A 142,611-nucleotide genomic window follows, 5' to 3' on the forward strand; every position below is an offset into this window, starting at 1 on the left:
GGCACTCAGCCCTGACTGCAAGACCACTTTAAAAAAATAGCACAAACAAAAGTTATCATAACCATTTGATAGCAGCTTTTTTATTAATGCTGCCCAAATTAGATTAAGTGGTGTGTGTTCTATGGAAGGCAACAAATTTTGGGATTACCATTTTATTTAACCCTTACATTAAAGCTCTTCAGCTGTAAAACATCTTCTTTTTACATAATCCAAGTTGTTACCCAGGTTTCTGGGAAATGCAGCACACTGAATGTGCATTCCATAGATAAGGGTTATCTGCTACTTCATTACACAGTTACAGGCTCCCTCCTAAAACAGCTGAGTTTTTCTTGAAGGAATGGAATTGGTGTCTTGGGCAAATCTGACACATCCTCAGGGCTGGATTGGATTAAGACATTTAGAGGTCCTAAGCACTGAAAAGATTATGGTGCCCCGCCCCCCGCCCCAATAATTCAAAATAAAATCCAGATCAGTAATTCAAAATAAAATCCAAGAGCCTTAGGAGGAAACGGATTTTCTAGATCCATCTCAATCTGGGTTTAGGCCAAGCTTTGGCACAGAAACTGCTTTGGTTGCCCAGTATGATGACCTCTGTTGGGAGAATATGTTCCTGTTAATTTTTATCGACCTCTCAGGAGTTTTTGATATCATTGACCATGTTGTCCTTCTAGAGCAGCTGTCTGAGTTAGGGGTGGGTGGTACCACTTTGCGGTGGTTCCGGTCCTACTTGTACCCAGCCTGGTGGTACTTCTGCATCCTATGCTCGGTCGCTTGAAGCTCAGGTCAGGTGGCCTAGAGTGGAGTTACCGGAGTAGGGTGAGAGGAAGCCTAATAAAGCTCCCCCACCCCACCCCCAGTGATGCCGACTGTCCCATAGTTCCTTTTTTAAAATAAATAAATAGCAAACATCAAATGCTACCTGCTTCGCTGGCGTCCTAACGAAGCACGTGCTTCGCCTTGCCTACTGCGCGTGCTCGAAAGTCAAATCTTCAGACCCAAATTTGGGAAAACAGGAAAGCTACGCCTGTTGCATTTCTGCCTGCTGCAGTGCAGCTGTTCAAAGGAGCTCTCCCGTGCCCACAACCCTCCAGGCGAGGGGGTGCCTCATGTGGAGATCCACCCCCCGCCCTCTCAATATGTGTGTGTGTGTTTGATAACAAACCAGCGTGAGAGGCGGGAGATGCCCGCCAGGCGGGCAGGAGGAAGCCGTAGGCCGCGCTTCGCCCTCGCCCAGCCCAGCCCAGCCCAGCCCGGCCCCAGCTGAGCGGCGAGGAGGAGGAGCCTCCCACTCCGGAGCCGAGGCCCGACTAGAGAGGCGTCAAGATGGCGGCGTCCGTTGAGCTGGACTTGCAGCCCCTGAGCCTGGAGTCGCTGCCCACGGACCCGCTGCTGCTCGTCCTCAGCTTCCTGGATTACAGGGACCTCATGAGGTGCGGGGAGCCCGGCGGGGCTTAATGCGAGGAGCTGGCGGGGCAGGGCGGCGCTCCCGGGGCTGCCTTTCGCTTCCCTTTGCAGCGCCCACCATGGGGAAATGGGGAGGAAGAGGAGGAGGGTGGCGGCTGCTGCTGCTGCCGCCTTCTCGGGGGAAGAGAGGGCCATGGCGAGCCGTCTCCTTCCACCACCACCACCACCCAAAAAACCCCATCAATGGCGGGGTTGCGCGTGCAGGAAACAATCTCCATGGAGAAGCTCCCGAATGGGAGGGAAGAGTAGGGGGTGCGAGACTTGGGTTAAGCCGAGTGGGGAAATGGGGCGAGGGATATCCCATAGCCCTGGGTATGGGAGCTGGGGCGATGGCCCTGTCTGTGGGGAAGCAGCCCCCCATCTCTCTCCCGCCGCCCCCCATCCCCCTGCAAGAGCTCCTGGTGCTCTGGGCTGCTCTGCATTACACATTTCTGGAGAGGCTCCTGCCTTGGGTCCCAAGTGCATTCAAGAAGCCTTCCAAGCTGGCCCTGCGCTGATAGACAGGTTTTCTTTCACCACAGCGCGGCTGTGTCAACAGGTGCTTGCTCTGGGCAACGTGCTCGAAGCGAGCCCTGCCCTAGTGACACCACATGGTGGATGCTTAAAATCCTCTCGATGGCAGAGAAATATATTGATAAGGTTTATGATATGGGGCGTGTGTCTTCCTTTGTGCAAGGTAGCTGGGGGCTGGACTTGATTGAGCGCCACAAGCTTAGGGCTAACTAGGTGATATGTGCATGTAACCATCTCCTGACATTTTTATTAAAAATAAATAAAAAGTAACCCTCTCCTGACAAAAAGTAGCCACAGTGTGCTGTCCTTATCAGGTAGCAAAATGTAGGAGGTAAAATTAAGCCTTTCCTTTTCTACTTCTTTAAACTCAGAATTCCCAGGCTGCTTTTCCACATGCAATAGAAAATGTATTGGCTCCCATATATTTTCCCTTAAGAAGTGGCCAGAGAAGAAAAGTAGCCCCTCTCCATTCCTCTGGTTAAAATTGAAGCCTGCTGAGGCTTCTTCTCACTTACAGCAAAATCACCAGCTTATTTTTTCTGGGAGATGCATTTATGTCTAGTTTGGCCCTTGACTGCACATACTTTAGATCACTGACAATGCAGCTTGGAAGTGGAACCTTTTAGTTTGAGCCAAGCTTGCAAAGTGCTGAGAGTGAGTTGTTTTGTTAATGTCTGATCATGAAAGCATAGTAAAAGTTTGACATGTTCTGCATTCCTTGCAATTCACCTTGCATTCACTTCCAGAATGTTTCTATGACCCTCCGTGTCAAAACCTGAGATAATCATGGAGCCAAAATAGATGGACCTCTCCCCTATGGGAGTTCCATATATTAATATAAAATGGACTTAAAAAGAAAAACCCTTTGTTTTACTCTCCTTTGAGTCTGCCTTGCATTAATTACTTATTTCTGGAATTATTTATTGGGGGGGGGCACAAAAAGTAGTAGGCAGTTTTTTAGACCTTTTAAAGACAAAATCCTAAAATTCTAATTAACCCTTATATTTGCAGCCATACCACAATTATGTACACTCAAAAATATTCACTAAGCAACTTCAGCTATTAAAAAGAACTTAAAAGAAGATCAGCTTTATGTTCGTGTAGGATTGATAACCTCTGTGGACATCCTGATGCTAAATGGGAAAAGCAGCTTTTGACTGTTGTCAGTGCTGTTTGGAATTGTCAGTCCAGGCTTAATCAAAAAACCATGTTTGTGAAATGCTGACTCATATTTTGGGAGCTCATCTGCAAATTGCACCAGTGATGGTCTTTCTTAAATAAAGGATTTTGTCAACTTGAGCTCAGTTCCCATAGAGATGTAGACTGGAAAAAATCTTAACATAAAAGGCTTGGAAGAAGAAGGTTTTCAATAGGTTCTGGAAAGACAGCATTGACAACACTGCACCTGTCTAATATTTAGCTGGGGTGAATACTAAAGGCCAGAATCCTACATAGTGAGAAATGAACCTTCTTATAAGCTGGTGTCTGCAGGAGGCCCTCACCTTTAGAGCACAATGACAATGTTTGACAATATCCACCTACACTGTGCAGCTTCCAAAGGGATGGACATTCAAAATGTTCCTCCACATCTGTGTCCCCAAACACATCCCAGACCTACTGGTCAACTTAGCATGACTGATCAGGGGAGCAGATCACCAGCTCACTGATAGAACTAGAAAATTTTGGACGGCTTAAAAGCATAAAAAGCAAAGTGAGCATACACATGTGCAACATTACTGGGTTTATGTTACCATGATGTTGCCTCCCATATATGTCACAAGCAGTACAATTCAAACAATTTATACCAAATAGGTTTCTGAACATACAGTTGAACAAACTCTAATTTAACTTGCTCTTCCTGAAGTAGTGATTATGACATGAATGGAATCTCCTGCCTAGAGAGTAGGTGAAAAACCAAAGCTTAATTTTCTCCCTCGCCCTCTACAGAGGGGCTAGGGTATTTTAAAAATTTTTTAGCTCTTGCTCTCTACCTTTCTCATATTCATCATACCAAGTTGGAAGCTAATGCCCTAACTTAGAGAACTCTAGTTATTTGAAAATTTGGTCCGTATCCAGCCCATTACCAAATCCAAGCACCAGCCCAGTTCCTGAACAGTCTCACTTGATTCTGATGAAATAAACAAAGCTGAATGTCATCAACATACTGATGACTCCTCTCTAAATTGTCTTCTGATCTCACCCAGCAGCTTCATACAGATGCTAAAGAGCATGGGGTGGGGCACAAAATGAAAGTGTCCAGAATCCCACAACACAGCTGCCATGGAGAAAATGTACAAAAGTGTGGGTTAATTTAGAGAATTGAGTCTTAAAGATAATTGTGAAATCATGTGTCAAATTTAACTTTAAAAACTGGAAATTCTTCAGCATTTCTGTACAAAGTACAAGTGTAATCATTACTGAACCTAGTTTTAGTCTTGACTTGTAGAGAAATTTAAACTGACTTTGTATTTGCAGCTGCTGTTGCGTAAGCCGTAGATTAAATCAGTTTTCAAGTCATGATCCACTGTGGAGGAGGCACTGTAAGAAATACTGGCTTTTGTCTGAGTAAGTATGGCTAGTGCTTAATTTACATAAAATGAGAAAATTATTCAGTTGTGTTACCAGTTTTCTGTCTGGTAAATTTACAATTTTTGTAGACTACTTCTTGGATTAAAAGTTGTGTGCATTAAAAAATAAATTTTGAAATAGCTGGAAAAGTATGCAAGTATCAGCTCAATATGAAATAAACTGTTAGTAAATAAAAGCTTCTTCCTGCAAAGATTCTGGGTGGTGCTGATTCTCCAGTAGATATACTAGAACAGCTTAGCTTGTCCAAGTTGTAGCGTACTTCTATGACAAATGATGCAATATTCCTATCCCATAGGTTTTAATTGGAAGCTAATTGGATAGCAGAAAATGGAATGTTGGTGTTTGAGTTTGAAACTTGGATTAATTGCTGCTCATTTTGACACACAGTCACTTTTACAGGTTTCCTTATTAAAGCATGCATGAAAATTCACATGGCTCTATTCCCACCCCCAATTTTGCTGGCCAGCTCTATGTTTCTTATGCATAAACATTCTTTATTCACACCTGTAGCAAAGCCTTGACTGTTTTTGTGACATCCTCTAGAATGAATTCATAAATCATTAGCCAATTATCAGAATGATATTTAGCTTTCCCTTTTGTAAAATCTTATTTATGTAAAATATTATGCAATTATGAGGCTTTTTCTTCCTTCCTGCTTTTTTGTGTGCAGATTATTAAAAATTAAATACAAGTCCAGTTGAATTTTTTAAATGGGATAGTTAAACACTTATGTAAATCCTGCCCATTGAACTGTAATCCAAACTTCTGAACTGGAATTTACCTTAAAAAATTGAAAATTAGCAAATGGGGGGGTACAAAGAGTGCAAAAATGCATATATGCAATATTCTTACTACTTATTGCTGCTTAGATTATTTTTTTTATCTTTTCAGAGCTGAGAAATCTCGGAGCTGGAAAGCAATCTTTATAGATACGTATGCTGATCTCGGAAGGTATATTCAAATTTATGCTACACTTAAAAAGGCCTGGGATGATTTAGAAAAATATCTGTTTCAGCGTTGTCCTCGGATGATTACTTCTTTGAAAGGTATTGTTTATAAGTTTGCTGTTTTATACAACTTAAGTTGTACTTGAATTTTCTCTCTCTCCAGAGTTATTGTTTTAAATCAGTGTCAAGTGCCACTTAATGAACACCCCAGATCATTTAACTATTGCCAACATGCTTGTTAAGCTGAGAACAGCTCTGTCTTCCCCCTTTTTTATTTTAGCCTTCTTTGTGTGAAACACAATAAATTGTGCTTAGCTGTCAATCTGGCATAGTGATCTAGAACAGAAAAAGGAAAACCAAATGGACCTTGATTGCATAATATAGTAATGAGTGTGGTACTGTTCACAAACTGTTAAGTACTGTATCTGTAAACATGATGAAATTAAAGGAAAGCTTAAGGACCTGATTTGTAGTGGGTTTTCTGACTTTGATTTGAATCGGTGCTAGACAGGCAAAACACTATTGAATTTTGCATTTTTATTTTTGTTAATTCTAATTCCCAGTTTTGTACAAAGGCAAAAGTGCAGCAACAATAGAGTTAATTTTGAAGAAGTGGATTTGAAAAGCACACACTGTGAGATTTGAGGAATGGTTTGAACAATATATTCTTACCCCTGAATCTTTCCATTAATCATTCAGCAACTGGTTTGGTGAGGGTGGGGGTAGAGATGCTCCTTAAAACACCAAAATGGGGTCCATGTGTATGGATCTTTTCCCAGAGGTCTCACTGCTTTTCTGGAAATCTGAGAAGATTATGGGGGGAAAGGAGAATCCCTTTCAGCTGCACTGAATTTCAAAGAGGTTTGCAAAGCAGCTATATATCTCCATCTTACAGGCTTCTGCAAATTTGGGAGCAACAGGAAGCCTTAACCCTAAATTCAGAGTTTTTTAGAAAATACACACACACACACACACACACACACACACATATATATAATTTCATTGTACTTTGCACACTAATGAAGTGCCAAAATGTTTTTCAAAGCCTCAGTATCAGGTCTTCCACCCCCACTTCTCAGAGGAGCCTCTTCAAATGACACCCACCTCCCAGGTCTGGAACATGCCCTGCCCTTTTCCTGCCTTTCTTCTTCTAGGAAAGAAAAAACCCAATAATATGTGCTTTTAAAAGTTTAATCAGTGTGCTAGAGCAGATGTGCATTCATATCAAACAAAACCAAACATATATTGCAAGTGGTCTCTATTTATTTATTTATTTTTCTTTAGCAGCCAGTTTTAGAGCAGCTGTTTCGTTGTTCCTCTTTCCTTCACTATAGAGACATGCAAGGGGAATGTAACTCTCTAGTGCCAATTTAATTTCACTTGCAGCTGATAGCGTATCAGCATTACTAAAAACCCTAGAATGGAAGCAGCCACACTAGGTGAGAATGATTATTACTGTAGGTTTTGGAATACATGAATCTCTTTTGGGATTACGAAAAGTTGGACACGACTAAACAACAACAACAACAAACATTAACACATGCCATTTTCTCTCTTATATGGCCCTTGAAAATTATTCTCCTCCTGAGTAATAGTTGGCAAATATTTTAGCCACAAATTGCATAGGGCAGGGGGATCAGACAAAAACTGCTTCTGAGTCTGGATCCAGTCTACAGACTACTAGTTGGCCTTCCTTGTTTTACAGCAGTGTGTCCCTATTCAAATTATATGCTGTGGCTTGAATCAAGACAGACTTCTATCTCTGGTTTGTCTTTAAAAGAAGCCTACCCCTTTGGAGTGCATAGGTGTTTTCCAAAAGCAAAAGACATTATGCTTTTTGTGTAGTGTTTCTGACATAAGTATTAATGTCTGTTTCAGAGAAAGTAAACTGTGAAGAAGCCCTAGGAAAATATATGATTCTAAACACAGTTGTCACACTTGCTGACTTGAATGGGGCTTGCTAAAGAGGTTTTAACATCATGTCTTAAATAACTTACTGCAAAATGCATTGTTTATATTGTCTGGAGATAATCTGCTAAATGGTGTAGTTTTTGAATGCTCACAGAGAGTGTTCGGGAGGAAGATCTGGATGCCGTGGAAGCACAAATTGGTTGCAAACTCCCTGATGACTATAGATGTTCATTTCGGATCCATAATGGACAGAAGCTAGTCGTTCCAGGGTGAGAAACTAATGTTAACTGTCATTGCTAATTGGCAGTCGGCTGCTACGTAAGCTTGCACATACTTGAAATTTGTATCTTCCTATGGTTAATAATGTTTTCCCCCTTTTTTCTGTCTTCACAAAGGTTGATGGGAAGCATGGCACTTTCCAATCACTATCGCTCTGAAGATTTGCTGGACATTGACACAGCAGCCGGTGGTTTTCAGCAGCGGCTAGGACTGAAACAGTGCCTCCCCTTAACATTTTGCATCCACACTGGATTGAGTCAGTACATGGCTCTGGAAAGCGTGGAGGGCCGCAATAGTTACGAGATCTTCTACCAATGCCCAGTAAGAAAGACTTGTAAATAGACACTATAGGCAACACTAATGCTACTCATTCTCTTCAGTAGATGAAATTGATGCAGTATATGTGTGTAGAACGTTTTTAAAAATCTAAAATCAGCTGTCTTTCATCTGTGAGCTAACTCCCACCATTCACAACAGACCACATAAATGTTCAAACGTTCTAACTTGTGAAGGAAAGGGGCTTTTAAATGGCAGCAATTGCTATAATTGCCATGAGGGAAGTGAAAGCTGATCATTAGGACCTGGAGCTGAGAGACAGGCAAAGCAGGGCTGCTAGTAAAGAAGCTGGGGATGTGATGATGGGGAAGGAGGATCTTGCAAGTTGATTAGAGGTCTGCCTCCAAAAAAATTGGCTTCATACAAATGTGTCTAGACTCTAGTGCATAAAAATCAAACTTCACACTTTGAAATAATAGTAAGATGTTGATTAACAGTGCATTGGGGGGGGAATCAAAGCACCCTATTGTTGATAGTGGTACATAAAACACCAATTTGGTTTTTAGCTACAGGAAGGGCCATAACTAAGTATAACTTCTGAAAGCTATCTAATAAATATTTTTCTTTTTCCTTTAAAGGATCAAATGGCCCGCAATCCATCTGCAATTGATATGTTTATTACAGGTAAAAGTATTTTGGAACTTAAATGGGAAACAATTTAGAGAAGCCAGTATGAATTGGAATATGTCTGGAACTTTATCCACTTACCTCAACATGCAGCGTTTGCTCATTCTAGATCTTTTGCACATTAGGGGACAAACTATATGTTAAACTGTGATCACGTGTAATATTGCAAGACATTGGAGAGTGTTAGAAGCAGAGAAGGAAAGTATGTGTAACCCTTCAGGTGCTAGAATCCAAATCATATCTCTTGAACTCTACCCCCACAAGTTCTGTATTTGCAAGTTAAGTTTGGGCACTAGCACTGTATCTAAAAGCAGCCAGGTGGTAGAAGATAAGAGCACATCCTTTCACTTCACTTCCATTCTCTGGCTTGGAGTGCCCTCTCTTGAGAGGGAGAAGGAAAAATCAAATCTTGGTTGCATTTGTTTGGCATTGCAATATGAGGTTTTGCTTGTTAAATTTTGCTGATACTCTCGGCTTCCGCAACATTATTTTTTTTTACAGTTGCAGAGGGGTAGCAAAATATTAAAAGCTCACAAAAAAAATTTGAAAAGAATAGTGCCTGTACTTTTTGCTTATTGTTTCTAGAAAGGAACTATAGTTACTTCCATTTGTTTTAAATGAAAGATGGGAAGCTAGGGATTATAGTTCAATGTGATGGTGGTGGGGGCTCTGAATTAGAGTAACAGCAAGTCTAGGAACCCTGGATGTCACTTCTCCACTGCAAAGTGATGGGATGATGTGCAGGGAAGAAGTAGGTGTTAGAGGAGTGCTTCCTCCTGGGTTTCCCAGGTGCATGTTTGCTGCATTGGCTGGGGAAAGCACTTGGTGAGAGGATTATGCAGCCCCTAACAGCCAGCTCATGCAAATTGCCTTTCATCCCACCTTTCTGCCTTGTCTTAGAGAAGTAGCAATCATGGTTTCTCAAGCTTGCATTTTCTGCAGTTCTTGTAGCTCAGTTTTTGAGCAAAGCAACAGCAGTAACACCATCAGACCCTCTGTTTCATAAACCTGTCATATGTAATTGAGGCATAATTACCTTTCAAAGGTTACAGCAAATCAAAAATAGCACGCTCAGAGGATCAAGGATGGGAATGGCATTGGGAAGGGAAGTTTAACAAATGGAACCATCTATGCACACACATCTCTCAAAGCTTTTTATTTGTGTTTTGCGTTGGGAGGAATGATGGTTTATTTGTATTTTAAAAATGAGCCAGATTCAATTAAATAGTTGTACCAGTATAGTTGTACCAAATAGAGACCCAGTGTGATGTGTCCCCTAGCACAAAAGGGCTCCTCCTTTCTTCTTCCCCTGTGCTCTTCCAGTTGACTCTGGGGGAGGGGAGTCAGGAAAAATAATCCCAGAACAATATGCGGAGCAAGAAGGGGGGAAATCACTCCGTCTGGTAAGAGGAGATGTTTGCTGATACTGAGATATTGAATTCCTCCTACTATCCTGCTAAACGTAACAATGCATTTAATTCTATCTATAGTGAAATGAAGCTTCTTAGTGCATTGGAAAATTGAATGAGGCAAGCTGATCTGTAAGGAAGCATGGCAAACAATTGCGAACTTCCTCTTTCTCCCCTGCCCCAGTTTTATTCAGACTTCTGAGTTCTGGTCTTAGATGAATGAGCAGCTTCTGCTTGCCTAGTCCTAAACCTCAGCACTCTAGTGCTTTAGTGCCTTTTCACATACTTGAGACTGCTAATGGTCAGAGCTAGGTGACCACCACCTAGGAGGTCTGAACTGTTCTTTCTTTTCTTTTCTTTTCTTTTCTTTTCTTTTCTTTTCTTTTCTTTTCTTTTGTGTCATAGCATATGTAATTAGCATACTGGCCTTTTTATGACCTTGTAAAATGTTTCTCCCCCTTTGCCATTAGGTAGCTCCTATTTGGAATGGTTCACCTCCTATGTAAACAATGTAGTATCAGGCGGCTATCCCATCATCAGAGACCAGATTTTCAGGTATTACGGCTTCAGTTTACAATCTATGGTATCTTATTAAGACAAAATGTAATAATCTTAAACTTGTAACAAAAATAAATTACCATCTTATAATATTTATTAGACATTTATGTGAGAATGAGGTAGTAAAGCAAAGCACACTTATTATTTACAATAATAACATTGTAACATTAGCAATACATTTGCACTATGTTCTGCAAAAACAGATATAGTCTAAATGGCATTAAGCAGGTGCAGAGAATGCCTTCTCTTATTAAGGAGAGAAATAGATTCTTAATGCACAAATTGTAAGGTGAAAGTTGGTTTTATACAAATGAATTTGTCAGTATTTGCTTACAAGATAATGCCTTTTTCTTTATTTGCTAGATACGTTCATGACAAGAGATGCGTGGCAACAACAGGAGATATTACTGTCTCTGTCTCCACATCTTTTCTACCTGAACTCAGTTCTGTACATCCACCTCACTATTTCTTTACTTACAGAATCAGGTAGGAGCAGTAAACCAATGCTGGTTTTATCAATGTGTTACTGACACGTCTTGAAGCTTTTTTTGCTCACTGGCAAAATTCTAAACTACCTAAAATATAAACTAGCCCTCCCCAAAATCACAATTTATCAGTGAGAGATAAAAAGTAAGAAAGGAAAAATGTTGAATGCTTTTTACAATACTGCACCGAAGTTCATTCTTTGCTTTTGACTTCCTTTTCTGTAGTGTTCTATAGAACGTATTCTTTTTCTTACATGTGTTCAATTATGTTTTTTCCTGTGTAACAATTACAGTATCCAGATCTTCCCCCTTAGGGTAGTATTTCTTGGACAGTCAAATTGCTACATTGTGTCAGAGAAAAACATGACTCTTATGCCCCTGCTAATGAGTGTTGTTTGTAATGTGGTCAGATGAGTGTCACAACTATTTCCTTCCACCTCTCAAGGCCCTAAAACAGTTAAAATATTCTGGATAATATTTTAAGGAAGGTAATAGTGTTTTGGATGGTGCTTTTGCTCTCTCACTAAAATGAGTATTTTGCATAATTTGCCAGAATTGAGATGTCCAAAGATGCTCTTCCAGAGAAGGCTTGTCAGCTAGACAGTCGGTACTGGAGAATAACCAATGCCAAAGGTGATGTGGAGGAGGTGCAAGGTCCTGGAGTAGTAGGTAAGGAATATTTAAAGAATGTAACTGTTTTAAAAACAACAACAACAAATGCAGAGTGCAGTTAGAGGAACCTTAATCCTTTTCTTCCTAGCCATGATCCCAATACTGTATAAGCAACCATCGCTGTCCCCGCTGTGTGGCAATTACACTTAAAAAAAAAGGTTTCTTTGTTGCAAGTGCAACATCACTGAGGAACCACTGAAAAAGAAGCATGCAACAGTGGAATGAAGACAAAATAGACATTCTCTCCTTTCCCTGCAACAGCACAGGGAGAGGGAATGAAGGAGGGGAAGTCTTTCTACCCTTTTCCCTCCTCCTCCTCCTCCTCCTCCTGCTGCTTCCTTCAGCAAGAAGGGGGGGAGAAGGAAGGGGAGAAACATGTGAGGTGGGCAGTGGCATCAGAACAAGAGGATGGCTACCAGACTTACTCACCTGCTTCCTTGGGCTGCCTGCTCACTCGTTCTGTCTTCCTGCCTGCCTGGGCCACAAACCTGCTGCCTATCAACAAGCCCTGCAAACTGCAGCATGGCAGCACCCTTACAATTTTATACTAATTTTATACTAATAGTAATCTATACTATTATAGATTAAAATCTATAAATTACTTGCTCTTTCTTTCTTCAAAGTCTGTAGCACTATTCTAAGGGCCAAACTACACATTACAATAAACATGCTGTCTAAAAAGCGTGCTTAAACTGCCAATTTTATTTGGGCGGAGTCAATAGCTTTGAGGCACTGAAACTTGCTCTCGGTGTAAATTTGAGCCCAGCTTTTGGTGAAAAACACTCCCTCATGGTTGATAAACTGCCCCCATATATATGCTGTTTGCTGTATAAATATCACATTTGAGGGCGAATAGTCAAGAGGGTAGGTTTGTTTTTTGTCAGGAAAGTGGTATGGGGCCTGTATTGGAACCAGTCTTGTGGCTGTACAGTGGACGCTCGGGTTGTGAACGTGATCTGTGCGGGAGGCACGTCCGCAACCCACAGTGTTCGCAACCCGCAGCACCGCATCTGCGGGTCGCAATTCAGCACTTCTGCGCATGCACAAGCGCCAAAACCCGAAAGTAACCCATTCCAATACTTCTGGGTTCGGCATGGTGTGCAACCCGAAAACGCACAACCTGAAGCATCTGTAACCCGAGGTATGACCGTATTTCTTTTAGAAATAAAAGTGACTAGTTGTAAGCACACTTTTTTAAAAAGTTCATTGCAATGTTAAGTTTGATCCTAATTGAAGTATTTTTGGTTCCAGAGGTTGAAGTCCTCTGTTAACTTTGTTTCTACAGGAGAATTTCCCATAATCAGCCCTGGTCGGGTTTATGAATATACCAGCTGTACGACATTTGCCACTACTTCAGGGTACATGGAAGGATACTATACATTCCATTGTCTCTACTATAAAGACAGATTTTTTAATGTTACCATTCCTAGATTTCATATGGTTTGCCCAACATTCAAAATATCTACAGCACGCATGGTAAGTTAAAATTGATGTTTTTAGGCCTTAACTCTTCTCTTTGGTTTCCAGAAAACAACTGGATTTTGTGTTTAAATATAAATAGTGATCTCCTTTTTGCATAAAACTAGGTTAATAGCTGTTAGAAGCTATAAGATGAGTAAAGTAAAAAAAATACTTTACCTAGTTTAAAAATGTATGCGCTCAAGTATCATACTTGCTTCTTTATCAGTTATGAGCAAAAAAATGTAGTGAGTGGATAGATAACAACTTCCTCATATATGGGATTATGAAATGTGTATACAGGTCCTGGAACATTTGGGAAAAGCCCAAGTAGTAAAATGTCTTTTCTGACTGCTTGTTTTGTTGTTGTTGTTTGCTTTGCCTTGTTTTTTGGGTAATATTCAGTTTGGGGAAGAACAAATATATTAGATATATTAACCATTCGATATTGCCTACATATTATATAACTGCGCTGCTATTTATGTGCTAAATGAATAACATAAATAAGTGGGAACTTATTGTTGGATAGAAACATTATTTTGTCTTATATTTAGTTACAGCAGATCATTTGTTCTGTTTTGCTTGTTCAACCTTTGTCCATGTTGTCAACAGACACATTATGTGCCTTCTCTTGAAAATTGTTTTAACATTGTTTTCCACAAATGACAGGGGTTAGGACACTTTTAAGCATTTTAAGCTATTGTCAGAATACATGTTTTTTTTAGAAGAGTGTTTGGATGGGCATTCCACTTTTTAAAACGCACTGTGTCTGCTTGGATATCTTATTTTACAATTGAGCCTTCAACTGCTCTTACTGAAAAAAACCTGTAGATGGAACATGGGACTTACTTTTAATTAGAAATATTTATAGACTGCCTTTATGAGTAGAACTTTTTGGCTTACACGCAAGTAAAAAGTATTCAGTGGTAATATGATAAAATACCATTTGTACTGGATTCAAATTCAGTTTGTCCAAAATACACTTAGCAGACAAATCATGTTATATCTTGGCTCCTTTTCTGTAAAATGAGAGTAGCATGGCCTTCCTATAGAGTGTTATGAAGTCCAATGATATAAGGCTGTTAAGCACTTTACACAATTGGAATAGGTACGTTTAGTACATTCTCCCAAGTGTTGTGTGTGCTACAATTTGCTTATAATGCGTGAAATCCAACAGTGTAAGCACACTTGCACAAACTCCCCTTCCTTTTCTTTCTTGCTACTGCTCCCTGCATGCCCCCAGAATCTGTTGTGTCCAGTAGCATTGTTTTGGATCTTGCCCAATGCCTACTAAAGAATCAAAGAAGTGTCCTACTGTCTAATGTGTAATATATACAGTAACATAATGCTATCTTGAATGGCTATGACAGGAATTTCAGCCCAGTCCCAGGCTTTCTGTTGGGTAACAAGCTGTTGGAGACCAGACATAGTTGTATAAATGCCATAAAAACAACAAGAGATGTTAAAGTATTTTACTTTTTCTATGATAATCATTGATCTTTTTGTTTGTTTAATGCAGCTTGAGAAACATGATCACATTTAGTTGGGGTAGTTTTGCAAGGAAACTTTGTCAAAAAGCTTACCTATATTACTTCTGCTCCTGCATTTAGGAAACCAATCATAACGAATGTGCTATGGATGAAGACGAAGACTCAACAGATACTGATGAATATGAAGATAGACGCAGAATTCTGGACATCCCTGTTCCTTCTGGACGTGGGCGTTGTCCACGTCAAACCTGAGCAAACTTCCAGAAAAACAAAACAAAGACCTCTTCTCTCTGCAGAAAGTATTTCTGTGGAAGATACCATGTAAAAATATTTCTGAATATTAAGTCATTATTTGGCAGAGGAGCAACTAGAATGAGTGCTGGTTCTGGCTTGTTGCATCTGAGCAGATTATACAAACAGGGTTCTCTTTTGTCATGTGTTTGCTTCTTGAGAGAGAATATGTCGGGTAGAGGTGGGAATACAGTAGTGTGGTGAGCTTTATTCTTCCAAACAGCTTTGCAGTTTGAAGGTAGTCATTGTACATTTAAACTTCCTTAAAACCAGAATGCTGCTGCCTGTTTTCTTTCTGTTCCTTTTTTTAAATTAAAGCAAACAAAATGAAAAATTAGGCATGTCATTTTCACAATGATTTTGTATTACTATTTCATCTCTTGTCATACGTGAATGAAATAACTGAAGTTAAATCTGTATAGCCATTGGGACAAATATGTATGTTTTTAATGGGACATTCTGAAATGTTTGAAAGGGAGCTGGTCTAATGTTTTAAATCTTGCATCATGCGCCTTTTGGAACATGGAATATGCATATTACCTACTGCATTTCTTCATTTATTATACAGTATAATATAAATATGTAAATAGCTTGATTTTCCTCTTCAAATGCCATTTAACTATTGTGATACGTGATTAGAATTTCAAGTATAAACATGTTTTCTTGAACACTAAATGGTTTTCTTTATAAATGTCTCACTAAAAATGAAGAGAACTTGAAATAAGTCATAACTGGAACATTTACATTGATGGGTATTACTATATACCCTTCACTGATAGTGTGGCCCAGATGTTCCTCAGCATGATATATAATTGGGTTTTACCAACTTGTCACTTGGTGCACAAGATGGGGGGGAGTAAAAAGAAAAGTAAAATTCATAATTAAGAAAATATCAAATTGATACTCCTAGCTGAAGTAAACTGCAACTATAATTTTCAAAAAGAGTGAACTTGTTACATTGTGGAAAGGGTTTGAATTTTCTCAAGTGCCATAGTTGTATAATAATTTATTGTAGGGTTTGTATTATACATTCACAGCATAGTTTACAGCAAAGGGAATCCAGGCAAAGTCAGGATGTAAACAGTTTTTTAAAGTATTCACTTGTTCTGAAAATATTTTAATTAGCTTTTTAAACCCCCCCCCCTTTGGCTAGGACAAAAACAATACTTATCGCAGATGGTGATTTGGGAAAGGGGGTTGAAATAAACCAGCATCTCTGATTTGTTTTCCCCCTTGTGATTACAGGAAGGAGCAAAGCAGCCATGATCAGTTTATTTATGATGCGGTTTACCATGGCATGCAATCAAGGCCTATAAGACCCATTCCTCCTATGAGATGACACTTTTACTGAGGCTAGATAACTTCAGTAATCCTCATGCGAGGAGGTTTAAGATACTCCCCTATATACATTTCTATACATGTCAGTTGAATGCTAAACTTCAGGAGGAAGTAAGCTCTACGGAAACTCACTGTATGTAGTAAACCTGACGGTGCTGAAGTCCATACTATTCCCAGTTCCCATGAAAGGTTGAAATAACTGCATAAAGCCAACTTGAGAAGGGTTTGAAGTTTATATGCCCAGGGACCTTTATACAGTACCGTGGAACCTCGGTTTACGAATGCCGCAGACCCATCTGGAACGGATTAATTCACTTTCCATTACTTTCAATGGGAAAGTTCGCTTCAGTTTATGAACGCTTCAGTTTATGAACAGACTTCTGGAACCAATTACACCCATGCTTCGGGTTAAGTACGCTTCAGGTTGAGTACTCCGCGGACCCGTCTGGAATGGATTAATCCACTTTCCATTACTTTCAATGGGAAAGTTCGCTTCAGTTTATGAACGCTTCAGTTTAAGTACTCCATGGACTGTCTGGAACAGATTAAATCCACTTTCCATTACTTTCAATGGGAAAGTTCGCTTCAGTTCATGAACGCTTCAGTTTCTGAACAGACTTCCGGAACCAATTGTGTTCATAAACCGAGGTACCACTGTATACGCTTTAGGTTACCTCATGTCATCCTTATCTCTCAAGCCCTGTAGGTACAGTGTTTCTCCTAAAATAAGATGGGCCTACAAAATAAGACATGGCAGGCTTTTCACAAGTTGATTAAATATAAGACATACCCCAAAAATAAGCCGGGGGGGAGCAGGTCTGCCAAGGAAAGGAAGGCATTGAAGCGCCTTCGGAAGAGCCGGCAAGAGGCAACAGCACACTTGCTGGCGACCACCTTCTTTTCATGCCGCTTGCAGTGGCCGTCTCCGCCGCCGTGCTTTGGGGCTTGGTGCGTACCCACAGCCACCTCCACAGCCCCTGGGATTACTGTCGCTGCAGCCACGCTCCTGGGCGCTCTCACTGTGTTTTGCGGGGGTGGGAGCTGTTTCGGGGAGCACAACACAGCGCAAAGAGCCTGGTGAGAGGCAGCTGCGGCTGCACGTGAAGCCCGGGATCTGCGTGGGCGACTGGGATTACCGTTGCTGCAGCCGCGCTCCTGGGCGCTCTCGGCACTTCCCCTGCGGCTGCCTCACTGTGTTTTGCGGGGGTGGGAGCCGCTTCGGGGAGCACAGCGCAGCGCGAAGAGCCTGGTGAGGGGCGGCTGCAGGTGAAGCCCGGGATCTGCGTGGGCGACTGGGGGCGAGCGCCCTGAGCGCTGCGGCGGTGGCGAAGAGGCGCCCGATCAGCTGAGAGGCGGGCTTCACCTGCAGCCGCAGCTGCCTCTCACCAGACTCTTCACGCTGCGCTGTGCTCCCCGAAGCGGCTCCCACCCCCGCAAAACACAGTGAGGCGGCACGCAAATGGGAGGGCCGGAACCCCGCTGAGCTTCGCAGCTCCGCAGTATTATTATTGTGCTTTGTTACAAGGGTAGCCTTGCCATTTTTATTTTCTGCTCCCAGGCTCTCAACAGGTCCCGCGCGGTGCACTGCTGCCAGCTCTCACCGGGTTGGGGCTCGGCGCAGCATGCTGTTGCCAGCTCCCGCTCGAAAAAATTAGACATCCCCTAAAAATAAACCGTGGTGTGTTTTTTTTGGAGGAAAAATAAATATAAGACGTGTCTTATTTTAGGAGAAACACGGTAAGTGTTCTTGAAGTTCCTTGAATATCAGAAGCTAGCATCCCATTTGATATATACCATGTGCCTTGCTCTCTATCCTTTCTGGAAGCGAGGATATATATGTTAAAAAAATAAGCTTTCCAATCTGGATAAAAAGGTCTCTGGTGATGTAGGTGTTGTATTGTTTTCAAATACATACAGTATTCAGAACCAGTTTGTTCTCAGTGTGGAGGCAGCGTTTAGCCTAATTAGTCTTAATTCTCAAAGCCCTTCAAGTTGGAAAAAAAAGTCCTTTCCTCTACCTGTCCTGAATCGTCTTAATATTCAGCTTCGGTGGCTGGCCATGAGTTCTAGCGTTAGGAGGGAGAAAACCTTTTTTCTGCATCGACTTTCTTCGCACTTTGAAGCAAATTAAAACCCCACCGTGATGCCTCTCGCTCGCCTTTTCCCTGAACTAAAAAGTCCCCAGTGCTGCAGCCTTCCTCAAAGGGGAGCCGCTCTCCATCCCCTTCTTGGCTCGGGTGGCCTTACTCCGCACCCCAACCTCTCCCCAACTCTACAATATCCTTTTTGAGGGGAGGCAGCAATGTCTGCGGTTTTATTTCCAAGCCCAATTTGCTACCCCGACGGCGACGACCCCCTCAAGGCCTCCGCTACTCCTCCTGGTCGGCCGCTCCTATAGGACTGAGCAGAACAGGCCGAGCCCACTCCGCTCTGCCCTCTTTTCGCTTTTCCCTCTCGCTCTCTCCCATCATTGAAACACTTATATTTCGCTGCTCCGGCCGCTCTCCGCATTGCCGCAGACCAGCCTCGCCGCGCGGGAGGCGGAGCGTCCTGGTGCCCGAGAAGCGGCGCGCTCTTCTGGGCGCGAGAGAGAAACCGGCGGGCCAGGATTTTGCTGCAGAGGGATTGCGGCGGAGCGTCGAGCTGCGTGCAGGACGGTGAGCGGCGGGCCGGGCACTTGGTGCGTGAAGGGCCGGTTTCGAGGGCTCGCCCTCCGTTTTTTCCTTCAGGATTCGTCATTTAATCGCTTTAATCCCTCTTGGAAGGTGGGGGAAGGGACACCGCCCCCCCCCCGCGAGATGCCCAGAGCAGGCGGAGCAACTCGCTGGATCTCCGGAGAGGATAAGGATAGGGGCGAAATGAGCCTAGGCGAAGCAGGATGCATTTAGGGGTTAACTCTGCGGGGAAGGGCAGGAGACCAGGGAGCAGAGAGCAGTCTCTCCAACTAGGGCTGGGAGAGACCCCCTTCCCAAAAGACTGGGGAGCTGCTGCCGGCCAGTGTAGGCAATAGTCTACTGAGTTAGATGGGCGGGGTAAGGCAGCTTCAATCGCTTTGCCTGGCGGAGTGCCTAGTAAATCGCGGTGCTTTGGGTTGATAGATGGTGGGGGGGTCGCAACGGGATGTGTGGTGCGTGTGACGGGCGGGGGGTGTTGGGTGTGCATCTACTACATTAGACTTCCGTACTTTCTGCTGTGTCCGTTCAGAAGAAGGGATTCTTTTCAGCGGGTGCAGCTTTCCTAACCTTTGCCTCCCCATTGGCATGAGAAGGCGATCCTACCAAACAGCCCCGCCCCAAAGCGCCCTTCCTGTTGTCCGAGACCGTACTAACTAGGGTCTGTCCTCTTGCTGATCTCTGCGGGTCTCAAAGAGAATTCTCTCAGGATCGTGGAAAAAGCAGGTACTGTAGCTAAGACTGCAGAGGCAATGCTGAGAGATAAAGGATTGCTCTGCCTGCATCAAACCCCAGGTTCTGGTATCTGGTTCCCTTTCCCGTGATCTAAGGTCACCTGATACATTGCTGCTCCCCAATAATTCTAGCTTTGGTAACTAGCCAAATTAGGATCTTGTGTGTCTTTTAATAACCCCTCTTCTCTAGTCGAAATAAATTTAAAAATTAAAAAAAATGTCCAGTAGCACCTTAGAGACCAACTAAGTTTGTTCTGGCTATAAGCTTCCGTGTGCATGCACACTTCTTCAGATATCTTCAGATATCTGGCTATCTGAAGAAGTATGCATGCACAGAAAGCTTATACCCAGAACAAACTTAGTTGGTCTCTAAGGTGCTACTGGACAATTTTTAAAAAATTATTTATTTATTTCCCCTCTTCTCTGTTTAGTATGCCTGCCATGGTGCTGCTGCATAGTGATAGGAACTGCAGGGAGCTGGCCAAAGTTAATCAAGGCACTCATAAGAACTACCCTTCTTCACATTGTTTATGTTTTCTTCCCATTTAACTCACTTGCTTTTCCTAGTGTGAAAGTGCGGGTCGTTTTCTCTGAGAACACAAAATATCACTGAAACAAACAGTAATGGAATCTCCTAGAGGCATTGCTCTTGGTGAGCCAAACTGTATGTTTTTAGCATGTTAGAAGGCAGAGTTCCCGCCCCAAAAAAATTGTGTTCCAAGTGGGAGTTGGTAGCAGGCTGTAAAATGAGTTCAAAATAACAACAACAAGTCTGCAGCTGTATCCACCCACATGGCATGTTTGGAGCTGAGGACTTTGGCTGAGGGGGTATGTATGATATGTTACGGCTCTGCAATGTAGTCCACTTTATTTTAGAAAATACGATACGAATTTTATACTATTCAAAATTCAATACTGTATGCACAGAAACGTAATCTAGAGTTAGAAGGGACCTCAAGAGTCATCTAGTCATGCAGTGCAGGAATCCTATCTAAATCAGTTATATGTTTAAGACTGGCATCTGAAAAGATCTGTATAAATAAGGTGCCAAATGAATATCTACCCTCAGGTTTGCAGGAGCAGCAGCAGCAGCAGCTAGTAACATCTGGATATCCAAAACATCCAACGTCTTCAGTACTGATAGAAATTCATTCAGAATATTTTGGTAGCTGTTCTTTCTTTCCATCAGGTTGTTAAAAAATTATGTTTGGACCGCCTCACCTTTCAAAACAAGTGAGAGCATTAGCAAATCGAAATACAGAAGGCATTTTTTTTAATGAAGTCTAGGACTACTTTATTGCATATGCTTCTAAAAAGGGAATATCATTGTCAGCCACCATCAACACATGGAATGTTGTGGAAGGATATACTGCGAGGAACTCAAGGTGAAGCAGACCAAGAATGGCTGGACACTTGACTTGACACCATGTTCACATCACTGCTTGGATTACAGGGCAGTTGATAACACTGCATATTGTACTTACACTCTAATTTGTTTTGGTTTGCTTACTTGTTCAGTTAAAGAATTAACAATAAAAATGGAACAGCAACAAACAACAACAACAAATCACAAGTCTGTACACTTGGCCATCTTCAAAGTGGAAACATACCAAAAACCTCTTAGAGAACATACTCAAATGCCACCAATCCCTCAGCATATGATCCTGAAACTGCAAGGGTACAAGTGCTCTGGAGGGCAGAACCCGAACCAATGGATCCAAATGTCATGAAAGGAGATTCTGGCGAAACATCAGAAAGAACTTTCTGACATTTAAAGCTGTCAGCAGTGCAATGGACTCTTTCGGAAGGTGGTAGACTCTCCTTTGCTGGAGGTTTTTAAGGAGGGATTGGATGGCCATCTTTCAGGGATTCTTAAGCTGTGATTCCTGCATTGTAAGGGGTTGGACTAGATGACCCCCAGGGTACCTTCCAACTGTACAGTTCTATGATTCTAAGTACTGTATTGTAAAATACAAACCTGGGAAAGGGATCTTGATTGCAGCCCTCCATCATGCAACTTAACCGAAAGATGGGATGCTTAAGAGGAGACCTACCCAGAGAACAAGTGCACATCTGTGACAACAACCCACATTATGAAGAGTTAAATGCTTGCAAACTAGATCTGAAACAGATAGCTGGGTCGCTATTTGATGGAGAAGCTGTAAACCTCTCAGGAAGACATGATGGATACAAGCTTTTCTCATTGAAACCATCCCTACTCTCTCCTATAACCCACTGCAGGGCCATCTACTGCATGTAATGGTAGTATGAGCTGTATAATCTTCAAAATACACTTTAAAAAGCAATACATATAGTGCCTGTGTTATACGTTTTCTGCAGAAATGTGGATTGTATGAACAAACAGAAAATGTTTGGGAGCTGAAGTTTGGAACAGTCCAGCTTGCTGATTTCTCTGGCTGCTGTTTTAGGATTATTGCCACTATTACCATTGAGCTTGAAGTATTAAAGTGCCAGCCAACCATTTTCCTCCACTCTGTCTCTTTCTGCAGTTCTCCTTTCCTATTTCTCTTTTCAAGCTGACTCAGTATTTTCGGTTGCTGAGCATACTCAGTTCTTCATGGGCTGGGCTGGACTTGGGTTGTTTCCCCCCTATTAGGTTTTCTTTTTAAAATGTTTTTGTACGTGTTTTTCCAAACCTCCTGCAGGGTCCACAGAACATGCTGCTACCTGCTTCTTTTCCAGTGCAGCCTATAAATAAATAAATAGTAAAATCTTTTTAAAATGTGTAACATAATTTAATTTGAAAACAGCACCATTATCAAAATAGAGTTCCCGGGAAGCTATGGAAGCTATGACTGTTAAAACTGATTAATGCTATGACTGTTAAAACTCCCTTTAGTGGAAGGGAGGGGTGTATTAGTGGGGGGGGGGGGAAATAATGTAAGAAGGTAACTTTGTTCATTTGCCTCCTTGTCAAGGCTCATTTGATTTTTCTCTCTCTTAGAGGCTAATAACAGCTTTAGATGGGAGGCTTTGACTGGAGAAAACAAATTATGGGCATGGCCCCAGTCTCATGTGTGTTTCTGTTTCTAGACTTCAGGGGAGCCATGGACAAAATGAACAGTATTCTGCTTACAATATTCATTATTGCAACTGTGTCCTGCAGTTCTGGTAGGTATCTGCCTTGAAGCTCCTTGAAGGGAGTGGCTCAGTGATGTAAATTTGATGGAAACCTATAGAAAATTTTCAGTTTCTATTGTATCTGTTCAAGTGCTATACAGAATACAGAACTGATGTGAACATAGTAGTTGGCATGCAGTTAACCAGAAGGAATTTTAAAGCCTGAGAGGAGAAGATGGGGGTGGTGGTGGTTCTGAACAACATGCAACCTAGCAAGCATTTTGTGCAGTCCTTTGGTGGAGGTGTCCACCAAATAATTGCTTTGTTGGTAAACTTTGAATTATTATTCTGTATTTAATGCGCAGTCTAGGAAACACAGCAGGATAGTCAGTGCAAACATAATAAATAGTGGTGTAGTAGTGACCTATCAGGTGCTTAACACATATGCTTGGATTTACATATCCTATGTGCAGGCACCAAAAATGGCAAATTTGCTTAGTTCCATCATACATGGCAGGTGGGTTTCTTTGATGTAGTCAGTCAGGAATCAACATGGCACAGAGCAGGCACAAGGAACCCATATCTCTCCAGCTGCTTTCTCTCCAGCTCCCGTCTTCACTGACCATTGGGCTATGCTGCCTAGGGCTGATAGGAGCTGGCAGCATCTGGAGGCTATAGGTAATCCATCTCTGGAAGATGATTTCACAGCAATTAGTGGAAACAGGTAGAGTTGGATGGCAGTTGAGGCGGAATGTTCCACCATATCTGCCTGGATATTCCACATAATGGACAATTTGTTTTTAGATGTCAAATTACTGTTGTCTAATTCATAATGCAGATGCACTTAAGCCTATTGATTTCTTAAGACTGAACTCTCAACAGGAGCCAAAAGCTGCCCAGTTCAATCCTTTGTCCAGTAGGGGGCTCTTCCTCTCTACAGTATTTGTCTCATTGCCTACTACAGTACTGTGTCAAAGTGATCCAAGTTGGACAGGAGAGTAGATTTCCTTGAGTTCTTTAGTTGAATCCTTGATCAATTAAAAAAAACAAAAACCCTGCCTTTAAAAATGTCCTATATAAGGTCCGTAAAAACAAAAAGTATTTTACACTTTATTCTTGGAGACGGTAAAGCAACAACAAAAGCAAAAAAGAAACTTTTGGCATAGTGATCAAAGCAGTGATGTGTCGTGAGCTTTCCTTTTACCAAAAATCGAATTGGGTTCTGAAGCGACAGCTGCTCAGGTGAGCTCGAGGTCCCCAAATCTTACTCTAGCCACAAACTATTTAAGTGGCATTAGGAAAGCTGCCATACTCTCTCCCCTCCTCCTCCAATATTCATTATGATGTGAGTAATCATATTGGCCTAATGTTTGTTTATTGGGCAGTATACGTAAAATACTTTAAATTATCGTGCTATATAGATATTTCGTTAGTTTAACAAAATCTCCCTTTGTATCTCAGGCTATGCACTCCGATGTTACACTTGCGAACAAAGCCCCTTCCTGTGTAGGACAAACCTTACCTGTAGCTATGAAGAAGATGCTTGCTTGCAAATTAGGTTTGGTATGTATAATATGCAGCAATATATCAGTCTCACTCTTGGTTTGAGTGTCTTTTGCAGCACAATCCTATACTACTAATAAGCCCTTTTTGAACATTTTCCAACTCTATGCTCTGCTTTTTGAGATGAGGAAATCTGTGCTCTGTCTACACAGTGTGCAAAGTGCAGCTGCACCACAGATTTGCATAGTGGCATTATATGAGAAGTCCTTTTCTCAGAAATCCCGTTTCATACAATCATCCTTTGCGGCCCAGTTTGCTGCATCCCTTAAGCCAGGCTTCCTCAACCTCGGCCCTCCAGATTTTTTTAAACTACAATTCCCAGCATCTCTGACCACTGGTCCTGCTAGCTAGGGATCATGGGAGTTGTAGGCCAAAAACATCTGGAGGGCCGAGGTTGAGGAAGCCTAGCTTAATGCTATATTATATTTTTACATATCTGCTTCTTTCTTTTGTATAATTTAATTCCAATGTTTAGGGTTTCTTTCTTTTTTTAAAGAAGTGGTTTGTTTTTGAGATGGAATAGAAGCTAGGAGTGGCATGATAATTTGATGTAGATGATTTATCTGCTTGACATGGGATGCGGGCAAAAGCTACCTGTATTTAGTGCACTAAAGCAGCCCCTTCTGTGAACAGGAGTCCTTCCGTTCCGTTCACAAAAGAGCAACTCAAGATCCACTCCAATATTCAATAGGATTATACCCTACATCTGTGCAAGATGGGGCAACTACTGCAAAGTACTGAGACATTTGGTTATTTTTTTTTAAAGCTCCCATATTTACCATATTTACCATATTATAAGTTATGGTATCCTCATAAAGTTATCAAATTAGCAGCTTTTGTTCAACATTGGTTCTTTTTTTAAAAAAAAAATTCAACAGAAAGCAAACTTATTTTAAGCTGTCAAGGTTTCAATTGCTTATTTTGGGGTGTAATTTTTCTTTTTTCTTTTTTTACAGTGCATTTGAGAACCTATAGCTGCTGGAAAATGTCGCAGTGTACCACAGAACAAGTTGCCAATTACTTTAACGCTGACAGTTTTAGATTCCTTTGCTGCCAAAGAGATCTCTGCAACAAAAGTTTAAACACCATGATCAGTACAGTTCCTCTAGCCATTTCTGCAATGACTGTGATTTGGATGATGTTCCTGTGATATGGAGGTTTTAAAAAATGTGTTGTCTATACACATCACACATTCCCATCCTTTTTTTAGTTGATATGTCTGCAGCATTTGGAAAAGGGGTGCATTGTCTTAAACCAGAAAAGTATTCAGATATACAAAAGAGAAGGAGTTGCCAGGAAAGGTTAAAATCCCCTTTTCAGATAACTTGGAAAACACTCCTGAATGAGAGAAACCCGTTCTGTAACATAATGTTCTCAGTCAGTGTATTCTGATGTCTTTTAGCAACTGAGCCACCTCCATGGTTCTTAGGGCTGGTCAGCAGCCATTGGAGGGGGGGGGGAGGCTGCTTCAACCTGCTCCAGATGGCAGTTCTTATGTAGAAACAAACACCTTCTTTCTTAGTTATCTGGAATCTTTCCTACCCAATGCTTGCAGAGATGAAAAGAGAACTGTATGTAAAGAGCCATCTACTTAATGGACCTAATACACGTAAATCATCCCTATTTGTACGGCACATTACATTTCTAGGTGCTTGATGGCAAAGCAGAGGCATTCCCAATAAAATCAAAAGTAAGTCAGCAAGAAAAAAAATTGACACCAACACATGGCGCTTACTGGCTTAGACTAGCATCCAAACCCCCTTGGCACCAGGCTAGGGGAGGTTCAGACTGGGCAGCAGTGTTTCTCTGCCTAGCTCTGCCAGTGATTCCAAAATCCCTCTGCTAGTGCAGAGCTTTTCATTCTGCCTGCTGAATGGGTGGACAGAAGTACTACTGGTGGGATTCTCACCAGTGGTAGGCCACAGTAAGCCCCAAAATTGGGCATTCTGGCAGGAGCAGAGCCAGCTGGGATCCTCATTTGATGGCATCGGGCCCAATCTGGGCCTGCTTGCTGCTTCCGTCTGGCACGCAGCAGTTTGCCCCCCCCACCCCCCCTTCCATCTTGACTGACATAAGCGACAGGGCAATGGATGCCATGGTGGCTTCGCCAGTCCATCTCAGTCCATTGCTGCCTTCTCAGCCTCTTTATCTTGCCCTCAGGACTCTCCCTATCTTTGCTCCATGCCTTCCTTGAAGCTGGAATGGGTCCTTGACCTGTGATAATGCCTCCTGCTTCCTTCGATGGAAATGATGTGCATAGAAGCCTGCCCTATAAAGAAAAGGATTGTGTCTGCTGATCACTTTGGTCTCTAGCCCTGCTCACCATTGACATGCTGTCCCTGGAAGGAGAAAATTCAGCCCTTGGTCCATGGGCATAGCCAGGATTTTTGTTGGGAGGGGCAGGCCTTTTGTTGGAGGGAGCAGAACCTCAGTTAACTATGTATTTTTATTGATTTAGGGGGGCAGCTGCCCCCTCTTGGCTACACCCATGCCTTGGTCTGAAAAGAATATACCCTGACCCTTTCTTAGACTGTAGGTCAACTAGATTCACAGGCAGCTTGTGTTGATGACAATGTTGTTGGTACTGTAGTTTGATTTGGTCAAAGTCATATATGAACATCTGGAGCGATGTTGAGTAATCTGCCTCTGCTCAGCTTTCAAATGCTAAAACACTACAACAAAATGCTTGTATCATTGTTTCATTTTCAGAAGCCTTGCTATAAACGTGTAGTAGCCTATATCTGCTGTTTGAACACTTACTTCCTGATCCTTATAGCACACTTACATGAAATTCCCTCATATAGCAATGAAGCTTACCTTCAGGAAGTGCGTTTAGAATTGCAGCCTAATGACATTTCAACTTTGAGTTTAGTGTGAAGACTTTGTCCAATGAGGAGAGACTCTTTATACTGTAATCAGATGTGAAACGCATGAGCCTACTATTAGCTGGTATATATGACGGCCTATAGTTATTACTCTTTCTATAGTCATTCAAGAAACAGATGCACTTCTTGCCATGTTTATTTCAACTGCCAATATACTACTAGCATTGCAATAAATACAGTTACTGTGAATAATGCTTATATACTATGTATATAGCAGGGGTGGTGAATCTGTGGCCCTCTGGATGTTGTTGAATTCCAGTTCCCATTATTCCTGACCAGTGGCCATGCTTGTTGGGACTGATGGTGTAACAACTTCAGGGCAGCCACAGGTTCTTGATCCCTGCTATAAAAAGCACACTGGCTTTGTTTACAATTACGCCCACTGAATAGACAGCAGCTACTTTTTATAATTCTTCTTTCTTCTGCAATAGTTTTCCATGCATTGGTCTTCCATGTTATTTGTGTGTGTGTGTGTGTGTGTGTGTGTGTGTATCCTTTCAGGTGGTAATGGGCTAGTTGTGGGGACAAAAAGCTCTCCCTCCCCACACAAAAAAACCTTTAGTTGCTGTTAACTTTCACTCCAGGGTAGCACATATCTAATTTTCAGCCGTTGTACGCAGATAGTGCCACATTTTCCATTTATACACTATACATGCTTCATCAACATGGATTTGTTAAACAAACTGTTCAATCACTTGGAACATGACTGGTGATGGTTCTTTTTTAAATCAACAACTATAAAACAGTAAATAAAACACACCTCTGTGTAATGTGTGGTTGTTTGGAAATTAGGAACATAAGAAGCTGCCTTCTATGCAGCCTTAGCAATGGTCTATATAGCTCGGCACCAACTTCCCCCAACCTGGGGCCATCCAAATGTTTTAGATTACAACTCTTGTCAGTCCCATATAGCCCAGGCAAAATTCAGAAATGATGGGTAATCCAAAACATCTGGATGGACTAGGTTGGGAAAATAAAAAAATTCCTTCAGTAGCACCTTAAAGACCAACTAAGTTTTTATTTTGGTATGAGCTTTCGTGTGCATGCACACTTCTTCAGATATTTTGGTACATATCTTGGTATCTGAAGAAGTGTGCATGCACAAGAAAGCTCATACCAAAATAAAAACTTATTTGGTCTTTAAGGTGCTACTGAAGGAATTTTTTTATTTTGCTTCGACTCAGACCAACATGGCTACCTACGTACCTGTAACTAGGTTGGGAAAGGATGTCATATAGAGGAGGGAGAAAGGTTGTTTTCTGCTGCTCCAGAGAAGCGGGTGTCCAGGGGTGACACCTGTATGCAAAACAGATTTTCTACCAATGCTACCAAAGCTGTGTCCCCTTTCCAAGTTGTGTTGCATTGAAGCAATAGCCAAGATCAGGGGTAGACAATGTGATGTCCTTCGCTTGATAAGGACCCCAGCTCCCTGTTGAGACATTCACCGAAACTGGGAAGCCAACAGCCCCCCTTCTTCTTCTCTCCCTCCAGGAGCCGGTGTCTCGAACAGAACACGACCCAGGGACCGCAGTAGCCTGGGCACGTAATTAGCAGAGCTTATCCACGCAGGGTCAGCAGTGTTAGCGGAGAAGATGAAGCAGATGAGAGGCATCTTGTATTTTCATAAGCAGTTTTATTTACAGAATCTTAGAACACTTGGAAGAGAGAGAGAGAGCAGTGCTCCTCCTCCTATACTCCTACAGCATCCAACTCAGTACAGCAACTCACAGCATAAAATGGATATGCCTAGACATGTGACACACTATCTCAGCAACATGTCTAACCCTTAAGGTATAATGCTTAAGGTGGAACTGAATTTACTAACACTCCCATCATCCCTGACCAATGGACATGCTGGCTGGGAATTGCCGTCCAAAACATCTGGCTGGCACCACATTGGCTACCCTTCTCCAAGACTCTTGGACAGTGAAAGCACTTTTTAAGAAGCATAATGTATATGAATGCAAAGGTCACATTTCTGCAATCCTACATTTGGATAACCTACATTTGGGAATAATTGTTCATATTCCCAACTCTTGTCAAATATTTCATATAGAGTGTAGGCCACATAGAGCCTATAGCAACTATGAATCAAAACATCCTGTACTGATTACATGTCTATGTTCTGTCTTAATCTTTTTTAAAAACAAACGTCCAGTGAAAAAAATAATACACAGATGGCAGCGTTGTCAAATAGCAGCAAAATTACACTGAGGTCAATGGTTATGTTGCACACACAAAGCATTCATGCAGCATTGACACACTGTTTGAAAGCAGCAAAGTATTCTGGAATTTTTCCAGAAGACTCCAACAAGTGCCTAAGGGCACAGTAAAACCCATTAGCTCACTACAATCAGTGCTTTTCCCCTAGAAAAATAGGTGCTGGTACCATGAAGCTGTTACAGCAAGTACCACACTTTTTAACAACAATGAAGAGCTGCCAGTACTGCATACCTTTGAGTACCACCTGAAAAAAGCATTGACTACAATAGTATGTAACTATAATAATTTTTCCAGTAAAGAGTCCAATGAAAGTAGAAATGTTGCCAAATTTACCAAAATTTCTACCAGAGCCAGTATTGCATACAGCTTGACACAAACATGATTACGTGCATAATATAATATTTTGTGAATAATTTTGCATCTAATTAGTCTGACTTTTTAAAAGAAAAAAGTCCAAACACCTGGTGGTCATCAAGTTGGCAAAGGCTGATGTAGTATATAAAGAATGCTCAGGCAGCACATTTTTAAAGGGGCAGGGAGGCACAAAATCTGTTGCCTGCTGCCAGGTAATATGGAAGTTGGGTGTGTGTGTTTGCTGGGTCAACCCCAGGCTGAAGGAGCTGAGGGGTCAGGGGGAAATCCAGGATGAGGAAAATAAAAATCCCTTTAGGATGGCTAGGTGCAAAAGATGACAGGGGCTCCTAAACTTTTAACAGTATCAGAGGGAATTTCAGCAGATGTAGTTTGCCTGATAAGCTACACCTGCTGAAATCCCTGCTCCTGCACAGATATTAAAGGTACAGGACTTGCATGTAGCCACCCAACTTGAGACTGAGGGCTCACTACAGCCCTTTTTAAGCCCCATTTTGAACCTGACACAGTTGCTGCTAGCTGAGCACTCCTATATGCATCTGCTCAGAGTTAAGTCTCATTAAATTCAGCGGAGCTTATGATTGTAGCCTAAGCACCACAGCATCTGAGTTATATAAACTGGCCTAGTTGCAACGAGTTCCCAAGCCATCAGTTTTCTTTCTCCATGTTCTTCAACTTGTGCCTAACAAGCTCTGAAATTGCCCTATCAGTATTCCCATGAATTGTTCTTTTGTGAATTGCATTAATGTGAATGAAATAATCTAGTACAGTCATACCTCGGGTTAAGTACGCTTCAGGTTGAGTATTTTCAATTTAAGTACTCCGCAGACCCGTCTGGAATGGATTAATCCACTTTCCATTACTTTCAATGGGAAAGTTCGCTTCAGGTTAAGTATGGACTTCCAGAACCAATTAAGTACTTAACCTGAGGTACCACTGTATAGATAAACAAACAGGCATGCTTCCTGTAAGTAAAAGGGGTTGAATTTTTTTTTTATATAAAGCCTTTTCCCCAGTAAGAGAGAGAGAGAGAGAGAGAGCATCAGGAAGGACAAAGATACTGTGTGCTTTTGAAAAAGATACAGATATGGAATGTGGTGAAAATTGGCTGCAAGCCTGGGAATCAGTTATTGCTAACTGGTGAGAGAGGGGGGGGGGGGAAATAGAAGATTGGCAGAGCCCAAGTCAGAAGAAGAATAGACACAACAGGATTCTGTCATGGTTGCACAAGATATCACCAAAGAGGCAAGGGTAGCTAGCTACCTGTGCAGGTATGAAGTGTAACTGGCAGTGTAAAAACCTGCTATTCTGCTAGTTAAAGTTAATAAAAAGGTAAAACAAAATCAAACTGTCTAGATTCCTGCTCTTGCACAGTGGTTTTGATCACCCACTGGGCCTAATGGCACTTTAAAGAAAATAAAATTAACAACACCCCCTAAGCCTCTCACCCCCTAAGCAAGAAAGCCAGGGACTAGCGATATGTACCCACCCAGCTTTGATGTTTAACAGAGCAAACCTATACAGGTCTTCTCAGAACCAAGTTTCACCAAGTTCAACAGGATTTACGCCCAGGTAAGTGAAACAACCCCCTCTCACAGAAACCTCAGGTGATGAGGACCAACTGAAATGGACCCAAAACTGAGCCAGGGAGAAACAGTGGTATTTAATGAAAACCTACTAAATGGCAGTGTCATATTAGACACAATATTACCCCAGCAATAAACTCCACAACTCAACCCCTGTAAAATGCACACATTATTAATATAAACAATTCATCAGATCATTTAAATAATACCCAATTAATATGTACAATAAAACATGTGGTCTGCATATTTTAAAATGTCTGAAGGTTCTCCATTCCTTTCATAATCTCCTATAACAGCACATTTATTGTGCAGATCAAGCCCAGCCCACTGAACATTCACAAGAATTTGCCAGACTATTTATTCCATCCCGGAAAGTGTTGGAACATGTTTCTTTCTTTATGGCTACGTGACCAGGCTTGAACTTCTCACACACCCCATCCAAAATTGGCTGCCATTACCGTACAATTCAGGGCTGCTCAGAACTGACTTTGTGGAGTAGCAATGCGCACATTTTCGTTTTTCCGACCTGGCACCTGTTTAAATAACGACCGAGAAATCTCTGGCTGGTGACTTTTTCCCCTGACAGCCTTTTTCTCCTTTGGAAACCTGGCAACAGTTTTCACTAGTGCTTCAGCATAAAATACAGACGCAGAGCGTCCTTCAGCAGACAACATACCAGATTCAGATAAGGATCTTAAAACTGAAACCCTACTCCGGGGAGGGAGGAAGCGGCGGAGAATCTGCTGGATTTTCTATTTTCAGGCGCTGCAGCTGAGCAATAATTAGCAGGTGATATTTAATCGAGGATCTATCAGAGTTCCGTCATGGGCGTAGCCAGGATTTATGTTTGCGGGGAGGGGGCAGGACACCCACCTGTCACCATCCTCTGGCACATTCGGAATGAAAAATCTCAATAGCAGTTGTTTTGAATTACTTTCTTTTGACCCCCAAGTGCTCAGAAAAATCTGTCAAATTATTTCTACAGTTTCTACATTTAGTTAAATATTTTTATTGATTGACTTGATTTAGGAGGGGGGGGCAGCTGCTACCCCCCCCCCCGCTATGAGTCGCGTTTATTTAGCTCTCTCTCACCAGTGACATTTTAAAACACATGACTTCCCCCAGGTATCCTCTCACCGAGCTACAATTTCCAGCACCTATAACAAACTACAGCCCCCCCGTTTTTTAAAGAAATGGAGGGCGAGTCCTAAGCTGCAAATTCCTATCAAAGACGGTCTTGGATTTACTGGCAACGGAGCCGTTCCTTCTAGTTAACCCATGACGTCACCTTCTCCGCTAGCCCTTAAGCCAATCAGGAATCCCGCCCTCGGCCAATGAGGCTAAACCGAGGCTGGCTTTTGCTATATAAAAACCAATTTCCCCGGGCCAAGCGGAGCAACTGAGAGGCGTGTGCAGGTAGGAGCGCGGGGGCGCCGAGGAGGGGTGAGTGCAAGGGGCCTTTTCTTCCGCGAGGGGCTTGATCATCAGCGACACCACCAGTCTTTCCGCGCCTTCTTTTTGTCCCTTTGCGCACCGCGTTGCAAGATGCGAGCGGCGGCGCCGGAAAGCGCGTGGAAGGCATTCGGGAGCGGCAGCGGGACCGAAATAGCTGCTCGCTTAGCAGGCCGGTCTCGCGGAGAAGCCGAGGCAGGCGCAGCAATGCCCGGTTTTGAGCGCGGTGCTCGGAGGACGCGGCGCCGATTTGGCCCCAGAGACTTCGCGAAGGGAAATGCGCGCCTAGTAATGCTGGGGGAGAGGTTTCCATCATGCTGGAGAAAATTACCGTTATTTATGTAATAATGCACAGGCTTGGTGTATATAAGGCCTTTCCAAGCTCGTTGCTCATTCCGGCGCATGGGCAGGCCCATAGGCGTAGCCTTAAATACAAGTAGTAGTAATAATAATCAATAAAAATCAATAAAAATGAGGTTCCCCCCCCCAAAAAAATCTTGGCTACGCCCATGGGTAGGGCCTTCGTAGGGAACCGGATTCACTACATTCCTGTATGACCCGGATCCGTTGCACTGGGAGTTGGGGGGAAATGATGGAAGTCTCTCTCGTTCTCTAGAGGCAGTGGCTTGTCTACTTAGCGATGCTCTCAGAGGTACCTACCGTACCTGACTATTCCTCCCAGTAGGAACCTGCAATGTGGGCATCTCCTGCCATTTATTCTCATCAGGTGGGGAAATGTTATTGTAAAGAAGCTGGTATGTAAAGGTATTGGTCAATGAAATTCAACAAAAGGAAAAGGGGGAGATGTAAAATAGCACCCTACATTTCACAAGGCAAAATGTTACATGAACGTGCTGCAGACCCAACCTGGTGTGACCCAACCCTCCTTGCTTGTGGAAAGTTTGCTGCCTACGGAGGAATATGTATGGGTGTGGCCCATGGCTGATTTTTCCTCTGGGCCTCTACAGCACAGCTTTCCAGACTTTCCATGTTGGTGACATGCATCATTTCGCAACACAGTAATTAAGTTTTACTAGCAAACCAGAGGTTAAACCCTTTCCAGCCCCTGGGAGGAGCACCCTGAGCATTCTCGCAACACTCCTACACTAACATGTGGAGCACCTCTTCCGTTTCTTTGTATGTGTAGTGGAGAGGAGTTCACCCTGTTTTGTTATTACTTCAAAGTGAACTGGTGTGGGGAAAGGGCAACAAAACAAAAGCAATGAGCTGCATTGTTGAGCTCAGTTCTGGCGCAGTCTGCAGGCACAGTGAAAGCAAAACTGGAGGAGGAAGGAAACTTTGGCCAAGAAGCTTTGTCAGATGATGAAGTGTCAAGCAGGCAGAATTGTTTTGTTAGAAGCAGGAATACTGACAAGACTGCAGTACAGATAAGAGGGTACACCAGTTTTAATAAGAAAATAGCTTTGTTACTCCATGTGAATCTAGTGGTGCTGGGTGATCTTTGTCAGTGTCTCTGTATTCTGATAAGGTTTGATACCATATCAAGCCCATAAATAACGGAAACCGTTTTTGCTGTCTTGTCGCTGCTACAGAACAAATTTTAGCTGTGTAAAAGAGAATTAAAGCAACAAGTCATCGAACCAGAAATGGTTTTTGGGAAGTTTGGGAACAGAGTACAGTAGTCTTATTTTTATTCTCTGGATTCAATCTTGGTTTCATTGTTATCACAGTTTCCCCAGATGTCTTCTGTGCTGCAGTGTAGTATTTTGTCTGCAGAAGAAAAACTTTGCTTTCAGATTCCATTCTTGCTGCTTGTAAAGAAACATTTTTATTTAATTTGCACTTGGGCTAATCCTCTGTTTTAAATTTTTTGGATCCTATATCTTGGCTTTGCATCCAAGAACTAAGGAGCTGGTTTCCATTCTTGGGATTCCATTGGTAGATATGTTCTTCTCAAGCCAGAAGGCCACGTAGTTAGGACAACTAGGCTTATGCAATAAGCTTTTTACTAGTGGTGTTTAGGCAGGGTGTTTAACCGGTGGAGTTTAGGTGGGCCGATACAGTATTCAGCGATGGTTAAATAAGTTGATTATAGTACATAAGATTATAATTTTGTACATAACAGCAACTTTGTATTTTCCTTACCCGAAGATTAATCCATATATGATGTGCTATTGGATTTCTTTGGTCAGAGGAGGTTGGTCTATGAGTGCAAATGGGGTACTACCGCAACTTCAGTTGACGTTCATCTGCCTCCTTACTCAGAACCAGCCCAGAGGGTGGCACTGGCTATCCATTTCCACTTCCTCAACGTTGGCATTGTAGCCTGATGAGGGTTGGGGACAAGCTTAGACTTAGTTGTCTCCACTGTCTTTGGCTCCAACTACAATTGGTCTCCTTACGTTCTGCCCTGCCAGTTCCAGTGGATACCAACCACTGCCATCTTGGCTATTGTTACGCTTATAATTTTCTATAAACTGAAATGTGTTCCCTGGTTTTCTGGTGTTTTTAAAACAAATCTGTCCAAATGGATTAGAGCACTCTGGTCTTGTTTGGCCACCATAGGTGCCCACTTGTATGTCAAAATTGCTGCCTTAAATGTGTATTTGATCATGGCTTTCACTCACCTTAGTCTTGGCTCTGGACCACAAATTGCATCCCTTCCCCAACAGTCACCTGCCTTTTCTAAAGGTTCCCTACTTCTCCTGTTAAAGATATATTATAATATGTGCTGCTTAGGAGCAAGAATTCCATGTGATGATGCCCCTAGTTCTGAACATTGCTGTTTCATCTATAATGGAAGGTGGAGATCCCCAGTAAGGGTGTCTGTAGGAATGAATATCACCAGGGACTGGGGTCCTGTTGCATTCTGGATGCCACCCCTCCCCCCGGAAGGATCCTGGCGAGTTTTTGTTTTGAATAAATAGTATTGTATTAAGCTGCCTTGAAAGGATTTGTCTCCTTAAAGGCAATAGGTAAATGATTGTGGTTATGGTAACATAGGATAGTGCATATAGAAAATGGGTGATATGCCAGTCCTCATATTTTTTCTGCACCACACATTTGCAGTGTTACCAGTTTGGCGCAAGACTGCTGTTATGGCCTTGTCATTAGTTCTGCTACTTTTTTCTTGCTCCATGACAGCTTGATTAAAGTACGATTTGCCAAAAGAAATAGAATTGTGGCTGCAAATAAAGTTATTGGCACCAAAGAGGGATTTGAGTGGTTGTGCATCACTGGGTAAAGGGGTCTCATTAAGGGGTGGCAATGAGAGTTTGGTGTAGAAATTGGGAGGACTTGCCCACAATTTCAGAGATGCAAGCAAATTTCACTCTTGTGTAAGATCTCCGTTAAGCAAACAGAAATGGGTGTTGCACCCCACACACAAAAAAGCACATGCCTCCATTTTGCTCATTGTGAGGCATGTTAACAAAGGATGGTTAGATTTGCTTTTGTGGTATTGTGCAGGTTGGTTGGTTGCTATAGTTGCTGTAGTGGAAGTCTGCACAAGGTTTTTCAACTGGGCTTGCCTCTCTCCCCCCCCCCACCACAAAATGCTCTGAAATTGGCTCTGGTGGGGGTTCAGAGAATTCCAGAACAGAACAGTTGCCGTAGTGCTACATTGAATTGTTGCTTCAGAACATCCAGTACCAACCAAACTGTGTTTTTGCTTTGTAGGCTAAGGTGGGGAAAATAATAATTGGAAGATGAAGACTCTTGTTACCACCGTTTTGATCGCCACATTTGTTCTGACTTTGTTCAGCCACTTTGGTAAGTATGCAAGTGCACTATTAAAAAATATTGTGAACTTAGAGCAAGCCACTGAGCAGAGAGGAGGTGGGCTTCACAAAAAGGGGTTCAGGGGCTGGGAGAGAAATGTGGACTTGTTGCTGGTATTTCCCCTAAAGAGTAATAGATTTGGGGGGGGGGGTTTCTGGTGGGCTATGATTCTAGTAAGCAAAGGAGGACTGCTTAATTTTGACTCCTGGAGGCAAAACTACTGGGATGTGGTAGGTAGTTCTTCAGAAATGCCAACCACTGCTTATGGCTCATAGCTTAATCTATACTTGTGGTATTGCTGTTGAAACTGGTTTGTGCTGTCTCCAGCTGTATTGTAGTCAGATCTTCTAGAATTGAATCAGGAACTCTTGAATAGACTTCTTCATATGGCTCTTTTGCATACATACTAGATTATACTTGGTTCCTGCAATGAGAAAATCCTTGCATTAATGCCACAAACTATTTTTATTTGGTTCAAATTTATAACTCCTTTTTTCCTTTCCATGGGAAACCCGTGATGACACACAACAATAACATTACATAAAGTAATTCAAAACATTAGAATACAATGATACAGGCAGGGGTTTTAAGGCAGGGATGTTCCTCCAAAGGTAGTTGGACTCCACATCTCTCAAATTTTGCCTGTGCTGACAGGACTGAAGCTCAATAATCTCTGAAGGATTATAGCTTCCCCTGTTGGGAGGACAACAATAGAGATCACTCAGAGTGCAATTTAAGAATGAATTCTATGGTTACTGTTAAAGTGAACTAGTTGGTGGTGGTGAGCTTTGCAGAGCAACCAGGTAAGGTGGCATGATCTTTCCTGAAGCAGTATGTGCTCTGGTGAGCTGTGACATCTGATATGTGAGGGAGTTTCCTTTTGGATGTTTAGTTGACTCTTAAGGCTGCTCTCAACAAGGACTGTCAAAATACAAAACTTGCATCTCTTTCTGCTCTAGTGTCATACTATTTTGTTCAGTAAATGTTTACCAGGATTTTCTCTCTGGGGTCCATCTGCTTTATTCAAGTGCCTCTGCTCACATCCCAATCCCTCTGTTTAGGATTATTTTAAAGGGTCAATGTATGAGTGCTTATTAAGATTTCTTTGAAAGAATTCATTCCTTTCACTGGCTAACAACTTATGTGATGAAGCTGAAAGGACGACATTGTTTTGGTGAATAAAACAGTCTCCATCTGGAGCCATGAAAATGCTTTACATGGGGGGTCAAGCCAGCCCCCCCCTATGGAGAAAATTCCAGGGGGCATTTCTTATTACTTGGCGACACCACAAGACAAGTCACCACTCGCCTTGTATTGGAGGCAGATTTAGAATTAGAACAGTTTGTGTAGAAACAGTCCTTAATTTACCCAGTCCCAAGGATTTAAAATCTTTAAGGCAGAATAGGGAACCTGTGGCTCTCCAGGCCCACCCAACATGACCCAAAGCCGGTCAGGGGTGTTTGCTATAATCTAGTAGCCTCTCTAGGGCCACAGGTTCCTGCTTCAAAGCCACCCTCGTGGCTATGCAAGTCAACAGAGTTGCATGACCGCATCACACCTGCCTAATAACAGGCCTTTGCGGTACGCAACACTTTTATCTTTTAATCATTTCTACATCAATATTGTAGTTCAAGCTTGTTACCAGGAATCTACCGGTAGTTTAATGATGGAAGCCTGCAATAAGACCATCTTCTGTTCTCCTCCCCTCTTTCATTTAGGAGCTGCCTTAAAATGTTATCAGTGTCTGGGTGGTGTAGGTCCATGTAAAACTAACGTCACATGCTCAGGTGATACTGACTCTTGCATATTGCTAAACTTTGGTAAGTATGCTGCCTTATCTGATTCATGTGTAACTTGGGATTAAGTACAATTTTAAAAGACCTATTTTCTTTACTTCAGAAACATAGGTAGGTGCGTTATGGTCAGCACTTGTATTTTATGCATTTTTTCCTCCCAACCCACTGAAGGTGAGGCCTTTTCTTCAAATTATTTTAGGGATAGGTTGTTGAGAGATTGCATTGTTTTAAATATGGCATTAGGCAAATTTTATTGTCCTGCTTCTGACTCTTCTCTCCCCATCCTCATTAATATTCTTCATTAATTTCTGATTGTACACCTAGCATTGTACATTTTTGGGTATATTTTATGATGTGGAAGTTCCTGGAAGACACTGGGCTGATTTAATTAAATGAAACATTAAGGGAAGGTGGTAGGGGTCCCTGAGCATTTTAAAGTTGGGCAATCCATGAGAATGGATGTAACCTAATACTTGTAAGAAAATTAGTTTATCTTTCTTGCATTGTACCACAAAAAGCAGAGCTCTCTCCCTGAAACACTGTTCTTGATACGGTGATACATTTTTTGGGAACATGAAAATGAATTTAAAATAAAATATAAGAAGTTTTCATAATAAATGCATATTAAAAACAAATGTTGAGTGACCATACAAACTTCATCTTTTGTACTTAAAGAAGTAAAGCAGGCCTTGTATTCAATGTGAAATTCTTTTACACATTTCCATTTCCCCTTTGCCGAGAAGCAAATGGGTGTTGGGTGGTTACTTTGGCTTGATACTATTCCCTTTTTTACTGGAATAGGAAGCTGGCTGCTTCTTCAAATAGCTCTTGTAAAGTAGAATATCTCAAATGTACAAATAAGGTTTGGGGGCAAATACATGGTTTATTTTTCTCTTTTTTTAGATGCTGTCTCTATATTTTTATGACAGTATTTTAAAAGCTACCTTGCGTGTTTTGAACAGATAGGCAATATTTTTTAAAATAATAACTGTAAGGAAGGTATGGAAAACTTGAATAGACATTCTTAAACTCTTCTCCCCTCCCCCAATTTTTCTGCTCAGCAGGAAAGTAAACTACTTTCCATAAAATCTTGTCTTTTTTTTTTTAAGGTAATGGAAGAAATATCTCTGACTGCTGGAAATACTCCAACTGTGAATTTGACTTTATTGAGAAAGAATTCAAGACTGGAAGCTTCAAATTTCATTGCTGCCAAAAAGATTTGTGTAACAGCAGCCCAATTACAGCAGGTAGTAGGATGGTCCTTGGCTTAACTTCTGTGCTGATCACAATCCAGATGCTCTGCTTCTGATCTGGAGAGGGAAATACTTTGAACAACAACAAAAGTCATTTCATAGCTATTGACAAATAGCCTTGTAAGAGAGAGCACCACACATTGAGAACAGAGACCGAATACATCAGGGAAAATGGAAAGTAGAATAGCAAAACTTGTTTACTCCATTGTAGTCACTGCATTGTGGGTTTTTCTTTGTGATGCTTCATTCTGCCTGTAAACTTGTATCACTTTTGTGCACTTAAAACTTTTCATAGCAGAGTTTTTGAATCTAATGAAACTGCCAACTTATTTTTCATCTTTTCCTATCTGTAAGACTTTTATCTCAATAATAAAAGTGTCTACTTGACATTTGGACTGCATACCCTTTCATCATGGGCCTCTGTTTCCACACCACAACTTGCAACCAGTTGCACCCGTAGAAAGCATATATTTGCTGGCTACTGTCAAATGCACTTAAGGTTCCGATTTTTTCTTCCCAACATGGCTATAAGGAAGTATTTCTAGTGAGGCATATTTCACATGGTGGGCAAAAGTTCAGAAGGAGTTATTTGGACAGACCTAATTTCCACTTCACCATAAAAGTTTCCTCATGCGAGTGCTGCAGTAACCTTGTAGTCCAGTGACACTCAGCAGCGTCTTGTGACATCGCATCATGGGTTCGAATGTATTATTGTACTCTAGGATTAAATGGGGCAGCCTTTCAGACAATGTTTTATCTAGATCTGCAGCTCACAGATAATACATCTGTATAGACACTGCCTAGTGCCAATTTTTCTGTGTGTTCTATTTAACTTGCCTGCCAACAATCCCTGGAATCTCCATTCTGCAGCACATGTTTAACTTATGAAATATCCCATCGTGCTTGTTGGATAATTCGCTATGCAAACATCAGCTTGGTTAGTGATGTTTTGTTGCTTTTATACTTGTTTATGCACAACCTTTCACATGCTTAAAATATTTCTAAAACCACAATGGCACCCTCACTCAATAAATGGTGTGCCTTGATAAGGATTGCTAAATTAGTTGAATTTAAGTTAGTTGGACTGCTCTCCAACTATGAGTTCAGAGCAATGATGGGGATGTCACTGGTCATTGATTAGTCATTGGATAACATGAAGGTTACTTGAACGTTGCCCCATAGTCCCCTGCTCCCATCCACGCCAAGGCTGCTATAGGAAACTGGTACACCAGAGCTGTCATGTTTAAAAGTAGGGATCCATCAGAAATTTTGCACGAGTGGGTAGATGGAAATGAAGGTCATTTTCAAGGTGATGTGTTGCTTCCTGAGAAGAAATAGGCTAGCTTTAGGAAACTGCTGCAGCTTGTTTATTAACCTATTTGGATAGGCTTTAAATCAAAACTAAGGCAAGGAGATGTGCTATAAAATATAATAGAAATGGAACTCCCATGTTGAAGGCTAAGGTGTTGTAAACATGCAATAATTAGGGCAGAAACATGACTCTGGACTTCAGTATACTTAACAAGGTACCTAATAATTTTCAATATAAAATACTATGGTTTAAATTAAAGGCCCCAATTATACATGCAAAGTTATTCAACTCCTCCATGGTGGGTGGATGTATTGCAGCTGGCAATTCTTTCCTCCTTAAAAACAACAACATAAGATTGTGGAACCCATCGCAATGATGTAGCACAGGAGTTGCAGCCACCTGTTTGTGGAATGAGTAGCCCCTTGCTTACAGATAAGTATACTTGCTTGCACAAATAGTTTTAGATCCATGCCCCCTTTAAAATATACTGTACCTAAAGCAATTCCTTATGGTTAATAGTACAATTATGCTCATGTATAAACTATTATTAAATTTCTATTCCACCCATCATCTGAAGATCACATGGAGATTTGCAATAGACTTGTAGTTGGAGTTTCCTTAGAGCATTGTTTTAGGCAACTGCTCTCAAAAAATACATCCATTATGCCATTCAGTTATTCAGACATCAATGATTCAGTCATTCTCAACCATTTTCCCATGGAAACCAAGAGTGTCTGTTAATGGTTCACTGACAATGGCTCACTTCTGTTGGGCTGGTGGAATTCTACTGGAAATGTTCACATATTTTACTCTAGCTTTTCTACAAAACACTCAGAATAATATAAATTCATTAATATTTGCTGAAGTCCTGAAAAAAATCAGAGCTGTTATCAAATTTCACAAATGCATTCCCTGTGTTGCTGCTTATTGTTCATCTGCTCATCTAGCAAAAAAAAAGGTATTACCTTCATGTTAAAGAAGCATAGTTTTATTTATCTCCCCAAGCAAATGAACTGGCATTCATATAAAACAGGTAAAAAGCAATAAATCTTTGCATGTAACCTGATCCTAAAATTATAATTGCAAGAGAAAACATCATTAAACATAGGTCTAAAAAAGAATTTACCTGAACAACAACAAAACCATGGGACAACCCCCCTTTCCACCTTCAAATTCTGTGTTATTTGCCAGTGAATTGCAAAGTAAAGGAACTTGTCATGCAAAAAGCCCTGTAGTGGGAATCTGCCTTCCTTATCCTCCAGGGTAGAAAGCCTGAGCAGAACATTATCAGCGGATCTTGTAAAGGATTAAGTGTGGGATAACCAGCCTCATACAATCAACATACTTAAGTCTGATTACCGTAAGGGGTAAAGACCATAGAGAAAACTATATTGCCAGGCTTACCTCACCTTGGGAGAAACTAGTAATCAAGCCTATTATTTTCTCCCAGTAGCTGAGAAGCTCAGCATGTGAGGAGGTCTCAGCTGGTTGCTCCAAGGCCAGACCACATGGTTCCAACAAAATAAAAAAATTCCTTCAGTAGCACCTTAAAGACCAACTAAGTTTTTATTTTGGTATGAGCTTTCGTGTGCATGCACACTTCTTCAGATACAGTGAAATGGAAGTTTCCAGGCACTTATGTAGAGAAGGGGTGGGGAGGGGTGGGGAGGGGGAGGGGGGATCACTCAGAAGGGTGGTGGAAATGGGTGATTGACTGACTGATAGCTGTTGATGACTGCAAACGACTGCAAATGGTTTTGCATGAAAAAGCAAGGGTTGAGATGGCTGAAGATCGCTTATCATGTATAATGAGATAAGAACCCGATATCTCTGTTCAAACCAGGTCCCTCCATGGTTTTGAGCTTGGTGATAAGTTGCAATTCAGCAACTTCTCTTTCCAGTCTATTTCTGAAATTCTTTTGTAGTAAGACAGCTACTTTGAGATCTTGTATAGAATGTCCTGGGAGATTGAAGTGTTCTCCTACTGGTTTTTCTGTCTTCTGGTTCCTGATGTCAGATTTATGTCCATTTATCCTTTGGCGTAGGGTTTGGCCTGTTTGTCCAATATAGAGAGCTGAAGGGCACTGTTGGCATTTGATGGCATACACAATGTTAGAGGATGAGCAATTAAATAGTCCTGAGATGGTGTGTTGGATGTTGTTGGGGCCAGTAATGGTGTTGTCTGGGTGTATGTGGCAGCAAAGTTGGCATCTGGGTTTATTGCAGGCTCTGGTACCAGAGTCCATGTTAAGTCTGGTGGTTGTATTATTGTGGGTGAGGAGTTGTTTAAGATTGGGTGGCTGTCTGTAGGCAATGAAAGGTCTTCCTCCCAGAGCTTGAGAAAGGGAGCGGTCATTGTCCAGGAGAGGCTGTAGATCTCTGATGATGCGTTGTACTGTTTTAGCTTGGGAGCTGTATGTGATGACTAGTGGTGTTCTGTTATTTTCTTTTTTGGGTCTGTCTTGCAGCAGGTTCTCTCTAGGTATCTGTCTGGCTCTGTTGATCTGTTGTTTAACTTCATCAGGTGGATATTTTAGTTCTAAAAAGGTTTGCTGTAGATCTCTTAGGTGAGATTCTCTGTCTGTAGAGTTGGAACAGATGCGGTTGTAACGTAAGGCCTGGCTGTATACGATGGATTGTTTGGTATGTTTGGGATGGTAGCTAGAAGCATGTAGATATGTTTGTCGGTCAGTTGGTTTTCTGTATAAGGTGGTGTCTATACGTCCATCCTGTATTTTTATAGTAGTGTCCAAAAAATGTATTTCTTGCATAGATTGGTTCATTGTTAGGTTGATGGTGGGGTGAAAGTCATTGAATGTCTGGTGGAAGGTTTCCAGGGTCTGTTGTCCATGTGTCCAGATAATAAAAATATCGTCAATGTATCGCAGGTACAGGAGAGGTTTGAGTGGGTAGGAGTTAAGGAAACGTTGTTCTAAATCTGCCATGAAGATGTTGGCATACTGTGGGGCCATGCGGGTGCCCATGGCTGTGCCGCTGATCTGGAGGAACAGGTCATCACCAAATTTGAAGTGGTTGTGGGTAAGGACAAAGTGGCAGAGTTTGGTAGCAAAGTCCGCTGTGGTTTTATCTGAAATGGTGTTCCTTATGGCTTGTAAACCATCATTGTGTGGGATGTTGGTATATAGAGATTCCACATCCATAGTGGCTAGTATAGTATTGTTAGGAAGATTGTTCAAATATTGTATTTTCCTCAGAAAATCTGTGGTGTCACGTACGTAGCTGGGAGCACTGATAGCATATGGTTTCAGAACAGAGTCCATATAGCCGGAAACACCCACTGTAATGGTGCCAATACCTGAGATGATGGGGCGTCCTGGGTTTCCTGGTTTGTGTATTTTGGGTAGAAGATAGAAAGTTCCTGGCCGAGGTTCCGCTGGTGTGTTTGTGAGGATCTGTTCTTGGATGTGTAGGGGTAGCTCCTTAATAATCTTGTTCAGTTCTTTTTTGTATGCTTGTGTGGGGTCTGAGTCCAATTTCATGTAAAAGGCAGTATTGGAAAGTTGTCTGTGGGCCTCTTGGATGTAATCAGTTTTGTTCATGATGACGACAGCTCCACCCTTGTCTGCCTCTTTAATTATAATGTCTGGGTTGTTCCTGAGATTTTCTATGGCTCTCCTTTCAGCATGGTTTAGATTTTGTTGTAAGCGATGGTGTTTTCTGGTCACATCCGTTTGGATTCTGTGGCGGAAGCATTCGATGTACAGATCTAGTGTGGTATTGCGTCCATCAGGAGGGGTCCATGTGGAGTCCCTTTTTGTGTAACTTCTTTTCGGTGGTAGTTGGTGGTCAATGTTCTGTTCATTGATGCGTTTGGAGGGTGATGGTTGTTCCCCAGTAAGTTGAGAGGTGTTGTGTTGTGGGGATGTAGTTTGTTCTACTTTGTCTTGTTCTTGTGTGTGATGAAAATACTCCTTCAGGCGTAAACGGCGGAAAAATGCTTCCAGGTCCCCGCAGAACTGAATCATGTGTTGGGATTTGGCAGGGCAGAATGATAGTCCCCGTGAAAGGACGGATTCCTCAGCTGGGCTGAGTGTTTGCTGTGAAAGATTGACAATGTTGTTGATCTTGTTTTGATTGGTGGCCTGTAGGTTGGAAAGGTTGCAGAGTTTTTTATTTTTCTGGTTCTTCAGTAACTCCAGTTGAGAGTGGTAAATGGTTTGTTTTTCCTTGTGGAACTTCTGCCAGGTCGGGTGATTCCTGATGGAGTTCTCCAGTGCAGAGAGTTCCTCCTTTATTAACTTCTGTTTGGAATACAGAACGCCGATAAGATGTTTCAGCAGTTTCTTAGATAAAGTGTGGCATAGTTTTCTGGCATATTCTGTGGGATCAAATGCCAACAGTGCCCTTCAGCTCTCTATATTGGACAAACAGGCCAAACCCTACGCCAAAGGATAAATGGACATAAATCTGACATCAGGAACCAGAAGACAGAAAAACCAGTAGGAGAACACTTCAATCTCCCAGGACATTCTATACAAGATCTCAAAGTAGCTGTCTTACTACAAAAGAATTTCAGAAATAGACTGGAAAGAGAAGTTGCTGAATTGCAACTTATCACCAAGCTCAAAACCATGGAGGGACCTGGTTTGAACAGAGATATCGGGTTCTTATCTCATTATACATGATAAGCGATCTTCAGCCATCTCAACCCTTGCTTTTTCATGCAAAACCATTTGCAGTCGTTTGCAGTCATCAACAGCTATCAGTCAGTCAATCACCCATTTCCACCACCCTTCTGAGTGATCCCCCCTCCCCCTCCCCACCCCTCCCCACCCCTTCTCTACATAAGTGCCTGGAAACTTCCATTTCACTGTATCTGAAGAAGTGTGCATGCACACGAAAGCTCATACCAAAATAAAAACTTAGTTGGTCTTCAAGGTGCTACTGAAGGAATTTTTTTATTTTACTTCGATCCAGACCAACACGGCTACCTACCTGTAACCGGTTCCAACAAGCCACTCTTGAGTTCCTATACCAATAAGTTAGGAATATTCACTACAGGTACTTCGGAACTAAGCCAAGTTTTATTGCCTGTGCAACATTTTTTTGAATGCTGTATGGAAAAGCACATTAATCTGACCTCTGAAGAGTTTGTAAGCAAACCATTTTTAAGGTATATATATTTTATTGAAAATATTTCAATTAAATGAAATAAAGGGAAGAAATAAAAAAGGAATACATAAATCATTTTTAACTTACCAAACTTGTGGTCTTTTTGTATGCTAAGGGAAGAGGGGAACTTTGGAAGGAACTGAGCAGAGCATATTTTAAAGGTCTAATAGCCCATCTTTCAAAACAAAATAAAAAAAATCCTTCCAGTAGCACCTTAGAGACCAACTAAGTTTGTCACTGGTATGAACTTTCATGTGCATGCACACTTCTTCAGATGCATACGAAAGCTCATACCAATGACAAACTTAGTTGGTCCTTCGCTACTGGAAGGAACTTTTTTATTTTGTTTCGACTACGTCAGACCAGCACGGCTACCTACCTGTAACTAGCCCATCTTTCCACATGTTACTTTGCTGCATATTTAGTGATTTAAAATCTCTGCTGGGGTTCTCTCACCAAAGAGTACTTGCCCCAAACCTGGATCTAGGCATCCAGGAATTCTTGAGCTCCCAGTATTTGTTGGGGCAAGCCATGACTGTTAAAGTCTATAATATTGCTTTAAATATAAGATGTTGGTGTGGCTTTTGCAGAGTCCTTCTTAACCCCTTTTTGTTTTAACATCCTGAATGTAATTTGATATCATTAGCAAACTTGGCCATCTCACTGCTTTACACTAAATATAGATCACAGGGTGGCCATGGACGCAGTTTTGAAAGCTAACAGTGACAAACTGCTGGAAGCAAACAACCATTTGGGGAGGGGGTGGCTATGAACACAGCTCTGAAAGATGACATGATGTTGGAGGCAATGCATAGTTTGCATTAAGCGGCTGAGAAACATAGGTGGGGTTTGGGGGGCTTTGACCATTGATGAAATTCTGGAAGGTAGTGATGACTAAGTTGGACTTGAAGCTGTAGCTGCTTGCAGGATAGTTGGGAAGGTGTTCTGCTCCTCAATACTCAGCCACACCTGTAGCTTGAGGCAGCTGCTCCAGGAACTGAATGGGAGGCCCTGGTTTGGTCAAGGTCTTTGCAAGAACGGCAACTTCAGCTCAAGCAAGACACTGAACACCTCCTTGTAAGGAGCACATGACTGAGAGGAGATGCTGTTAGGTAAGGATTTCTCACCTTCTCACCTGGCTGATGCTCTAGCGAAGTTCATATTGGTTCCCCCAAAGGACCCACATGAGCCCCTATATGCTTTAGCTTACACGAAAGCTTGTGCTTGGTCCAAAATGATCTCTTAGAGTCCACCTTAGCTTGGCGGTGGGAGGCATGTGACCTACTCCAGTAATTTCTCCCCAATCAGAACAGTCAGGTGAGTTCTGGCTCTTTCCTGGCTCTTGAGGAAACATCTACAAGGTATCATGGACCACCAAGATATCTTCCTAATAAATGGCATTGACAGGCCTGCCTGCTGGGTTTGGCCAGCATCCCTGACAACATACACAAACTCTCAGAATCATCCCTCTCTGCAGGAACCTGACCTTAAAGTTGATATCTGAAGTTTTCATTGCATTTGTGTCGTAAATCTCCTGGAATAACTTCCCCGTGGTAGACTGAGCTGTATTGATTGATGGCAACACAGTCTCCTTTCGTTAAGCTTCCTCAGCACTATGTATTTCTTCAGAATTAATAGAATCAATGAGAGCCAGTGTGGTGTAGTGGTTAAGAGCGGTAGGCTCGTAGTCTGGTGTACCGGTTTGCTTCCCCACTCCTCCACATGCAGCTGCTGGGTGACCTTGGGCTAGTCACACTTCTCTGAAATCTCTCAGCCTCACTCGCCTCACAGAGTGTTTGTTGTGGGGGAGGAAGGGAAAGGAGAATGTTAGCCGCTTTGAGACTCCTTCTGGTAGTGATAAAGCGGGATATCAAATCCAAACTCTTCTAAATAATTCCTCAATGAAGAAAATCTGTGTCCAGACTAGCTGTCTCATTTTCCGTTATGTTGAATCTCTGCAGATGGCACAATGGCATGCCATTGCCATATGCAATGTATTGTATTGACCTTCCTCAGGCTCTTGTTATCAAAGCTCAACCACAACTAATTAAACCTGGAATGTGATTATTCATCCTGCATGTTTGTTTCCTTTTCTTGTGAAAACTAGGTGGTTATGAAGCATTTTCATGGCAGCTAGCATTTTAAAATCCCAAAGAGACAACTTCTGTCCCTGTCATTCTGGTCCCTGCTCCTGCTTTATGATGAAAACAATGGACAGGATGCAGACATATCCTAAACCAGGCATCCCCAAACTGTGGCCCTCCAGATGTTTTGGCCTACAACTCCCATGATCCCTAGCTAAAAGGACCAGTGGTCGGGGAAGATGGGAATTGTAGTCCAAAACATCTGGAAGGCTGAGATTTGGGGGATGCCTGTCCTAACCTCACTTAGGTCCGCTTTCTACACAAACCTCTGAAATATTCTTTTCTTGCTGTCTGAAGTATGTTTGGTGCCCAGGCTGTGGAACTTCCATTGCAGGGAGCACCATTTAGCCCCCTCTTTGTTGCTCTTCTGAACTAAATTTAAGACACCTTTTTATTTAAACAGGCTTTTGACCTGTCAAGCTTATGTGTTCTATCTGCTGTCATTTTTATCAGGCTGTTTATCTTTTTGTTGTTGTTCCTACTTGTATGTTGGTTGTTGTTAGCCACATTGGCCAATGCTATGTAGCAACGACGATGATAAAAATATTCTTCCACCTCCTAAGCAACTTGACAGGGCAATGTATGCTTGTACTGTACACCTATTGGCAAAATCTGTGTGTTATATGTGAGGATAGTTAAACCTGCTTTCCCTAGTGTCGTGGTCCCAATCCATATCAGGGTTCCCAGCAGCTATTTTTAACCTTTTCTAAATCTGAGATCCAGTCATAAATTTCCCACAATCCCATCTTCGTGTGCAGTCAGAATCATACACTATGCCTCAAACAAACACAAAAAGTGCCATTTCTTCTATTTTGTAAAAAAAATGTTACTTTGGTATTCATTAGTCTTAAGCTTCTTACATGTAAACCTATTTCCGCATGGACACTGGATAGCCCAAATAATATGTGTATTGCTTTTTAAGATTTGTTAATAACCTTTTACGAGGGGATAGGGGTGCCAACTTGAATAGAATATTGTGGGAGCCCAGGTAAGCCTCGTCCCACATAATTGATCACATGGCACATCACACACCATTTAAATGGGAATCCCCATCAAATTTGGGGGGATAGCCCCCTCAAATATTTTATTGTGGGCGGCAAAGCCCCCATGGCCCCTAGGAGTTGGCGCCTGTGCAGGTGGATTGCAACCAACAAGTGATCTAATTGAATGACCTTGTCCTAATCTTCCAATTGAAGGATGCTTCCACTGTAGCCATGTTGTTGCTAAGGTTAGTTGTACAGTACTTTGTTGCAGCCCAGTTCCAAGACTGCATGCAATGTGGTGGACATGAGTGCATTGACATTATTAGAGCTCCAAAAATATAACTATGATGCAAGCTACTCTGCTAAGAGAAAATGCTCTCAATTGTCTAGACACAATAAGAAAGGCATTGTGTTTGGATTATAGAAGCTGCCCATTGTTCTGGTTTAAAGCTTTAAGACAAATCTTTGTTTCATAACATCACTGTAAGTTACTTACACTTTCAGGGCAGAATATTTATAAGGCATTCAATGCCTCACTGGGGTTTAAGTGTCCTTAGAGCATGGGGCAGCTCCACACAGGTAACATGAAAGGAACAGAGGTGGCAGAATTACAGGATATGTACAAAAAGTTTGTTCTAGAATGCCCCAGCGGAGGTCTCCATTTACATGAATTTAAGCAGTTTTTTGGCATTACCAGCCAGAGTGAAGCATCTGAATATGCTGAGAATGCATTTAAATCCTTTGACACGAATGGGGTAAGTATAATTTTCAAAAACATTTGTAGATAACTTCTGTGTACATCCATCTAACTCAGCCTGGAGGCTTATTATCTTAGAAGCACCCAGCAAAAATTATGATTGTTCTGCCATTTCTATTTGGATAATTTTAAACATATTGATGTTTTCATGTGATTGCTTTTCTATTAATGTTTCAGGATAACATGATAGACTTTTTGGAATACGTAGCAATTTTAAACCTAGTACTCAGAGGAAAACTTGAGCACAAACTGAAGTGGTCATTTAAAGTGTACGACACCAACAGGAATGGCTTTCTTGATAAGGCTGAACTAAGGAAAATGGTGAAGGTAAGAAGTCCTTCTAGAAGAAGAGGGGTCCCCAGTAATGACTTGGCAGGATTACGCCAAACCATGAGATTGGTTGGACCTGTTTACCATGAATTATTATTTATTTCACTGCATCTGTATGCCACCTATTCTCCAAGGAGCTCAAGGTGGTGCTCATGATTCTCCCCGTATTCACACAGTCCCCACAACAACCCTGCGAAGTAGGTTAGGCTGAGAGGTGGCGACTGGAGGAAGGCCATCCAGCGAGCTTCATGACTGAGTGGGGATTTGATCTCTGGTCTCCCAGGTCCAACAACCTAACCACTACACTGGCTTTTAGCTGAATCCGTTTACAGACAACTAAAAGAAATGTAAACTGAATGGCAGGTGGGCTACATATCCCAGGTGTCAGATGAAGAACGGGGGGTGGGGTGGGAGAGAGAGATCAGCCTTATGGCATGATTTAAGTCAAAACTTGAATGCTACACAATGATCATAGTGAAAGGAGGAAAATGAGAGATTTTCATTGGAATCATTAATATGCACACACACACAGCTGCCCTTTCTAATCTGACTGGGACATGGAAAGAAAGGGACAGATCACTGCTCTGGGACAAAGTCTAAAACATATATATATATATATATATATATATATATATATATATATATATATATATATATATATATGAAGGTGAAGGGACCCCTGACCATTAGGTCCAGTCGTGACCGACTCTGGGGTTGCGCGCTCATCTCGCATTATTGGCCGAGGGAGCCGGCGTATAGATTCCAGGTCATGTGGCCAGCATGACAAAGCCGCTTCTGGCAAACCAGAGCAGCACATGAAAACGCCGTTTACCTTCCCGCTGTAGCGGTTCCTATTTATCTACTTGCATTATTGACGTGCTTTCGAACTACTAGGTTGGCAGGAGCTGGGACCCAGCAAGGGGAGCTCACCCCGTCACAGGGATTCGAACCGCCGACCTTCTGATCAGCAAGCCCTAGGCTCAGTGGTTTAACCACAGCGCCACCTGGGTCCCATATATATATATATATATATATATCCAGGCACTGATTCTCTTCTCTACAATTCTGATGTAGACTAAGGCAGCCTCTCTACATAAGTACAGAAAGTTGCTAAGAGAGCTGGGAGTTCCTTAGTCCCCACCCTCAATCCAGAAATTGTATATATATATATATATATATATATACAATTTCTGGATTGAGGGTGGGGACTAAGGAACTCCCAGCTCTCTTAGCAACTTTCTGTACTTATGTAGAGAGGCTGCCTTAGTCTACATCAGAATTGTAGAGAAGAGAATCAGTGCCTGGAGTTAAGGTTGCATTGTCGAGGGCTTTATGGGTGTATTTATCATTTCTTCTGATGCTGCTGCTAGTGTCTATTTTGCTGGTGTTGCCTTGTTCCCTTGTTATGCACACCTTACTTGCTGTCTGACACAAACTGCTCCCTTATTTTGCACCCTCCTCTGTTGTGGTGTACATGGTTTGTCCCTCCATCTGCTCCGAATGACACAGACTCATCTGCGGGAATCTGACAAAATTATGCCTCCATTCAGGGCACTGAACTACAGGAATAAGCTTTATACTGGCTGCTGCCTGCAGGAGTCTTCCAACCTCCCCTGGGAAAATAAATAGCTAGATACATCAACTCCAAAAGTGCTGATAGCCTATACAAAACATATGTCAGGAAGAATAAAAGAATCTATGCCCATGTTGGTCCACAGATAGTGTCTCACCCCAGAGAAGTTGCACCAGATCTTAGCTGTTGTGTGTTTCATTAATGCACAATTGTGGGAGCATTCATTTGTGCAAGAAAAATGATCATACATTGCTTAATACCTAAACAGTCTCTAAGTGGTTTACTAAAGGATTTGCACTGACTGCCAATTTGTTACCAGGCCAAGTCAAGGTTACTGTACATTGCTGGTATATAAAACTGCTAACAGCTTGGGACTAGTTTACTTGTGACATTTTCTTGCCTCATACACACCTATTCAGCCACTTTGCTCAGCGGAACTTGAAGTTTACAAATGCCATATAATGTTTGTTCTGCATTTGAGAGGAACATTTTTTTTAGCGCAGCAGAACCTGTCCTTTACAATCCCCTGCCTACTGACATTAGGCGAATGCTCTCACGACTGTATATTGATTTAGATGCCTGCTGAAATCCTGTTTATTTCAGCAAGCCTACTCAGGCATAGGTTTTAGTTAGCTATGTTTGTTACTTTCTACCCCTGCCTTCGTCCCCTTCCTCTCCTATTACCCTTGTGTGTTGACAACCAATTTGTAAGTGACTTTGAACAAGGAATTGCCATCCCATCCTTTGTAAAGTGCCATGTATGGATGGTGCCATATAAATACGTGTGTTTCTTTAATTTTTAAATTAATTCCCCCCAGAGTGTCTATAATGTCAAACAAGGATGGGCAAGAAATATGGATACTCAGATGTCAACCCCAGAGGAAGTGTGTAACAGAATATTTCAACTGATGGATGAAAATAATGATGGTAAATGTACTTTATTGTTAGAATTATCTGTGGGCTTCCCAAAGGTGGCAGTGACTTATAAGTGAAAGTGGGTCCAATGGCTCTGCATTTGCTGTAGAGGGGGAAGTGAGGGGCAGATTGGGCTCGTCAGCCTGGGAAAGTAGCTCTTCTAGGAGAAGGAATCTCTGATCCCAAACTTCCACTGCTTTGTGGGGTATCTTCAAGAGAAAAATGGTTAGGGAGTAAACCCTACCTAATTCCAGAGTAGAGTCCCTAACACAGGTGACGCCTTGTACACCTCCTTCTAGCAACTCCTGCAGCCAAGCTGTTGCCAAATGTATTGCTCTGCTGTCTTTTGGACCACATCAGTGAGTCCTGTAGTCTGGGCAGCCCTGGACCTCCACACACACTGCTCAGGTTTGTGTCCTGGGGAGGTCACTTTGGTGCTGCTAACGCAGTGGTTTGACTTCACCCTTGATGATGCACTTCATTGTCTCCTGACACAGACAGATGCCAACAATTCCTCTTTGAACAAATAGGTTGAGATATACTACCTGGGAACAATGCTGACCATTCGGAAAAAATGAACTGGCAAGATTTAGCTTTCAGGCTCACTGCCCAAAAAGGAAAGTGCCAGGCTGTTTCTCCCCCAGCATCTGTCTTTTAGCTGTGCACTTGGATGGCTTTTGTATTAGGTGCTACTCCCATAGCTGCTCCAAAAGTGAAGGGTTCTGTTCTGGACCCACAAAAGAGTGCTGGGCTCAACCTTAGGCTAATCATCCAGATACTCCGGCCTCTGTCTCCAGGTCCTGTCAGGTACCACACTTTAATTTCAAGAGCCTGCAAGCTCTAATATTGTTGCATAACACAGTACCGTCAGTGCAGTTATATTTTCAGTATAACACAGACATACTAGTTTTCAGACATATGCTTTAAAAACTGCTCTTCGCACATCACATTTTAAGAACAGAAGATAAATATTTGAAGCCATTTGACTCGAATGTTATTCATATCAACAGACAACGTTGCACGCTTTGTGGCTCGCTAATTTGTGGGTGAAGACTTGCATTTTGAGAATTAATCATACAGGGCTTAAAACATCCTAGCCAAGAGTGAGAGGAAACTCCTCTGTCCAGAAGCTCTCACATACCCACTGCCTCTCTGCAGCTTCCAGTTTTAGCACAGTGGCTTGGTAGGTTTTATACTAAAGCTTTGCTGCTGAGAGAGAAGTGTCCCTGGCTCTGCCTATTGCTGGATCCTCTCTCTCCCCCAGGGAAACATATAACCGTTTGCAAGGTATTTGCATAGCCCTCTCATTTTGCCTTCCAGTTTTTGGTTACACTGGTGTGTGACGGAGTCTTGAGCATTAGCTGTTATGGATGCTTGGTTGTTGCCAGTCATGCAAGATTGGCAAATGCCACTAACTTTATGTTTGTTCAGAGGCAAGTCCCACCTTATTCAATGGGACTTACTCCCTTGAAAGTTTGTTTAGGATTGCAGCCTAAGTTAATTATCTTGGGGAATTTGGGAAGAATGGGTAATCATGTAGAAAAGAGGGCTAAGCTTTTCTGATAATGCCTCAGCTGTGAGCTAAGATATATACACAATAGAGCTTATCGAAATATGACGTCTCAGGACAGCTGCTCAGTTGCATAACTGTTTGGCTAGCAGAACAATACAGTTCTTAGTGACTCACTTAAAAGACTCCCTGGGAGGAACCTAAGATTCACCAAAACTATACAGGAAATAATGTTTTGACTTTATTGTTTATTAAGGAAACCGCAAGTACAACATGCCCCCATGGCTCCTCTTGTCCTTCCATGTCTGACCAACAGTGGCTGGGAGGAAGAAGAGCTGCAAAGCAAGACTCTGCACTTGTTTCCCCTTTCTGTTTCTCAGACTCCATTTCCCCTATGTAAATGGGAATAATCCTGGCCTATCTTATATATGATGAAGCTGAGCAAATGAAGTACTTTGCATGTAAGATAATATTCATTTATGGGTAATGATAACAGATAATCTACTTTGGTCTTTCCGTGGCAGAACAAGACTCCACTCTAGAGAACACTTGCTCTGAAGCAAGGATGTCAAACTCAAAGAGCTCAGGGGAACAAATTTCATGCTTAGTAGAGGAAAAGGAGTGTCACAGACAAATTTTCATCAACAAATGTTGTAAGAGGCCAAACCACCAATTTCAATGCCACATATACAAATAAAGGTGTGGGGGGGCTTAAGTTCTCTCTTTTTAATCATTTATAGCAATAAAAGGGCAATAAATGAAATATTGCTGTGCCCTGGGAGCTCCTAAAGCAAATTTTCCGAGTAACCATAACTACTCACCCATCTGGGATTGCACAGCAATTATCTTTTTAGAATATACACTGCAATCATTACACTATTCAGTAAGAGCAAGTGGCAAGCCATCCCTTCCATGAAACGAAAGGCGTTGGCTTCCCAGTCCCAAAGATGATTCTGACCTTTGTTGTGTACACTGGAGATTCCTAGATGTTGTTTGATACCCCGATCCACTGGTTTAAGTTATGGCTGAACCACTTTTAATCCATTTTTGAAATTATTCTTCCAGGAAAAATTTCACTGAAAGAGTTTGTTGATGGAGTGCAAAGAGATGAGTGGGTAAGGAAAATGCTAAACATAGATCCCACAGAATGGATCCTCGAGCACCAAAGAAAAATGAATGCAGATGAAAAGGACCAAACACTGGAGGAAAAAGACATGTCGTCAGACCTTCCCTAGCATTGGTTATTGAATGTGAAATATTTTCAGCATGATGGCACTTTGATCCCATGAAATGAAAAGTATAAAATGGGCAAAGGCATTTTAGCTATTATATAATCTAAGCAGTAGTTATGAGGTTGAGTACTATCTCTTGATCATTTTCCAGAATAACATCTTTCAGATAACCAAGCAGAAAAAAATAGGTTCCAAGGGTATGTGATATGCTAACATATCAGATATATTAACCTGAACATACTTCCAGAATATTTCTGTCTGAGAACAATTCCAAAATATATGTATGTAATCTGCTTTATTTAATCCACATCACCAACATTTTTCTGATCCTAACTTATATATTCAATTTATAAAGCATTAAATGCCATTCACAGAGGGTTTTTAAATAGTTCTCCCTTAGGAAGAAATTATAATAGAATGGAAGTTGTCCCAAATCCAGTTCCATTGTTTCCTGGTTATTCTTTGACCCAAATCTTGTACCCATTTTCTCATATATGCATCCTAGTTCTGATCAAAGCATAACCAAAGGTCATAGAATCTTGCAATTATGCCTTCATTCAAATAGGAGAGGAAAAGAATACTTTTTGAGCACTTGTCACAGTGGGAGATGAAACTCATTTGCAAGGAGTATGTACAAGGAAACCAAAAGACAGCTGTCTGAACCTTGCTAGAGAACCAGTTTAATATTTCAGAGTGCTGGCATGGTTTGGGGACTAGTACTGCATACATATGAGCTTGCATTTGCACTCTCATAAAATCTGTTCCACTCAATCATTTTTTTTCAATAAATACAAATTCATTTAAAAAAATCAAATGCTTGTGCCTCTAAAAGAGCATCAACCTATAAAGCCGTGCTGAACATTTTGCTTCAAAAAGTCAGAATGAAACCATACATACTCCTATAACTAGCTAAAAACAGCATTGTGTGTGCATGCATCAAGGCAAGCAACTGCTGTGCCTTAACAGCATTTCCAGCCACCAAAAAAGAAAGATGCATCAGAACAAACTATGACTCAAGGCTGAGCCAGGCTATTTTAAGCAATGAGCTGTCAAGCAACTACTGTACTGCTATCTTTTCCACCACCCCCCTCCCAAGCTTAGGCTTAACTTGTATGGATGTTCAGCAGTACTTAGCTCTAGAATCTATTTTAATTAATAAGAGGAGCCACATAAAGTGATAATGAAAAAAAAAGTACAAGTTGAATTCTTTTGAATGACCCCTACCATGTGTGAAATTTCCAGGAAGAGAAATACCCTGGCTCGAGAAGCAGTTCACTTAAAAATAATGCACTTCTACAAGTGCTTGAGGACAGCAACCATCTTTTTAGAAATTAAAATTTTCCTCCTCACACAAGAAGCTTCCAGGCTTTTGCTATTTTTAGCAGGATTCAACCACATACTGTCAATTCAGTTTGCTCAATTATAGTCTGGGAAACCTTTCACAGCACACCTGCTTCTTTAAAAGACTGCACTTTTTGCAACAAGGAATGTGACAGAAAAATGCACTAGAAAGTATGGGATAACACTTGCTTTGCTGCAACCTCACCTAATCTCCCCACAAACAAATGTGAGTAAAATGCCTATTATATTGACAATGTTGCCTGGTCTCCCTGCAAAAGTCAGGATGAATGCTCAATAAACAGGATGCCTGGAAGTGTGAAAAGAAGCTGCATGTTTAAATGATGATCTTTGGGCGGGGGAGGAGAGGGGATGAAAATGACAAGTGTTTATATTAATGAGTTTTGGAATCATGAGCTTTTCCTGGGCTACTCATTCTGAATGAGTGAGAGAGGACCTCTAGTGGTGGTTCTAGAAACCATGGGAAGAAAAGAAAAAGCGACCTACTGTAAGCAGAAGAGAGTTGGGTTTTACCAGTGCTTTTGGGGGCCGGGTACGCATATTCCTAAACATTTTGAATATTTGTACTTTTCTCCATTTACTGTACTGTATTCATTTTTCCCGACTCGAACTATAAAATGGTGATTTTCTTGAGTCAGAATGAGAGTACCGCTAACCATTTTTTAAAAGAAAAAAAGAGCACTTGGTATTACCATATTTGTTGAAAGAACAAATTTGAACATGACCTTAGAATGGTAAAAGGTATAGGCTGAATATATGAGAAACTGAGGAACCAACCAAACCTATTTTCTTAATAAAAGATCCGTTGTTGGCAAAGCCTCGCAGCCAGTACCACCCCATACACTGCCAACAGAGTAACTTATTAAACATCGAAACAAAATTTTAAAAAATTCTTCCAGTAGCACCTTAGAGACCAACTAAATTTGTCATTGGTGTGAGCTTTCGTGTGCATGCACATTTCTTCCAGACCAGTCCTCTCTTTCGAAAACGCATGTGCATTTCGAAATCCTCTGAGCAGCGCTTGTGACCCCAACCCCATGCTCAACCCATGGCTCGAATTACGGGTGGGGAGCAGAAGACTCAGCTCACAACGCTTTCCTCCCTCCCTTTAGCTCTAGTTTTCTGAATGCTACGCGAAGAAATGATCGGCATTAAAATCGGGACCCGAGGCTTTTGCATTTCTCCACGCCTCCTATGATGACCCCTATCGGCCGCCCAGCAGGTGGATGGAAAGAGTTAGTTAGCCAAACACCGCAAGGGAGGGGAAAAGTGGCAGGACGGGTTTGGGAAACCCTGCTCGCCGATTGGTTGCGCCCGTTGCCTCTGCGCGCGCACGCTGAAGCACGCACGCACGCACGCACGCACAACACGGCCGTCACGCCGAAAAGCTACCCGGTCCCGGCCAGCGGCCATCGCTGGTGTGTCGGGATGACTCTCCCGGCTGGCTCTCCACCTGGAGGAGGCCGAGGAGGAAGAGGAGCAGCAGCCGCCGGCGACGCGGCGGCCTCTAAGGCCCGGCCCGCGCCCGCTCGGGTCCCGCTGAGGCGGCGGTGAGCGCGTCGCTCCCAGCCGACACTCTTCCTTCCCTCAGGTGAGTTCGGGGCGCTGCCGGCCCCTCCCCCCCCTACATACGGGCTTCTCCAGCGAGAGAGAGAACGAGGGTCGTCTGCCCTACCGAACAGAACCCACTTCGTCGTTGGGTTTACCGGTAGTTTTTACCTGAAACTCCAGGGAGGCAGGACCGTTGTCTAGAGGGAGTCCAGTCCTTGGGATGACTTCGAGAGATACAGCCGTCTCTCCTTTGAGATCCTTCTCGAAACTGGACTACAGGTGAAACTCGGAAAATTAGAATATAGTTGAAAAGAGGATTTATTTCAGTAATGCAACTTAAAAGGTGAAACCAATATATGAGATAGTTGCACGACATGCAAAGCAAGATATGTCAAGCCTTTATTTGTTGTAATTATTTGTCGTTAGGTGGGTCAATTATAAATGGAATGTAATTAATGAAATGTAATAGCAAGGTTTATTTTTGTATTATTGTAACTATTTGTTTTATTACTGTGGAATTTACAAAAGAAAGCACTTGTAAAAATTAAAAGAAAAATAATAATAATTATTTACTGAAATAAGTGCACTTTTCGACAATACTCTAAATTTCCGAGTTTCACCTGTATTTCTTGTCTACTGAGAGAGTCACTCCCCCCCTCCTGCAAGTGTGACTGTGTCACTCAACAGTTTCTCAAGGAGCTTCACCACCACAACTCTTCGGGGGGGGGGGGGAATCGAGGAGCAAAGGAAAGACTCCTTAGCTTGGTTAGTCATTTGAGTTCTTTAGGGAGCTGCTTCCTTGTTTAGTGGTGTTTGGGATTCACTTGAGAAGTCAGGAACTGCTCCTTTCTCCGTAACTGCTCATTGGCTTGGGGGGCGGGGCAGTTCCTATCGTGACTGCTGCCTTTTTTGGTAGAGTCATAGGAACCTCCCTATCTTGGAGTAAGTTCTTTTATACCTAATAGGACTTAGAGTCAGTTTTCTATACTTTGATATAGTCTATGGAAGAAGCAGTGGGTTGGTGACATCAAGTGTGGTGTGTGTCTGTGTCTCATCAGAGCTGAAATACTGTACACTAATGGCCAAAATTGTGGAAACCTTTTGGAAAAAGTGTTTCCGAGGTTTGATGGCTCATAACACCACTTTTATTTTGAGGAATACCACAAAATTATATATAAATGAAAAGATATTTTAATGAAGAATGTAATGCAACAAGGTTTGTTCAATTATATGTATTCTATCAAAGGTTATAGCCAAATAACCAGAAAAAGGAGTGTTTAGAGCAGGGATCAGCAAACCTTTTCAGCAGGGGGCCGGTCCACTGTCCCTCAGACCTTGTGGGGGGCCAGACTATATTTTTTTTGGGGGGGGGAGAATGAATCCTATGCCCCACAAATAACCCAGAGATGCATTTTAAATAAAAGGACACATTCTACTCATGTAAAAACACGCTTATTCCCGGACCGTCCGTGGGCTGGATTTAGAAGGCGATTGGGCTGGATCTGGCCCCCAAGCCGCAGTTTAGAGAGCCATGGTTTAGAGAGCCAATCAAGTATCAACTTGTTTTGACAATGATGGCTCATCACACCACTTTTTTTTGGAGTAACACCATAAAATTGTATATCAATGGAAAGATAATTTAATGAAGAATGCGTAAGTGTTCAAGTCTGGATGTGGAATTTTATCCATATACACCCATTTGGAAGTATTCTGCAAGAGAACACTTCATGTAAAACAACACAGCATTCTATTCAAGTAATGCACACATAGGCTTCTGAGTGATCTTCTCACTACCTTTGTGGAAGCATTTTAATGTAAAAATATTCCCCTGTAAATATAAATCAGCTTCTAGTGTGCCTTTTTCATTTGTGGATGGACGTGTTGTGCAACCAACCAATCTGTGCTTATAAAACTGTCAATATGTAGTAGGTATGTTTGAAGAACAGCTCCTAAAATTATGGATAACATTGTATCAGATTTTATTCATAAAACGGTAACTTTAAAGCAAGCAGAGCATCTTGCTGCAACGTACAACAGCATTGGGGGATCTATTTGTAATGATAGAATCAAAAGAATTAGTAATGCAGCAAACTGTTAATGCACTTTTCATTGTCCTAAAAGAGAACAGAATATTGAAATAAAATGTACTTTTTAAAGTACACAATGCTTCACAACCTGATCAGGTTATAAAGCATTTTGCACTTTTTAAAGCATATATTATTTCAATATTCTGTGCTCTTTTAGGACAAAGACAAATGCTTTGGGTTGCTTCAAACTTCCAGTATGGATAGCACTTCTGGATAGGCGCATATGCACATAAAAATGACAAATGCTCTTTGTGCCATGGAGCATCTTCTACAAGTTTAGGTTGGTATGCCAGCTATGATCCTACTTACAGCCTTTCTTCAGTGATCTGTGCCTGATAACCTTTCATTCTGATTATTGCAGTGCATTGTTTTTGGGGCTGCATTTACAAACTGACTGGATATTTCAGTTGGTACAGAATATAGATGCAAGATAGATAATAGAACTGAGTATTGCACAAATACTATGCCAGTACTCTGTTATCTTCACTGGCTCCCAGTCCATTTCTGGGCCCAATTCAAAGTGCTGCTTTTGATCTGTAAGACCTTCCATAGCTTGGAAACTTTTCCTCACATCTTCCCACATGTAGCTACTTACCTCTTCATCTGAGGCCCTTAAGGATGTAAGAACAATCCTGCTGGATTAGGCAAATGGGCCATCTGGTCCAGCATCCTGTTCTCATAGTGGTCGGCTATGCTTTTGAGTAGCCCCAGAGCAGGACCTGTGTACAGCAGCACTCTTCCCACCAGTGATTCCCAGCAGTTCAGAGTTATGCCTCTTATCCTTCCCTGCCAAGTGAAGTTTAGGAGGTGGGTATGAATGAGCAGGCCTTTACAGTGGTAGTACCAGGGTTGTGGAATGTCTTCCAAATAGAGCTGAGCCTGGCATTGTCTTTAATGTCTGTCCAGTGCCAGGCATACTCCTGTCCAGCTCTGTTGATTTGTTTTATTATCTTCTCCCCTTTCTCTTTTATTTGTTTTTGCACTTGTTTGGTGTTTTGCTGCTGTGTTATATCTTACTGAATTTTCATTATGTTGCTTTTTTAGATTTGTTCTTATTGTGGGAACTGCTTAGAGAACTTTTTGTGTGTAAATAAAGTAATTTTAATGTTGCTACTGTGGAAGAAGGTTACTGTATTTTCTCTTCCCTTAGCTTCACCAGTGGTTCAAAACAGTGTATGCACTTGAAGCTGCTTCAACCACTCATGAAACCTGGGGCACAAAAAACTTTTCCCATAGGTTAGCACAGCACATACACTTTTTAAAATAAAAGCCTTTAAGGTACAATTCCGATATAATTGAGTATTAGTAATTCCAGTATTTCTTTTAAAGAAGCAGTTGCCTATCCCAAGCCTTTGGGTGTTTTAATTACATGCCTAAAACACCATTGATGGTCAGTCAAAAGTAAAACTTGTTTTGCTAAATAGCTCCAGTTACACTAAGTGAGTAGGGAGCTTCTTGGTGTGCTGTTAAACTTGTTTAGTGACATTTGTGAGTCCTGAACAGTAACTTTCATTATTAAGATTCCTAATGCAATTAATAAAACTCAAGTGTTTGACTAGAGAGTTTTAGCTGCAGAAGTCATGGGCTCTAATCCAAAGTTGGATGTAGTGTAATAATATCTATGCCTGCTATGATGTGTTAAACTTTCCCCCTTTAAATAGCAGCTTCCTGGTACTGAATCAAAATCTGTTTCCAAAACTGTTAGAAGCAGCATTCCATGAAAGATGGGAGAGCTGCTGTTTACAACAGAAAGCTTAAAATGCTGCTGTACTCATCTAAGCTTATATACAAGTTTAATAGGCCTCATGGGATTAGGGCCATTGTGAGAAATCAAGCCCCGCTGAAATCAATGGGACTTAATTCCATGTAATTGTATCTAGAGTCTAGGCATAAAGGTGTGTACAGACATGTATAAACAGGAGTCAATGCAGTTTTTCTTCTTTATGAGGCTTCTCTTTGCCTTCTTAGACAAGACACATATTTACTTTCCAAATCAGGTGATGATTTCCACTGCCTTTTTGGCTATTCTGCTGTGCGTCATGTGGGGTTGTCCTGCTTTTAAAACTTTTAAAGCACCTTACAAGTTTTGTGACTATTTTAAACTGCTCTGATGCTGGAAGTGCTAGTCAGTCAGTTGTTATATGCACCCCCTCTTTTTTTCCAGCAGCCTGCACAACCCTTCACACCATAGCCCACCTTATGTCCTCTGACCCCTAACAGAGGTTGAGGGGTGCTTCTGGAGGGGGAAGATCAATTCCTTCCTGCATGTTTTTCTCTGAATGCAATCGGCAGTCAACTTCTGCTGGAAACTAGCAGAACTAGTTTCTCCTGACTTTGAATATGCTGCACCCTGATCACTCTAATTATGCATGTCTGTATATAGTCGAGAAGAAAGAGAGAGATTGTGTGTGTGTGTGTGTTTTGATAATGTGAAGATTGCTAGCATTTTAGGATAGGTGGAGCTGTTTCCTTCAAAGTCAGGCAAATAAAAAGCAGTGAACAAATAATAGTGAATAATAGTACCCCACATTGAGGGCAGAAGGCAGACACTTTATTCTTCCTGCTCCAGCTATTTTTAACAGCAACCTGGGTAACTTTCCCTTGCAACTCAGGAAACATGTGTCCAGAAACCCACATGTCCCTGCTGGTCACATGCCACCTGGGACTCAGTGCATTTTGTGTCAGGCTCAGTGCATTTGACTGCCTTTGCCATCGTCCATGCAGGCACACTGCCTCTTTCCTCGTGGGATGGTCATTCACCTCAGGAGGAAAGATGCAACCCACCCTCCTGGGCAAAGTCCACAAGGCACAGGATGCAAAGCCACCCTATTTGCACCTTGCAGAGCGGGGCTGCCTGGCTGCCTTCGACCAGGAGGATGGGCTTCGTCTTTCCTCCTGGGGTGAATGACTACTCGAGGAGAAAAGATGCAGCCTACCATCCCAGATGAAGGCGGTAGCCAAGTAAGGCTGCCTCCGCCCGGAGCCTGCACCCAGCCTCTGGCTTGTGTGAGCTGGAGGTGAGGTGAGGGCTCCTTTAAACTTTATCATTGAGAAGTGGGCAGCCGTGCCCCCCTCAGTGGAAAAGGGTGACAGCCCGCACCAGTTGGAGCAGGAGTGGTACGGGGGCTATCCGCCTCGCCAATGCAGCTTGTTTCTCCCTCTGCCAGTATGAGGCGCAGACCATGATGGTGGTTTCACTCAGTGGTATATCACTGATGAAACCACTGCCACTCCTGAGTCCCTCTGCCTCCAGCTTCCGGCTGCAGCGTATTTCTCCCTCAGCGCACTGGGCGCTGGAGGCAGAGGGATTCAGGAGTGGCAGCGGTTTCACCAGCGATATACCGCTAAGTAAAGCTGTCGTCATGGTCTGCCCCTCATAGTGGTGATGTGTCAATATATTGCCCAGGCCTACTAAGTTGCTCCTTCAGGGGAAGCGCAACCCCATCCAAAGCAGGCAATTGAACTAACTGTACCTATCTTTTGCAAAGATGAGGTTGGAGGGATGTAGGGTATGCCTTTCTCAGTGATGGCACTAATGTAGAATCTACTTTCTTGAGAGATTTGTCCGACTACCTCATCATCATTTTGGTGGGGCGGAGGCCATGCATATATTTGCCTATTCTTAAAGGTGTTTTTTCTGGCTTGCTGTATAGCCTATAATGTTTTTAATTGCTGCTACTTAGCAACAGTTTTCTAGCTTTGGGTTTTTGCAGGGTTCTTAGCTTTTAATGTTTTCTCCTTACTGTTTTATGTAGCTTAATTGTCTTCTACACCACTTTGGGTAACCTTTGGGCAGAAAATGTAGCTTAAAAGTGCCTGAAGATAATAGTTGGCACTGAAATTACTGATGTAAAACTAATTTCTCTTTGCTTTTCTATAGCTATTTTAAAAGTATGCTGAAATGGGGCAGCGGTGATGTTTCAGCTACTAAATCTGGAGTAAGTACTTAGAAAAAAAAATCAACTTAACTTTGAATTTTATACACTGTACTTGATGATACATTTGTTCTAAACACCTTTACAAGGAACCTTTGTACTGATTATTGTAGATTCTTAAATATTAAATATTAAATATTTATTTAGTATTCAGCATTGAAACTGCATTGGGCTACTTTTGTTTGTATATTTTAGTTTTTAAAAACTCACTCTTTCCAAGCAGGGGGCGGGATTAGATGTGGGGGCAGGGGCAGGCTTCCATTCATGTTTGGTTTATCTTTAAAGCAAGCTGAAATCCAGTTGACTGGCTGTTTGGGTGTAGGGACTGGGTTCAAACAACTGAATGTTGTGCTTTCAGCTTTAATAAAACAAAGTAAGGGCAACCCAGCACATTCTTTGTTTTCAAGACTCAAATTGTCTCAAGATAAATTGTACAAAATACCAAAACTTCTGTTTTAATACATTGACAGTGCAATCCTTTGCATGTCTGCTTAGAGTTGAGCTCCATTGAGTTAATGAGCTTACTTCCAAGTATGTATGCATATGATTGCAAGTTGAATCTAGGTCATGGGTGGGGAAACTTCTTCAGTCCAAGAGTCCAGAGTTGCATGCTTTTTTGGGGGGGTGGAGCAACATTCATTCATTTATGAATCCCTTTCTACATGTGAATCAGGGCCACAAACATATAATAAAACAACTAAAAATAATTTCAAAAACAATAGAAAAAACCTTAAGATAGATTTAAAAACAGTATAACATGAACATCTATGGCAGAGACCTTTTCATCCAGCTGGAAAAGCTTGTAAAAAAATAAATAAAGTATTCAGTTGTTTCCAGAAAGTATAGGTAGTGGATGCCTGCAGTATCTTGGTAGGAATGCTGGTCATCATGGAGAACCCTGTGCCAAGTTGCTCAAGGGTGGGCACCAACTATTTTTGGAACTTAAAGAGAAACTGTCATGCAGAATGTAGTAATCAACTGCATGCGTAACCAATAAAGAAGTCTCTGAGACTCTGAAGTAAGTTGGTCTTGGGATGTATAGGGCCTTAAGTGTTAGTACCAAGATGTTGAACAGATGTCGCTCTTTTGTACTATGGGCTACATTCCAACCACACTAAAGTCAAGGTTTTTTAATCCCAATTTTATCTCCAACCAGGCAAGCAAAAGACACCATCACATTTCAATTACATTCAGCCCACTGGTTGGAGGTTCCCCATTCCTGGTCTGGGTAGAAGAATAGTGATCAATTCTAAAAACTGTTTCATTGGCTTTTGCTTCTGTGGAAGGGAAGCTCTGCCTTCACAAAGGCATTGAAGTGAATGGTGCAGTTCTTGCTGCAGGGAATTTCAGTGTGTGCTTCAAGTGTTCTTCAATAAATAGCTGTTGTGGCAATTTGCTTTAAATTATTTAAGAGTGTTATTCTGTATCTCTCTTCTTATACTGAAATATGGGAAATATTACATTCCAATAATGTATTGAAATTGTCTTGCCTGCATCATTTTGTTGTTGCAAACTTAACTCCTCTATCTCTAGGCTCATGGCCCACTTCAAGCGGCAAACATGTCAGTGACCGATTTGACAGAACAACTGGTCCAAAATGAACAGCTGGTAGCACAACTCAAAGAACTTGTCAGGGACAAGGATAATGAGTTATGCCTTAAAGAACAACAATTAAAGGTATTGTGTATGTACATAAAGTTTGCTTATTATATAGAAATGAAAATGAACTCAGTTGTCTCACGAGCAAGTTGCTATAAATATTAGCTAAAAGTTGCATTTCAAAATGGTGTCTCAACAGCGATGTTAATTAGCAGGTACAGTTTCCATCTAGTTTAAGTTTTGATAACTTGCCAGACTTGTTTGTCACTCAAAATGCAAATGTATTTCAAGTATGAACAGATGCTGTTAATAAACCCAGGGTTAAGATTATCCATTCCAAATTGCTAATGGTAACTGTAATGTATAACTCCACTTCAGGCCTTAAGCCACCTGTCTTGGCTCTGCCGTTCTTTCAGTGGAAAAACTGGCTTTGTATTTTGTTATTTTCATATATGTAGATATCTCTCTAATGCTTGTAAGTTATTTGTTTGGGCAGATTGCATTTTATCTAAAAAAATAAACTGTTAATAATCTTCAGGCACAAAAAGAAGCTTCTGAAGCCAAGATTTCCAAATTAAAGCTGCAAAACAAAGCCAAAGTGACATCCTTAACAGCACAATTAGAGGAACTCAAAAATCAATTATCAGGAGATGAAACCCAAGAAGGAAATTCTGAGCAAAAGAGAGTGAGTTCTATCCTTTAAAAAAATCAAATAGGCATTGGTAATGTCTTGGTTTGTTCTCTCATTTTCTGTTTTTTATAAACCTGGTTATAACAGGTTTATAAAACAATGTGTGCATATACATATTTGGGTAAGTGAGTTATCCCATGCATCTGTCCGGTGCTTGGTTTATTGCTTTTGCTGAAGTGGTTACTGCAAGTAGCTTCTTAAGATAAACAGTGACATATTTGCAGCCGTGGAAAGTTTGTGATGAAAACAGCAAGCAAAGCTCTAGCTGTGTGTACATGTTACTGGTTATCATCCAAGTCTTAACTGTGGAATCCTATTCATGCTCACTCAAAAGTTAGTCCCATTGTGTTCAGTTAGACTAAGGCTGCAATCCTAACCCCATTTTCCCAGGAGTAAGTCCCACTGAATTCAGTAAGACTTACTTCTGAATAGCCGTGCCTAGAGTTATTCCCTAATAAGTGTGTATGTGTTATGTCTAATGGGGAAAAATAGCCCTCCTATAGTACCTCTGTTTTTGATAATAGCCCAAATAATTCTCCTTTTCTTTTATTTGAGGCTGCAAGTCGTGGAAAAATCTTGGTACTTAAAAAGAAAGTTGAGGAGCTAGAAGCAAAGAATGCCCAAAAAAATGAAGCGCTACAGAAAAAGGTAGTGGTTTGTTCAAGGTTGTAATGATTTTGTTTATCTTGGGTGATTGCATTATGTCTAAAAGCTGAGCAGCTATTTATTTATTTGTTTTTAAAAATTAGATTTCTATACCAGTGTTCATTTCAGGATTGCAGGGCAGTTTTGTGAAGCTAGCCCATATTCATTCAAACTGGCTGGTAATACATTTATTGGCTCTAAAATATTAAGAATTCCTGAAATTGATAATATTTAAATTCCAGAGAAGGAGTGGACTTTCCAGAAGTCATCCGTATCAGGCTTCCAGTTGAGAGCAAGGGTTTGGACCAGATGATCCTCAGCATCCCTTTCAACTCTTATGATTCTATAATTCTCTGCCCATTCAGCCCACAATATTACTAGCTATGGAATCAGTATTGATGATGTTGGTGTTTTTGAAGTAATACCAGTAGCAGAAATCCTTGTTAGTAACATTCCAGTACCACACAGAAATGATAGAAACAAATTTGCCCATCTTGGCCAACCTAGCTATTGAGTATTTTGTGAGTGGGGAAAGCTGAAAACAGGGAATGATACTTAGAGGAGAGAAAGTAATGGAAAACAAAGAAGATAAATGAAGCTGATTTTAGTGGGTAGATATCTAGTGTGACCAGCAACAACATTTCTGATTGTTTCTAGATTGATGAGTTGGATGCTGCACACCAGCGTGGTGCTGAAATGGATGCTATGCTTGCTGAGAAGCAAAAAAAATTAATGGAAAAAGAAGCCTTCATAATTGATTTACAGCTAGCCTGTGGATCAACTGATGCCAAAGAAGTACTAATCCAAAACAGTGAATTAAAGGTATATTTAAGCTGTGAACCTATATAAAAAGTGCCATCTTTCCCATTACCTAGGGTGTTCCTCTGCTGATGCGGCAACTTCTCACTATGCTGAGCATCATTCACGAAAGTATAAGCATCCAATTGCTACAAGTATAAAGTAATTGCTGCTACTTATAAATACTTGTTTGTCCATGTTGTTAATCTGATCTGGATAATTCTCATCCTGGTCCTCTAACTGTCATTTCTTGTGAACTTCAAAGAACCAACTATCCACAAAGGAGGCTTCATTGCAGAGTATGAAACTTATGGTTCAGAATCTTATCAAGAAAGTTGAAGACAATGAACAAAGATGCAGCTGCCTCCTGGAACAAAATGAAAACCTTAAAAGCATTCAGATTAAAGAGAGGGAGCATTTCCAGGAAAGAGAAGCAATGTATACACAAAATGTAAGCATGCCTTTGGCAAAAACAGTTAATTCTTCGATGTTTGGGATTTGACTCCTGATTATAGGGAAAGTATTGCAAAATTTTCATATACTGCTTTCTGTGTTTGAAGCAGACAACACACATGTGACACCAAAAGAGCTTGCATGCTTTGTGTTGGTTGTGGCTAGAACGGTAATTACACAAAATTAGAAAACTTCTATAGCATTGTCCATGGATTGTTGATACCGTCAGCCAAGGGTGTGGAAACTGGATCCACCAGATCCTTCTCCTCTCCCTGCGGGCCTATTTTTGACAGGTGGGTTGGGTTGCCCACCTGTCAATCACTTGACAAATACAAAACACTTGTAAACAGACTTCAGAGGGGTTTTAGGTGTTGATAAGCTTATCGGTGCTGAGGACTGCAAAGGCTGCACTAGTGAATTTCTGATGGGGAACTTCCTAGAGCAGTTGATCCCTGTGGGACTCCCTGTCAGCACCAGTCAGCTGATCTGTACTGAGGGGAGGCCTGCTTGCCAAGGAAGAATTAGGAGCACACTTCAAGTTCCTGATTGTTCCCTGGTGGCCGCTTCTTTACCTGCTCACGCCTGATGACAGAATGCTGTCAGATGTAGTGCAGGTTGGAATGGGTTGGTGAAAATGGCTTTGGGGGCCAAAGTAGGACCCCTGTTGGGACTAATTAGGTGTGCTGGTTGGAGATGCCCTGATGCTGTAGTAATGTTTGGAAGGCAGCTGTATCTGAGAAGCTTTACCTGTGAGATATGTAGGTTCAAAAGTATAATAAATCCAGAATAATATTTTGCTATGTGGAATGAGTTAATTTTTCACACTATGAAAAATAGACTGCCCCTTAAAAAATCATTTAAATTTGGGAAGATTAATAGTGGGCAAAGTCACTAATTCACATTCGTAAGATTGGTGTTGACATATAGACTGGTGTCATAAGCACTATAATTTCTAAGTTCTTGGTGCTGGAAAATGGGAAAGGATCTTCTGTTGACTTTGTAACTTTAAAAAAGTGATGACATTTTGTTGTTGAGCTGTTTGCTATTTATCGTTTTGTATTCTAAAGTTTCTTAATGAAAAAGAAAAGGAAAAGCTGAAGGAGCCTTGAAGAAACTTGGTTAGTGAACATAATGGAAATCAAGAATATTTTTTGAATTATGTTAAATGATACTAATGTGGGATTCTGAAAAGCCCCTTTTTAGACACAGAGTGATGGTTTTTTGCACAATATTTGTGCCGTTGTTTCTCAGTTCCTGCAGCACAAAGAATCTATATGTCGTTCTTCAATGTAGGATTTCAAGGCGTTTCCTGAGCTAACTTGCTTTAATCCAAAATTGTTCAAATCTTAGGGGAATATTAGTAGTCACCTAATGGTAAAGTTGAAAATTCAAGCTTTAATGATGTTGTTATGTATACAGTGGTACCTTGGTTTCTGAACAGCTTGGCTCCCAAACAAATAGTGAGTGTTCCGGTTTGCAAACATTTTTTGGAAGCTGAATGTCCATTTCAGCTGCCAGCATTGTTTCCAGGGCCAATCAGCCAATCAGAAGCCGCACCTTGGTTTGCAAACTTTTTGGAAGTCAAATGGAGATCTGTTTTATAGAAACTTTTTTTTCTGCTTTTAAGATCCACGTGTTTCAGAATATGATCTTGGAAAAGGAAAAAGAGCTCATGGGAGTGGCCCAGAAACATGAGCAGGAACTCTTTAAGCTGGTTGCCAAATCAGATGCTAGTGCTGATCTAGAACAGGTAGGTGAAAAGGTACTTTAGTCGACAGCCTAGAATAGAATAATAATTCATGTGTCATTTTGTACCTATAGTCACTACACTCAGGATTTGCATAACCTCTCAGTTAAATCAACAGCCATGGAGTCATTTCTTTCTCCGGAGAGCAGAGCAGAAGAACACATCCTATTTCTCTTATTCAGGCAAACAAAACCAGTCCAGTATATGCCTCCTTTCATCTTTCTGTTTTCTTTTCCCATCCTTTCTAACCAGCCTTGGGCTCTGTCTTGGGACATTCTCTGATATTTCTCCTGCAGTCACTAAGCCCTCACTGTAGGTACCAATAACCTGTTTAGTTTGTTTAAAACTCCACTGTTGTTACTTGTTGTTCAATAAACGGAGTTTATTGAACAGAGTGAAACAAAATTGATAGTGGTATAGGGAGAATTGTAGAGGACTTGGTGGGAAATGTAGAGATACCTTTTCATAGTTTTAGGGATTGAGTTTCTCCGCCTTTGATACCCTCAAGAACTGTTGGTGTTTATAGTTAATACTTCTGAAATAGATGAATCCTATAACTCCATACATCCTACAAAAGTGAAATTTAGTTTTATTAAGTGGATAGAGTTGGCAGGGATGCAAGTAGACAGTTTTTGAGAAACTCTGTTTTCTTCCATTCCATAAAATAAAATATTTTCATCTGTGACAGCTACTGAAAGCCTTGAAACAGAAGCTACATGAAAAAGAAGAGGTTTTGCAAGGAAGGACACAGGTGATATTCATGTTGCAAAAAGAACTGGATGGAAAAGACAAGCAGCTAAAAGTAAGGAACAGGGGACAAGGATTGAAAAGTTACAAGCAATTTTCTTGCCAACCTTATTTAGACTAATAGAAAATATAGTACTTGCATGCATTTGACTATATTCATGGGTATCTTTAGTAGTAGTAGTAATAGTAGTAGTAGTATTGATTATACTTAGGAGACCTGTTGGGTGACAAACAACATAGAAGTTGAAAATAAATAAATGTTATAAACAAGAAGAAAATCACAAGGAAGAGACAACACATAATTTAAAAATCACCTTTGCCAAAGAAAAAATGCAGTGGTTATACTTTTTCATTATTTTAATTATTTCACATTGGATATGGTTCCTGCTTGAATGTTGAGATAAAAAAAACCCTAAGCAAATAGTCAAGCAATTATATATCTGACATAATGTTTGGAAGAGCAGCTTAGTCTCATGTGAGTTGCTTGCTGTTTCTTCCAGAACATTTTTGCAGACAGCAGATTTAATCTGATCCTCTCTTCAAGGAAACTTCAGGGCAGGTTATACAATCTGTAGCAAAATCCACAATCCATTCCAGGCCTTTGCAGAGTTTGTGCATTATCTCAGGCCTCTGGTACAGTGAATGGAAGGTGGTGTCTCCTCTCCAAATTAGAAGCATGTAGCCTGTGGGCATGGAGCTTCCTGCACTGGGAGTTTCTAGTTATTTGTGGACTGGAACATGCTGCAGAGGGACCAGGGCCTTCCATTCAAGAAAGGATTCCACATCAGTCAGCAGCTGGAATTAGGGTCTGAATGCCTGCTAAAATGAAGTGTGGTGGCATCTCTAAATGCTACTCTTACTTCAGAAAATAGGATTTGGGTACTTTTATGGCAGATGTAGTTTTAGACATATTTGAGATACACAGAAAAGTGGGTATGTATGCACAATAAATGCATTTCCCAAATTATAAAAAGAGAATTGTGTTTCTGTTTAAAATATTGTTGTTTTTAAATCCAGGAAATTAATGAATACCTGAATCACCTTCAGTTAGAGAAAAACAACCTCCAGTCCAAACTAGATGCTGAAAAGCATATAATGCGAGCCCAGCTGAGAGACATGATGGAGAAACATGAGATTGAACTGCGAAAAGTCAGAGAGAAATATGATGCTGACATGCAGGAGATCCGAGAGAAGCATGAAACAGAGCTGCAGGAGAAAGACCAAACCCTGATTCAGCTTCAGAAGCAATTGGAACAATTAAGTTCCAGTGACAAAAGTAATTTGGATGTTGTAATGAAACAAACATTGGAGAACCTAGAAGGTAAACTACAATAGCTCTTACAATTACTTACAATTACAATGCTTTGAATTCATACTAAGTCTTCTGATCACACGCTCATCCTGTGTAGCCTCTTTCATAGACCAGTGGCTGGGGGAAGAATACAGCCCTGAGGCTTGCTCCTTTGTACTGCAATGTATCTAATCTATCATAGTGATATGGGAGCTCACAGCCACTTTTCTCCTCCCTGGTTCTTTTTTCTGCTGCACTCTTGCTGTGCTAAGACAAGGTTTGGCTTAGAGTGTCATCTGAACTGGGGCTCATGGTTAAACTCTCTACTCACTAACCATGAGCTGTAGCCAGAAACAAACCCACATGTTCATGATGCCTTGCAAAGCCATAGTTCAGCTTACTGGGCTGTGCAAACCTGGTCAGTGTAAAGCAACTCTTAGTAATTCTGAAATTATTGATTGCTTTTTTAAAAACTTGTATTGTTGATACTTAAATAATCCTGGCTAAACCTATATAATCCTGGCTAAACCAGTATCACATTTTTATAGTGATGGTTTTGCAATAACTCTGAATAATAACTGAGATTTTTGTTCGTTTAAGCTCGAGTGAAACTAAAATCAGAAGAGGCCAGCAAATCTGAAGCTAAGTTCCTCAAGATGAAAGCTTTGTACAAATCCAGAATTACAAAGCTTGAAGATGAGCTTAAAAATGTATGTAAAACCTCAAAACAAATGTGCCAGAGTGTCAAGAAAAATATTACATTTCTCCTTAAGTATACCAAAATATGTTATTAGTTGAACAATTAGTGTATTACAGTATTGGGTCATTTGGCTACAAACTAATTAGATCACTGTGTTTATAGAAAAATTGATACTTCTGATTGATACAGATGTTGCAGAGATGTTATTAGAAGAGTCTGAGATTCAATTTAAGGTTTTGTTTAAACATACCTATGTATTGGGAAAAAATTAACAAAGAAACCAACATTTTTTGGGATAGGCTACATCAACAAATAAGAGTGTAACTGCCTTGCATGACCGGATTTCAGAACTGGAACAGGAAAAGGAAGAGCTGCAGTCTACACTACAAGCTTTTTCTGAACTTAAAGCTCAGAATGGTAAGAAGTGACAAAATATCTCTGTCTTTCTGATAATGTTGAACAGGTGTCTCTTAAGATAATGTCAGAAGATAGTGTTTAGAGTTTCAGTTTCCCCCCCTCCACTTACTAAATTGCAAACAATAATTAGCATTACAAGTAAGCAAAGAAAGATCCACAAGATATATGGAACTGGATTTTAAATCATTGTCAGCCTGGTATGCAGGTTTATTGTGTGAAAGATAACCAGTTGGGCTTCCTGGCTCAATTTTACTTCTTCTTTGGTATTTATATATTGTGGGATCAAAACCATGTTTTCATGGATGTAAGCATTATCACACTGAGATTATTTACTAGGATACAGAGAAATTATTTGGACATATTTTTCAATACTGCACTGCTTTGTCTGTAGAAATCATTCTTACACTAAATATTTCTGTGATTGTATCTTGAATATAATTTTTTCATCTAAATATTTTTTCCGGTAAATAATTTTCTTTAATAATAATTGTCTTTACAGAACAATTGCTGGATAAGCTGGAAGTCTACGAACAACAGCAGCAAAAATTGCAAGCAGACCTTGAACAAGTTACGAAGAGGGCAGCTTCGCAGGTCTGCTACTGTTGGGGTGTACTGAATTTAGTTGAATTGCTATTAGTAGAAATAGTGAAGTACAGTAATGTAGAGAACTAAAAACTGTTTAAAATGCTGTACCAAAAATCTGGTGAATCATTAGCATAGGCTTCTGTATTGTTATGTTAACCATATTGGTTTGTTCTGCCTATTGTATCAAAAGAAAGCCTGTTGCTGTTTCTTATTCCAACCTATGTTATAGCCTGTGAATAGGCCAGACTTTCCACTTTTCTGTGCTGGTCAGGCCTGATTCCAAGGATGGTCTCAATTAGCCTTCATTCTCCCACCCCTATGCTTTCGCTCCCACTGGACAAAAATAGGCCCCAATCAAAGGGCATGGAGCCCACCTTCCCAATGCAATTTAAAAATTTCAGTTTTTATTTCCACCCTAAACTGAGGCTCTTTTATACACCCCCCCGGTGACCACTGCTGCCGCCCGCTCTTAACGGCGCGGCACGGCTGCCCACTTCCGGGTCGCCGGAGTGTCGGCAATAGCTTGTGTGCATGCGCAAGTGTCATTTCCGGCGCATTCAGGGCCGGAGGAGGCCCATGCACATAAGCTATTTCCGGTGTTCTGGCTACTCGGAAGTGCGCCGGAAATCGCGTGTGCACACTCATATGGGCGCACGCTCTCGTGCGCTCCAGCCTGCTCCAGCCCGCAGCACAATCGGCGCTGGTGGCACCGTCTCTCACTCAGCAAGGTAAGTTTGGGGACCCCTGACTTACACTCACAGGACCATAAAATTGTATTTTATTGATCGGTTAGGTTTGTGTGAAAGAAAACTTGATTTATACGGAGTTTCTGAAGGTCAGGTTATTCAGCTCCTCATATTTCTTGAATTGGTTGTATTATTTCCATATCCTGTCTTCACTTGCTGCAGGCTAGTGAATCTGATAGTGTGGATGAGCTGCAGACTCAGCTTTTGGAATGGCAAGAAATTGTAACTGAGTCTGAAGATGCACACAATCAAATCAGAGAGGAGAAATCTGCTATGGCTCTAAGAATGTCACAAATTGAAGAAGAGAGAGAAGGTGATTTTGATTTGACTTTAGGTCATTTTGTTAGGTTGGCAAATATTGAAAGCAAATTGACAGTGTCACACACTGCCTCCTAGTAAGTGACAGTGACTGTGCTGTCAGGAGGCAGTGAGTCAGTAGTATCTGTGACGGCTGCTGCTGTTGTTCAGTATATTGAACTAGCCTGATCCAAAGAGTTAGATTTAGCTCCAGAATTGCCTACTACTGCAGCTAAGTTTTTTTATTGTAATTTTATTGTATTTTTATTTTGTATTATTCATAGCTGCCAAGTTTTCCCTTTTCTCGCGAGGAAGCCTATTCAGCATAAGGGAAAATCCCTGTAAAAAAGGGATAACTTGGCAGCTATGGTATTATTACTATTCTGTTCACTGATTTGGGCTAAAAGTGGTATATAAATAAGCCATAATTTAAATATAAATAAATAAAATCTATGAAATGTTGTAAATGGGGCAAAGTTATTCAGTCTGCTTGCAGTGCCATCAAAAAGTAGTGAAATTAGACTAAATTTTTGCAAGAGTGCAGGAAGTTCAGAATAACTTCAACTTTTGGGTCCAACTGTAAAGGGTTCTTTTGGCAATCTATGACAGCTTTGCTCTGAATAAGTCCATTGTTTGATCCAGCTGTACTATGCAGATTCTGGAAAAGGAGCACTGCAACCGGGATACTGTCATCCAGTCTCATGATCAGGCTGTGGGATTTAATCTGGTTTTAGAACTATAAAGGGGGAATAGCCTTTGAATTTCCACAATTGCACATAATTCTTTATCTGTGGGCACCGGACAACTCTTGATAATGGAGCAGAGAGTTGCCCAACAAAATTCACGAGTCCTAGAGCTTCTTATTACATGTTTCTGTTAACTAGGCAGACGTATAAAGGATGTAAAAGGACCTAATCAAAGTGACACTTGCCACTTTCAGCAACAAGTAACTTTACAATTCTCATGAAGTATCTTTTTAAATATTAATTAATATAAAACTAACAGGAACAATCTATGCAAGGACAAATCTTAGCATTCATAGGAACGCTGTAAACCCAGAATTGTACAAAGACTCATGATTGTCGTATTTCTGAATGCCTTACCTTGGGCATTAGTTAAATTAGCTATTAGTTGTGTATTTTTTCCTTTCATGCCTATTAGTTGGACCTGAAAGCCCCAAATAGATACTGTTTCTATTTTTTATGGGAATACCATAAAGGTCTAGTGGCTAGTATGCATACAGTATGTGCTGGACCTTTGGCCATTACATTCTGAATGTAGATGCAATACCAAATTAAGGGAGCTTGGGGGCTCAAATATTTTGTTATGTTTAAGCCCTTATCCATTAATATTGTCAAATGTTGATCTCTTTGTGTGCCGGATCAGTATTTAATTTTGCATTTCCCCCCCTGGGTTAAGCATGATGTTTCTGTTTTGTTTCCCTCCCCCTCTTTGCGGTTAAACCTGAGGTGTCCCTTCCCCCTCCACTCCTAACCTACACTGCGATTTGGTCAGCCACTGAGAACATAGTTTCCCATCAGTTTTGTGCATGCAGGATTTTGCAGCCACAACAGCTTATGGTGTACTGTTGCTGATTTTCCTCTGTAAAGTCTTTCGTGGGAAATCTTCAATAGTGTGATATAACAGTTGTTTGTGGTGGCATGTGTCCCTCCCCCCTTTTTATTAGCATAAGTAAAAAATGCCATTTTAAACTCTATTTTCTTCTCCTTTGCAATGCTTGTTCCTTCATTTATGTTAACAGAATCATCTTCATTCTTCGTACTAATAGCTGACTCCATATTTACCAAGCAAATTGCACAATTTATAATAAGTCATACTTTCAGTATTTAAAAGTATGCCTGTAGGGGTTTTTAATTAACATTTTTTGGGGCCAGAAATATGAATAGATACTACACTAAATATTTCAAAAGAATATTCAAATGGTAAATGCAGCACTCATATTTTTTTTATTAACAAATCAAGCTTCCATTTGAAGACGTAGCCCTGTAATGATGTTACTAGTATGGGCCACTGCAAAGCATCATGAACAGGACTTACATAGGTGCAAATGTCACTGCTCAAAAGGCATTAGAACACAATCCCATGAAAGTTTAAGTATTCTTTCAGTCAGGGAGTTTTAAGGCTAGAAACAGATGGTCAGTTTTCCCCACCCCAGTAATGTTGATCATGGTTTAAAGCAGGCATCCCCAACCTTTGGCCCTCCAGATGTTTTGGACTGCAATTCCCATCGTCGCTGACCTCTAGTCCTGTTAGCTAGGGATCATGGGAGTTGTAGGCCAAAGCATCTGGAGGGCCGCAGGTTGGGGATGCCTGGTTTAAAGAGTGATACCTTCTTGCTATATGTGCAGTTTTCTCACCACTCTTGCTTCTGGTAAAGGATGTTTGGTAGACATCTTATTATTTCCAACACCTGTCTAACTAGAGCTAACAGTGGGAGAAAGGAAATGTGTGTATACCGGAAGAACCAGAGCTTTTCTAAAAATCACATTCAAGTGCCTTGAAAACCTTTATATCTCCAGCCTAGCTTAGATTTCTTAGTGAAATCAAAAGTTCTGATTTTTTGTGAGATCATGCTCAAAGTTTGTAACAGCGTGGCACTGCTAGACATGCAAGTATTGTCTGCTTCATCTGTTTGTAGCCCTAAGTCTGATGTTATAACTTGAAAAAAACTGAAAAAAATCAGGTGCCCCCCCCAAGCTGTAGAGCTTGACTAATAGTAACAAATACTTCCAAATTGTTTTGAGCAATTTGTAATGAGATTCTTTCATTTGTCCTTAGTTCTTGTTGGTTGGTGTTTTGACTTGCAGGTGCTGAAACTTCATTATAACTGATGTTTATTGACAAATAACTAAAATGTATATAGTTGTATTGGAAAGTTCGCAAAGTGTCTAAGTTGGAAAGCATATTAGTATCAAACATTGAAAGTAAACTGCCCTGTTATAGCTCTACCTGCCGTAATCAGCAGTGGAAGCTATACAGTATTCAACTCTGGGTTGTACCGGTATCACATTTGTATCACACATTGTATCAGACCGTTCCATAGCTACCTGGGTGCTCTGAGACAGTGTTTCTCAACCTTTTTTGGGCCACGGCACACTTGTTCCATGAAAAAAATCACGAGGCACACCACCATTAAAAAAGTTAAAAAATTTAACTCTGTGCCTATATTGACTATATATAAAGTAATTCTCTTTATATATAGGCCATTTGTTAATGCCCTTTGTTGACTTTAAGCCTGGGTGGCTCTTTTTAATTTTTTCCCCCCTTGCCACACAGTACAAACATTCTCAGGCGTTAGGGGGGAAATGGGGGGAAGGAGACTCCGGCATTAGGCCCAAAGGCCTCAGGGCCACTTACAGCGCTGCTAAAAGGCAGAATGAAAAGCCCTCGGGTCGAGGGGAGCTTCGCAGGGGCCCCGACTCCGCGACCCAAGCGGGAACGAGGGTGCCACGCGGGGCTCACAGGAGACCCCTCCCCTCGAGAGGAAAGAGGCGCGTCCCGGGTGTTTCTCTCCCCCCGCCAGACCTCCCTCCCTCCCCTCAGAGGCACCACTTTTCGGGCGCAGCGAAGGCCCGTTCCTCCCTGCGCACCCCAACCGCCGCCGGAGGGCCATGGCCAACGCCGCCTCCGCTCTGCGCCCGCTCGGCCTGATCCCGGGCCGCCTCTCCTGCCCGCCTCACTTACTGCATGGTCCCTTCCAACTCTGGCGGTGGTTGGGGTGCGCAGGGAGGAACGGGCCTGCTCTCCGCCTTCTCGCGCTCTAGCCTGGCCGGCCAAGGAGCGCTGTGCTGCGCTCGCCACTCGCGGGACTAGACTGGAAGCGAGTGCGAACGTCGGAGCGCGCCCTCCCTTACCGGCTTCCTTTACGGTGGGTCAGTGCTTGTAATGGCGGCCGCCAGGCACGTGACAAGGCAGCAAATCGCCCTTCTCGTCGCCGCACGCCGCGGCACACCAGCCCCCGTCTCGCGGCACACTACTGTGCCGCGGAACAGCGGTTGAGAAACGCTGCTCTGAGACACACACAGAATTTCCACGACTCCTCTAAAGTGCCTAGTTCAAACAGAGAGCCCATCTACCTGTGTGAGATTGGCCTTTCTGCTTCCACTACTTCATGCTACGGCCTGCACCATTTCCCAACTCTAATGAGTGTCTTTAAAGAGGAGTAGAGGTGCTTTATTGATGAGGAATGGGTTGGGGAAACCTTGTTGCATGAGCAGAGCTCTGGGTTTCTTTAGAGCCAAGCTCAAGAGTGAAGGATTCCTGGGTATTTTGATTCTTGCTTTTTTATTCTTCTGTGTGGGCCATCTTGAGCTGTGAGAAACCTACATATACATATGTTAATTTACTATATATCCCCTTCAGTAATGGGGGCTGAGCATACATCCAAGGAATACAGAAATTTCAGCACTAGCAAGTCAAACAGACTACATAAGAATGAATGAAACTACTGGTTGTGAAAAATGAGCCTGACAGTGCCATTAAAGTTAATTTGCACACATGGACTCCCAGTGTGCACAAGAGAGAGGTAGACAGATTCTGGCAGAAGTGCTTGGTGAGGAGGGCCATAGTTATGCACAGACTTTCTGCCAGTGGAGTTGCTGTCGCTTACCTAGAGGAGAAGGGCTGAGGTGATTGGGGAGTGATGCTCAGGTGCATCAGCAGAGCCAATCCTATGCTCCAGCCAGTGCAGCCACACAGTACCAACCTCCTTGCTGCCCTGCTACTCTGCCTCTTAGTAAGTGGCAGTGACTGCGCTGTCAGGAGGCATGGGGCACAACTCTGACCCTCCTCACTGACTACTCTGGGTGTCTAGAAGTTGACAATATTTAACATTTGGAGCCATGTTTATTGGCATTCTTTTAGTACCAGCCATTATTTTCTAGTTCTATTCTTTGAAATGCCTGAGAAAATAAATGTGGAGTTTTAATTGACAAATTGTGACAGAGGCTGTGTTGCAGTTTCTCAGGAACCTAATTTAATTCTGGGCCATGGGACATTTCTCATACTACACAATAAATAGAGAACAACCAGCCCATGCCCCTGATGAGTGTACCTCCATATAACTAAAAACATGCTGCACATCTGAAAAGACTTGATTAGCCTCCGATCAACATATGGAAAGTAGACCAAATTGCTTTATTCCTATACAGATTCCTGTACAGTTTATTAAATCTAGCCTGGGACACAGTTTGTACCAAATTTATTCAGCTGTTAATTTATTATTTATTATTGAATAAAATACTAATTTGCTATCGATGATTAGTTGCAATTGAGTCCTTGTTTTAGCAATGGATAAAGTATGGAGCCAACTTTTGTCTTCATTTCTTTATGCTGACTTTTGTCTGCTTTATACGAAACATCTATCACATACATGTGCTGCGTTGATCACGCAAAACAGATGGGAATGTCCTTAAAATAAAATAAAAATAATTTTTCACAATAGATTGCATTAATTTTAGCTACTGTATTCTGAAATTATTGTGTGCTATTGACAAATTAATCAATATGGCTTGATGCCAGTTTGCAGTGTATGATGCACACTTGTGACTTCCTCATATTACCTGGAACGAGAGCTTTCTTTAATATTAATGTATAAGCAAGGCTTGCTTCATTTTCATAAAGTGAAAGCATAGCTGAATATTACATGCTTAGGTGATGCATTTTATCACCTATCAACTGTATCTGAACTCTGAAAACCTGTAGGCCTGATTTGGTTATATAAGTGGCTGCCGGTATCCATATACAAATTATTTTTCTTTGGGTGGGGAAATTGCCTTTGAGATTTTTATCCTCTATGGCTTCTATTAAAAAGAATAGCATTCAAATTGTCCCCATGTGCTGTGCAGAGAGGGAAATCACAAGGTGAATGATGATACGGAGTGTGTCTATTCCTGCCAATCCTTCATAAGCCTCTGTCTGTATCACTGATCCCCTTTTATGAATGTGTACAGTATGTTTGTCTGATGTATGATTGCTTTCTTGTGGCACAAAACTGATTGAGGATGACTGGTTCTTTCCTGGCTGCTCTGATCCAGCCATAGTCTCAGGGCAGCAGGAGTTGGAGGAGGAACTGGCCGCAGGTCAAGGGATTGGAAGAATGCAGCCAGAGGGAAGGATGACTGCCCAGTCGAGCAGGAAACTCCAGGTAAGGTTGTTTGCATTTTTGTATGTATATTTATTTGATGGTGTAATCAGTAGAAAGACTTTTCCTATTGTGCTCCAAGCATATGTGATTTCTTAATATGTAGCGTGGGAGATTGAAAATGGATATGGTGACTTTGGTACTGGTACTATTGAAACATTGCCTTCTTTAATCTATTGTTGAAACTCTCCTTAGTGTGGTGTTGGCCATGGATGTTACAATGTACATTTGACAGGTTGTTAATTTCAGTTTTCTCTCTCACCCTCGCCCCCTGCATGTAGGATGACTATGGCTTTGATGGAAAACATTGCTATGAAGAGCTGAATATCACCATGGATAGTACAGATTCAGCTGAAGGAGAGAACATGGGAGGTTGGTGGCCAGAGTACACTTCCCCTAGTGCAGGTGTGACAACCACTAGACAGTTTATTAAAGCATGCACAGCGTCTGTTTTGTCCCATTTTTGTTTTTCAAATTCAACTAACAAACCATGTTGTGTTGTGTTTGTATCTAAGTTGAATTATTATTATTTTGGGTTTGCTTTTTTGTTTCATTTTGAAGCATGTGCGTGCTGGATGAACTGTCTAGTTTTGGTTCAAAACTAGAACTCAAATTGTGGTTTAATACCTTGAGCTCTCACTTGTGAATAAAGATTTTTGTCATTAATGGTAAGAGTTCTTTCTTTCTTTCTTTCTTTCTTTCTTTCTTTCTTTCTTTCTTTCTTTCTTTCTTTCTGTTCTAGTTCTTTTGTTCTTATGAAAATGCTTCTACTCTTGTAGTCCACTTGTAGTCTTTGTTTCCCAATTCTGTTTCATGTTCCAGTTCAGGGGTCAGCAAACTTTTTTTGGAGGGGGCCGGTTCACCATCCTCCAGACCTTGTGGCGGGCCAGACAGTGCGCGCGTGCGCGCGCATGCAGCGGAAGGGGTTTCTCTTTCTCCCCCTCTCTCCCCAGCCCCTCCCCTCCCCCTGCCTACCTATGGTGCTTCCGGCGCAAGGGCAGGCTGGCTCCAGAGAGGTGCTGTGCTGCGCTCTGTCAACCGTGGCTCCTGTGCTGCCCTTGCTTTTGGGCCGCTCGTCCCTCTGCCACCGCCAGCCTCTGCCACTCGCAAGGGCAGGCACAGGAGCCATGGTTGGCAGAGTGCAGCACAGCGCATTTCTGAAGCCAGCGAGCCCTTTCGGAGAGGTGCTGCGCTGCGCTCTGCCAATCGTGGCTCCTTTGCCTGCCTTTGCAAGCAGCAGAGGCTGGCGGTGGCGGTGGCGGTGGCGGTGGGACGAGTGGCCCAAAAGGGCTGGCTGGCTCCGGAGAGGCGCTGCCCAAAATGGCACTCAGCCAGCTCAGCCCAGCCCCCTTCCTCCTCTACGCAGGGCGGGGAGAAGCCAGGAGGAGGCGCAGCGGTGTGTGAGAGGGAGAGTGGGGAAATGGCGCCCCCCTAAAATGGCGCAGGAAAAAAAATTAACAAAAAATTTTAACAAAAAATTTTAACAAATAGAATCCATACAATCCACGGACCGTCTGTGGGCTGGATCCTGAGGGCAGTTGGGCTGGATCCGGCCCTCGGGCCGTAGTTTGCCGACCCCTGTTCCAGTTCTTAAGATTGCTATATTTGTATCTCAATGACAGTTACGTTGAACAACCTGTACATTTTAGATGCTCATAATGAAGCAAACTTTCATAAATTAGGGTTGTTCTGCCAAGATCTACTAAAGTTATGTTATGAGTTACATTAAAAATAGGAAAATTTCACAGGAGATACCTCTCCAGTGTACTACTGACATTACAAATTCTGAAATGGGTAAATAATCTGTGCCTCTTGAAATGAAATAAAGGACAGAACAGAGTATTTGCTTTTTAAATTAAATATACAGAAAACTATTTCCCAGAGCTTGATTAAACTAAAAGCTAATCGTTTATACTAAAAAGCTCCCCCCAGTTTCTTAAAAAAAACCAAAACCCCCGAACCAGTGAGATACCTAATGGTTTGGGCTTCAGTTGATTAATCAGGTTTTACTTGTTTAATCATTGGGAAGAATTTCACTAAACTGAGCTCCTATTTGCATGTTAAGCTTGAGGGCATAGTCATTTAAGTTAGTGAAGTTTAAAATAGAATGGATTGATTCCCAGAAGAATTCTGCATGAAATGTATAATATTGGACAGTAAAATTAGAGCTTCAGTGTTTTGTCAATTGGATTAAAATATCACTGTAATATCAGACAGTAGATTTCTGTTTTTAACAAAATAAATTTATTTCAAAAAATTAATAGCACATGCAACCTTAGAAAGAGGCACTCTTCTGTTTCTAGAGATGTACCTGATGCAACCCATGTGGTTGTTGTATAAAAACAAAATACAGTGGACCCGCCAGATACGAATTAAATTTGTTCCGGGGGTCCGTCAGCAACCCGAAAAGTCCATAGGCAGAGGCACCGCTTCTGCGCACGCGTGTGGCGTGTAGAGTGCTTCAGCACATGCGCACAGGGCGAAATCCGGAAGTATACACATCTGGGTTTGCCGTGTTCGTAACCCGAAAGTTACGTATCCAGAGCTGTACGTAACTAGAGGATCCACTGTAGTTCTTCAGAATTATTGTTCATATGCACATTTTAAAAGCTTTAATTAAGCAACTAATGGATTATGTCATACTATGAATTAAGTAAAATGTCTTTAAATTGGTGGCAGTTCAAATAAAATGTGTGTTTCACATTAAAAAGGTTTGCGGACTGTAGTGGAAGAATTAGAATTGGAAAGAAATCAGTTGCAAGAACAAATTCTCTTCTTGGAGGAACGTTGCCGGGACTTGGAAGATAGATTGCAGCTCCAGAGCAGACTGGAAGCTCTTCAGGTACATGCCAGAATGTGAAATAATGTGAGGAAGGGCATTTAGATGCTTGCTAGTATTATAGGGTGTGTGTTTTTTAAGAAAAGAGGGAGATATGCAACAATAGCAACATTTTAACTTTATAAAAGCAAAACCTTTATTTTACCTTATTTTCTCTTACTTTATTCGATCAAAATAATGCTTAAATCTGTCTCCATTTTGTTAACCAAAATGCAGTTTAAATAATAATGCCTGGATATCTGCCTCTTAAATCTGTGAGATAGGGTTTTATTCATTACATGAAAAGGAGTGCAAAAGAGAGGTGATCATTCCTACCCTACCTCATTGCGCTTTGTTGCTTTAAGTTGTTTTCTGCTAGCTAGCCTTGAAAGTTAATTGGACTGCAACAAAACTGTGAAAAGGAACACAATGCAGAAAGATAAAGCGGGGGAAATGCACCATTTTATGTAACAAATAGACTCTTCTCTGCTGCCACTTCACATGTGAATTGGGCAGACATACGGTAGATAAAATGCATATGGTTGCTGTTTGACATCCAGTTTTGCCCTCAAAACTATCTTGAGAAGCTACTTGATATTGCTTCTGAGTCACCAGCTATTTCATATTTTAAATCAAATTTTATTAAAAAGGGTAAAACATATAATCTACATATGTGTTAAAGAAGAATAGAATCCATACGGTTTAAGTTTCACTTCTTTATTCCTTTTACCATCACTCCTAAGCAGGTAGTCAAAGAAGTTTCTATTGGTGACTACTATATGACTTTGTGGAAACTACATTGTGGTGTTTTACTACTGTGTTTCCCCGAAAATAAGACACTGTCTTATATTTATTTTTCCTTAAGAAGACACACTATGGCTTATTTTCAGGGGGTGTCTTATTTTTTATTACGCGTCCAGCCTCGCCTCTTCCTTGGCGCCCTCCAGAACTGCGCTATCACTATGTCTTATTTTCGGGGTATGGCTTATATTCTGCAAATGCTTAGAAATCCTACTACGGCTTATGGGTATGTCTTATTTTCGGGAAAATGGGGTATGTCACCAGTAACTGATTAAAGTGTACACAAACTCACTAAGAGAGAGACCGTCCCGAGCGATTGGTGTGCAGTGTCACCAACAAGCTGATGACACCTAGTTCTGTTCTTAGATACTATGTCCAGGTGCAATAGGGGAAATCCTTAATTAGTGTTGGATTGCAGAAAGGATTTGATGAAGGCCAACAAATTGAAGTTGAAGCCAAACAAGACAGGTTGCATCACGGGCCACTTATGATCAAGGAAGGTGGGTTTACTTGCAGTAAAAAGGACCATACTCTCCCCATCTGAAAAAGCAGATTTGCAGACTAGCGTTTGTTACTGCTTCTAGTTCCATTCCTGGATCCTCGAGTGACAGCAGGAATAAAGAGTACTTTTGATCAGTTACATCTAATCAATCGGCTGATACTCTTATCTATTGCTCCCTAGCTAATGTTTGCAGGTGCAATGACTACACTTTATTAAAATAAGCTTTCCCATTCATTGGCTGAATTACTGTGAAGTCATGGAAAGCTCATAGATGTTCTGATAGCTAATGAGTTAAACTGCCAGTACAAAGTCCTTGGGAAAAGAAGGACTGTGTGTTGTTGGTTGAAGAAAATGCAGAAGCAGCATAATGGGTAGCACAGAGCAGTTGCTCTAGCTTCTTGGAAGATGGGTTACTGTTGCTTCCTGGGTGGTGCAAGTGCACCAGCAGGCGCACTAGATTGGCTTCACTCATGTGTCCCCATGCCAACTTCTCTGACACCTGTTCCGCCCCATTCCTGTATGTGTTTGTGGCCAGGACATTTGTGTATCAGCTCCATCTCACCCAACAAGATGCCAAGTACTATTACAACAGGAATAAATTACCCAGGTGTGTGTGTAAATGAATGGTGAATGTGCAGTGTTGTTGACAATATACTGTAGCCCCAAAACAGAACCATGAAAGCCATAAGTCTTCATGAAAAACAAGAAAAACATACAATGAACTTAGTTTTCTAAGTTTTATACAAATACTGTGTAATTTTAAATATTAATATGTTCGTCTAAAGGTCTGACTAATAACTCCCTTAACATACTAAAATGTATGTGTATAATGAGGGGTCGCTTAAAATATTTTCTCATGCAGCAGAATGTCAATGTATATTGCATTGTAACAGAACATTTCAATACAGGTGACATTTGGTGTAGAGGAAGAAGGGCAGCTATTGAGGGCTGTACAGGTGTGTCCTGCCCATTCCCAAGTGATAGTTTATTTTACATAGAAGTGATATTTTGTGTCTAACCTACCCAGCATTTAATGACAATTTTGGATTTTTCTGAGCTTCTTCTGGTTTTGGATGGTGTGTTTTTGCAGTTTAATCTTGTGTGTTAGTTTTGTGAAGCTGGGTAGAGTAATATATTTAGATGTTGACTGTGTCAGTGGAGCTTGCTTCATACACTGTGGATTACATTCCAGAATTTATTTTACACTTTGCTACTTCACACACTGGTTGATTTTTGGACAAGTGCAAAGAAAAACAAATATAATTCAGTGAATTCTGTGTGGATAAGTTATGCTAAAATTAAAATTCTGTTAGGCATCACTGGAGCTTCTTCAAAACATCCCTTGTTTTTAGCCACATCTGTTAAAAGTAAGCTCCTCCCACACATTGCATGTTTACATGGTGTGCTTTTATATGAAATCTATATTATAGGATGTCTCTTTCCATGTTGGTTGTCACAGGATAAGATCACCAGAAATGAGGCATTTCAAAAGGAATCTCACTGTTTCTACTGGGAACAAGGATTTCTGATGGCATTTTGCTGGTAGTAAATGAGCTATAATGGTAGAGTCTAACTCACGTAGTTTAGATAACCCTTTTTTTATAGTCAGTGCAAGTACCAGCTGTGTAAATTATTTTCTTACAGAATGAAAATGACCGTTTACAGTCCCAGCTTACACAGCTGCGCAACCAGCAAGCACGTGATGCAGAAAAACACCAAGTTCTTGTTTCCAGTTTGAATGAACAACTGAAAGGGTAAAATAGAACATTTATAGTCCCTCCCCAGCCCCCCTACCCTATACCCCAATGTTATTGAGATCCAAACATTGGTGTATATGTTGTCAAATATTTTTAAACTTTTACCTGCTGCAGGTAATTGAAGGGGGGAAACCCTTTCATAAAGATTATTTTCATGCTTAGTTATTTTTCTTGTAATTTATAGAATAGTTGATGTTGCTTTTGGATATAGACAGGGAGCTATGTCTCCAAATGTTTCCCATAGTTCAATTGATGTCCACATATATTTGAGAATGTTTATCATAATATATTTGATCCTTTCTTTTACTGGCAGATTAAATGAAAGAAATGGCTTGCTTGAAACTTTGCTTGGGGAAAAGGAGCAGAAACTTTCAAGTACAAATGAAAAGCTAGAACAGGCAGAAGACATGAGAAAGTCAATTCATGAGAGAGACCTTCTAAACAAAGAACTAAGTGAAAAGCTTTTGCAGAGGGAACAAAAGGTGAGTTGTTTACAGTTCTCAGTCAGTCAAGTTGTATTGTGTTCTGCGTCAATCAATTTGCCATCTTTGGTAAATACTCAGTAGTTCTTTGAACATTTCATCGCTCCCTCCCCTGACATTTTGGAAATCCCTACAATCCCCCTATGTGTGAACCAACAACCAGAGCATATTATAAACAGTGGCAAAGTTAAGTAAATTTCCGTAGGGTGTCTTCCATAAACACGATTTAAACAATGGGTACATAAGTGACTGTGGAAGCCAATTCTGGATCCACACATCCTTCCACAGTGGGGACAGTGGTTTCCAGGTGGGAGTTGATCACGGTGTGGATTTGCCAAGCGTGCCTTCCTCTTAGCACGTTTCTCCCTTGCGTCCTGAGATCAAATTTCTTCAAAGCCCATGACACCTTTGGTAAAGGCTGTTCTCCAACTGGAGCACTTGCAGGCCAGTGTTTCCCAGTTGTCAGTGTTTATAACACATTTTTAAAGATTTTTTTAAAATACTTATTTAATTTTTATACTTATATAATGGACAATATTGTTCCTTTGTCACAATTGAATTGAATTGTCACAATTGAAAACAGTGAATAATGTTTCCCTTCCTGAAACTAGCTGGAAGATGTCCTGAAGAAGTGCAGCGCTTATGGAGAAGAGTGTGCAGAACAGAAAGCAGTTATTACTGTACTAACAGAAAAAATAACTGCCTTTCAAGAAAAGGTAAAAAAGGGTAAACTTTTTGTTGTGGCTTCTTACATAAATAGGTTGGTTCCAATGAAGTTGTCCAGTTTGTGCAAGGATTTCTGATTTGGAAACATAATTCACCCTCCCCTCTTTCTTCCCCCCTCCCAATTTGCTCCAGGCCCTCCCGGAACAGGTGTGAAGTGGAGGCATGCAGGGGTAGTAGAGGAAGGGCAAGTTGTGCAAGTGGAAGTCCTTGGATGAACAGAGCAACTTCATTAGATACAAACCATTGTCTGTTTAGTGATATATTTAATATGTGAGCAATAAAATAATTCTAATAACTATAAACAGAACTGTAAAAGTCATTTCATTAGCCCAAGGAAACTTATAGGCTCATTTTTCCTGAAAAGCAGCTCTCCATGCCTCATATCAAAATGTAGTTGAAACAAAGCAAGATGGCAACAGTATATGTTATAGGCATCATATCATGTACGTATGATATAGTCTACGATAAGATATGACAACAGTTAAAAGAAGCAGTATATGGCAACAGCATATTTTATGGAAATAGGAGGTGGTCACTCATCCAAGGGGGGAAGAGAAGGAAAATTAAATTGGGTTAGAACCATCCCTTTGCTACTTCCTCAAGAATATGGTTTTCCGGGTGAACCTAAACATATTTTTGGATTCCAATTACAAATGGTACTGTGAGTTAATGTTAAATTTTGAGCGCTTAGACTTTTATTCCCTTTATTTTTGTTTTCAGACCATGAAACAGGATGCTGCCATAGAATTAATGCAACTGGATCTTGAGCAGACAAATGAAGAACTTGATAGATTAAACACAAGTCATTTAGAAGAGAGGTCTCAACTAATTCATGACCTCCAGAGGCGTGAAAGAGAATTTGACAACCTCAGAGAGGTTTTAGCTGAGAAAGACAAAGAAATTTCTTCTATTACTTCAAATATAAATGTGTATTCTGAGCAGATTAATATTCTGAAATGCCAGATCAAGTGCAAAGAGGATGAAATGCGAGACATGGAAGAAGCACTGTCCAAGGCTGAAAGGGGAGCCCAGTTGCTGACAGATGTACAAACCGAAGATGTGAACAATGCAGGCAGAAAGCTTTCGGAACTTTCTGAGCAGTTAAGTGCAATAAAATCAGAACTGGCAGAGGTGAAAATTGAAAACATGACTAAAACCAAAGAAAATGAAGAATTTGTTAGGCAAATCAAAGAGACAAGCCAAACGGTTAAAGATCTTCATTCTGCAATCAAGACTCGTGATGTTACTTACAACAACAAACTCATGGAGTGTGAGTCACAAATTAAGTTGCTTAAAGAACAAATAAGTAAATCAGCTAAAAAATTGCAAGAAACAGAAATAAAATGTAAGGAGGAAACAGACCATCTTAAATCCCAGATCGATGAACATATCTCTGCAAAGGAGAAATTGAACAAATTACTAAAAGAAAAAGAAAACAAAGAACAAAGTTTTATGAGTGAGATGAAATCAGTGAAAGATTCTCACAACCAGCTTACTTTAGAAAATGCTAAAAAAGATGAAGATTTAGCTAATTTATCCAGACAACTTGCTGAGCATACTGAGCATCTAGAAATTGTCAAAAAGTCACTGCAAGAAAAAGCAGAAATCATAATATGCCTAAAAGACAAGCTTAAAGTTGCCGAGCAGCAAAATGAAAAGGAAAAGCTTAAGTTAGTTGGAGAACTGAATACCAAGGAAATGCAGTGGAGGGATGTTAATAATGAGCTGCATGAAAAACATGAAATAATTAATAAGATGGAGACCGAAAGACAAACTGCCATCATGACTAACAAGCAGTTACAAGCAGCTCTTGAGCAGAAAGAAAAAGATTTTGCAGATCAGCTTAAAGCCAGTGAAAATCTTAGAAATGAGATACATACTTTGGAGAAAGAGAAGCAACAGCTGATTAGTGAGAACGAGAGTTTGTCAAAATTACTGGATGTTAAAGAGTGTGAACTGTTGATGCGTGCTCAATCCATGGCTGAGTTGGAGAGTAAGATGTGTGCCAATGCCACAGAACACCAGAAAATGCTTTCAGAGGTCAGCCACGATAAAGAGACTTTAAGAAGGAAAGTTGAAGAACTCTCAGGCCTTGTAAAGCAAAAAGAAAATTCAATTGCAGAGCAGTTACTGGGGAAAGAGAAACAGTGTGGCATATTAGCTGATGAGCTTTCCAGAAGCAGAGAGATAACAAAGGAATTAGAGAAAGAAAATCAGTCTTATATCACTCAGTTAAAGGATGAGCAGCAAAACAAAGCATTGCTTTTGTCAGAGTATGATAAGGTGGTCCAACAGCTCAGTCAGGAGGAGGAAAAAACCTCATCATTACAGATACAGGTTAAAGACTTAGAAAAGGAGCTTAAAATAAAAAGCAGATCTATTGAAGAAAAAACTGAGCATGGTGATGCATTACTTAAGCAAGTAAAAGAAAAACAAGCTATCGTGACTGTGTTAGAAAAAGAAGTAGAAAAGCTTAAATGTGATAACATAAAGCTATCTCAACAGCTTGAAGAAAAAGACTATACTCTATTATTGAAAGGGGTGGAGTTTGAGGATCTTTGCAGGCAGATTTCACAAAAAACAGAAGAGTGTACTATATTAAATGATCAGCTAGCACTATTAGTCAAAGAAGTGGATGTTTTGAAACATGAAAAAGATAGTGCTTTGGCTGTTTGCAGTGCTAAGTCAAATGAATGTGATGCTTTTCAGCATCAGTTAACACAACATCAGTCTGAAATTGTGTCCACAAAACATGAAGCTCATATGCTGAAATTAGAAAATGAAAAATTGAAAGCAGATATAGAAATAGCCAGTGCTACATTAATGAAAAATTGTGAAGGACTAGTGCCCTTGAGTGCACAATTATCTCAGAAAACTAATAATATTTTAGTTTTTATGGACCAAATTGATACCTTAGTTAGTGAAATGAAAACACTAAAAAGCAGTTTTTGTGATAAAGAGGCTCTTCTTTCCCAGAGGGAAGTTTTGATTCAGGAAATGAAAGAAAACAAAGATGTAGGTGAAAAGCATAATTTGCAAATTATTTCAGATTTGCAAAGCCAAGTACAGGTTCTAGATAGTGAAGTTAGTCAACTTACACAGGAAGTGCAAGAGAAAGAGAATAAATTGAAGAAACAAGATCAAGAGTTAAAATTACTTAAAAGTAAATCTGATGAGTCTAATTTTCTTAGAGTTCAACTGTCTGAGAATATGGAAATAATTTCTGATCTCCAGAGTCAACTTAAAAATATGATAGAAAACAATGAAGTATTAAACAAATCAATTACAGAGAAAAACAACTTTTTAAAACAAAAGGAGAAGGAATGTGTTAATTTACAAACATGTATTTCTGAGACTTCCTCTGTGCAGCATAAACTTGTACAGTCGTTGACCTCTGAAGCAGAAAGATTAAAAGCAATCATTTTGGAGAAGGAGTTAGCAGTGAATAACATTTCAGTGATTAACAATGAACTGAAGGCTGAACTTCAAGATAAAAAGAATGAATGTGAGACTTTGAAGAAGCAAGCTACCAATGCAGAAGAATCAAATATTTGTTTGAAAAAGGAAATAAGTGATCAGAATAAATTAATAAATGACATTAGCCAAGTGCTAGCAGAAAAAGAGGCTTCTGTTTTGGATCCTACTAATCTTGTGAAAACCCTAAGAGGGGAACTAAAAATAAATGAAGAAATGTCACAGTTAATTTCTCAACTTCATAGTCAAAGAAATGAACTGAACCAAGAAAATCAAAAGTTAAAAGAACTAGCCGAGGAAAAAGAAAACATTTTCTTAACTTTGCAGGGAAAATTTGATGCTCTGTATGAACAGAAAAATGAACTCTCTGCTTCCCTGACTAAAAAAGAAGAGATTATCACTGGCTTTCTTAAAGATATCGGTGTTCAACTAGCAGAAAGCAATGTTCAGGCTCTTACCAACGATACTGAGCTACTTAGAGGAGAACTAGAAAAAAGTGCTGCTACAATAAAAAAGCTTTTGCAAGAGAAGGATGGAAGCATTGCCAGTAGCCAGATGAAAATTGACACTTTGATAGTAGAAATTGAATCTGCAAAATCAGAGCACCATAAAGCATTAGAACAAGTTGAGCTGTGGAAGCAAAATATTCAAGAGAGAGAGAGAGCTCTACAGGTTGTACAGGAAAAATGCACTGAACAGGCTAATCATATTGAATATTTAAAGTCTGAGGTCATAGAAAAATTGCAACAACAAATAGATTCTTTAATAAATGATAAGGCTATTTTACAAGAGAACTTTGATAAACTGAATCTGGAAAACAAAAACTTGCTTAAGTACCAGAAGAATTTAGAGAAAAAATCTAAAGAGCTAAAAGAACTTCATGAAAAATTAGAAGCCAGTGAGAATGAATTGCAAATGCACCAAGATGCTGTCGCTTTGCAGCTGGCGAATAAGAAAGAGCAGATGCAGTTACAGGTTAGTACAAAGAGTGAAGAAGTTGATGAATTGAAGTTTAAGGTTGAAAAGCTAGAGCAAAATCTCCTTGAGTCAGAGAACAGATGGGTAGCAGAACTTGCGAGGGCAACTCAGCAAAATAACGTTAATCTTGAGCAACTGAGTAATTTAGAAAGGAATCTGAAATCAAAAGAGGATCAAATTCAATCTTTGCATCAAGAACAGGACATTATTCAAACAGAGTTGTCCAAACATCTTTCTGCATTGTCAGGTAGTAAGTACTTCCTCAAAGACAGTGACAGTGATGCTGGTCAGCAAGTAGCTAAGACTGTATTGGAAAAATTCTCTACTGTGATAGATACTATTATCAGCAAAGAAGCTGAAGCAATGGCACTGCAGCAGACTATTTTAGAGAGAGAAGAAGAAGTACATCACCTGAATAATCAGCTAGAAAGCATGTTGTCCTTGAAGGAAGAGAAAGAGTTGATGCAGAATGACTTTAAAAAGGCAAAAGCTGCTGACCAATCTGAGATTGAATATCTCTTAAATGAACTGAGTACTGCTAAGGATGAATTATGTAGGCAGCAATCTGTCTGTGAAGAAAAGGACATTGCATTATCAAACATGAGGAAGGATGTTGTTTTCCTCCATGAGAAGATAGATAAATTAGAAAAAGAGCTTGAAAGTAGTTGCAAGACACTGAACAGTGAATGTCAAAAAGCAGCAAAACTTTTAGAAGAAATAGAGCATAAAAATCAGATAATAGAAAACTTTAGTTCCCAAACTAACCAACAGAAGGATTTAATTACTTCTCTAAGCCAGCAGTTAAAAGAAAAGGATTGCTCAGTTACTCAAGTCATGGAATCCATGTCTAATGAAATGGTAAAATTCTCTGAGGAAAAAAATGTGCTTGCTATTGAATTGCAACAACTAGAAGCCATAAGGAAGAGCATGACAGAAGAGGTAAGTACATTATCACAGCAGGTAGAAGAATATAAGAAAGAACTTGAACTCAGTCAAGTTGTGTTGACCAACAAAGAAGCTACCATAAAAGACTTGGTGAGTGAGAAGGCGCAGCTAAATATTACTTTGGAAAAAATAAATAAAGAAAAGGAAAATCTGAAAAAGAAGCTTCAGGCATCTTTGCTAGTAAGAAAGGACTTAATTCAGAAAAATGAGAAGCTTAATAAAAAGACAGAATATTTTCGGGAGCAAATTAATGACTTAGTAAAACAGGTTGAAAATACTGAGGCTCACAACAAAGATCTCGAATCCCAACTTGAAGGACTGAAGACACAATTGTTAGAAAAAGATGTGAAGATAAATGACACAAGTCAAACCTTATCAGCCAAGGCAGAACACTTGGAGCAGCTGGAGAAAGCAGTTACAGAATTCAAAGCTACTATAGCTGAACAAAAAAGTATGTCTGATAAGAACTTGATCTATCTACAAGAGAAGGATTGTCTGCTTGCACAAATGCAGTCTGTGCTGAATGAGAGAGAGAAAATCCATCGAGAGGAACGTTCACAACTTTTCTTAACCATAGAAAATCTCAAAGGTGAAATAGCAAAGAGAGATGAAACATTCGAGAAAACGAATGGGTCAGAAGCTACCCTAAATACCGAAAGTTCCTGTAGTAACAATACACACCAACCTAATGAAATTAATCCAGTCACTGAGCTGCAGAAAGACAAGGAAATCCTGCAAAAGAAACTTAAGGCACTGCTTGTGGTCCGCAAAGAAAGCACTAAACAAATTCAGAAACAAAAAGAAGAGCATGCTAAGCTGCTACGAGATTTTAATGAACTAACAAAAGACTTTGAGCTCATTAAAAAAGAAAAGAAAGCACTCCAAGAGATTCATCAGAGAAAGTGTGAAGAAGTTGACTCTAATTTATTGCTTTTATACTCTCTGCAGAAAAGGTTGGACACTGATACATCTCTTAGGCACAGTGAAAATGCTCAGCAGAAAACATTAGAGTCTGGGGAGCTAAATGTGAAGGGTGATGTCAGGGTTGGAAAATCAGGAAAGATGGTAAGTATGATGACAATGGAAGAGTCTGAGATGGCGAAACTTCATGATAACTATGCTAGACTTATGGAAGAAAAAGAAAAGCTTAAGGAAGAGTTAAAAGAGAAGTCACTTGAACTTGGTAGTGTACAGCAAGAAGCAGTAAAACTGAAGATCTCTGTTGAGCAACAGGAACAGCAGTATAAACAAGAGAGAGACAATATGTTGATTGAACAAGGTCTGCTTAAGCAACAACTAGAATCTCATAAAAATGAATTGCAAGCTGTTAAAACTATGGTTGAAACTATGAATAATGAAAAAAGTAAACTCCACAAACAACATGAAGATCACCTATCAAGTCTGAAAGAAACTGATAAACATCCCAGTGAAGAAAACAAGCAACTATTGATGGAATTCAATATGCTGCGTGAGAAGGTTTTGCCAGTTTCTAGTGCATACAAAAATGTGGCAGGTGTAAGGGAGGACACAAAAACTGTGTGGCCGCATTCTGATAATGTGCCGGAGAACAGTGTTCAAGGCCCAGACTTCTGTAGTTCATTGGATGATGTCACTTACACAGAAAGAGAATTGCTAGATGTCACTAATACAGGAATAAAAACATCAACTGAAAGAATAGGTGATCAAGATCCCCTACCAACAGAAATGTCTCGGGAACAGATAGAAGAAAATGTAAATGGCAGAAGCTATCAACCTCAACTGCAGAAGTATGATGCTGAAGAGAAAAACAGGGAACGTCTCCAAAGAAAGCTCCAAGCTGCTTTAATATCACGTAAAGAAGCATTGAAGGAAAACAAAACTCTTAAAGATCAAATGGAGTTACTAGTTTTGGAAAACAAAGAGTTGATTAGTAAGGTTCACACCTATGGACAGCTGATGTCTGAGTTGGATAGAGAAAAACAAAACTTGAGTACTGCACTGTATAAAGAGGAGACTCTTGTGGCAGAAAATGCTAGATTATTAATTGAAAATGAAAACCTAACTGCTGCTTGTGAGAGTCTGAAGTCTACCATGCAGACCATAGGGCAAGAGAAGGAAGCTTTTTCTTTTCAATTGAATTCCTTAAAAGATTCTCAGACAGTTGAATTAACAGGTTGGAAAGCTAAACACAGTGAATTAAAGCAAGAGTATGAATCTCTGCTTCAGGCCTATGAGAATATTAGTAGTAAAATAGCAGAAATGAGGCACATTATTGATGTCACTAGAAAAGAAAAGCAGGAAGCTCTTCACAGAGTAAATGAGAGAGAATCTGATACACATAAACTGAAGGAGCTGCTTCAGAAAGCAGCTGATGAAAGTGTACAAGTAAAGGAACAACTGAAACAGCTGACTGAATCTAAACAGAAGGAAATAAGTGAACTAAAGATTGCAGCTGAAAAGCAAGCATCTGAGCACAAGTTGTGCTTGGAAGACTATCAAAGAAAAATTGATGAATCTGTGCTTCAGAGCAAGCAGCTAATGGAGGAAAATAAGCAATTAAAGGAAGTTTCTGAGATTTTAAAGCAAACCTTGGAAAAAACAGAGAAGGAAAATGAGGAGCTTTCTAAGGATTTTAGTCTAACAAAATCTGCTCTCAGGGACCTCCAAACACGGTTGGAATTGAACAAGTCTGATGTACAGTCCAAGATAAGTGATTCCCTCTGTGAAAGAGAGTCATTATTAAAACACATTCATTTGTTAAATGAGGGGATTTCAGAAAAAGAGAAAAGCATGCTGATCTTAAAGCAAGAGAACAAAACTTTGTTAGAAAGGTTGAAAGATGCTGAAAAATCTCTGCATCAGAATAAAAGCTTTTTATCAAAGTTGGAAAATGATTGTAAAAATCTTAATCAGGAAATAGTCAGTCTTGGTGAAAGAATTAAAATATTAGAGGATGATAAATGTCTCTTACAAGAAGAATTAGAAAATGTTCAAGAAACATCTTACAAAGTAAAAAATGAGAGAGAATTTTTGGAGACCGAGTTGCTCAACCACATCAAAAAATTGGATCAAACAACAGATAGACTGAAAGCCACACAGATACAAAACAGCCTCCTTGTAGAGCAGTTGGAAAATTTGAAAGCAGAGAAATGCAACACAATAAGAGAAAAAGAAGAGCAGCAGCATCTGGCCAGAGTATTTGAAGAAAAGCTGAAAACTGCTCAGAGAGACAATCATGAGACAAAGAACAAAACTAAAGAGTTACAAGAACTTTTGAGGGGAAAACAACAGGAGATCAACCAGTTGCAAAAGGATTCTATTAAATACCAGGAGATGATACTGGACTTGGAAAAATCTGTGAAATTGTCACATTCAGAAAGTGAAAAAATTGAGAAAGATTTAAACAGTGCAGAAGGAAAGCTCGCCAAATCAAATGAAGAGCTGCAGAAGCTAACTGAAAAACTATATTTACAGAATATTTCACTGTATGAGTCAAAATCTGAAATAGAGCGACTTGCAAATGACAACCTACGTAGTAAAAATGAACTTAAAAAGAAAGAAAACAGAATATCAAATCAAAAGAGAGAATATGAGAGCCAGTTGGAGTTCAGCCTTCAGCAGGTAAAAGCAGCTTGCCTTGTTTCCTCATAAGGGGACCAGGGAGCTTTTTCTGGCAGTGACACTGGAAGTATTAAGAGAAGCATGAGCAGCAAAGTGTGGATCATTAGCAAGCAAGGAGCCAACTTCATTGGCAGAGAAGGTATCCTTTGTCTTGCCCTGCCAGAGCTGTAATGAGAGGAGCTGGACCTCCTGTGTGAGTAGATTTACTTCGTGGGATGCTGGAGCCAATGGGATGGGCTATGTCCTCATCATGTGAGGAGCAAAGAATTGTGTGAAGCAGGCTTGACTCCTGAGTTTTTTCCTCCTGCCTGACGCAGCAGTCATTCCTCCTGGCTCTCCTTTTTCGTTAGATAAGTCTACCTTGTTTCATCTCATCTTCAGTTAAATTTCCCTCCTTGTCATTTTCTCTAGATTTCTATCTTTAACAAACAAACAAAAACAAACTTCTCCTCAAACCTCTCATTTAAAGTCTTTCTTGGTGCCTATCACCACAGCTAGACAAGTGTCATAACTTTCTGCTCTTTCGACAGCTCAACACGTGTTTTTCATAAAGACAAGGTGGTTTTATGTACAGTAGGACCCTTCCTTCCTTCCTTCCTTCCTTCCTTCCTTCCTTCCTTCCTTCCTTCCTTCCTTCCTTCCTTCCTTCCTTCCTTCCTTCCTTCCTTCCTCTCTAGATTTCATGTTCAACAAGAACTGGTTCTGCCAACCTTTTGTCCTAATGCTAAACATCCCAGGGAAGAAGCATGACATTCCTTGGGCGCATGCAGAGCTCTGAAAGTATACATTCATAGGACAAAGGCTTTCCAGAAGATAAACTCTGTATTTTTATCCTTTCACCCATCATCCTTGGGGGTTAGGGTCAGCAGTGCTACTTTGGTGAGGTGGATTAGAGCCTGTATTTTCTTTGCTTATGATTCCCTCAAATTGCCCCAGCCAACTCAGGTGCTTCTGCACTCAACAAGGTCAGCTTCCACCTCCACAACCTTCATGGCTAACACACCCTTGCTAGATATCTGTAAAGCGGCCACCTGGTCATCCACCACCACTTTTTCCAGACATTATAAACTGGATTAGTTGTCTGCAGCTGAGGCAGCCTTTGGCCATACTCAGATATCTAGTACATTTCTTCCTTTAGATTTTTGAGCCATGGAGAGAAGTAGGCAGACCTTTATTTCAGTGACTCCATCAGTGTTTGCTGCTTGGCGAATCCAGAAATCTGAGGAGTCCAACCTGCTTCACACAATTCTTTGCTCCTCCCTAGCGTCACGTGATGAGGACATAGCCCATCCCATTGGCTGCAGCGTCCCTACTCATAAATCTACACTTCAGGTAAGACCAATCGTTTTATCTATCTGTGCCCCAGAAGTTTTCTGAGGCTTAGATACATTGATTTGAGGTCCGTGAGTACGTTGGAGTACCCTCCCTTCTTTGCACTTATTTAGAAATAAATGCAAGAAGAAACATGTTTTGTCCAGACTTAAGAAAAAAACCTGATTTTCCACCCAGAATTTGAAAGAATTTTTTTAAAAAACAATGCAATGGAAATAGAGAAGTTCCACATGGCATTACCAATTTCTGTATCATTTTTAATGATTTTGTCCAAGGGATTGGAAATGGTTGCTCTTAATTAATCCCATCAATAGTTGCTTGTTTTCTTCACTGACATGTCTTAACTTCTCTTTCATATTGAATAATTCTATATTTGATTTCTCTAGGTTGCTTATGAATTCCTCTCTCTCTTGTCTCATATTTTCCAACACAATTTTAAAATGCTTTGCTGCTTCTTGACTTTTTGGCAGACTTTGTTGTTAATTGTGAAAATTATTTTACTATTTCCTTTCCATGATCAAACTTGCCTGGGGAGTTGTCCTAGCACAAAATCCAATTTAATCAATTTCTGAGGACTATATATTGTGGGACTGCTTTTTGCTTTTTTCCCCTGAAGAGATGTATCAGTGTCCAACCTTTTCTGCAGAGAGTATAAAATCAATAAATTGGAGTCAACTTCTTCACACTTTCTCTGATGAATCTCCTGAAGTGCTTTCTTTTATTTTTTTAATGAGCTCAAAGTCTTTTGTTAGTTCATTAAAATCTCGTAGTAGCTTAGCATGCTCTTCTTTTTGCTTCTGAATTTGTTAAGTGCTTTCTTTGTGGACCACAAGCAGCGCCTTAAGTTTCTTTTGCAGGATTTCCTTGTCTTTCTGCAGCTCGGTGACTGGATTAATTTCATTATGTTGGTGTATATTGTTACTACAGGAACTTTTGGTAGTTAGGGTAGCTTCCGACCCATACGTTTTCTTGAATGTTTCATCTCTCTTTGCTATTTCACCTTTGAGATTTTCTGCCAACCTAGCAGTTCGAAAGCACGTCAAAGTGCAAGTAGATAAATAGGTACCGCTCCGGCAGGAAGGTAAACGGCATTTCTGTGCGCTGCTCTGTTTTGCCAGAAGCGGCTTAGTCATGCTGGCCACATGACCTGGATAAACTGTCTGCGGACAAACGCCGGCTCCCTCGGCCAATAAAGCGAGATGAGCGCCGCAACCCCAGAGTCATCCGCGACTGGACCTAATGGTCAGGAGTCCCTTTACCTTTACCTATGGTTAAGAAAAGTTGTGAACGTTCCTCTCTATGCATTTTTTCTCTCTCATTCAGCACAAACTGCATTTGTGCAAGCAGACGATCCTTCTCTTGTAGATAGATCAAGTTCTTATCAGACATACTTTTTTGTTCAGCTATAGTAGCTTTGAATTCTGTAACCGCTTTCTGAGGGCCTTCTGGTGGTTGGTCAGCACAACTTGACTGAGTTCAAGTTCTTTCTTATATTTTTCTACCTGCTGTGATAAAGTTTTGCTGCTTTTTGACATTCAGTTTTCAGTGTCTTGCAATTACTTTCAACCTCTTTTTCTAATTTATCTATCTTCTCCTGGAGGAAAACAACCTCCTTCCTCATGTTTGATAGTGCAATGTCCTTTTCTTCACAGACAGATTGCTGCCTACATAATTCATCCTTAGTAGTACAGTGGTACCTCGAATGCCTTGGTACTCACACGTTTTGGGTCCCAAATGCCAAATGTCTGATGTAGCTTCCACGGATTCCAATTGAGTGCAGGAAGCTCCTGCAGCCAATCAGAAGCCGCACCTTGGTTTTCGAACATTTTTGGAAGTCGAACGGACTTCTGTTCGAGAGCCAAGGTACGACTGTACTCAGTTCATTTAACAGATGTTCAGTCTCAGATTGGTCAGCAGCTTGTCTTGTTCTTGATGCAAAGATTGAATTTGATCCTCTTTTGATTTCAGTTTCCTTTCTAAATTACTCAGTTGGTCAAGATTAACGTCATTTTGCTGAGTTGGCCAACAAGTTCTGCCACCCATTTGTTCTCTGGCTCAACATATTGTCTCTCTCTTGTTTATACTGCTGTTCCTGTAGCTCAACAGAGATGCTTTTTGCTCTACCCTACCAACTTCAAGGCAGCAGTGCTCTCATTCCAGCCTTTCTTTTGGATGTTCCTAAGCTTCTTGAGGAGGGAGAAAAAGCAACTATAACAGCTTAATATTGTTTATTGGCAAATGGCTGGTTAGGGGCAGACACCAGCAGAAATAGTTGTGTTGTCCTAGCACAAAATCTAGTTTAAATCAATTTCTGAGGACTATATATTGTGGGACTGCTTTTTTCTTAGCCTGTACAAAACCTGTTTCTTCTTGCATTTTTTTTCTAATTAAATGCAAAAAAGGGAGGGGATAAAAACATTGAAGACAAGAATTTTGCTCAAACTTTCCAAGCCAGAATGAATCATCAGGGGTGGGGAAAACGCTTTGTACCTAACGTCTTTCAGGTTGGACAGTAGTATGGGTGTTTTCTCCACAGCTCAAATAATATCACACAACTTCTCTTTTAAAGCCAAGGATCAAAGACAGCAGCACTCTCATTCCAGCCTTTCTTTTGGATTCTTGAGGAGGGGAAAAAGCAACCATAACAGTATAATATTGTTTATACAGTCATACCTTGGATCTCAAATGCCTTGGGTCCCGAACAAATTGGCTCCTGAACAATAGAAACCCGGAAGTGAGTGTTCTGGTTTTTGAACGATTTTTGGAAGCCGAACATCTGGTGCGGCTTCCGCGGCTTCCTATTTGCTGCAGGAGCTTCCTGCAGCCAATCAGAAGCCACACTTTGGTTTCTGAAAGTTTTGGAAGTTGAACGAACTTCCGGAATGGATTCTGTTCGACTTCCAAGGTACGACTGTATTGGCAAATGGTAGGTCAAGGGCAGATACCAGCAGAAATAGTTGTGTGTTGTTTTAGGACAGTAGTTCTCGAACTTTTTATCTGGGCCACACTTTCAGATTAAAATTTGCTTGTGCCACTCCAATTTTTTATTCTTAAGAAATAATTGGAAAACCAAAAGAAACAGCTAACACAGCTAATTTATATTATTATTTTATTTTTATTAGAATTTATTTACCACACTATACCCAGAGGTCTCAGGACAGTTCACAGAATAAAATGTGATCATAGGACATCCAAAAAGTATAAAGCAATGCAGCTATATAAGAACATGAATCAATCCCAAAATAGAATTATAAACGAGCCCCTTACATAAATACTTTAAGTACGTGTACAAACTCAATGAGAGGTGTGAGCTTGCTTTTGCCCAGTAATCTCATATATATTAGGTCTAATTTGAGACAGACTCCATATCTAACCATATTCTGCATTTTTTAAAAATTGATACTATACTACCGTAAACTCTACTATCCTACACTGAAATGTTTAAATGTTTCTTTGATTGCTCTTGAATCTTCCTGCCACACGTGTCATTCTTTCCTGCACTACACCCTTTGAGAAACATTGTTTTATGAAATTGATCTCCTCTCAAGTCTTCTCAGGGTACAAGAACGCTCATGAGGTTTGCCTAGTGCTGCTAACCACATTTTCTTCACACTGATATACTGTCTTAGGTCTTGTTAACAGTTCTGCTTTCCAGGGTCCAGGCTGACAAAGATTTCCACCTTTAAGAAAAACATTCAAGTCTGCTGACAGAGATTTCCTCTCTTAAGAAAGACATTCAGGTCTGATTAAACCAGGAACCAGTTTCTTATCCATAGTTTGCTTTCACTCCACTCCATAGTTCTTCAGAGCTATCACTTCTGTCGTGCACCCAGTTTCCCCCCTGCGTTCCAGAAGTCTTCCTAACAATTGTGGGCATGCATCCTTCCTAGTTTAATTATTCATTTTGGAATTAATATAAACAGCTACATGGAAGTGTTTGCATACAGTACTATGTCGTGAAATAAGTTAACTTTACTAGACAAACAATCTTTTGATTTTATGAAGTTTCCACATAAGCAGCATATCCTTATTGCTCTGTTTAGGGTGAGACTCAAGCAGCATTTCCTCCAGGAGCTCCTCAAGAAAAAGCTGAAGTCATTGACATAGACAACATGGACTTCATTGAAATCAATGGAAGGTCAGAATTATTTCTGCTCATTTGTAAAGTATGTTTTATTAACTGGTCTTAAACCTAGAGCTCATTTCTCTTGATAAGATGTAAGATTATCATATCATAAATTTTAACCACCTAAGATGAATAATTACTGTACAATAATCCAATAGGAACAAACTACTACAGAAAGCAAACTAGTTTTGCTTTGCATTATTTTTTTCCTCCTTTGGAATTTGGGTTTGTTCTAGGCTTGCACAGAGGCAAGAACCAACCTTATTGGAATTAATGGGGACTCTCTCAGAAGAGAGGAATAGACGGGAAGCTGCGGAAGAGGCCCTCGGGCTCTTGGAAGAACAAATTAAAAGGTAGCAACACGTGTGAAAGGTATTTGGGGCTGATCTCGAACTGTGCTGATATTGGTAGTCCACAAACAGGCAACCTGTAATGTGCCCATGCATGCAACCTTTGGTCACTCTCAGTGCAGCCCACCAAACTTTCAGGGGACCTGGCTCCCCTTTCTTCAGTGTACAGCTGGTCAACTGTCAGACTGGTTCATGGGGAAGATTGCTGGCTGCATCAGGAATGCTGGGGGAAGGGTGAAGTTAAAACCTTCCACCCCCGCAGTGATCCCAATCCCCATGTATAAATATTACTGTCCTTGTGCTGCTTTAACCCCCCCACAACACTCCAGATGCAGCCCAGTGTGCTGGGACAGCAGTCTTCTTCATGAACCCAGCTGATGGCTAATCAGTAGGGCTTCCTTTGTCCACTGCAGCCAATGTCATGGCCCCAGACTGCAGACCTGACGACCCAGCTAATCAGATGGGGCAATAGTGAAAGACTGTATCTGAGAGAAAGGCAAGTAGGAGCTGAGCTGGGAGGAGGGGAGAATGGATGCAATAACGGCTGTCTAAGAGCATGAATGTTGGTATGAATGCATGTGTCCATGTGTTAAACTCACATGCTGGGGAGGCCTGGCCAGATGGGTGGGGTTTGTTTGTTTGTTTGTTTGAGAGATGCATTGGATTCGTATGTGTGTGTATATACGTGATAAGTATATGTGTGCTTCTTCATGTTCCTGCCCACCACCAGTGCTGGCCAAGCCCAACAGAATATGATCCCTAAACAGTTACCAACACTGATTGTATTGGAGCAATTTATCAATAAGACTCAATAAGTGCTCCATATTTGACACATACATCTCATACATCTATTGCTGTAGATTGAATGGAGTCTCCAAACCTAGGCAGAAAAATCCCCCCCCCCCGCTGTTATTGAGGTTCTCATGGGTCCACTGAACCAATTCCATGGGGTGGGGGTAGGGAGAGTGGGGAAGCCCTGTTGTGAATCCTGCCCTATATATTACAGTATACCCCACCCATGCTTATGAACATGATGTGAGCAGCATGGGCTTCAAAGCCAATTACTTGCTGTATCCAGAATAAAGGTTACTACTCGTTAATAAAGGAGTGTTAATAAAATTGTAAGGAAATTACCTGTTTCATTTAACTACAGGATCTGACTCAGTTCAGATGAACCAGGTTCTTTAAAAGTGCTGATATCCCAAGTTAAAATTCAGAGAATGATCAGCATAGATAAATAGCAGTTTAAAAGTGTCATGAATCTGATAAGCCTTTTGCATTTCTTTTTTTTTTTAGGCTTGAACTGATTGATTCCAGGCCAGCATCTGAACAATGTGCTTTTCAGGTAGAAGAAGAGGAAAGGCAACCTTTCATCATCAATGCTAGCGAACTTACAGTAGTACGAAAGGTAAGCCTATAAATCTTAAAAGTAAATCTGATACATTATTTTCTTTAATGTGTATGACTGATACAAAATTGTAAGTCATTTATTTTCAAAAGGGTTTTCGCTGAAATACTGGTGTTAACCTTTAAAATATCTGAATATTAAAACTGTTTCCAGCAATTGAATTAGAGAGCAGTACAACTTTTTTTAAAAAAACCCAGAACACTTCTCCATTAGTTTGCTAAGGTGTAAGGTATTTATTTTAGCCCTATGTCACATCAGCAGGTAGTGTTAATGGACACAACTATACATTCTTATCGATTAGACTTGTGTTGATTGGTTGGTTGGCCAAGCATAAAAATGTTTGAGTATGGGAAGGTGAGCTATTATGGTTTCAAAGATACAGATATTAAATTGGAGCATGTTTCTGTTCTGATTCCAAATTACCTAGGCTTCTATCCTATTCCTACTTCACCCTGTTCTACCCCATAAGTAGACAGAAGTACTTTTACATGCACAGAGGTACAGATCTGGTGGTGGCTCATTGGGTGTTCCTCCAGAGGGCACCAAACCTTAGAGGAATCTTTTTTGAGGCCATGGGGCACTTCTTTCAGCGTCAAAGAAGATCATTTTAAAACCCTATGTGCAAGCACTCGACCACTCATGGCTCTTCAGATCACCCCCTAATACATGTCTATTTTCCCTCTGCAAATCAGGGTGACCAAAAAAATGAAAGCCTTAGAAAGCTTGCTTTCCCCTTGGTGATGAGGGGTGGGAAATGGGGTGTGGGCAGATAGGAAGAGTATTGGATCATAGCTGAAGTAATTTGGAAAATCCTTCACTGTGAAGTTGAGGGGTGGGAATACTAGATTTCCCCATATTTGTAATTGTAGCGTACCTCAATTTTGGGAAATTTAGATTCCCAGATTGTTGCTGAACCATGTTATCTGTTCTCCTGCCCTCAGTAATGATATCTCAGAAGTGGGCCTTGCTGTGGCAGCACTGACCTTCTGGGAAGCTGCTTCTCTTGCAGTATAGGAGTCTGCAAATGTGATGAGCTTCAGATGACAACTGAAGACTCAGCTGTTCTGATAGGCTTTTCCTGGCCTATCAGATGTCTTTAAAGTGTCTGCTTTGGGGTTGTTTTGCCTTTCTAGGATTAGTATTGTATTTATTTTATATATTTTTATCCCAAAGGAGTATGTGTTTAACAAAAGATGTATGGTATTTGTAATCTTTTGTAAACTGGTTTTGGTATATAACTATATGAAATATATATAAATGCAACAGTTGCTATAGGAATGCCACAGAAAACAAATGATCCATACCTGGGCTCTTAAAAATTGAAAAGCATTTATTACACAAGATGTCAGTCATTATATATATCGGTCTCTGCACCACTGCTCCACATTACAAGTGGTTGCTGGAGAATCATCAAGGTTCATAATATGATGCTAAGTTGTTGTGTTGTAAATACTTCAGTATCTTATGGAATAGATGTGGATCACTTGCAATGTGAAAGCAATAAAGACCCTACAACTTACCTATGACACATTTTTTTCTCATTTAATTCCACCTTTTGTGTTTATTTTTGTGGGTTTGATTGGAAAGCATGAATGCCCAATGCTAATTTAATGGGATCAAATGCTTCTTTTCTGAACAGGTAAAAAGAGGAGCCATTTCTTTCAGGAGATGGATTCGGGGACAAAGACTTTGCCGCTCCCAATTGCTGACTTGCAGGGCAAAATCTCGCTATTTATTTCTCAGTTACTTAGTTGTCCTGCATCTTTTTGTTTTCTTGCGTCTCACAGGCATCTTATAAATGGAAAAGCTCAGAATGACAACCTTTCCCCATTATCATCAGTATGTAAATATTAGCCAAACTACTCTTTTTGTTTAACTCCACCATCCCAAAAGGCCACATCTCTGGGCCTATTCTGGGCCAGTCTGTCCTGCAAGGAAGAATTGTCTCTCTGAGCTTCTCAGAAACTAGTCCAGGACCATGGAGTGCTTTATTCATTTTGTATTGATAGATTGAGACAAAGTTGTTTTTATTTAATTATCCGCTGTTTGTTCATTTTTTCATTTTGTATTTCTAGATTGAGACAAAGCCAAAGTTGTTTTTATTTAATTATCCATTGTTTTTATTTAATTATCCGATATCCACAAATACGGTTGAAAATGTTCCTTGCATATTGAAATAAAGTGTTTATTCTGTTTGTGTCCTTGTATTATAGCATCATTCTAATATAGCATGTGGTCGATAATTTCTCAAGATTCCAAGATCAGATAGATCCGTAGTGATCACAATACAAAAAAATATTATTACCGTAAAATTATGGTTGGAAGAGGAGGTAGTTCCAAGCACCATCTCTGAAATTACAGGAATCCATTATTTTCATGAAAAGATCACTTTAAAGGCATGGAATTCCAAAACAGTGGCAGCTGTTCAAAGATCCAACATGTTTATACAATAATAACCTCAGCAGATGTTGACACTGAGAAAGAGACATGCATGCAGAAATAGCTTTCCTTCTCTGTGTATTGGGTCCTATATGGCAAATTAACACCTGGAAAGCAAACTTGGTGGGAAAGGCAAGTGAGCCCATGGTTTTGATTGAACCAGGAATTGTCTAAAGAAATGTGACAGCTAAAGAGCTGATTGTTAAAACATGTCACATAAAATGAAATTGTCTGCTGAGTCTCAAAGGAAACTACTAGCAACTGAACTAGCATCTGATTATGTTGTCATATGTGAACATTCAAAAGAAGAAAACATGCCTACTGCGAAGTCCTCAACTGCAAGTGCTTTCTGTTTCTTATTAGAAGAAAGACTTCAGAGAGGGGACTATTATGCTTGTGTGAGTAGTAGTTTCCATTTACTATTGAACTCATGCCAAATACCTAGCTGCCTTTAAAGTAAATTGAAGAGTTTAAGAAGTAGTTCAGGGATTTTGTGAAGTAACTATGGAGAAAATTGTGGATGTCCATGAAACCTCTGGATTGCAGTGCAAGTGTGATAGCAAGTGTGGTTTTTGAATCTTTTGCTTCTGAGCAAGAGACTTTGGTACTTACTAGTAAATTCTTCCCTTTGAGGGTGAAGTCTTATTTAATGGATTCCAATGCCTAGACACAAGGTGGCTGCCTCAGAGAAACTGGATTTAAGTTCTTGGATATGGACGGAGACAGGGTACATAGGGTGTGCCAGAAACCCACTCAGCTATAATAAATAGAAGAGTGTAGCTGTCTGTTAAAGGCTAGAACTTCACTGAGAACAGTAGATCTATGCCGAGAATGCTGGAAGGTCCACATGACCAGTTCAGGAGATGCAGCTTTCACCTAACAGACTTCCTTGCGAGGAAGAATATATTGTGGAGGGGAAGCCATTGAGAATTTCTCTGAAGCTGGGCTAAGAATGGCTGTTGCTTCAAACATAGGTAAACATGCATATAGGAGTCAATACACAGAAAGAGAAGCTAGCTACGTTTATCAGAAAGTTTCACCACCTCTTGTCATAATCATACCATCATTGAGCCCCACACAGGGCCTGTTTCAGCATGTAAGAATATTGTTCTGAATATATCGGTGCTGAATATATTCCAATTTGCTCTTCATTATGCTGAGGATCTGGCCTAGACAATGGACAAGAGCAGCATAGTAGACAATTTTTGAGATGCCAGGAGTGCAGATACCACTTCATTATTCTTAAAGTCCAATATGTTAAGTGTAGGTTCTCCAAAGACTGATCAGACACCAGGCCCAAGGACGGAAGATCTCAATGGTGCTACAAAAATGAACACAGTTCTTGCGTGGTTGGAAACTTGTCAGACACTCCCTTATGCCCTGCTTAGGTTATGCATCTTTCTGTACACCTGGATTAGGCTGTATCTTCCAGGTCAAAGGTTTATAGGGTCAGGCAGAATACCGCATACTGCAATTGTACAAAAGCTTCTACTGATTTAACCACTCTTCTGAAAAGTTATCACTTCTCCTAATGTGCACTGCTCTTATAAACAGTAACTGGTCCATTTCAGAAGGGTTACTCACTGTAGAGCTGGGTGGATATGGATGTTTGTAACTAAACTAGGACTGTATTGTCTCTGAACACCAGGACACATGTATGTTCTTCAGAAGCTCTTGGAAGCAAAGAGAATTACCCTTGGATCCAGCCATTCTGGTGGCTCCTCTCCCAATGCTGTATGGTTCAAGGGTTTGAAAACACCAGCCCTTTAAGATGGCAGCTGAGATAATCATCATTCTATTTGTATGCTGCCTTTCCACAGTTAAAACAATGGTCAAGGCAGCTTACAATATGAAAAGATTTACATAATTACAAACATAGCAAAGTAGTCATATAACCAAACTGAACAATTGCCACATAAAAATAAAGATACAAAAATTAATTATCAGTAACAACAGCAAAAACTCCCAACAAAACATCCCCCCAAATACCCCAGTCTTCCTGGGCATGACTATTGCAGTTCTCAGTAACAATGTTGTCATCTTTGAAGAGGGAATTCCTGGCCTTAATCATCCTATGGAAACCACCAAAAGAGACTGAAGTACTGATTATATATGGGGGAGGTGTGTTCTTCTAAATAACTTTACTGTTTTATATGACAAGGAGCAGGGAGATGAATAGGTTTAGAATTCTTGTTTGTTGTTTAATGTCTTTCTAATTTTTTTTGTGTGTTTTATTTTATTTTTTTATCCTATACCACAATTGACCTTTCTTATGAAAAAGCTATGTATACCTTGTTTAAAAATAAATAGTCCTGGCTTGATGGGAGGAGGAAAAATAGCAAATAAAGAGGAAAGGACCCCCACACTTAGAAAGGAGCATGTATTCAACACATGCTGTGTTGATGGGGACTTCCCCACCACACACTAGGGCTTAGATCTATAGATCCAATTGTACGAGTAGAAGCACTTCCATCTATATATATATAAATGTTCCCACTGTGTGCGTGGTTGTAACACCCTTCCTCTGTAACTGCTGAACCAAACTGCATCAAATTAGAACAAAGCGTACCTTGCCCACCAGGGAGGGATCTGGCATAATTTCCCCCCCAAAAAAGCATACCTTTCATACCTAAAATAATGATTAAACACAAAAAAGTGGTGCGCAAATTACACATCACCAGCAGAACCTCTGAAGACTCCAGCAGCATCCAATAGAAAGGCAGATTGCGCACTGTCACCAGCAAAAGCTCTGAAGGGTGGCACCAAATAATGACATCATCAACCAAGCAACTGATACCACCAAGATGGCCATTACCAGACAACCCACAGAGTCAGGCCGGGGCCAAGGAATGGAGATACAGGGCGGAGACCTCGGCTTGCATTTAAATACACCAAGGCTGCCATTACCAGACAACCCACAGAGTCAGGCCAGGGCCAAGGAACGGAGATACAGGGCAGAGGCCTCGGCTCATATTTAAGTACTAGCCCAAGCCAAGGCCAACAGACTAGGCCTTGCCTCTACTTTAAAGCCTACAAACTAGGCCTCGGCTCTACAGACTAGGCCTCGGCTCTACTTTACAGCCTACAGACTAGGCCACGACTCTACTTCACAGACTACGCCTCGGCTCTACTTTACAGCCTACAAACTAGGCCTCAGCTCCACTTTACAGACTAGGCCTCAGCTCTACAGCCTACAAACTAGGTCTCTATTTTAAATACTATCCCGAATGAGCCCTGGGTGGGGGGAGGAGGGGCCCGAATAGGTCATGGGCTGACGTAGGGTGGGGGGAGCCACAGGGTGGGGGGAGGGGGGAGGGGGACGGGATACCTCATGGTTCGCTACAGGATGGGAGTAATCAAAGGGATGAGATACAACAACGGGGGTGGGTGGGAGGAAACAAACACATAGTCCAGGGGGAACAGACACATCCTCCCCCTTTCCTGGGAAACAAGGACCCTGAGTCAGGCACAGCAAACAATCATAAGAAAACAAAAATAAAACAACAAATCAAAGGACAAAGTTCATTTATCCGGAAAAGCATATTACATCAAAACACTAACCAAAAACAAGTTATGCAACCATTACCATTCAAAACACAAATGACATCAATACTCGCCCCCCAAAAAACCCACAGCAACGCGTGGCCGGGTCAGCTAGTTCTCATATAGAAAATCTCCAATTACAGTACACACATACCCCCAATGTAAGTCCCTCACATCACTTGCATTATTTACTACCCTGACAGCCCCATAGGCCTTTGGAGTAGCTTTTTCTGGATGTGAAGGGCCACGGTTTGCAAGACCCCCATACGTGAGTCAAATGTTCTTCCGACACAAGCAGAAGTCTTCTTTAAGAAGTTTTTAATGTGTGTGTCATCTCTCTCTGGGCACAGGAAATTCAAAAGATGCTATTGAAAGGTAGGTACTGATGCCAAGCATTTGTGAACAATTCTGGGTTTGAAAGTTGCCTGATGGCTACAACTCTGTTGCCCCAGGTTAACCCAATGGCTGTAGAGACAGACACATAATACATTTTCCAGTGTTTGAGATAACCAGATACTAAAATGTGCTGTAGGCAACACAGATCAAAAGTGCATGACACAGAACTGAAGTAACTGCAATTATCACTTTGTAAGTGACTAGTTGCTGAGTCATATCCCATTTTCAGAATAGAGTCACCTCATCTCAAGATAAGGTGGCTATTTTCTGCCTCTCTACTACAGAATCCTGATAACAACATGTACAGTTTGCTTACCACTACTGTACATGGTAAATTCTGCTTTTGAAACCAGTGCCTGTTAAGTATGAATAGAGCTATAAATAGAGCTCTATATAAACATTGAGTTGGTACTGATGAAACAAACAAAAAACGTAGTTCTAGGCATGGGCTTAGAAATTATTTCAGCATATGTGTAAACTGGAAAAAGGAAGTGACAAAAGGGAGATTGGCAGAGTGGAGGAAGTGAGGGAAGCCATTGTCAGCAGTTTAGAGTGGGAAGGCATCCAATCGCATCAGAAACACTGCCCTAATTTATCTAGCCCTTTAAGTGGTTGCTTTGATAAGCACAAACTGGAAAAAAGTGTTTCCAAAAATGGCATGGCAGACCTAGGCGTTCTATGAATTTCATTCCACGAGCAGGATATAAATGAAATAGAAGATGAGATCATTTCATTTGTTCCAAGGAAGCTATTGCTATTTTTCACCATTCCCTGGTGTGTTTGGTAAGTATCATCCATATATTGTTTCACCTTTTAGAAGATAAATCAAGGCTTGATGTTACTGCAGGTCAGGGGGGAGGGGAGTGTCTGGTCTTCTGAGTATACTTGAAGATCTTGCATTACCTTCTAATTCAAGTTACCCCATTGGAGCAGCATATTAAATAGTGCCTTGATTTTAGATTAACTATCATTTGGTGACTGTCAGAACCACTTAAGATATCTGATGGAACTGTATGAATTGCTGTTATTCCAGTGGGGTACTCTGCAGGTTACTAACACTACAGGCCTAAACAAACTGAATTACAGTAGTTATCAATGTAAACCTACCTATCACCCCATAGAAGGCTGGTGAACTCCACACACATATTGAGTGCATACATCTCTCCATGGGGCAGAAGTGCAAGTGTCCTTTCAGAATGTGAGAATGTGTCATAGAAAACGACGAGCCAAATGTTAGAAGTGAAGCTTTGGAGATGATTATGTACTGCCTGTTTCAGCATACAGAAGTAGGCATCAGTAGAAATCAATTTGCATCCAGCTGGCTAGCAACGTAATCCTAAATACACGCCGGCTCCCTTGGCCTATAGAGCGAGATGAGCACCGCAACCCCAGAGTTGGACACGACTGGACCTGATGGTCAGGGGCCCGTTTACCTTTACCTTTACCTCTGGTTCTCTCTGTCTGCTGTCTGTCTATTTTCCATGTGCCACTCGGCTTTCTGTCCCCACTCCCACTTTCCTTCTTGTACCGCTACCCTCTTTTTGTTTAGCTTCACTTATCTTAGGACATCTCCTCTTGCTCAAGGATCCTGACTCTCTAAACATATTCCCTTCCACCAGAGCACAGTGCATTCAGCAGGGGTGATGCTGCCGTCTGTTATGTGGAGTGTGAGAAATTTTGGCTCCATGTGGAAACCGGGATTATTTATTTATAATGAAATTTCTAGCCCGCCTTTCCTGCCCGAGTCAACAATGTGAAACAAACAAACAAAATCAAAACAATTATATAGCCATCAATTTTAAAAGTCAAATAAATAACAGCATATCACTGAAACAGCATAAAAAGAGCACAGACAGCTAATGACAGTCGAAAGGTTGCTGAAAAATTGAAAGCTTGCTGGAAAATGTAAGTATTTAAATGCTGATGGAGCACAAGTAAAAAGGATCGCTTAGGAACAGATAGAAAAGGCCAAAGTCAAGAATTCCCACAGAAACATAAGTGTTTCAAGACATGCCATGATGGATATTCGACGAAGAATGGTCTATGCTACAATTTAATCCTAAACTGAAAGCCCATATTGTTAGATCCACACGTCTGAAGCCCACCCCATATAGCTGTGTTAAGTGATCTTTTATTTTTTCTTATAAATTTTTACTCATCCATTATCTATGCTTAATTAAGTATTCTATGTATGTGTTTAAACCTACGTTTGGTTCTTGCTCTTATTTATTTAATAATTATTCGCTTAGATTCATACTGTTGTGCTATTTATTTAGATGTTTTGTTTATGCTGGTCTATGACTGTAATAAAGAATTTGCTTGCTTAAGACATGCCAGTAGGCCCTGGCATGCTGGGAATCATGGTCTCAAAGAGTATGCTAGTTTGAATTATATATATATTTTAAAGGATTGATTCATAAATTTGCTGACTTTACCAGAGAACTAACTATGTCTCTCTCTCTGTCTCTCTCTGTCTCTCTGTCTCTCTGTCTCTCTGTCTCTGTCTCTCTGTCTCTGTCTCTCTCTCTCTTTCATTTTTCTAACATTACATTTTGTAGTTTGAATTATTCCCAGATAATCCAGACAGGCTTTCCCCTGAATTGCTTTTTCCACAGCCTAGGACACTGAGGAGCCATGTGTGATGATGAAGAAACCACAGCACTTGTCTGTGACAATGGCTCTGGACTTTGCAAAGCTGGATTTGCCGGAGATGATGCTCCAAGGGCTGTTTTTCCATCCATCGTTGGACGACCTCGGCACCAGGCCAGTTTTTATTTTAAGGGGAAATTGTGCCCACAATCAAGAGAAATGTCTCCAACTCTACATCTACCTCATGCAAGACACTTTTGAAACACAGAACATCCAAAATAGCATTGCACATGGGAAAGAGGGTTGGGGAGGTGAGGTGTCTGCTGTCCAAAGGGGGAAAGTCCCATGGCATTTTTAAGGCAGGATAAAGTAGGCCACTAAAGCATGGTACATGTGCCCAATGAGATACAGTGTTCTTATTCAATGGAATATGTTGGATCGCTCACGAGCAGTAGCTTCAGAGCATCATTTTTTGCTAGCAAGAACACAGTTAAAGAGATACATCTTCATCTGCTCTCTATGATTCCATATTGCCATGAAGAACCACTGCCTATCCCTGATGTGCTTCTCCCCAGACCCATTTGGTTTTTGGTTTAACAAGTCTGTTTGGATTTGAGGAGCTGGAAAAAAAGATTGGCAAAAAAGAACTTAGCTTTCTTTATCATGAGTTGTCTATTACTGGTGTACTTAAAAAGTTATTGCCAAATGTATTTTGTTCACAGATACTGAGAAAGACTTCCTACTCTCCTAGCCCTCAATTAGTTTAATTTCAAAGAAGGTCTATGAAAGCCTAAAATAAGTTTTCACAACCCAAACCTGATTGTCAACTTCCAGAAGCATCTAGTTTATGATTGGAAACAAAATGATGGAATAGATAGACCTTTGATCTGATTCTGCAACACAGTTCTTACATTTTTTAAAAGTCCTTAAATTTAATGCTATGTGCATACTGTTACTCAAATACGTAAACCATTTTTGGAGCTGCATAAAATTTTGTGGATATCATATCAAGCAACATATATGGTTGATCTTATTTTGCAGTGATGCTTATTCATAACTCGATTTGTAAGAATAGTTGTTAAGTGATGCCATAGGTCATCAAGAAATTAACAAGCATCTAGTAAAAATATGTATACAATGGAAAAAACGTATAATTGCCTAATTAATGAAGGCCTAAGGAAACAGAATAAGCATTGCCCATTAAATCTGTTTTTTCCAGTTGTCAGATTTACTTTACTTTTGCTGCAAAGCTTATTACTTGCATGTTGCTGTTTAGAACTTATAATTTTTAAAAAACTTGCTGAATACGTACCACTCTTTAACACCCCTCCACAGATACCATGCAATCACTGAATTGATTTTCAATCCCACAGTTTGATAATTTCCCATGTCAGCAATTTAGATTTAAAGAAAGGAATCCAAAATATTTGACATCAAATAGTATGTTCTTTTAATAATAATAAAAACCTGGAAGCTAAAGAATTTTGAAACTTCTGCATACTAGTCAGTGCCAAAAAAGAAAGCAGAGGTTGAGTAACAGGAATGTACATTGGCTTTCCATAAGAATTGTTTAGGAGTATTTATTGCTGGGGTGGAATTCAGCCAAAGTTAAGCATTTTAAGTTCCATTGATTTTAATGGTTGTAGTGTAATCCTATTGAATATAGTGGGATTTCCTTCCAAATAAACATGCATAGGATTGTGAAGTTAGCACTTAATTCTAACAGCTTAAAAGATGCTTCACTTTTATTGTTTCATTCCTGTGATATTTCCAAAGTCCAATGAGCAGGAGATTGAAAATGACACTAAATTTCAAATGCTTACTTTCTAATGCAGCATTTGAAATGGTAAAATAATTTATCATAATCTGAAAAGGTTTTAAATTAATTTTTAACACTCTTGGATAAGAATTTCCCTGCGCTTAAAGTCATTTCAATAAAACAGGAACCAACTCTGCTGAGTAAAACAGTGGAGGTGGTTGTGTGAAACTGTCGAGGAAAGAAATGGGGAAAGCATGTAAAAAATTGCTTTTTTTCTACTCACGTTGCAATCCTATGCACACATTCCTGTGAACAGAGGCAGCTTTAAAGGAGAGCAACTGGTTCCGTCACACTGGGCGCAGAGCCTTGGGGGTGCCATAAGGGGCACTGCAACTATGATGTAGAACGGAAGGCAAGGAGGGTGAATTTTGGGGTCGCACAGGACGCTGCTGCTGTGAGTGAGCCGCATTGAATCCTATTGAATTCAATGGGACTTACTTCTGAGTAGACATGCACTGTTGGTCCTATTATCATTGTTCTTTGTTGCAGAAATGACAATAGAAGTGACTCTTGGCAAACATTTGCAATGTGATACTGAATTTGATATGTTCCTTTTGATGTCTTGCTTTTCTAGGGGGTTATGGTAGGGATGGGGCAAAAAGACAGCTATGTTGGCGATGAAGCACAGAGCAAACGAGGGATTCTGACCCTGAAGTATCCTATCGAGCACGGGATTATCACTAACTGGGATGACATGGAAAAGGTCAGTAGGTTTTGTTTATTTGTCATTATTTGTGATTATTTTCTGCTTTTGAAAAATGGGAAGTAAAAACATCTGGGGCATATCCAGGGGCAGATGGAAGAGTCCCTTTCTCATGCCCAACCAACCACATGGTAACTGCTTCCATGTGGTGCAATCCCACTCTGCAGGGAAGCACCTGTGAACAATATGGTCCCATGGATGGGGTTGATTGCATGGGCCTTTCTCAGCTAATTGGCTCCCCCCCCCGCTTAGGTGCTGTGTATATGTGTATGTAAAAGCTCCACAACTGCATTATTCACACACACTCCTGGGTACCATGGGATCACACCACACAGAAATGGTTCCCAGACTGCTGGCTCAGCATTGTTGTTGTTTAGTCATTCAGTCGTGACCGACTCTTTGTGACCCCATGGACCATAGCACGCCAGGCACCTCTGTCTTGCACTGCCTCCCGCAGTTTGGTCAAACTCATGTTCGTTGCTTCGAGAACACTGTCCAACCATCTCGTCTTCTGTCGTCCCCTTCTCCTAGTGCCCTCAATCTTTCCCAACATCAGGGTCTTTTCCAGGGAGTCTTCTCTTCTCATGAGGTGGCCAAAGTATTGGAGCCTCAGCATTAAAAAAGCTAAATAGCCAGGAGAAGAAATGTAAGGGGCCATTTTTATTCCTGGGGAGAAGGCATGGCAGAGATGAAGCAGACCTGTAGTAGGGAATAGCCACAAGCACAGACACATTTAATAGAGGTCCAAACTTACCATATTATTTGCTCTGGCCAACTACAATCAAATAGGTTTCTTTACAGATCTGGCTGGCTATCTTATAGTTCATTGCTTTGCCTGGCCAAAGCTTAATAGTAGCATATATGCTGGCTGGATCCACCCCAACAGGTTCAACTCCTCACACCTGGCAAAGGGTGGCCATTCCCTATTCCTCCGTCCACATGCTTGATGCAACATCACCTGTCTTTCCCACAGACAATGAGGAATGAATGCTCAATAAACAGTCAACATCATCTAGCCTCCCCGCAAACCTTCTGTCAGCAATTGAGGATTCATGCTCAGGTCATCTGGAAACAGCCTCTGAGTTTTCCTGTGTGTCTGTAGAGGAAAGGAAAAACTACACTCTCCGTCCTCTAGATGGAAGTATAGCTTTTCCATATACTTCTCACTGTGCTTCATTTCACTGCCTCATGGATTCCCACAAATATGCACACTAAATCTCAATAATTTACCCTTGTCATTCCTAAAATGTCAACTTTCTGTATCACAACATAACAGAAAGGATCTGAAATGGCTTCTTTACTCTGCTCTCTTGATGCCTTGTCCTTCAGGCTGCCAGCTGTGGCAATCCTGGTATCATGCCGACCCCTTTAAAAGCACAAAGCAAGCGATGAGAGTAGTTGCAGGTGCTGTTCCTCTAACAGTCCTTTTCCCAGTTCTCTTCTCCCATCCATCGCCACAAGCAAGGCTAGGGAAGAGCAGGAGCAAAGGACTCACTTTTAATTCCTCCCAATGGGATTGGGCCCCATACACTTACCAATGGCTCCATTGCCAAAGCTTTTTTTAATTTTAAATATTGTACACCACAGTGGAATTTCTTTGGTGAAGTGCAGTACTGAAATATTTCAATAAATACATTCCCTATGGAAACATTGGTCTCAACACCAGCAGTAGCCAACATGGTGGCCTCCAGCTGTTGCCTACCAGCCCCAGCCTGCATGGCCCCAGTCAGGGGTGACAATTCCCAGCATGGTTTAGCAATCCGTCCATCCCCCAGGGAACTCTGGGAATTGTAGCTCTGTGAGCAGAACAGAGATCTACCAACAACTCTCAGCACCCTTCACAAACCCCAGTGTCCAGAATTCTTTGAAGGAAGCAATGTTTTAAAGCAGGATCATGTCACTTTACATGTATGGTGTCAATGTCATACTCAAGAGTAAACACACTGAAATAAAAGAACCTGACAACCTTAAGCCCATTGATTTCAGTGGGCTTACAGTACAATTTAGCTGGATGTAAGCCACAGAAAGGACACATTTATTGCAATGTTTCTATAAATATTGTGCATGTTTTTATTGCCATAAGGCATTTGGACATTCTCAGGGAGCTGTGAGAGATGGATTGCATGGGCAATGAAATGAAGCATTCTCCAGCTCATATACTTCAGTTCACAATATTCAAATCTGGGCTGCTCCATTTTCCAGAGTGAGCATTCACTTAGGGTACTAGAGGAATGTTAATGCATTCACAGCTACTGCACATTTAATGTAGGAAGGGGGGGAGCACAAGAACGGGGCATTATCTTCTTCTTCTGACTTCATAAATGTCTAATGAGGCTGTTCATTTTTCTTGAATGGCATATGGAAGGGAAATCGGTCACATCGCCATCTTACATTTTAATTGTAAGTATTTGAGAATGCCTTAGTGGCCTGTGGAAAACAGATCTGATATCTCTTTGGTGTTCACAAAATCAAAGGAATTAGAGCTTAAATGGAACCTAGTCAGTCATAAAAGGCTTTGTACGATGGGTACGGAAACCTCCAGGTTTGGTATGTAATGCATCACACATGAACCACTCTAGTTTCCCCACTCTTATAAAATCTTAAAGGCTTTGAAATGAACATCCTTGGATGAGGGCACTTAAACTGCAACAGTCAATGAACAAACAGCTTATTCAAACTGGCAGGAAGGTAGCTGCTGTCAGGGCCTGTACAACCTCAACGTACAAGCGAAGATTGCTTATTTGAAAGTACCCTTAAATAAGAATCTCCCAGCAAGTGGGAAGATAGCATGTTGTGGAGAAACAAAAGCGAGCATCTCTTCTGTGCTAATTTTCCATATGCACAATAATTTTAATGAGCTTTTCAGTCATGCAGTTCCCATCTGACACAATTATGTGAGGACGATTATACTGTGTACACTCTTGCACATTTGAATTGTTCCCTAAGTGTGGAAAATGTCTTATTTAATATGACTACGACTCATTTGAGTATATCATTTGGGTCCAGATAAAAGCTTTTATAGGAGAGCCTCTATACTTGGCACTTTGTAGATTTTTGCTGGAGACCAAGTGTCATTCGTAGATGTGGGGCCTGAGACCAAACAACACCAGAAGTTCTCATAAGAATTGGTTCACTTCATCTGATATAAAACAGCACTTGGGACTCGCTGGCTGATTCACTTACGAGAGTACAACATTGTTAGGGTACTTCCGTGATAGATAGCTAAAAATTCTGGTGGAAAGGTATTATAGAATTTCCCTTGAAACAGAGACCAATGTCTAACACTCTAACTTGTCATTGGCTCAACAAACCAATGGTGTATCTTTGTATAAAACAGCTTTTTATGTTCGTGATGTGAGAAGTTCCAGAAATGTAGCACACACATAAAAGAACAGTGTGGTGAAATCCCCCTCCACACGAGAAAACAGAGCAAATTGGGGGAACTTGCATATCTGTGTAATATGTGGGGTCTAATAAAGAGGAGATTCATCTGTGGCAGGGAAGGGAGGAGACCCCCAGTGTTCCCACTCAAATGTTGGGTAGCCAGCAGAAACCCACATCATGGGATGTTTCAGGGGTGGAGATGTGTTGACCCTGCTGCCATCAGGTGATGGCAATGGGCCCAATCCAGGCCCTCTCGCTGCCTGGAAGCTGGCAGAGCAGAAGGGCATTTCTCCTTGCACTCATGTTCTGTCCTGACTGGCGCTAGTAGCAGGGCTATAGAAGTAGAGGTGGGTGTGCCACTCTATCTAGCCTTGCCACTACTGTCCAGGGGTTTGGTTTGACCTCTGACTTAATGATATATGTATTCATTTTGCCACATTTGCTATTTGAAATGCAAAGATTCATTGGGCAACACTCAACACACATTGCCTGTATGTTTGCCTCCAACCACCTGCCCCTTAGATTTGGCATCATTCATTCTACAATGAACTTCGAGTTGCCCCAGAAGAGCACCCTGTCCTCCTGACTGAAGCGCCATTAAACCCCAAGGCTAATCGAGAAAAAATGACCCAGGTAATTATTTGGATGTTTCAAGGCTGTGCTGCTTCCCTTCTGAGCTAGAAAACTCCAGTTTTAGCAGAGAAACAAAAGTGGCTGTGCCTGTCATGCCCAAAAGACAAAAGGTGGGTGGGTGGGGCCCGCCTGGGACTGAGTGATGGCGGGGAGGGACAGGGACAGCACAGGTGCATTCCATCAATCTCCACCCACTGTTATGGGTGACAAGCTGCAGAATATCAGTAAATATACCAGATGCACACACAGAATAGTGGGATCTTTGTGACCCAATTGCAGTAGACATAATACCCTCTTAGACTGCAGTGCAAACAGATAACTACCAAAACAAGGAGCAGTTATGCATTGCAAATTTCTAAGTTTCTATGTCCTGAGAACAGAGAACTATTTACCTTTCTGCTGCCCAAAATACAGTATCAGAAGCAGAGCCTCCCTGCCTTTGTTCTTCCATGCTGTGGAAATGGCTGTGTGGACTCTGCAAAAGAGCAATTTCACAGTTTTGCAGCAAATGATTCCTGATAAGTGGTAGGTCTGTGAGTTCTATTGCTCTTCAGAAGTGGAGAAAGATAATGAAATGCTAGTCACCCACCTTTTCTCAGAGAAGTATACTGCTGAGCTGCTCATTTCGGAGAGACTGTGAATTAACGAATTTAGAGGCCATTTCTGTTGAGCTGAGTCAGGTAGGTGTCAAAAGAAACAGGGATTAAAGCTAGAATAAAAGGGGTTTCACCGCTATCAGGCTGCAATTAGACAGCAAGCCCAGAATTCTGCATTTAAAAAATCCAGAGGGGAAACCTCATTATTTCAATTTATTACACTAAATACTGTTAATGAAATTACATGTCTTGTTTGGTGTAAACCGTCTGGGATCATTTGTCATCTTCATTCAGTTTCCTTCACTAGGGACTTCGAAAGATAGACTTAGGTGTGGTGTGGAATAACATGAGGATAATTTAATTAGTTGTGTAATTAATCTGGTAAAATTCCACCACAGTGGGCAGTGAGACAAATAACATAGGCTTTGTTGGAAGTCAAACTGCAGTGGAACTGAAGCAGCGCTGCATGCGACAAACATCGGATGGAAATCATTGTCTTCCTACACCTTTATTCTCATATATCCACCACTGCAAGTATGATTTATCTTGGATACTATAGCTCCTGTGCACAATTTGGAACCAAGCATATAATGATGCTAGGGAAAATGGGTATTTTAAAACCAGATTTTAGTAGCATTGTAGCATTCTCTTTCTATGCTTAGAGATCCTAAGACCCTCTCATTTGCAATCTACAGATCATGTTTGAAACTTTCAATGTCCCTGCAATGTATGTGGCCATTCAAGCGGTTCTCTCTCTCTATGCATCTGGCCGAACTACTGGTGAGTTTGAAATTGGTGTCATCATCTTTAAAAAAGAAGAAGTGTGTCATCACATATATGTATCTTGAGGTCTAATACACTGGCACCTATTTTTCCTTACCAGGCTATTATGAGAAAACTGGATCTTCTGATAAGCCCCTACCATACTGAATTAACATAGGGAAAGAAAAGAGAGAGAATTGGGAACACTCAATCTCCAGCCAATAATTGCCTGTGACCAATCAGAACTGCTGTTTTGTAGAGTTATACTCTTCCCTTCTCCAATCAAAAAATCAAAGTGGTTGGAAGCCAGCCACTCATATACTCCCCACCCCATCCCCTGCTGGTGTGCACAGGAAGAAAAACCCTTTTATACCAAGCTTAAAACCATGGAGAGACCTGGTCTGAATAAAGACATTGGATTCTTATCTCATTATACATGATAAAGCTTTCTTTAGCCATCTCATCCCTTGCTTTTTCCTGCAAGACCAATTGCAGTCGTTGACAGTCGTCAACAGGTTTACCACTCCTATCAGCCAACCACCCATTCCCACCACCCTTCTGAGTAATACCCCTCCCCACCCTCTGACTATACATAAGGTTCTGGTGATTTTTGTTTCAGTGTATGCACACAAAAGCTCATACCTACGACAAACTTAGTTGGTCTCTAAGGTGCTACTGGAAGGATTTTTTTTTATTTTTTTGTTTCGAGCCTTTTATCCCAGATAATGTTCCTGAAGCAATTGTTGTCCCCCTACAAAATAATAACTGCATATTTAACTGTATCCTGTTTTCTAATTGCATTGGAAATGACCTATTTTCTTCAGCAAGCTTCATAAAATACATTCAAATGCCAAATGAAAACTTGCTTAACTATGCATCAAAGAGATGGAGGAGGAAAGCGCCCAATCTTTTTTTTTACCACCGTGACTGTATGGTGGGTTAGTTACTAAATTACACATAGTGAAAATTATGCTCCTGGCTTTGACTTAAAGTATCTTATATTTACTATAAATTCCTGGCACCTGCACCAGAAACGGGAAACACATACTGTAGCCACTGCTCTGTATGGCAACCCTACCAACCAGGGCTGTGACTTGTTGGCTAACTTCACCAATCCAGGATGGTCCCCCTCCAGACGACCTATTTATTCAGCACTCATCATGATCTGTGTGCACAAAACTTACTCAGAGTTTAGATTATATCCAATATTTCTTGAGCATTAATCCTGCAGTCATCTTGATTTGCTTGCAGAGCATTTATACCTCTTCCTGTTAGTCAGGCATTCATCCCACACTTTTCAATGCATTTCTCCATGACTTTCCCAAGCCACAAAAAGTCTTCTATTTTAAAGTGGATTTGTTTTGCTAGAGCAATTGGGTGCTTTAATCCATTTTAAACTGTACAAACCTGAAGTTTGTCTGAATTCCTCCTGCAAAATACTGACAGTCTGGAGGCGCCCATTAAATAGGGTTGTCAACTAGCCAGAAAAAAATCTAGCTCAAAAATTCAGGGTTTTTAGTGGCTATAGCTTTTGGGCTTATTAGGGCAGTCTGTGGCTGTCTCACACCTAGTTCAGGGAGAGTCCATGAGTTTTCTTTAGAAAGGAGACCACAGGTGGGCCTTTTTGCAGCAATATATGTTACCTTGTTTGTAAATAGCTGCTGTTTTATTGTTCCATTTAAAAAACCTCCACATTTTAGTGGCAAATCTGTATGTTTATACATCAGCATTTTGATATTCTTTGCAAATTGTTTGGGATCCTTTTTTGTGTGTGAAAGGCTATAGAAATGTAAGATGATCATTATCATTAGCATCTGTTTCAGAGAGAACAATGCCATGCAATTTCTGACTCTTTCATGAAGGCAATTTCTTCTTTGTATAGTCCAGCAATTTCCCTCTGAGTTCCACTCAGCATGGAGACAATAGGGATTATCATTTGCAGTCTCTCCTTTCAATCCCAGTTGTTGTCAAAGGGTTTAATTTAGCAGACCAATAGACTGGAAAGAGGGGGACAGGGTAAGGTCTATGGGGAAGAACGCTGACACTTCTGATTTTCTTCCTCTCTCTTAGGGATAGTTCTGGACTCTGGGGACGGTGTCACACATAACGTACCTATCTATGAAGGCTATGCCCTGCCACATGCCATCATGAGACTGGATCTGGCTGGAAGAGATCTCACTGACTATCTCATGAAAATTCTTACAGAGAGGGGATACTCTTTTGTTACTACAGGTAATCAGTACTTTTCTTACAGATCAAGGGAGGGATTTAGTGTTGGGCTAAGGCGATTGTTTCACCGTTTCAGGGATACATGAGGAGGGGGAAGCCCCTTTGCAAAAGCAGAAGTCCTTCTGCAGGGCTTCTGCTAATGGGATTCAGTATTTCAATTCCACCTCCTGTTTACTTCTGATAATGCTATCTTGTTCTGCCACATCATGGATACTTTAGCTGAGATTCCTGCATTGCAGGGGGTTGGACTAGATGACCCTTGGGTCCCTTCCAACTCTTAAGATTCTATATTCTATTATCATATTGGACAAATAAGCATCATATGTTATTTCTCTCTTCAAAAAAATGGCTTGATCATTTATCAACACGTTATTGAAGAACCACCTAACATTGAGGCAAGAATTATGTTCTTTGATTTTCTAAATCTTAAAAAAACAAATCAAAATTTTCTTTAGGCCCCCCACCCCCACCCCAGATATAAAAATAAAAACAGTCAATAAAAAGAAAGAAAAAGACAAAACCTAGACACAAGAAAGATTTTAACAGCAACCTGCTAAGCACACTCTTTCCCACCTCACCCCATGATAGCTCGAGGTTATGTGGCAGCTGTGAAAAAGGTGAAATCCATGCTAAGGATTATTAGGACGGGAACTGAAAATAAGTTTGCCATCATCATCATCATCATCATCATCATGCTGTTAAACAAACCTATTGTATGCCTGCATTTGGAATTACTTTTTATAGTTTGCAGCCTCTAAAAGGATATTGTAGAGCTGGGAAAGGTTCAGAAAAGGGCTACTAAAATGGTCAAAGGACTTTTATACTTCCATTGTGTTGAAAAGTTACACCAGTTGTGCCTTTTTTACTTTACAGGAAGTGGGAGTAAGGGGGAACATGACTGAGGTACATAAAAAATAAGCAACGTGGGAAGATTCAGCATGCACAAAAAGAAAGTATGACTTAACACTATGGAACTTCCTTCCACAAGATGTGATGATGACTGCCAACTTGGGTGACTTTAAAAGATGATTAGACAAATTCATGGAAGATAAGGCTATCTTCCGCAATGGCTATTCTTCATCCACTGTCAGAGTCAGTATGCTTCTTTAGACCAGCTTGAGATCACAAATGGGTGCAGTACTCAGGTACTGTTTGCAGGCTTGTTGGTCACTGTGGGAACAGAAGGCTTGATTAGATGGGCCTTGGTCTAATCCAGGACTTTTCTTACAGTGAGTGTGAATACAGCTTGCTGAACTGTCTGGTCTTCAGCCTGGGGCATGGAGTAAGAAGAGAAAAGGCCTATAAACTATGTCAAATGTTTAAGACCGCAACACCCAATTAATTTTAATAAGGAGCAAACTTCCAACACTGTGCCATCTAATGTGCCAAAATGAAATACAAGTGCCGTTAGAATGAAGGTCAGCCCAACGAGAAGATCTTGCTGCTAGCTTCAAGTACCTGGCCTTGTATCTGCTCCTGCCACTGATTTCTTCAATGCATGATCCATCCCAGGATCTCTCTCTGTCCAGGTGTACCACTGGATTTTCTTACAAAAGAAGAGCTCATAAATCAAGCATAGGTGTGGGAAACCTTTTTGAGCCTGGGGGCCCTCAGTCCTTTGTGGGCAACCTTTCAGGAACCAGAGGAAAAAATGGGTAGTATGCTATGTTTGAGCTACACAAAAGGCAAAGCCTTTCTATATTTCCCATCCTGGCAAGCATGAGGCAATACCACAGTTGAATGACATGTTCAAGTCAGACACAAGCACTTGAGGAGGGACTGCACTACAGCTGGTTGAAGACCTGGCCAGGAGAAGGGGGGTGGTCTATGCATGGGCAAAGTCTGGAGAGAGTTTCAAGGGCTGGACAGAAAGGCATGAAGAGCCACAGTTGGCCCCAGACCTGAGGTTCCCCACTCATAGTATACCAGTAGTTTTCTGGCTTCATTAGGGATAACATCTGTCCCTTATGAGACACCATAAGAATCTTTAATCTTTAAGAAATTAGTGTATTCTAATATTTGTGTTGGAAGCTGCCCAGAGTGGCTGGGGAAACAGCCAGATGGGTGGGGTATAAATAATAATAATAATAATAATAATAATAATAATAATAATAATATATTATTATTATTATTATTATTATTTATTACCAGAATATTAAAGTGGACCCTTTCAAGAATGCTGAGCTGACCAACTTTTCAACTTTTTCAACATCTGTGATTTCTTTCATCTGATGGGGAGAAGTCGAATGAAAGATTTGTGCTGCTTTCATGTAAAAATAAGAATCTTTTGTCAGCCTTTACTAGGAGTATTTCATTTGTTTTATAATGCATAAAAGGCTAAAAGAAAGCAGATGGGTAATTAAGAATTAAGAAGCTTGCTATCCTATATTAAGGTTCTTAAAGAAGACTCCTAATACTCAAACAGGTAGGGCTCACCTATGTAGGTTCAGTACATAGCAACCTTGGATAGTTAAAGGAGGTGACAGAGGAATGGGAGGACCATATACCAAATTTATAGCCCAGGGGCTCAGCTAGACTGGTAAAGAAAAAACGATTTATATGTGTTGTATGTGCGATATAACATTGTGCCACCAGATAGCGACGCGGAGTCCCGTTTTTTCTCTACCTGTTTTCCCTGTTTAAATTTACAACACTTTAAGCAGATGTGTCTAGATGCAACCCAGGTGGCTTTTAAGTCAGCATGCTCTACCAGTCAGCTTTTACATAAGGAAGGCACTCTTAACACCTTTCAGAGCCAAAATATTAGGCTGGAAAGCTGCTAATTAAAAAGGAAGTTGTTCAGGCTAACCCTGGTAGACATGACATTTCAAAGGGATTTTCAAATTGTGTGCTTTAAAGTGGCAGCAGTTATATCCTTCATTATCCTTGGAGAAATAGAGACTGGTTCTTTGTTAGGAAAGCTGTAGCTCTTAAAAAAGACATACCTTGAAAGGACAAAGCTGTAGCCCAAGTGTTTTCTTGGGGATTTCTCTGTTCTGCCTGTACGGCAGGGCCAAGGGAGACCGATTTTCCATCCTGATCAGAGCTGGGAAGGACTGTGGTTATAAGGATTCTGATAAATAACCCAAGAGCCCTCTGCTGTCCTCTTACACCTCACTGCTTGATGTTTGTAGCCGAGCGTGAGATTGTGCGAGACATCAAAGAGAAGCTCTGCTATGTGGCTCTCGACTTTGAGAATGAAATGGCCATGGCTGCATCCTCCTCTTCTCTGGAGAAGAGCTACGAACTCCCTGATGGTCAAGTCATCACTATTGGCAATGAACGGTTTCGATGCCCAGAAACACTCTTCCAGCCATCATTCATAGGTGGGTCTGTACTTATTTCCCGTGGCTGTGATTAACAGGCGAAGAAAACATTCTTTGTAACCCAAGAAAATCTTTAACAAAAAAACCCCCCGAAAAAAATCATGTTATTGTACTGCTGTACTGGAGATGTTACTGTCATGACCACATTTGCTATGTGGTCAGAAAAAGTAAAGATGAGAGAGAATGCTGTTGCGTCTTAATTTCTTTTGGCATGAGCACTTATAGATTAATCCGGTTGACAAAATGGACTGAGTAGTTGGTATACATGGCAAGAGGTACCCTGGATGACAGAGCAATCTAACAAGAATTTGCTTCATATAAGACTTAAAACAATGTTTACCCCTAAATACTAAATACATTTATTGGCATCAGATTTAAGGAGTGTATATGGGGACTTCTCACTTTTCTTTTTAAAAATACATTCATTACCAGGAAAGGATCGAGCTCATGTGTATCTTAAAGGGAAAGATGTTTTTGTGTGTGAAAATGGATGTTTCACAATAGGTTAACATTGCAGATGTAAAACTTTGGATAATATGCCTTGTGCAACCTGCAACTTCTGATGGCAAACAAACTGGTTTAGGGAAGTGAATCCGTTACACAAAGCGCTCATTTCATAGAATTATAGAATCATAGAGTTGGAAGAGACCACAAGGGCCATCCAGTCCAACCCCCTGCCAAGCAGGAAACACCAAGCAGGAAACATTTGCACTTATGGTATTATGCCCCACACTTTCTAGGCACACATACTGGTACATACGGATGGCATGGGGTCCTTATACAATATTAATTAATATCAAAATAGGGCTCTGGTTGATAAATATAAAGCTTCTGTTGTTTGCGTAATCTGGATTGCTGTTATCCCTCCAACTGAGCACCTGGACAAGCCTCTCTTATTTTGTATCACATTCTCACACTCTCAACAAAATGAGAGTGACTTGCTTAGAAATACATGATCGATTATTCCTCGTAATTTCATTTCTTTCCAGGGATGGAGTCTGCCGGTGTCCATGAAACAACCTATAACAGTATAATGAAATGTGATATTGACATCCGTAAAGACCTTTATGCTAATAATGTGCTTTCTGGAGGGACCACCATGTACCCTGGCATTGGGGACCGTATGCAGAAGGAGATTACCGCTTTGGCTCCAAGTACAATGAAGATCAAGGTCAGTGTTACATCTAACATCAATCTAAGAGGCCATGACTAGGCCGGAGCATGTGATTTCTAGAGGGGGGGAAAGATGAGAAGCTAGAACACAAGAGATCTAGGTCCAGATTTGATGTGGCTTTTGTTCAAAGCCACCTAATTGCTCTTCCTCACTTTAATCAGACTGTAGGTCTGCCAATGGCTATATACACCATGCTAACAATTAAGTCTCTATTTCCATTGTGACCTGCCTTTGAGATACTTGGGGTTTTTTGGGGGAGGATGCTAGGCTGAGATGGATAAGAACATAAGAAGAGCCAAGTTCCATCTAGTCCAGCATTCTGGCCTCCCAGTGGCAAACCAGATGCTATGGGAAGTCCATAAGCAACACCCTCCTCACTTGCAATTTCTAGCAACTGGTATATAGAGGCATAATGTCGCCAACAGTGTGTGTGTGTGGGGGGGGGGATAGCCATCATGGCTGGTAGCCAATCATCCTTGAATTCATCAAATTGGCTTAGGTGGTGGCCACCATGCAAATATGTCATAAAGCAGAGGATTAGATATAATTTTATGGTTTTATTGATTTACAATTGACCTGACTTGCATACCACTTTGTAGCTATTGTAGTCACACAACCAAAAGCTTGTATAGCTTGCATATTCCAGAATGAGAATAATAGGGATTAGAAGACATGATGACAAAAATGAGAATGATTGTCACCTAATTTATATGTTCCCTTCTTCATCTCCCTCCTTCTTCTAGATGATTGCACCTCCAGAACGTAAATATTCTGTCTGGATTGGGGGATCCATATTGGCTTCTCTTTCGACCTTCCAGCAAATGTGGATCAGCAAAGATGAATATGAGGAATCTGGTCCCTCCATTGTCCATCGCAAATGCTTTTGAATATGCTTATGGTTCACCCTAAATGTTATTTCTCTACCAAATTTCTCTGGAAATTTAGTTTAAGCTTTCCCTCACTGCCTAGTCTGAAAACACAATAAAGGTGAAGTTAACTGAGCAGATGTTGAAACAGAAAATTAAAAAAAAAATCCTTCCAGTAGCAACCAAGTTAGTCATAGGTATGAGCTTTCGTGTGCATGCACACTTCTTCAGATACACTGAAACAGAAGTCACCAGACCCTTATGTATAGTCAGAGGGTGGGGAGGTGTTGTCATTTCTGGATACCTCAAATACGTACACCCCATATTATGTACACCCCATATTTTCCATTCAAACGACAAGGATCCTTAGAAAATCCTTCATTGGTTATTAAATAAGTTATTGCAGGTAGGAAGCTTCCTAACACTGCTCGTCAGGGGATGCAATACTTCATGCTTTGAAATAATATGTTCAATGTTATATGCAATATCCAATGAGCTCTGTATGGCTTTAATATGAACATTTTATCCTCACAATACTGCGATGTCTTAAGCAGACTGATTTGCCCAAGGCTACCAAGTCAACTTCATTGCTAGGTAGAGTTTTGAAATAGCATTTGTCACATCTACACACAGCATGCTAGCTACTATTAGTTTTCTTTCTACTTTTTTTAAGAGCAGTTGGTAAAATCCTGCTACTAAGATTAACAGGACTTTGTCATTTGATGAATTGTAGCCACTCATTAATTAATTACCCATTGGCATTGTGATAATATCAGCATGGGATTCCCCCCCCCCCCGTTTAATACATTTATAAATTGAAAGGTTTCTCTTGGCGGAGTTGCTGTAATATACTGGAATGTTTGCCAACATTCTTCTGAAGACTCGGCAATCCTATGTTATAACCAGTGCATCATCTGTAACATAAGTGAAATGCCAATTGAGTTAGAGCAGCCTTCCCCAACCTTGTGCCCAAGGCCGATGCTTTCATGAGGTAAAACAAAGCAATTTGCCTCAGGCAGCAGATCCAACCCTCTCCTCATCCCTACCATTGTGCTGCTGCCAGCCCGGCTCCTCTTCTGCCAACCCCACTTTGACTTTGCCCATGCTGCTGCCGCCACAGTGCCCTCGCCCTCACCACTAATGCTGTGCCCTTGCCACTGCATCGTGGCAGCAGCACAGGTGCAGCTGTGGCAGGGCTGGCGGCAGTGCGGATGCAATGGTGGGGACAGGGAAAGGCTCAGATCTGGTGGTGGCAGTGGCAGGGGCGCATCTTGCCTATTGAGGCAAAACATCCCAGGCTTCCCTCCCTAACTACAATTCTCATCAGTGTGGCCTATGATCAGGGATGATGGGAGTTGCCATCTGAAATGGAGTGAACCAGGTTGGGGAAGGTTGGGATAGGGAAATCTATTGTAGATGGTGACTGGTGTCCACTGCAGCCAGCAGGGCAAAAGGCAGGGAGATGAACAGTTGGTGGAGCCAGAGCAACTCTCAGGCAGAGCCAATTCATTCTAGTTTTGTCCCCATCCTTCTCCTCCCTGCTAAGTTCTGCGAGGGCAACAATGAACCTAAGGAGGAAGCCGACAGGCCGTGCAACCCCCTGTACTGGTTATAAGTAAGAAGGCAGGTGTGGGGGGTGCTAACTGAAGGCAGACTGAGGTTGGTATAGCACTGCGTTGTGCCCGAATGTGAGCTGCCTCCACTGCTTAGTGAGTGGAGTCTGACTGATGTGCTGCTCCCTGGAAGAGAAGAGCCAGTGGCGCTTTGGAATCATGGAGCCCAAGGCCAAAGACCAACTATTTTGGCCTGGTGGTTTCACACATCGAGACTGAAACCTCCACCTGTAGAGTATAGTTATGTGACTCCATGTTTGGGTACAAAGAATACAGGATTTAATGCTGAACTATACACCCTGAGACTAAAGACCTTTTGCTTCCTTCAACTTCAGGCACACATTTAATGATGACTAGTTCCTGTGTGAATGTGGGACGCAGGTGACGCTGTGGGTTAAACCACAGAGCCTAGGGCTTGCTGATCAGAAGGTCGGCGGTTCGAATCCCTGCGATGGGGTGAGCTCCTGTTGCTCGTTCCCAGCTCGTGCCAACCTAGCAGTTCAAAAGCACGTCAAAGTGCAAGTAGATAAACAGGCAGCGCTACAGCTGGAAGGCAAACGGCGTTTTCGTGTGCTGCTCTGGTTTCGCCAGAAGCGGCTTTGTCAAGCTGGCCACATGACCTGGAAACTGTATACCAGCTCCCTTGGCCAATAACGCGAGATGAGCGCCGCAACCCCAGAGTCGGTCACGACTGGACCTAATGGTCAGGGGTCCCTTTACCTTTACCTTTAGTTCCTGTGTGAATGGCGTGCTTGTGTGTAAAGCATTTGGCTGAATGGTGAATATTGCCATTATTGCCATCCAGGGAGCTTCATGGCTGGGCAGACATTAGAACTTGGGTGTTCTCAGGCTCAGTCCAACAAACTCTCTATCCCACAATGCGAAACTGGTTCACAAACTGTAGATGTTCGATTTTCTTTACCCTTGTAGCAGAAATGCATTTCAACACACACACACACACACACACACACACACACACACACACACACACCGGTCTCAGCATAATGCTTTGTTTTTGTGAGATCATCATAAGTGTGTGGTTAATTTACCTGCCAGAACATTGGGCTTGTTTTTCCTCTCACCGTCCCTGAGTGCTTTGGCCAATTAAGTGGCTTTTAATTAACCTTCTGCTGCTGCCCTTGTTAGGCAAAAGTAATGGTTGCTAAATAAATAATAATCCTTCCAAATATGCTATCATAATTATTGGGAGCTTTAATGATTGTGTAATTAACCATGTAATGCTAATGTGACTTGCATTAATTGCACAGCCACTAAACAGATATGAATAAGCAACCAGAACAGTCTGTTTTAATTTGTTTATTTAAAAAATAAGATGTGATTCGTAGCAAACCAAAGTGTCCTGGAGTTTTAGTAATGTCCCTAGTTAACTCAACCAGGTTAGCTAAAGTAAGAAAAGTCTACAAACAAATAGCAATCTATCATAATGTCTTAAGACGCCAAAGAAACCCAGTACCAAACAATATAGTACATTTGTAACACAGCGTAATACATTTGTAAGTATAGGGTTGGAGCCAAAGAAGCACCTGTGGAATGGAGAGGGTAAAAGGTGATTCTCCCCTCCCCACATCCTGACAGCTTCCCCAAATCCCTGAAAAAGCCTGGTATGGAGGGCAGCTGGGTAACTTCCACAGTAACACGCAAATTTTACAATACAGAAAAAGGGGCCTCCTGTCATTGCAATAATCTGTAGTGGTGAGAAATACAGTGATCTATAGGAAGGAAGGGCTGTAAATGGTTAAGATTCTGTTTTTCATAGTGAACCAGTGTAAGACATAAGGCATTCCTTTCTTTCAGCCAGTAGGCATGTGGTTCTCTGAGGTTGTTTAGAGTTTGCATATGTGAGTTGTCACAGTGATTTTCTTTTTAATTGATTATCTGCATTGACAAGGAATTTACCGGTAGTCATATGCCCTCATCTCTCTCTCTCTCTCTCTCTCTCTCTCTCTCTCTCTCTCTCTCTCTCTCTCTCTCTCTCTCTCTCTCTCACACACACACACACACACACACACACACACACACACACACTATCCCAGCCTTCAGGGACAATATGCAATTTAATTGCCAGCAACCCCAATTTTCTGGAATTAAAATGAACATTGCAGCTTGTGAAACTTCAAGGAAAATTACAGCCCAAGCTTTTTTGGCTCAGCATTGATTAGCACCAGTCACTAACTGGTGTTAGACCAACTAATGGGTGGTTGTTGGGTTTTTTGGGGGGTGGGTGGGCGGTCCTCCCTAATCCTGTGATTCATAGCTGTAAAATTGGATTACGGAGAAATGGGGAACTACTGAAATGGTGAAAATTAACACCTGAGCAAAGACAGCTAGGCTGGTCTGAAGCCAGTGAATTATTGTAGAAATGGAGTAGCTGGACATTTCCTTCTGACGTCTTTCCCACCTCACATCCTTGCTGGAGCTGATGTCATCGAAGTAGGTATGTGGATGTGAAAGACAACAAAAGAATGAGGCTGGGATGAAAAGAGGCCCAGAGGCCTGGACTACTGCCTGTAACAATCCAAAAATTATGGTTTTGGTAAAACACACACACACAGCAAAAAGCACCAACTGAATAGTCCACCAACATCTAGAACAGGCATGTCAAACATGCAGCCCTCCAGATGTTTTGGACTACAATTCCCATCTTCCCCAACCACTGGTCCTGCTAGCTAGGGATCATGGGAGTTGTAGGCCAAAACATCTGGAGGGCCGCATGTTTGACATGCCTGATCTAGAAGACTACTGAATTTCTATCTCTGTTGTAAAGGAAGGTGTATGCACATTTTCCCACTTTTGATTTCATTGCTTTTGCAAGGAGTATCCATGGCCAATGGAACCCCTATGTACTGTACTCCATTGTGGCTGCTTGGAGAACAAAATGCTAATCCAGGGGTCAGCAAAAATTTTCATCAGGGGGCCGGTCCACTGTCCATCAGACCTTGTGGGGGGCCGGACTATATTTTTTGGGAGGGGAATGAACGAATTCCTATGCCCCACAAATAACCCAGAGGTGCATTTTTTTTTAAAAAAAAGTAAAAACATGCTGATTCCTGGACCGTCCACGGGCTGGATTTAGAAGGCAACTGGGCCGGATCCGGCCCCCGGGCCTTAGTTTGCCTACCCATATGCTAATCTTTTATCACAGACCAGTAGATTAGCAACATAACCCTGAACGCATTTATTAGAAAATAATTTTTACATTAGTTTTCATCATAACACCACGATACCTATTTCCCTTTGATATTTATTCATTTTATTTCAGTACCAATGTCTAGAGCAATAAATTTGCTGGGGTCTATATTTTCGCAAGTTAACTTTAAAAGGACAAATGCCAAGTGCCTCGGGAAAGAATAAACGATTCAAATATACTCTTGAAACTCGTGTTGACGAGCAGTACACCAACGTCTTCTTCTGAATCAGGTACATGACTGAGTATCATTTATGTGACTGGGAACATGTTGTTGACCGTGGATGTGGTGGCAACCATGTTCATGCCTGAAGTGATGTCAAAATTATGCTGCCCTCTCATACTCTGCATTGAAACTCTCTTTTATGTCACACATTGATGAAGATGGTGAGCAGGGGAATCAGCCTCTCTTTGGTATATGTCGCCTGAAGCAGTTGTTTCACATTGCTTCATAACAAGGCTGACCCTGAGTGCAATATATATATATTCATTCTCAGAATAGGCATGCTGAAAATGGTTAGTTTAAATTGTCACCCTAAGAGTGACAATAAAAAACTCAACAGGGGAAAAATTTACCCCATCAAAAGAAAATTATATTTCTGAAGAACTCTAAAGGAAGCAATTTTTTTGTCCAACTTGCCAATTCATAATAACCTCCGAATGGAGCTGTGTAGAAAGAAAATCTCACCGGTGCATTTTCATTCTCAAAGAGCAAATGCACAATTTAAAATATATTCTTAGAATTACCTTCCTCCCTCTTAAACATGCTATAACTATACAAACTGGTGACATGACATACTTATTGGACTTGCAGAAGGCAAACCTTCAGATTTGTGTACCTTTATGTGCCTTTAATGGAATTAAACTCCCAATAAATCAATAATTATTTTAATCATTAACACACTTTTCAATCAATGCATTAAAATGGATGACATTTTCTGCACATTTTACATCATTGAGTGCGGAACCCCATGCACTTCATAGAGGCACCACAGCACAGTGGTTACTTCAGTCCTATGGACAGCATAATAATAATATACTAGCTTAAGGAGATATTAGACTTTGCAGTTGTTTTCCAAAGTCACCAGCTTAGAATCACTCAGTCTGAGACAGGCAAGCAGTTCTCAAAGGAGCAAATAAACCTCTAGAAAATACTGCTGAAGGATATTACCAGAATGCTGTGCTGATTCTTTTTTAGAAATGATAGGCAGAAGCAGATTCTTGAAGGACAGTGTCTATGGATAGCATTGCGATAACCATGTACATAACTGGAAATCTCCCCTTTTCTTTCTCTTTCCGGCAAAACAACATTCTGTATTCAGAAGCCCTTGTCTTGTAGCTATAATCATCAGGCCAGCTGGGACCGAGGTTTGAATTCTCCATGCACAGAATATGAATCTGCATATTGCAGCAGATTTCATTTTCATGATGGAAGGCGCTTGATTATATTTTGAATATATTCCTAAATAAATCTACATGTGGGATCCTATTCAAAATTAACAGCCTGGTATATATTGTGAAACAGGAATTAAGTAAATGCTGAGTCAATGACAGTTCTCTTTCTCAAGCTCTGGGAGGAAGACCTTTCATTGCCTACAGACAGCCACCCAATCTTAAACAACTCCTCACCCACAATAGTACAACCGCCAGACTTAACATGGACACTGGTACCAGAGCCTGCAATAAACCCAGATGCCAATTTTGCTGCCACATACACCCGGACAACACCATTACTGGCCCCAACAACATCCAACATACCATCTCAGGACTATTTAATTGCTCATCTTCTAACATTGTGTATGCCATCAAATGCCAACGGTGCCCTTCAGCTCTCTATATTGGACAAACAGGCCAAACCCTACGCCAAAGGATAAATGGACATAAATCTGACATCAGGAATCACAAGACAGAGAAACCAGTAGGAGAACACTTCAATCTCCCAGGACATTCTATACAATATCTCAAAGTAGCTGTTTTATTACAGAAAAATTTCAGAAACAGACTGGAAAGAGAAGTTGCTGAATTGCAACTCATTATCAAGCTTAAAACCATGGAGAGACCTGGTCTGAATAAGGACACTGGATTGTTATCTCATTATACATGATCAAGCTTTATTTAGCACCTCAGCCCTTGCTTTTTCCTGCAAGACCAATTGCAGTCGTTAACAGTCGTTAACAGTCATCAACAGGTCTACCACTCCTATCAGCCAATCACCCATTCCCACCACCCTTCTGAGTAATACCCCTCCCCACCCTCTGACTATACATAAGTGTCTGGTGAATTCTGTTTCAGTGTATCTGAAGAAGTGTGCATGCACACGAAAGCTCGTACCTATGACAAACTTAGTTGGTCTCTAAGGTGCTACTGGAAGGATTTTTTTATTTTGCTGAGTGTAGGAGAGAGAGAGAGAGAGAGAATATGTAACCCCCTTTTCTGCTGACAATGTGTTCAGACCAGAACTCCTGCTAAATTTACTTGTCCTTTGTTCCCCCCTCAAGAATAATTATTATAATGATAATTTTTGCAAGTGTACTTGCGCACCTATGAATATGTACTTCAGTAAAGAAGATGTAACATGCTGAAAAGTGTGGGAAGTGTGTGAAGCACGTTGCATGGATCAGGGCAGTCTTGAGCAGGTCAGGTGCCCTGGCACTGAGGCGCGGAGATCGCTCCGGCGCCTCCGCCCTTGCAGCGTGCAGCATGGCTTCCGCGCGGCTTTGCCGCGCAGCACCCCGCACCACCAGGACTATACCTAGAGCCGACCCTGGCATGGATGCTCTTCTTCAGGAAGGGGCCTTATGATAATTCAAATGGACACATTTTTCTCATTCCCTCTGTTGTAGAAGTAAGTATGCCATGTAATACATGTTATAACCCACTCCTACCTTATTGTCACAATTTGCCACTCTAGTGCAGCTCGTCTGCAAAGTGCATATCACAGCACTGTATGCTTTCAGTAGCTGTAATATGGGGCTGCCCACCTGCCAATCACTAGACATCATAGTGACATCAGATGCTGCTGTGCTTTGAAGCTCCAACTGTTGGGACTTCAAAGTGCAGTGCAGGGCTGTTAGAAAGTCCTTCTGAACCTTGATTTTTGGAAGTTCAAAGACCAATGCTAAGCTGCTTGAAAGCAAACAATTCTATGCCGCTCTTTGGGGCCGGCTCAGTCTGCCTTGTTATGCCCCATTCTACCCCCGCCCTGCCCCCGTTCCACACCATTCTGCCCTCTTCTGGGTCTGAAAACAGCCAACACATGCACGGTCACACATTCTTTGAACATGTGAACATAGCTGCCAAGTTCTCCCTTTTTTTAAGGGAAATTCCCTCATGCTGAATAGGCTTCCTCGCAAGAAAAGGGAAAACTTGGCAGCTATGCATGTGAAAAACAAGGGTTACCTGTATGAGAACAGAAACACAGCAATCCTTCACACTCATCTGAATTTTTGGGGTGTAGTTCTCCAACTAAACAATGCTTACAAAAATGCATGTATTAAGAGAAAGTGTGTGTAGAAATGAGTGTATTAGTGAAAATAACATACAAAAATTGCATGGTATTAGGAGAAATTGAATGTAGAAATATGCAAATTAGTAAAAATTGTGTTTATTAAGACAAATTTATGCTACAATGCTGAAGAGCTTTTTAATAATAATAATAATAATAATAATAATAATAATAATAATAATAATAGTGAGTTCCTGCAAAATTTTGCAGAACTGAATTTGAGAATGGAAAAAAATGAGAAACTGTGGGAGCTGAAACTGACTGATCTGATCTATGTATCTGAACTTGTGAACCAGTGCTGTACAACTTCAAGGCTCCCGCTTTCCCTTCTTCAGAGTCCCCTCTACTTCCTTCTTATGGTTCTTTATCTTTACGATGGTCTGGACAGCCCTTCAAACAGAAGACACCTTCACAAAGAGGACAGAACATCCCTTCAAATTTTAGAGCTTTCCTCTGTATAGTCCTCTCCTGGCCATGGAGGGTCCATTTAGTTGTCTTGGCTAATAACTGTTTACAGTGCTATTTTTCTAGAAAAAGAGGTGCCAGAAGGCACCATGAACGCCTCCCTCGTTCTCTTAGAATGGCCGTTGAATAGTGGGTTGACATAGCAGACGACACAGCTATTTCTCCAAAGCAGCGCTTTATTTGGAAGCTGGGACAGAACTGGCAGAGCAGCTCAGCCGGCCTCCTTTTATAGGCAGCCGGCTGGCAATAATGCGACATTGTAACACAACAACAACCCAGGGTATCCCGCCTAAACTAACTGACGAGGACCTGAGTGGAAACTACAGTATATACAGTATCCCCCTGCTGGCCCAGGGTGAGAACTTCAATACATAACAATGGCAATGGAGCCCACCTGAGAGGCGCCAGAACTGAGTTCCAGAAAGTTCCAGCAGAAGAAAAGTCCTGTTTATATATACTCAATAATTTATCTAATTGTCTCTTCTTCTTTCTAACAACCGCTAGTAGACATAACCATATAGCGTGGTAGCGAATTCTACAAGGTAGTAATGCACGGTGTGCTGAAGCCCTTCGTCTCTTCTGAAGCAACCAGATAAAGTAACAGCCTTAAAATATGTGCTTTTGTGCGTGCAATACTCAATCTCAAGAGCAGTCCTTGGGATCTTGTTATGAAGCCTGCTGTACTCCAAATGAATAGAGTACTTAAATGACACCCCTTGGGCCCTTTGCATTGCTGTATTTGCAGAAAGTCATTGCTCAGTGAAATCTAGGTATCTGTTATTACCCTGCAGCTTCCATGGCAGCAAGCTGTGCTATGTAATATTTTCTGCACACAGATGATCCTCATACATCTGCCAGGCATAGTTGTATGTCGGGAGGCAAGTCCTCCACACTCAGCAGCTTTATTTTATTTTCCCCGGCACTCTTGCAAAGAGCATTTTTTAAAATTGCGCACCATGTGCTAAATCAGTAGTCTGGCCCACACGCACAGCGAGCATTGAATTAACATGACATGACCCATGATGCAAAGGGATTTCTTTCATTACCAGCGTTTGAATGCAGGGGAGAACGCGAGCTGCGTTTCCAAGACAACCACCAATGCTTAGGGAGCCAAGCAGACTAAAGAGCAAGTTTTTCATGTGGAGGAAATCAGTTCGGATAATATTCTTTTAAAAGGCACACATGGAATATAAAAACTCCTTGTAGAAAATTAGCTAAGGGGGGAAGTGGCAAGCTGTACAGCATGGGGTAAGAAACTCCAAGGGCCTTTCTGGTCAATCAGTTTATAGTGCAATAAATGCGCAGCTGTCATGTTTCAAGAACACTAATGATTTTTTCTAAAGAAATAAATGAAAAGGCCCTAAGGAGGGCACATGTATTCAGATTTCTTGGTTTGTCCTCCCACAAGAAGCAACTACACATAAGGCAACTACTCAGAGTAGCTTTTTACACACATACATTTAGGTACCTTCAAACTCTTACAATTATATGATTCTATGATTTTAAAGTACATTCAATGCACATTTCTCCCCAAATAATGCTGGGTGCTGTACAGTGGTACCTTGGTTTGCGACTGCAATCCGTTCCGCGGAGGCGGTCACTCACCAAAGCGGTCGCTCACCGAAGGCACGCTTCTGCGCATGCGCGAAGCGCCGCTAGAGCGCTTCTGCGCATGCACGTGCTGCGCAGATCGCGTCTGCGCATCCAACGCTGCGGAACCCGGATGTAAACACTTCCGGGTCTGCGGCGGTCGCTCGCTGAGGTAGGCGTAAACCGAGGTTTGACTGTAGTTTGTTGGGAATTATAGTTTTGTGATGGTAAACCACAGTTTCCAGGATTATTGAGGGTGGGGGGGTGGAGAAAAAGTGCTTTAAATGTATTCTTGCATGCCACCGCAATCTCCCAGCAGTGCAAGATTCCAGGGCTTCCAGTCGCTTACCCAGGTTTCCCCTGGAGTGATAGTAGTGGAAACTGTGCTGCCTTTATAGGATTTATTTACACATATATACAACCTGGTGTATATGGTGGAAGGGCTCACAGCATTACCATCCCATCTCACTTAGCCACAGCCTTGGATTCCAAGAGAAATAATTCATGGCTCTGTGTCTTTGGCTTTTTAGATTCTAGCTCCAGTCTAACAATCACCAGTGAGATGAGAGGCGTGAGGGCAACACAGAGTCACTTCCTTTGTTACCTTTATGGCCCATACTTGTTGTTGTTTAGTCGTTTAGTCGTGTCCGACTCTTCGTGACCCCATGGACCATAGCACACCAGGCACTCCTGTCTTGCACTGCCTCCCGCAGTTTGGTCAAACTCATATGCAATATTTTTCTTTACAGCATCGGACTTTCCTTTCGCTTCCAGGCATATCCGCAACTGAGCGTCCTTTCGGCTTTGGCCCAGCAGCTTCATCAGCTCTGAATCTACTTGTACTTGTCCTCCGCTCTTCCTCAGTAGCATGTTGGACGCCTTCCGACCTGAGGGGCTCATCTTCCAGCGTCATAACTTTTATATGCCTGTTGTCTTTGTCCATGGAGTTTTCTTGGCAGGGATACTGGAGTGGCTTGCCAGTTCCTTCTCCAGGTGGATCACGTTTAGTCAAAACTCTCCACTATGACCTGTCCATCTTGGGTGGCCCTGCATGGCATAGCTCATAGCTTCTCTGAGTTATTCAAGCCCCTTCGCCACGACAAGGCATTGATCCATGAAGGGGGGCCCATACTTAGAGGACCCCATGACCTCACCAGGAAGCTAGCCTGGCTATTCCAGGAATTGAATCTGTGCTGGATCCAGGAATTAGAAGGAGCTCAGACATACAACCTGCCCCCCAACTCATAACACTACCTCCAAGAACAAGGCATCTGTTCCCATATGTGCAAATGGACAGTTGAGATCACATACTTTAATAGGCATTGCACTTCCACATATATTGGTCTGCTTATGTGATGCACACCAGCATCGCTGCTGCATTGCAGTATTTGTTTGAATGGACAACGTAGAGGCACCAGGCAGAACGGTGAGCCAGTGGCTGCAAGGGATTGGAGAACAGGGCAGTGGGTACCACACAGCCTTCGCTGAAGCATCTCACCTAGCCGGCTGCCCTCCAGTAGAGTGGAGAATGTTGTCCTGTCACCTGGGTGGAAGATTCTGAGTGGCTTCTGCACACTGAATGAGGGAGGAATCATCTTGTGCTCTTTGCTTCAGGCAGCCGAACTTCTTGGATTGGCTCAAATTGTAAATTCCAGTTGGTATGAAATATTTTACATGTGTTAAAGGCAGATATTGTGATACACTGTTCGCTAATCTTAAGACTGCGGTGATGGTTGGATTAAAAGACGCATTGCAATCCGGATTTCAGAGTTTCAGTTCGTTCAGGACAATGAACCTAAACTTGCTTCCAAATTGGTACTGGCGATTCTCATCCACTTGAATATTCCGGATGCATTCCACTTCCACCTAGTTAGAATAAGTGAAAAATGGAGTGCTTCATGTTAGAGTCGCAAGGGAAAGATGTATTGCTTTGCGACAATCCAAGTCTCTAATAATGGAACTTGGGTAAGTTTTAGTAATGCATTGTTTAAATGCAGTATTGGATTTCCCAGCACAAACAATACTGAAGAGGCACTTAATCACTCAGCCCAGGCCTAATGTGCATCCATTCACTAAATCAGGTAAATTGTGGTGCCAAAAGAGTGCTATTTTAGGATTTAATGTCAAGGTTTAACTTTAGCTGTGCCTAATTGTATTTGATGTTACGGCCTTCTATGCTTCCGCAGGGGTGTGCATTCTCTCCCCACCCGTCTCTGTCAGATGGTGTGTTTTGCTTTGACAGAGGTATTCTGCATGAAGTAAGGTAATGGTGCTTTGCAGATTTGTTTACATTTCAAGGCATCCGTAGAAGGTTTCAGAACACTTACTGAGAACAGAAAGAAAGGAGGGAATTAGAGATGAGTCCCCCACCAACACAGATACTCAAAAACAGGAAGTTTATTATGTATAGAGAGTACCAAACACACTTAAGCTAAAGGAAAGCTCACTTCTGGACACCTAACTGTTGAGATTTCATCCTGGTTTGTTTGCAGGGAGATTAGACAACATCAACTATTTGATGAGCATTCCTTCTGATTTGTTTGTGAGGAGTGTTAAAGCAAATGTTATCTCCCACTTTCCAGGGTATCTTTCCATTTTACACATACTTTTTATTTACTTTCCCCAAACCCAGTACACACAGGCTTTTGACCAAACCTTATGAAATATCCAGAAGGAAAAAGTTTAATAACAAACTGTGCAGACCAGCACAGGCAGAAGTTTTTAGTGAAATTTCTTTCAAACCAATGAAAACCAATGGCCAAAGAAAACAAAACATTAATCTATTTTTTTTTAAAAAAATACCACTTATTTAAGGAATTTATACCTTGCCCTTTAGCGAAAAGGCTCTTATTGCAGGTAACAGAAACCAGCGAGTTACATTTTACCTGCTTAAACCTTGGAGTTTCAGAGAATGTGCAAAGTTCCTTGCATATGCATAGGATTGTACTGCTTGTGCACCATCCTTTTAAATTTTTTATTGTATAAGCATAAACATGAGAAGAGCTGCTGGATCAGATCAAAAGCATATATAGTCTGGTATCCTGTTTCAC

The 142,611-nt window shown here is 41.2% G+C and overlaps 6 protein-coding genes across 17 annotated transcripts; all 6 read left to right on the plus strand.

Moving 5' to 3' along the window:
• Positions 1–1,271: 1,271 nt before the first annotated feature.
• FBXO3 (F-box protein 3) lies at positions 1,272–16,133 on the plus strand. The gene is made up of 11 exons (XM_035116658.2): positions 1,272–1,430; positions 4,453–4,542; positions 5,458–5,612; positions 7,579–7,693; positions 7,820–8,024; positions 8,618–8,663; positions 10,546–10,630; positions 10,997–11,119; positions 11,672–11,787; positions 13,076–13,266; positions 14,859–16,133. Exons 1-11 carry the CDS (start codon positions 1,324–1,326, stop codon positions 14,988–14,990), a joined length of 1,365 nt encoding a protein of 454 aa, XP_034972549.1. The 5' UTR covers positions 1,272–1,323; the 3' UTR covers positions 14,991–16,133.
• A 2,711-nt stretch (positions 16,134–18,844) lies between these two features.
• LOC118085714 (CD59 glycoprotein) lies at positions 18,845–28,196 on the plus strand. Its single transcript, XM_035116672.2, has 4 exons — positions 18,845–19,024; positions 22,828–22,905; positions 24,316–24,417; positions 25,374–28,196. Exons 2-4 carry the CDS (start codon positions 22,842–22,844, stop codon positions 25,565–25,567), a joined length of 360 nt encoding a protein of 119 aa, XP_034972563.1. The 5' UTR covers positions 18,845–19,024; positions 22,828–22,841; the 3' UTR covers positions 25,568–28,196.
• A 4,618-nt stretch (positions 28,197–32,814) lies between these two features.
• Positions 32,815–40,125, plus strand: LOC118085720 (CD59 glycoprotein). 2 transcript variants are annotated; one of them, XM_035116683.2, is made up of 4 exons: positions 32,815–32,899; positions 36,575–36,667; positions 38,395–38,496; positions 39,582–40,125. In XM_035116683.2, exons 2-4 carry the CDS (start codon positions 36,604–36,606, stop codon positions 39,779–39,781), a joined length of 366 nt encoding a protein of 121 aa, XP_034972574.1. In that variant the 5' UTR covers positions 32,815–32,899; positions 36,575–36,603; the 3' UTR covers positions 39,782–40,125. The 2 variants fall into 2 exon arrangements, with proteins under 2 accessions (XP_034972574.1, XP_034972582.1); XM_035116691.2 differs by having other exon boundaries at positions 32,871–32,926.
• A 9,614-nt stretch (positions 40,126–49,739) lies between these two features.
• On the plus strand, positions 49,740–57,300 carry LOC118088112 (guanylyl cyclase-activating protein 2-like). Its single transcript, XM_035121319.2, has 4 exons — positions 49,740–50,052; positions 50,232–50,381; positions 52,776–52,884; positions 55,448–57,300. Exons 1-4 carry the CDS (start codon positions 49,858–49,860, stop codon positions 55,615–55,617), a joined length of 624 nt encoding a protein of 207 aa, XP_034977210.1. The 5' UTR covers positions 49,740–49,857; the 3' UTR covers positions 55,618–57,300.
• A 1,032-nt stretch (positions 57,301–58,332) lies between these two features.
• LOC118085760 (golgin subfamily B member 1) lies at positions 58,333–106,919 on the plus strand. Of its 10 annotated transcripts, none has more exons than XM_035116732.2 (26): positions 58,333–58,564; positions 64,492–64,549; positions 66,080–66,223; positions 66,684–66,830; positions 67,392–67,484; positions 68,139–68,303; positions 68,545–68,730; positions 70,360–70,482; positions 71,168–71,281; positions 72,244–72,547; positions 73,118–73,227; positions 73,517–73,634; positions 74,134–74,225; positions 75,128–75,279; positions 81,275–81,428; positions 81,707–81,797; positions 84,137–84,267; positions 86,455–86,502; positions 87,191–87,300; positions 87,617–87,785; positions 88,397–88,501; positions 89,232–97,508; positions 102,884–102,978; positions 103,203–103,319; positions 104,613–104,724; positions 106,364–106,919. In XM_035116732.2, exons 2-26 carry the CDS (start codon positions 64,505–64,507, stop codon positions 106,520–106,522), a joined length of 11,361 nt encoding a protein of 3,786 aa, XP_034972623.2. In that variant the 5' UTR covers positions 58,333–58,564; positions 64,492–64,504; the 3' UTR covers positions 106,523–106,919. The 10 variants fall into 10 exon arrangements, with proteins under 10 accessions (XP_034972623.2, XP_034972613.2, XP_034972632.2 ...); XM_035116722.2 differs by having other exon boundaries at positions 75,128–75,278; positions 81,274–81,428; positions 81,707–81,830; XM_035116741.2 differs by having other exon boundaries at positions 75,128–75,278; positions 81,319–81,428; positions 81,707–81,830.
• Positions 106,920–113,597: 6,678 nt separating this feature from the next.
• LOC118085804 (actin, alpha cardiac muscle 1) lies at positions 113,598–129,883 on the plus strand. Of its 2 annotated transcripts, XM_035116839.2 has the most exons (8): positions 113,598–113,865; positions 116,085–116,213; positions 120,120–120,230; positions 121,522–121,606; positions 123,659–123,820; positions 126,952–127,143; positions 128,133–128,314; positions 129,061–129,883. In XM_035116839.2, exons 1-8 carry the CDS (start codon positions 113,737–113,739, stop codon positions 129,202–129,204), a joined length of 1,134 nt encoding a protein of 377 aa, XP_034972730.1. In that variant the 5' UTR covers positions 113,598–113,736; the 3' UTR covers positions 129,205–129,883. The 2 variants fall into 2 exon arrangements, with proteins under 2 accessions (XP_034972730.1, XP_060130987.1); XM_060275004.1 differs by lacking the exon at positions 126,952–127,143.
• Positions 129,884–142,611: the final 12,728 nt, after the last annotated feature.

The sequence above is a fragment of the Zootoca vivipara genome, chromosome 1, assembly GCF_963506605.1.
Source record: "Zootoca vivipara chromosome 1, rZooViv1.1, whole genome shotgun sequence".
In the NCBI taxonomy this organism is placed as follows: Eukaryota; Metazoa; Chordata; class Lepidosauria; order Squamata; family Lacertidae; genus Zootoca; species Zootoca vivipara.

Bases quoted from the DNA above. Each gene is read 5' to 3' on its own strand.
- LOC118088112 (XM_035121319.2), top strand. From the start codon at position 49,858: ATGGGGCAGCTCCACACAGGTAACATGAAAGGAACAGAGGTGGCAGAA. The intron at 50,053-50,231 runs GTAAGTATAATT...TTAATGTTTCAG, and splicing joins AATCCTTTGACACGAATGGG to GATAACATGATAGACTTTTT. The intron at 50,382-52,775 runs GTAAGAAGTCCT...AATTCCCCCCAG, and splicing joins AACTAAGGAAAATGGTGAAG to AGTGTCTATAATGTCAAACA.
- LOC118085720 (XM_035116683.2), top strand. From the start codon at position 36,604: ATGAAGACTCTTGTTACCACCGTTTTGATCGCCACATTTGTTCTGACT. The intron at 36,668-38,394 runs GTAAGTATGCAA...TCTTTCATTTAG, and splicing joins GACTTTGTTCAGCCACTTTG to GAGCTGCCTTAAAATGTTAT. The intron at 38,497-39,581 runs GTAAGTATGCTG...TTTTTTTTTAAG, and splicing joins TTGCATATTGCTAAACTTTG to GTAATGGAAGAAATATCTCT.
- LOC118085760 (XM_035116722.2), top strand. From the start codon at position 64,505: ATGCTGAAATGGGGCAGCGGTGATGTTTCAGCTACTAAATCTGGA. The intron at 67,485-68,138 runs GTAGTGGTTTGT...GATTGTTTCTAG, and splicing joins ATGAAGCGCTACAGAAAAAG to ATTGATGAGTTGGATGCTGC. The intron at 88,502-89,231 runs GTAAAAAAGGGT...TTTTGTTTTCAG, and splicing joins TAACTGCCTTTCAAGAAAAG to ACCATGAAACAGGATGCTGC.
- LOC118085714 (XM_035116672.2), top strand. From the start codon at position 22,842: ATGGACAAAATGAACAGTATTCTGCTTACAATATTCATTATTGCAACT. The intron at 22,906-24,315 runs GTAGGTATCTGC...TTTGTATCTCAG, and splicing joins AACTGTGTCCTGCAGTTCTG to GCTATGCACTCCGATGTTAC. The intron at 24,418-25,373 runs GTATGTATAATA...CTTTTTTTACAG, and splicing joins TTGCTTGCAAATTAGGTTTG to TGCATTTGAGAACCTATAGC.
- LOC118085804 (XM_035116839.2), top strand. From the start codon at position 113,737: ATGTGTGATGATGAAGAAACCACAGCACTTGTCTGTGACAATGGCTCT. The intron at 113,866-116,084 runs GCCAGTTTTTAT...TTGCTTTTCTAG, and splicing joins TTGGACGACCTCGGCACCAG to GGGGTTATGGTAGGGATGGG. The intron at 120,231-121,521 runs GTAATTATTTGG...TGCAATCTACAG, and splicing joins ATCGAGAAAAAATGACCCAG to ATCATGTTTGAAACTTTCAA.
- FBXO3 (XM_035116658.2), top strand. From the start codon at position 1,324: ATGGCGGCGTCCGTTGAGCTGGACTTGCAGCCCCTGAGCCTGGAGTCG. The intron at 7,694-7,819 runs GTGAGAAACTAA...GTCTTCACAAAG, and splicing joins CAGAAGCTAGTCGTTCCAGG to GTTGATGGGAAGCATGGCAC. The intron at 8,025-8,617 runs GTAAGAAAGACT...TTTCCTTTAAAG, and splicing joins AGATCTTCTACCAATGCCCA to GATCAAATGGCCCGCAATCC.